This window comes from Enhydra lutris, unplaced genomic scaffold, assembly GCF_002288905.1.
Source record: "Enhydra lutris kenyoni isolate GAN:26980312 unplaced genomic scaffold, ASM228890v2 scaffoldscaffold75, whole genome shotgun sequence".
Lineage (NCBI taxonomy): Eukaryota > Metazoa > Chordata > Mammalia > Carnivora > Mustelidae > Enhydra > Enhydra lutris.
Genome location: NW_019154159.1, coordinates 592,266 through 734,875, shown reverse-complemented (window position 1 = coordinate 734,875; position 142,610 = coordinate 592,266). Strand labels below are relative to the sequence as shown.

Sequence of the window (142,610 nt, the reverse complement as noted above, 5' to 3'; positions counted from 1 at the left end):
TTTTTCAATCTGTTTATAAAATCGGAAGGGGGTCATGGCTGGCCCTGGGAAGGAAGAGTCCCTTTCCCCTATTAATGAATTTAATTATGTAATTAAAATCTCTCTTTTTAGCTGAACAGGAAGCTATTTTGGTACCTAATCTTGTATGTTTCCACAGTTGTAGGGGTGCTTAGAACAGTGATAGAATCATGTCACCTTTCCGCACTCAAAAATCTGCAGTTTATCTTTGCAAATGGGTGTATCTCTCTACAGGGAAATCTCGAGAGCTCTCTGCTGGACATTCAAAGTCCCTCATAAATCAACTCAGACATATGTTTCCAGGCTATTTCCCCACAGGCCAAGCTAATCCTGTAGCCACATAAATTGACCATCTCCTAAATGCTCTAATCTGTGCATCTGGGGCCCTCCACCTCTGCACTTTCGCCCAAAAGGTTCCTACCCTTTGAAGATTCCTACCTACCAATAAAGCCAACCTTCAAATACATGGCCATGCTGAAAATTCACCTCCAATGCTCTCTGCCCCAAAGCCTTCCCTGGCTTTCAGTCATTGAAATTCTCTCTCTGCAGTGCTATGTCTCTTTGTGTCTCCATCGCCACCTTCACAAAAGTAATGCTTTGTACGGTATTATTTTTTAAGACCTGAAGCACCCTAAAGGCAGCTGACTTATCCTGACAGACCCCACAGCACCTTACTCCGAGCCTGTACCAGGTAAATGTTTGCTGGATTGAACTAGCCAATTGCCTGTGCCATGTGTCTTTCCCCTTGATCCCCGAAGGTTTCCATGGCTACAATGGAAGGTAAACAAATGTAACATAGTCATCCTGCCCTGCTCCACCTTGTACCCCAGTCGCCTCTGGCCACACTCCACTCGTTTCTCTGCTCCACTGGGTTTTAGGACGTGACTCAACAAACTTAAACTCTGTGCCTACCGGTTTCAGAGGCTGTGCTACGGTCCTCCACCCTCTGACCTTCCCCTCTGTCCATACCCCCGGCCATAAAACGTTGCTGAAGAAGTAAATCCAATCAAGACAACACAAGCCAGTGCACCTAGTCTGAGTTCACGCTGGCAAGACTTTTTGCAGCTCTGAGGTCCCTGTGGCCACGTCTTGATGGCTGTCTAGCAAATCCTTTATTTTTCTGGAGCTTCTTCTGTCTCCGCACGAAAATAACCTTGAGGCAAGGGGCACCTTGGTGGTTCAGTCAGTTAAGCAGTCAACTCTTGATTTCAGCTCAGATCATGATCTCAGGGTCGTGGGATCGATCCTCGCTTTGGGCTCTGTGCTCACCGTGGAGCTGGCCTGAGATTCTCTTTCTCCCTCACCATCGGCCCCTCCCCCTCTCTCAAATAAATAAATAAATCTTTAAAAAAATAATAAGCTCCATGCAGAAACCAAGGCCTTCCAGTGGAGATTTCTCACCTACTTCTAGTTCTTCCTTAACATTCCTCCAAAAAACACAGACCCCCTCTTCCTTTCCCCTTGTATATCCTCAGTCCCTCCCACCCGCCTCAGCCTCACATGCTATCTCCCATCCCCAGGCCTCGGCATATCCTGTTCACTGGGCCTGAAATGCCTCTCCCCTCCTTTCTTCCTGGCTAACTCCCTATCACCCTTGATGATGGTCCTCTCTGTTTGCTCCTCATTCCCTCAGATAACTGTATCGCTTCCCTTACCACATCGTTTTTTGTCTTTGACAGGAAGACAGTAATAATAATTCATTATTATATATATAATATATATGTTATATATATCCATATGTGTATATGAAATATACACATGTAATTCATATGTGTATATGAAATATATATAGGTATATATATACTTCAACTTAAGGGGCACCTGGGTAGTACAATACATTAAGCATCTGACTTTTGATTTTGGCTCAGGTCATGATCTCGGGGTCATGGCCTCAAGCCCCAAGTCAGGCTCTGGGCTCAGGAGAAAGTCTGCTTGAGATTCTCTCTCTCCCTCTGCCCCCCACCAAATAAATATTTTTAAAAAATAAAAACGGGGTGCCTGGTTGCTCAGTTAGTTGAGCTTTTACCTTTGGCTCAGGTCATGATCTCAGGGTCCTGGGATCGAGCCTGCTGTCAGGCTCCCCACTCAACGTGGAACCTCTTGTTTCTCTCCCTCTGCCGCCCTGCTTGTGCTCTCTCTCTCTCTCTCTCTCTCAAATAAATAAAATCTTTTAAAAATAATTAATAAATATTTTAAAAATTAAAATTACAATAAAACTGGAATGCCTGGCTGGCTCAGTCAGGAGATCATGTCACTCTTGATCTCAGGGCTGTAAGTTTGAGCCCCACATTGGGTGTATAGATCACTTAAATAAATAAAAATCTTTTTAAAAAATTACAATAGGGGCGCCTGGGTGGCTCAGTGGGTTAAAGCCTCTGCCTTCGGCTCAAGTCATGATCCCAGGGTCCTGGGATCAAGCCCCGCCTCAGGCTCTCTGCTCAGCAGGGAGCCTGCTTCCCTTCCTCTCTCTGCCTGCCTCTCTGCCTGCCTGTGATCTCTGTCCATCAAATAAATAAATAAAATCTTAAAAAAAATTTTAAAAAATTTTAAAATTGCAATAAAGAAGATCTATCATGCCATAAATACTAATAGTAATAGCAATAATGATCATGTGTGAGTATCCACAGTCTCTTCTTTTCCTTTCACCTGCTAAGGAAGGTTCTGTCTGTGCCTGTTAGGTTCCCAGATCATCAGAATAATAGGAAAAAGGTAGGATTGAAGGGCCAAGTCTTGAATAATTTGGTTTACTTTGGATAGGAAGAGGAATTTCCAGCTGATGAGAGCAGATGGGTTTTTTTGTTGTTGTTGTTTTAAAAGATTTTATTTATTTGAGAGAGAGAGAGCACAAGAGGGGAGAAGGTCAGAGGGAGAAGCAGACTCCCTGCAGAGCTGGGAGCTGATGAGGGACTCGATCCTGGGGCTCCAGGATCATGACCTGAGCCAAAGGCAATCACTTAACCCACTGAGCCACACAGGCACCCCAAGAAGAAGGTTTCTTATAAATCATCTATGTAATTCCCCCTTTGGCATCTTCCTCAAGAGATTGCAATGAGATTTGAAGTTGCTTTGCAGGGTGCCTGGGTGGCTCAGTGGGTTAAAGCCTCTGCCTTCGGCTCAGGTCATGATCTCAGGGTCCTGGGATTGAGCCCCACATCGGGCTCTCTGCTCGGCAGGGAGCCTGCTTCCTCCTCTCTCTCTGCCTGCCTCTCTGCCTACTTGTGATCTGTCTCTGTCAAAGAAATGAATAAAATCTTTAAAAAAAAAATGAAGTTGCTTTGCGATTATTTTTAGATGCCAACTAATATTCCTTCGCATGTGATTCTGTATAGAGACTGGACATATCTGTCACTAGGCTTCATATAGTTAATAGCATTATCTGTTTGCGTGTCATTTCTCTTCCTGTGAGTCCCTCGAGTCCAAGGACTGCGCCTTATTCATCTTTGTGTCACTATAGATTAACGAAGTGCCTGGCACACTGCAGATGTCTGATAAATGTTTGTGGAATAACGGAGCTGCTGTTCAATTATCCTTTCTCTAGCACCTTCATTTGCCTCCTTTCTATTGGCTCCTTTTTCCCCCCAGCTGTATAAGCACTCATAGTTCTCTCCTTAAAACAAAAGGAGAGGGGCAGGCGAGGGAAAAGAGAAGGAGAAGGGGAGCTCTTCCACACTAAATGGTCTGGTCCCTGTGACACTCCTCTGCCATTTAGCTATTGAATCTGCCAGCAAGAAGCTCTTCTCCTTCTCCAATGTGATGTCTCTTCTATACTCACCAGCGTAGTAACACCTAGTGACTTCACCGGAGCTGTGACAGCCGACAGACAACCACTGCTTCATGTTTTGTGACCCTGTGGAATATTTAAGAGATGCCACTGAAAATTTCAATGTCATTTGTCATTTGTCAATGTCATTAAGAAACTTCTTTCAAAGGTTAAATCAGCCTGGAACAAAACCCTTTGGAAACTGACCAACGACATCGTACTGTAAGTCGCTAATATTCTAATGGACGAGACAAGGTGTTACGCAAATAAAGAATTCCATCATCAGAAGCGTGCGAACCAGCATCACTAATGGGCTCCGGGCATCTTGGGCGGCTGGGGCAGGCTTTCCTCAAGAAGTAATATTTAGGCTGAAATCTGAAGGTTGACTACAAGTTAGCCGGACAAAAGGAATGAAAACAGGCACCGCAGGGGGGAGGAGGCATGTGACAGGAGACCAAGGAATTGAAGGGGATTCCTGCATGAGCGGATCAGAGAAGGGAGAGAGCAGAGTGCTGGGGACAAAGCAGGAGGCATGGCGGGAAGGGGGGGCGGGGGGGGAGGGGGGGGGGTGCATAATAGCTCCTGCGGGGTCTCCTGCAACACATCGCAGATGTTGAGGTTTTATTCTAAGGGCACTGAAAAGCTCTTAGAAGGTTGTTTTGTTTTTGTAAGTAATCTCTACCCTCGATGTGGGGCTCAAACTCACGACCCCGAGGTCAAGAGTTGCATACTCTACCCACTGAGCAAGTCAGGCATCTCTCTTGGAGGGTTTTAAACAATAGCGTACCATGGTCTGATTGGCACTTGTTAAATTACTCATTTGGGGGGCACCTGGGAGGCTTAGTCAGTTAAGCAGCTGCCTTCAGCTCAGGTCATGATCCCGGAGTCCTGGGATCAAGCCCTGCGTGGGGCTCCCTGCTCAGTGGGAAGCCTGCTTCCCCGTCTCCCTCTGCCCCTGCTTGTGCTCCCTCTCTCGCTGTGTCTCTCTCTGTCAGATAAATAAAATCTTAAAAAAAAAAAAGTAGATGTACTGAAGGGATATTTAGCAGGTAGACTAGGCGAAAGGTAGTGATTGATGGGATGTAAGATCTGTGGAGGAAGAGGAGGGATGACTCCTAGGTCTCTCCACCCTGAACCTCATACGGTGTCAGTTCTCATGCCAAGGTACTTCTGTTTAGCTCCTGAAGCCTCAGAATGTCCAATTTAGAGCAAATCACTGAAGAAACCAACCTCCAGAAAACATTCTTGACTGTTTACGAGACTTCGCAGTCTTCTAGATGCAGATCTGAGACATGAGTCAGAAAGCCTAAGGAACTCCTCGGGACTGACACAGATTTTGAACACATTCCTCCCCCTGCACAGATCATCCCCCCTCCTGGTGCTGGCCTTTACACCCAACCATTCATTTAAAGGCAGCAGGATGAGGGGTGTCCATGTGGCTCACTGGGTTGAGCATCTGACTCTTGATTTCGCTCAGGTCTCAGTCTCAGGGTCCTGAGATCGAGCTCCGCATCACGCTACGCACTCGGCGTGGAGTCTACTTGTCTTTCTCCCTCCCCCTCTTTCCCACCCCTCACTCTCTTTTTTTCCCTATCCTCTCAAAATGTTTAAAACGATCTTATTTCCTTATTTGAGAGCACGCAAGCAGGAGCAGGGGGAGGGGCGAAGAGAGAGGGAGAAGCAGACTCCCTGCTGGGTTGGGAGCCCATCCCAGGACCCTGGGATCACCACCTGAGCCGAAGACAACACTTAACCCACTGAGCTACCCAGGGGCCCCTCAAATAAAATCTTAAAAAAGAAAAAAGAAAGTAAAGGTGGCAGGATGAAATGGTGATCGTTGAAGATCCCTGAGCTGAGGTTCCTTTAAGTTGACTGAACACTTCAATCAGAATTAGAATCCCTTGCCAGAAATCAATGTTGGGATCCACACCCTGCCAATGGTTAAATTTCTCTGTGGTGTCAAAGTTCCAGACAGACCTCCAGGCACTCCCAGGCTCTTTGAAAGGATGGACCAGAGCATCAGAGAACATGAGCACACAGTTCACACAAGAAGAAACTGAAGATTAGGAAATAGTTTTTTGGGGAAAGGGTTCAAGCTCACTAATAAGCAAAGAACATTAAATTAAAACTGACACAGAGGTGCCATTTCTCACCTATTCCATTAGCTACAATAATAAAATTTATTAATGCTGAGACTTGTGGTGAAATTTGTATGTTTTTATAGTATTTTTTATTGTAATGTATATTGTTACAATATCTTGCTAGTCAACCTGGTCATGAAATGATCAACTCTCTGTTTTAATTATCTCTTTCTACAACAATACAACCCAAAGCTGTGGGTAGGCGAGTACACCTTAAACTTACGCAATGTTAGGGCACCTGGGTGGCTCAGTCAGTTAGGCATCTGCCGTTGGCTCAGGTCATGATCCTGGGGTCCTCAGCAGGGAGCCTGCCTCTCCCTCTCCTTCTGCTGCTCCCCCTGCTTGTGCTCTCTCTCAAAAAAATTTTTTTTTTAATTTTATTTATTGGGACGCCTGAGTGGCTCAGTCAGTTAAGCCGCTGCCTTCAGCTCAGTTCATGATCCCAGGGTCCTGGGATCAAGTCCTGCATCAGGCTCCTTGCTCCGTAGGGAGCCTGCTTCTCTCTCTGCCTCTGCCTGCTTGTGCATTCTCTCTCTCTCTCTCTCTCTCTCTCTCTCTCTCTGGCAAATAAATACAATCTTAAAAATTTAAAAAAAATAAAAATTTTATTTATTTATTTGACAGAGATCACAAGTAGGCAGAGAGGGAGGCGGCAGGGGTGGGGGGAAGCAGGCTCCCTGCTAAGCAGAGAGCCTGACACAGGGCTCGATCCCAGGATCCTGGGATCGTGACCTGAGCTAAAGGCAGAGGCTAAACCCACCGAGCCACGCAGGGGCCCCTCTTTCAAATTTTTCAAAAAAATTTTTAAAAATGTACACACTGTTATATACCAATTATATCTCAATTTTTTATATATTATTTTTTAAAAGATTTTATTTATTTATTTGACAGACAGAGATCACAAGTAGGCAGAGAGGCAGGCAGATAGAGAGAAAGGGAGGCAGGCTCCCTGCTGAGCAGAGAGCCCAATACAGGGCTCAATCCCAGGACCCTGGGATCATGACACGAGCCGAAGGCAGAGGTTTTAACCCACTGAGCCACCCAGTCGCCTCTCAATTTTTTTAAGGGAAAAAATAGGCTAAACTATTGAATGGGTTATCTATACAGGGTCATGGTAGAACTTCAAGCAGACTATAACATGTGGGGTCGCAGATTATGGCCAGATGGCATGAGCCTCAAAATGGAATTTTCATGAGGAAAAAAGAGGAATGGTCTGGAAGCAGGCACAAAAGCAGGGAAAACCGTGCTCTGTTTCTGAACCCCGAGGTACTTGGATTTGGAAGACATGTTCCCTCGGCTCAGAGGCTACAGGGGAAAAGGCCTCTTTATGGGAAAGCTGCTCCTCAGGGCAAGGAAGGAGATAGCAAGAGAGTCCTTTGAAGATCCTGAGACTGATGGAAACTTTCCTCATCAAGAAACCAGAGCTTCCAACAGCACAGGGGGAAGGGTTGGAGGGGGATTTCAGGGGAGGAAGAATCCATGAGGAAATGGCCCATAGGAGGGGGACAGATGACAGGGCCAGGCATTTGGGATGCTGAGAACTGGAAATTGAAACTCAGTGAAATCACCTGAGCTGTCAATTCTTCTGTTTGTTTGCTTCTTTTATATTACTTTCAGTTATTTTTTTTTTTAAGTAGGCTCCATGCCCAACATGAGGCTTGAACTCACAATCCTGAGAACAAGAATCACATGCTCTTACTAACTGAGCCAGCCAGGTGCCTCTAAAATTTTAATTTTAAGTAATCTCTACAACCCAGTGTTGGCCTTGAACCCTCAACCCCAAGATCAAGAGTCATGTGCTCCAGTGACTGGGCCAGAGCCAGCCAGGTGCCCCCAAGGGCTCTTGGTTCTTTAGTGGGTAGTTCCAACTGCCCTCAGCCACCTTGACTGGCAGGACCCTTTGCCTCTAAACTGAGTGATATTTTTAGGAGAAGCTGCTCCTTTCATATCTGCAATAAGTCAAAGTGATGTCTCCCTGAGCAGGGCCTTTTCTTAAGCCCTTCGAGTTACTCCCATGGTCCAAGGGAGAACTAACAAAGCAATTCTGACACCTATTTGCCCCGCTAAAGGGTGATCCTGAAGCAGAGCGCACGACTTTACAACACAGCATGAACCACTGGCTGCGTTCCCTAGGAAACACACAAATCTTTGGATGACAAGGAATGTGTGCACAAAGACTTTGTTCATGATAGCCCAAATGGGGAAAGTCTCCATCATCTGCAGGAGAATGGATAGACAAATGGCATGTCCATACAAGGGAGCACCACAGAACAACAAAAAATAAATGAACCATTGAATACCCATCACAGTATGAATGAATGAATCCCACAGACAGTATGCTGAAGGGAAGAAGCCAGATATAAGAGATCATACACAGTGTGACTCCCATTTACATGAATTTCTAGGACAGGGATTGGGGGGTGAGGACTGACTTCAGGATATTTGTGCGATGAAGGAAATGTTCTGTATCTTGACCAAAGTAAGTGTTACATAGGTTTATATATTTATCAAAACTCATGAAATGGGGCACCTGGGTGGCTCAGTAGGTTAAAGTCTCTGCCTTCAGCTCAGGTCATGATCTCAGGGTCCTGGGATGGAGCCCTGCATCGGGCTCTCTGCTCAGCGGGGAGCCTGCTCCCCGCCCCGCCCCACTGCCTACTAGTGATCTCTCTCTCAGTCAAATAAAGAAATTAAAAAAAAAAAAAAAAACTCATGAAACTACAGGGGGCCTGGCTGGCTGAGCTGGTACAGCATGTAACTCTTGATCGCAGGGTCATGAGCTCAAGCTCCACGTTGGGTGTAGACATTACTAAACAAATAAATAAACTTAAAAAAAAAAAAAAAACCTCTTCAAACTATACACTTAAAATCTGTATGTTTTACAGTGACTTTCCAGATAATACAATGACACTAAACTCATATATTTCAATAGTTACTCTGAATGTAATGGGCTAAATGTCCCAATCAAAGGACACAGGGTATCAGATTGGATAAAAAAGCAAGACCCATTGATATGCTGTCTGCAAGAGACTCATTTGAGACCCAAATCCACCTCCAGCTTGAAAGTGAAAGGGTGGAAAACCATATATCATGCTAATGGACATCAAAATAAAACTGGGGTAACAATCCTTACATCAGACAAATTAGATTTTATATATTTTTAAAGATTTTATTTATTTATTTGTCAGAGAGAGAGAGGGAGAGAGAGCGAGCACAGGCAGACAGAATGGCAGGCAGAGGCAGAGGGAGAAGCAGGTTCCCTGACCAGCAAGGAACCCGATGTGGGACTCGATCCCAGGATGCTGGGATCATGACCGGAGCCGAAGGCAGCTGCTTAACCAACTGAGCCACCCAGGCGTCCCAGACAAATTAGATTTTAAACCAAAAACTGTAATAAGAGATGAGGAAGGACACTATATCATAATTAAAGAGTCTATCCAATAAGAAGATCTAACAATTATAAATATGTATGCCCCTACTATGGGAGCAGCCAATTATATAAAATAATAACACAGTTAAAGAAACACATTGATAATATGATAATAGTAGGGGACTTTAACACCTCACTCACTGCAAGCAGAATATCAACAAAGAAACAAGGGTTTTGAATGACACATTGGACCAGATGGAGTTCACAGATATATTCAGAGCATTCCATCCCAAAACAGAACACACATTCTTCTCTAGTCTGCATGAAACATTCTCCAGAATAGATCACATGATGGGTCACAAATCAGGTCTCAACCAGTACCAAAAGATTGGCATCATTCCCTGCATATTTTCAGACCTCAATGCTTTGAAATTTGAACTCAATCACAAGAGGAAATTTGGAAAGAACTCAAACATATGGAGGTTAAAGAGCATCCTACTAAAGAATGAAGGTCAACCAGGAAATTAAAGAGGAATTTTAAAAATTCATGAAACATGGGCGCCTGGGTGGCTCAGTGGGTTAAGCTGCTGCCTTCAGCTCAGGTCATGATCCCAGGGTCCTGGGATCGAGTCCTGCATCGGGCTCTCTGCTCGGCAGGGAGCCTGCTTCCCTCTCTCTCTCTCTCTGCCTACTTGTGATCGCTCTGTGAAATAAATAAATAATTAAAATCTTTTTAAAAAAAAGTTTAAAAATTCATGGAAACAAATGAAAAGGAAAACACAACTGTTCAAAACCTTTGGGATGTAGCAAAGGCAGTCCTAAGAAGGAAGTATATAGCAATACAAGCCTTTCTCAAGAAACAAGAAAGTTCTAAAATACCCAACCTAACTTTATACCTAAAGGAGCTGGAGAAAGAACAGCAAATAAAGCCTAAATCCAGCAGAAGAGAATTTACAGATTAGAGCACAAATCAATGAAATAGAAATCAAAAGAACACTAGAACAGATTAATGAAACAGGTTCTTTGAATTAATAAGATTGATAAAACCCCAGTCAGACTTATCAAAAAGAAAAGAGAAAGGACCCAAGTAAATAAAATCATAAATGAAAGAGGAGAGATCACAAGCAACACCAAAGAAATACAATTATAGTAACATATTATGAGCAACTATATGCCAAAAAATTAGGCAATCTAGAAGAAATAGATACTTTCCTACAGACATATAAACTATCAAAACTGAACCAAGAAGAAGTAGAAAACTTGAACAGACCCAAAACCAGCAGGGAAATTGAAGCTGAAACAAAATCTCCCAACAAACAGGAGTCCGGGGTCGGATGGCTTCCCAGGGGAATTCTACCAAACATTTAAAGAAGAATTAATACCTATTTTTCTGAAGCTGTTTCAAAAAATAGCCATGGTGGGGGCACCTGGGTGGCTCAGTCGTTAAGCGTCTCTGTCTTCGGCTCAGGTCATGATCCCAGGATTCTGGGATCAAGCCCCATATCAAGCTCCCTGCTCTGCAGGAAGCCTCCTTCTCCCTCTCCCACTCCCCCTGCTTGTGTTCCCTCTCTGGCTGTGTCTCTTGCTGTCAAATAAATAAAATCTTTAAAATTTAATTTAATTTAAAAAGATTCTCAATACATTATATGTTAATAAAAAATTTTTAAAAAATCACCAAGATACTAGCCAATAGTATCCAACAGTACATTAAAAGGATTATTCACAATGACCAAGTGGGATTTATTCCTGGGCTGCAAGTGTGGTTCAACATCCACAAAGCAATCATTGTGATATACTACATAAATAAAAGAACCATACGATCCTCTCAATAGATTCAGAAAAAGCATTTGACAAAGTTCAGCATCTTTTCTGATTCAAACTCTTCACAGTGTAGGGATAGAGAGAATATACCTCAATATCATAAAAGCCATATACAAAAAGCTCACATCATTCTCAATGGGGAAAAACTGAGAGCTTTTCTTCTAAGGTCAGGAACAGGACAGGGATGTCCATTATTGCCACTGTTGTGCAAAATAGTACTAGAAGTCCTAGCCTCGGCAATCAGACAGCAACCACAACAACAAAATAAATAAATAAAGGGTATCTGAATCAGCAGAGAAGAAGTCAAATTCTCACTCTTCACAGATGACATGATACTCTATGTGGAAAACCCAAAAGACTCCACCACAAAATTGCCAGAATTCATGTAAGAATTCAGCACAGGGGCAGGATACAAAATCAATGCACAGAAATCAGTTGCATTTGTATACACTAAAAATGACGCAGAAGACAGAGAAATTAAGGAGTCTATCCCACTTACAATTGCACCAAAACCCATAAGATACCGAGGAATAAACCTAACCAAAGAGACAAAAGATCTGTACTCTGAAAACTATAGAACACTCACAAAAGAAATTGAAGAAGACACAAAGAAATGGAAAAATGTTCCATGCTCATGGATTGGAAGAACAAATATTTTTAAATTTGCCTATGCTACTTAGAGCAATCTATATGTCCAATGCAATCCCTATCAAAATACCATCAACTTTTTTCACAGAGCTGGATCAAATAATCCTAAAACTTGTATGGAACTAGAAAAGACCCCAAATAGCCACAGGGATATTGAAAAAGAAAGCCAAAGCTAGTGGCATCACAATTTTGGACTTCAAGCTCTATTACAAAGCTGTAATCATCAAGACAGTATGGTATTGGCACAAAAACAGACACACAGATCAATGGAACAAAATAGAGAACCCAGAAACAGACCCGAGGGTCTATGGTCAACTAATCTTCGCCAAAGCAGGAAAGAATGTCCAATGCAAAAAACAGTCTCTTCAACAAATGGTGTTGGGAAAATTGGACAGTTACGTGCAGAAGAATGAAACTGGACCATTCTCTTATACTATACACAAAAATAGACTCAAAATGGATGAAAGACCTAAATATGAGACAGGAATTCATCAAAATCCTCGAGGAGAACACAGGCAGCAGCCTCTGTGACCTCGGCCACAGCAACTTCTTGCTAGACACATCTCCAAAGGCAAGGGAAACAAAAGAAAAAATGAACTATTGGGACTCCATCAAGATAAAAAGCTTTTGCACAGCAAAAGTCAACAGAACCAAAAGACAACCGAAAGAATGGGAGAAGGTATTTGCAAATGTCTTATCAGATAAAGAGCTAGTATCCAAAATCTATAAAGAACTCAACACCCAAAGAACAAATAATCCAATGAAGAAATGGGCAGAAGACATGAACAGACATTTCTCCAAAGAAGACACACAAATGGCCAACAGACACATGAAAAAATGCTCAACATCACTTAGCATCAATCAGGGAAATACAAATCAAAGTCAGAATGAGATACCATCTCACACCAATCAGGATGGCTAAAATTAACAAGTTAGGAAACGACAGACGTTGACAAGGATGAGGAGAAAGGAGAACCCTTGGACAATGTTGTGGGAATGCAAGCTGGTGCAGCCACTCTGGAAAACAGTATGGAGGTTCCTCAAAAAGTTGAAAATGGGGATGCCTGGGTGGCTCAGTCAGTTAAGCATCTGCCTTCGGCTCAGGTCATGATCCTGGAGTCCTGGGATCGAGTCCCGCTTCAAGCTTCTTGCTCAGCGAGGAGCCTGCCTCTCCCACTGCCTGCGACTCCCTCTGCTTGCTCTCTTTCTCTTTCTGACAGATAAATAAAATCTTTTTTTAAAAAGTTGAAAGTAGAGTCACCCTACAATTCAGCAATTGCACTAGTGGGTATTTACTCTAAAGATACAAACATAGTGATCTGAAGGGGCACTTGCACCCCAGTGTTTATAGCAGCAATGTCCACAGTAGCCAAACTATGTAAAGAGCCCAGATGTCCATCAACAGATGAATGGGTAAAGAAGATGTGATATAAGGGACTCATGGGTGGTGCAATTGGTTAAGTGTCTGCCTTCAGCTCGGATCATGATCCCGGGGTCCTGGGATCGAGCTCCACATTGGGCTCCTTGCTCAGCAAGGGTCCTGCTTCTCCCTCTGTCTGCTGTTCCCCGCTTATGCTTGCTCTCTGCCCCCACCTAAAGTAAATAAATAAATGAAATCTCTGAAAACAAAAAAAGACGTGGTATGTGTATATATATATGCAAATACAATGGAATATGACTCAGCCATCAAAAAAATTAAATCTTGCCATTTGCAACAACATAGATGGACTAGAGGGTATTATGCTAAGGGAAATAAGTCAGTCAGAGGAAGACAGTATGATTTGACTCATATGTGCAATTTAGGAAACAAAACAGAGGAGCGTAGGGGAAGAGAGGGAAAAAAAAGAACAAGACTACATCAGATAGGGAGACAAACCATAAGAGACTCTTAATCATAGGAAACAAACTGAGGGTTGCTGGAGGGGAGGGAGGTGGTGGGATGGGGTAACTGAGTGATGGGCATTAGGGAGGACAAGTGATGTAATGAGCTCTGGGTGTTACATACGATTGGATCACTGAACTCTACCTCTGAAACTAATAATACACTGTATGTTAATTAATTGAATTAAAATAAAATAAAAATCTGTATGTTTTAGTATATCTAATTTATCTGCAAGGTAATTTGGCCCCCAAGGTCAATCAGCACTGGCTGAAGACATTTTTGGTTGTCACAACTCGGGGGCTGCTATTGGTACCTGGGGCAGAGAGGTCAGGAAGGCTGCTACCTGCCCTACAATGCACAGGACAGACCCCACAACCAGGAAGGATCCGGTCCACAATGTCCATGATGCCAGCAGTGTGTCATCTCACTGATCTTTGGGATTCAGTGTAGGAGGGGGCCTCTATTTTGTCTGCTTTCCAGAAATAACTAAACAGTAGCTCCTTGACATCTAGGTTTTTCAAGCTTACAAACAGCCATTTTTAATCTTCCAGAATAGAAGCCACATTTCACGGCTTATCTAAGGGAATTGAGACTAACCTCGCCTGCCTGTTGTGATCAGAGAGCCTGGGGGGAGAGCCTCAGAAAGTCCTGCTAGAGGAGGTTGGAGCGTTTCCTGAGAAGTCAGTATTAATCATCTGAAAGTAAAGGCGATCACCCCTTCCCACAACACTTTTAAATAGAGAAGAATAGAGAGTCGGGTTTGCGGGGGCTGGGGTGGGGGGAGTCTGGCTGGCTCAGTCGGAGAAGCACAGGACTCTTGATCTCAGGGTCATGAGTTTGAGCCCCATGTGGGGTGCACTTAAAATAAATAAAACTTAAGGGGCAGCCTGGGGGGGGGGCACCTGGGTGGCTCAGTGGGTTAAAGCCTCTGCCTTCGGCCCAGGTCATGATCTCAGGGTCCTGGGATCGAGCCCCGCATCGGGCTTTCTGCTCAAGCAGGGAGCCTGCTTCCTCCTCTCTCTCTCTCTGCCTGCCTCTCTGCCTACTTGTGATCTCTGTCAAATAAATAAATAAAAATCTTTAAAAAAAAAAGGGGTGGGGGCAGCCTGGGTAGCTCAGTTGGTTGGGCAGCTGCCTTCGGCTCGGGTCATGATCCCGAAGTCCTGGGATCGAGTCCTGCATCGGGCTCACAGCTCCATGGGGAGTTTGCTTCTCCCTCTGACCTTCTCCCCTCTCATTCTCTCTCTCTCTCATTCAAATAAATAAATAAAATCTTTAAAAAATATATAAATAAATAAGTAAAACTCAAAATAAATAAAACTTAAAAGAAAAAAAGGGGAGCCTAGGTGGCTCAGTCGGTTAAGCCTCTGCCTTTGGCTCAGGTCACGATCCCGGGGTTCTGGGATCGAGCCTTGCATTGGGCTCCCTGCGCAGGGGGGAGACTGCTTCTCTCTCTCTCTCTGCCTCTGCCCCCAACACGTGCTCTCTCTCTCTCTCTCTCAAACAAATAAATAAAATCATTAAAATAAAAAACTTAAAAGAAAAGAAAGACAAGTTTGGGGCGAAGAAAGCTACACTAGTGGGAAATGAACTAGAAAGAGGAGTCCGTGGAGACAGAAAGCCAGAGGCAAGGGTCCAGGTGCCAGCTGCCGAGGCAGCCAGCCATTCTCACCTCCCACTCCAACCCCAGGAACCTTCTCCAGCACTTTATTCCCCAAACACCAACTCCAGACTTCTCTGTCTGGCATCCTGGACTCATTGTTTTGTTTTGTTTTTGTTTTTGTTTTAATATTTTATTTATTTATTTGAGAGAGAGGCAGTGAGAGAGAGCATGAGCGAGGAGAAGGTCAGAGGGAGAAGCAGACTCCCCGTGGAGCTGGGAGCCCGATGCGGGACTTGCTCCCGGGACTCCGGGATCATGACCTGAGCCGAAAGCAGTCGTCCAACCAACTGAGCCACCCAGGCGTCCCATTGTTTTGTTTTTTTCTTTTAAAGATTTTACTTATTCATTTGACAGAGAGAGCAAACAAGCACAGGGAACTGCAGGCAGAGGGAGAGGGAGAAGCAGGCTTCCTGCTGAGCAGGGAGCCTGATGCGATGCGGGGCTAGATCCGAGGACTCTGGGATCATGACCTGAGCTGAAGGCAGGTGTTTCATCTACGGAGCCACCCAGGCACCCCCTTCCAGACTCATTTTTGCACTGCTTCTCAGCACTTCAGGTGTAAATACCATTTCACCAATTACATTTACTGCTCTCTGGAAGCACAGACAATGCCCTCCTGCTCTTAGCTCCTCCAAGATTATCAGTGGTTGTTTATCCATACATTTGTGTCCTAACGGTGGCATAAAAAAATGATAGGGAGGACACTGTCTTTGTTTAAGGAAAGACTTGGTACGTGTTTTAAAGAAAGACGAGGCGCCTGGGTGGCTCAGTTGGTTAAACATCTGCCTTCGGCTCAGGTCATGATCCCAACCAAGATCTGGGGGTCAAGTCCCACATCAGGCTCCCTGCTCAGCAGGAAGTCTGCTTCTCCTGCCTGCCGCTCCCCCTGCTTTTGCTCGCTCTCTCTATCTCTCTGACAAGTAAATAAAAAAATATATATATTAAAGAAAGATGAAACCCCAGATGCCTAGGTCTGCAAGTGCTAAAGCAGTGAGAACACAGCCGAATGCTCTACACTGAAAATTGAAACAAAAACTTGGAGCTGGGGGAGCGCCTGGGGGCTCATTGGGTTAAAGCCTCTGCCTTTGGCTCAGATCATGGTCTCAGGGTCCTGGAATTGAGCCCCAAATTGGGCTCTTTGGTCAAAGGGAGCCTCCTTTCCCCGCTGCCCCCCACCTGCCTCTCTGCCTACTTGTGATCTCTTGTCTGTCAAATAAATAAAGAAAATCTTTAAAAAAAAAATTTGGACCGGGGGACACCTGAGCAGCTCAGTCAGCTGAGTGTCTGACTCTTGGTTTCCGCTTAGGTCACAGTCTCAGGGACATGGTCTCGGTCCTGGGATTGAGCCCCGTGTGGGGTTCCACGCTTGGTGTGTGTGTGGGAGGGGTGTTTGCTTGAGGATTCTCTCCCTCTGCCCCTCCCCCACTCTCTGGTGCTCACTCTCTCTCAAATAAATAGATACATTTTTTAAAAAAAAACAACAACAACTTTTGGAGCTGGACAAGGAAGAGCGGAGAGAAAGGCTGAGCAACGTGAGGGGCATTGGGACCTGAACTGTGGAAACAGCAGGGCACCTTCTGGAAAAAAATTTCCCTGATAGGACTTTAAAGTTGTTCCTGTTTCTACAGTGTCAATCCCTGCCCCTCCCCAACCCTTCAGGGGTGACGTGTGAGTGGTTGGTTTACTGAGAATTTGGGGGCGAGGGATGGTTCATGTCTCTACTCTAGTGGGACTGTGGGAGAATCCCTGACTCAAACCAGTCCAGCCAGGAGTGGGGGGAACAGAAGGGACCCTGAGGGGGGACAACATCGGTTGACCAGGATGGGGCTCTTTGTCCGTGAGCAGTCAGGGCCGGAAGACAGGCTTTCTGAAACACCAACAGTACTCCGGGTCCACTCCTTACCCTCCTGGAAAGACTTTTCCTTCGGGGGCTTCTGGGTCACCACTCTGTTCCGGTTCCTCTCCCACTCTGGGCTCGGCTCACCCCTTCCCAGTCCCCGCCCCCCACCATGCTGTCTCCTCCTCTGATCAGTGTCTGGATATTGGAGGAAGGAGAACCTCCCTCCTCTCTGCTGGGACCTTCTCTAGGCCCCTGGTCCTTAACACCGGGTGCATTCCAACAACTCCCACATTTCCATCAGTCTAAGTCTCTCCCCTAAACTCCAGGTGCACTTAGCCAATCACTTACTTGACACCTCCCTTGGATGTCTAAGAACCATCCCAAACTTAAAACATCCAAAACAAGCTCATGGCCTCTCCCTTCAACAACTTCCTTCTCTTAGCCCTCCCCTTTGCCGTAAGCGGCAGGTGTAACTCCTTCCCATTCTTCACGACCCAAATTCAACTCTCAGCAAGTCCCATGGGCTCTAACTCCAAATCACAGCCCTGATCTGACCCCTTCTCTCACTACCCACTGTCCCACCCCAGGGCGGGCTCTTACCAAACGCCTGCTCTCCCGCTGCCATGGCTGACGCTGAACTAGGCCCCTGCTTCTTCTCCAGCTCCCCTCTGCCTGGTCTCTGCACAGTAGCCTGGACACCTTCTCCGACACAAGTGAGAGCGAGTCACTCCCCAGCTGGAACTCCCTGAATGGCCCTGTGAACAGGAAATCCTATCGATTTTGATCGCTCCTGTCTTCTCAGAACTTAGCACAGCACCTGGCCCCCGTTCATAGGACTTTGACGAGCGAATGAATGACGGCTTTCCCAAGTCTGCTTCCCACAAGAATTCCCACCCGCTTCTGACTTCATGCTTTCCAAGCATCCTTCTTCTTTTTTTTTTTCAAGATTTTATTTATTTATTTGACAGACAGAGATCACAAGTAGGCAGAGAGGCAGGCAGAGAGAGGGGGGGAGGCAGGCTCCCCGCTGAGCAGAGAGCCTGATGTGGGACTCGATCCCAGGACCCCGGGATCATGACCTGAGCGGAAGGCAGAGGCTTTAACCCACTGAGCCACCCAAGCACCCTTCCAAGCCTCCTTGTGATTCAGTCTCCTGAGTACCTCCCAACCAGCTAGGGGTGTCCTGGGAGACACATGTGACCAATAACAATGTCAGTCATCGTTAACCTTTATGTGGGGTTTCCTATGTCCTCTGCACTGTTCTAAATGCTTTGCGTAAGTCACAATAACCCTATGATGAGATAAAGACAACCATTCCCACTTCAGAGGTGAGAAAGACGAGGCCCAGAGGGTCCAAGTAACTTGCCACAAGGCACACAGCTAATAATTTGTAGAACAGGATTCAAGCCAGGCCCTCTGCCTCCAGAGGCAAGGTTCTCTCTCTTTCTTTTTTTTTTCTTTCTTCCTTCCTTCCTTTCTTTTTGATAGCTTTATTGAGATATCATTCATGTATCATACATTCACCCATTTAAAGTATATCATTCAATGCCTTTTAGTATATTCACAGAATTGCACAACCCGCACAACAACCAATTATAAAACATTTTTGGGAACCAAAAAAGAGATCCTATCCTCCCTAACAGCCCTGGGGATTTTTCCCCCACCTCCGCCCCTGGCCTCAGGCAACCACTAATCTACTTTCTATCTTTATAGACTGTCTATTCTGGACATTTCGTATAAATGGAATCGTACAATATGGGATTTTTGTGACCAGCTTTTTCACTTAGCACAATGTTTCCAAGGTCATCCACGTCATAATACATGTGTGTATATCATTCCTTTTATTTGTATTTTATTTTATTTTATTTAAGTAGGCTCCACATCCAGTATGGAGTCCAACGTAGGGCCTGAACTCACCACCCTGAGATCAAGATCTGAGCTGAGATCAAGAATGAGATACTCAACCTAGTAAGCCACCCAGGCGCCCCTTCGTTCCCTTTAATTACTAATAATATTCTATTATTTGGAGAGACCACATTTTATTTATCCATTTGTTTATTGATGGACATCTGAGTTGCTTCCACTTTCTTTGGCTATTATGAACAATGCTGCTGTGATGGTTTGTGCATAAGTTTTTGTGTGGGTGTTTTCATTTCTTGTAGGTATTACCTAAGAGTGAAACTGCTGGGTCACATGAGATACAGAGACAAGTTTCTTCCTTTCCTTCTTTCTTCTTTCCTTCCTTCCTTTCTTTCTTTCTTGCAGTGTTTTTTTTTTTTAATTATTTTATTTATTTATTCGAGAGAGAAAGAGACCTAGAGAGAGAATGCACAAGCAGGGGGAGGGGAAAGGGGGAGGAGAAATGGACCCCCCCACACTGAGCCTGGAGTTTGATCCCAGGACCCAGAGATCACGACCTGAGCAGAAATCAAGAGTTGGATGCTTAACCATTGAGCCACCCAGGTGCCCCAGATTTTTTTTTTTTTTAATTTAAATTCAATTTAGTTAACAGAGACAAGTTTCTTAAATGCCTCCCTGTGTAGCCTCCTATAGTGAAGGAGACTATGAACCAAATGATGGGTTTGCTATTTACATCAGTCTTGAGATTCTTAATACAGTGGACACCTGCCTGGCCTTCTGGTCGACCTAAAACCCAAGAGTTGAGGGGGTCGCCTCTGAGAATGACAGAGAATGTCCCCGGAGGAAAAACTTGTCAGTTATGGATTCCTTATGTTAGATCATTCCCCGACAAGGCTGATGCCACTTCCTTTTTTAAAGGGAGAAATGAGTCTGTCTGTTTTCCTGCACCTTTTCATCCATGGTCCTTTCTGACCAAAGGCAGAAATTTGCAAGGGTACAGGTTAGTGTCTGTAATGTGCTGTCAATATGGAAGCATAGGATATTTCTATTTTTAAAAATCAGACCTTTTGGGGATCAGGTGTAACAGAAATCTCATCAATACGTTTCCCAGCCCTTCAGTGCGTGCTCACACACCCTTACCAGCCCCTCAGGAGTGAGGCGGCTGCGTCCACTCAGAGTGGCGGGTCTTTCTCCCTCAGGGAGCTTGCCTCAGCTTCCAGGAGCAGGATGTGCAGACGGGGTGGAAGTTCGCTATGGAATCAGCATGACCAGCAAGCCTCGGAGGAGGAACAGAATGGTCTGAGGGGCGATGGCTTCGGGACTCGCCTGAGGGCACCCCCTGACACTTCCCCTTCCCATTTCTCTGCTCAGCTCCTGACAGTCCCTTCCCAGGTTGGTGATGTCAGATACCTGAGCTGTCACCTGTCTTTCTGCATGGCCATCTTCCCCACCTCAGGGGGCAGCCTCAGGGGCCTGCTGGCGCAGTAATGGCCCTGCGACCCATGTCAGCTAATAAACACAGGAGCCTCCCTGGGAAAACATTCTGCTGGGGCTCAGAAGACAGCCCTGTTGCTGAGTGGCTCGTCTTGGGTGTAAAGGCCAACCAACACAGGTTGTTGCCTTGGTTTTGTTTTGATTTCATCATGGGTGTGGTTACTGTGTTGTTCGGTACACAACGAACTTCAGTAATCCCTGAACGTCTTTACTGGTCGGAAGTTCAGAGCTGTTTGCGCTTCCCATAATAAAGCCTTGAATTGGGCGCCTGGGTGGCTCAGTGGGTTAAAGCCTCTGCCTTCGGCTCAGGTCATGATCTCAGGGTCCTGGGATCGAGGCCCGCATCGGGCTCTCTGCTCAGCGGGGAGCCTGCTTCCTCCTCTCTCTGCCTACTTGTGATCTCTCTCTCTCTCTCTGTCAAATAAATAAATAAAATCTTTAAAAAAAAAAAAATAAAGCCTTGAATTAACTCCCTGCCTTTCCTTGGGGTCCTCGCAGGGCTTTTTACTGATGACTTCCCTTCTGCCAAGGACATCTCCATGAGACGGGCTGCCGTCAGTAAGATCATATCTGTCTTCCCGAAGGCCGAAAAGTAGGACCACCAGGCTAAGTGGTTTTGCTCAGGATCACACAATAAATAAATTAATCACACAAAGGTTTGCTCAGGCTGTGGGTCGAAGCTGAAAATAAGCCCTAAGCTTGGCAGTCATCACACCCTTCCCTTAGTGGGAAACCTTAAGCTGAGTTTTCCAGGGGAGGGGGCACGTCAACAGGGAGTGGTTGTCTGCAGCACACACCCTTGGGGATCCCAGCCGACTCTAATATGCCCTTCCAGCTTCTAGACTAGAAGGGAAAATCCGAGTTAACCTGAAGGTCCAGTATGCAGCTTTCTTTTCTTCATCCTTGATAAACCGCCAGGCTGTTCCCGGTTATGCCAGGGGTGGAGAGTTGCAATTTGGCCAAAGCTGTCCATCTGTAGGCAGCAGATTTGAGAACTGAAAAACTGATTTTCATCAAATATACCTGATTAGGGGAAGGAAGGAAGGAAGGAAGGAAAGAAAGGGGTGCCTGGGTGGCTAAGTGGGTTAAGCCTCTGCCTTTGGCTCAGGTCATGATCTCAGGGTCCTGGGATCGAGCCCCGCATCGGGCTCTCTGCTCAGCAGGGAGCCTGCTTCCCTCTCTCTCTCTGCTGCCTCTCTGCCTACTTGTGATCTCTGTCTGTCAAATAAATAAATAAAATCTTTAAAAAAAAAGAAAGGAAAGAAAGAAAGAGAGAGAGAACATGAAAGAAAGGAAGAAAGAAAGAAAGAGGGAAGGAGGGAGAGAAAGAAAGATGGAGAGAGAGAAAGAAGGAAGGAAGGTAAGAAGTTAGCTCAAACAAAAAACACACCACAGGGACACCTGGGTGGCTCAGTGGGTTAAGCCTCTGCCTTCGGCTCAGGTCACGATCTCAGGGTCCAGGGACTGAGCCCCACATCGGGCTTTCCGTTCAGCAGTGAGCCTGCTTCCTCCTCTCTCTGCCTGCCTCTGTGCCTACTTGTGATCTGCCTGTCAAATAAAAAAAAAAAAAAAATTAAAATTAGGGGCGCCTGGGTTGCTCAGTGGGTTAAGCCGCTGCCTTCGGCTCGGGTCATGATCTCAGAGTCCTGGGATCGAGCCCCGCATCAGGCTCTCTGCTCTCTAGGGGAGCCTGCTTCCTCCTCTCTCTCTGCCTGCCTCTCTGCCTGCTTGTGATCTCTCTGTCAAATAAATAAATAAAATCTTTGAAAAAAAAAATTAAAATTAAAAAAATTAAAAAAAAACACACACACCACAGAGTTTATTTTCTAGTCAGCATTGTAATACTAGTTGCTTGATATAGGTCATAATTTTCTAGTTAAGAGTAATGCATAACTGGCCATCTAGGAAGAAAAATATGTTCCTAAAAGATAAGCATTTGAATTTCCTCTTCCCAATGCATTCTCAATGGGGGTAATATTGCCACTAAAGGGGAAAAGAGGAAATTGGTTCTTGGAAGATGAAAAAAAAAAATCAGACATAACTGTGAGCCTTTAAAGCTCAATTAGGCCCAACAAAATCTTATTTCTTAATCTTTAATTTCCATCATCAAGAAAAATTTGAATTCCATTTACTTTTTCTCTTTTGGGGGAAAATAATGAACTTTTGAAAAAGGTTTAAAATGCCACTCTATGGAAAAGTTTGCTTTCTCCTACAAAGCCTCCATCAGTCATGGCCTACCCTTAGCTCTTATCTTTTCTAGAAGTCTTAACTATTGATTGCAAGTCAGACTCCCAGGATCATGTCATTGGAATTAGGGCAGTCAGTCTTGCATAATCTGGAGGCCGCATCCTGTTCGGATTTGTCCTACAGAGATACTGAGCACTAGGGGAAAAACACGTCTCATGGCTCAGGCTGAGTCTATCCCCAGTGCTTCTCAGCCACGTGGTTCTCTCCAGTGGTGGCTTCTACTAGCGAGTGGTTAATTTCAAGAACGTCATAAATGCAAACTTTGAAAAGGAAGGTGGGAGAAATCTCTTAAGTTTTTTTTTTCTTTAAGGTTTTATTTATTTATTATTTGAGAGAGAGAGAGCAAGAAAGAGGGAGCATGAGCTGGGGCTAGGGGGGAGCAGAGGGGGGGGGAGAAGGAGGCTCCCCCCGAGCAGGGAGCCCAATGACATGGGGCTCCATCCCAGGACCCTCCCATCATGACCTGAGGCCAAGGCAGACGCTTAACCAACTGAGCCACCCAGGCACCCCTCTCTCAAGCTTTGTTCCTGTGCCAACACTGAATCACTGTGAGCCTCGTTGTTTAAAAGCAAGTGTATGTCCCCAAATACTGGACCGTAGAAACTGCAGACCTAGGACCTTGCTGGCTGCTGCGTCCCAGGGGACTGCTAGTCAAAGGCAGCGTGCCGCAGGTCCCTCGGGTGGTTGCTTGCTGGGGGGTAGGTATGGAGACAGAGCTTGGACTCCAAGACCCCTGCCTGATCCCGTGAGAAAATGTATGTGAAGATGATTTGAACTGCAGAGTGTATCACGTAGATCACAATTCCCCCTTCTGAGTGAATGAGCCACACGAAGGAAGTCGGGTTTATTTACGGATGATGACCAGATCCCTGCCTTGATTTTAACCACAAAAAGTTAAAATAATCGGTGGCTGTTTATAAAACCCTTTTTCTATCTTTGGGCGACAAGGCCTTCATGAGAGCCTGTGATGGATTATCAGCTGTCATCCCACCTGGCCTTCCGCAGCCTCGTCTCGCATTGCTGGCTGCTTACTTATTTTTCATTGCGATCCTGTCCTTTCTTCTTGTGTCCATAGAAACTGCCAGTAATGCAGGGGCTTGTCCTTTCATGGGGCCTCTAAGATTCCCACAGCTTTGCTCTGAGCCCCAGAGCTTTCCCCCCTTAAGCCAGAAATAGAGCTGGTGTATCTGTTGGCGGTGTCCTCTAACGCAAACCAAAAGTGTCCCCTTTTCCATCTGAATGCCGCTTACCACACGTCCCTCTGAGAGGACCCTTGCTCGGAATTTGGTTGTGGGGGATCAGAGGCCTCACACTTTGATAAGCCGGCTAGTCAGTCATTGCACAGAATGCTCTGTGCCCTACGTGGAAAGGCACAAGTACTGAAAAGCCCAGCTTTGCTATCAGGCAAAGGATAGGCCTTAAATGTTTTTCCTCATGCTTGTGCCTTTTAAGGGTTTGGCTGACAAGGGGATTTGTGAGAAAGTTCTTAGTATCTTCGATGCACTCAGCCCTTCAGTGTTCTAACTGCTCCTGAGACAGAAAGTTTGAGGATTGTGTGGGGCAGAACGAGATAAACACTTCCTGGTTCTGGGACCCATCTAAGCCCCGGTTTCCTCATCCCTAAAAGTTGGAAAACCATGGAACTTTCTGGTTGGCTTGCTAAATGAGACCGTGAGGCAATGGGCAGGAGATGCTAAGCACGGCACCCAGCACATAGTAAGTGCTCAGTTCAAGGTCCGTGTGGCTGTTGGGACTCTCAGTGAAATGGGGAGCTGAGTGAGAAAGGGAAAAAGCCTGCTTTGGAAGAGAAGGAGCCAAGTTAAATGCCACACAGAATTTTACAAACCTTACGTTAAAAAAAAAAAAGTGATCACATTTATTTTTTTTTTAAGATTTTATTTATTTGTTTAAAAAAGATGGAGAGGGGCGCCTGGGTGGCTCAGTGGGTTAAAGCCTCTGCCTTCGGCTCAGGTCATGATCTCAGGGTCCTGGGATCGAGCCCCGCATCGGGCTCTCTGCTCAGCGGGGAGCCTGCTTCCTCCTCTCTCTCTGCCTGCCTCTCTGCCTACTTGTGATCTGTCTGTCAAATAAATAAATTTAAAAAAAATCTTTAAAAAAAATAAAAAATAAAAAAAATTAAAAAGATGGAGAGAACACAAGCAGGGGGAGTGGCAGGCAGAGGGAGAGGGAGAAGCAGGCTTCCTGCTGAGCAGGGTGGGGGGCTTGATCCCAGGACCCTGAGATCATAACCTGAGCTGAAGGCAGACGCTTATCCCACTGAGCCACCCAGGTGCCCTGATCACATTTTTTAAAAATTTTTTAAAGATTATTTATTTATTTATTTATTTGAGAGAGAGAGAGAGAGCATGAGAAGGGAGAAGGTCAGAGGGAGAAGCAGACTCCCCGAAGAGCTGGGAGCCCGATGTGGGACTCAATCCCAGGACTCCGGGATCATGACCCAAGCCCAAGGCAGTGGCTTAACCAACTGAGCCACCTGATCACATTTATTTTTGAATAGGTAATACAAGCAACGTAAATAATCCAAAGAAAATGAAAGGTTACAGTGAGAAATAGGTCCATTCCCAGCTCCATCCCCTTATTCCCAGGCCACCTCCCTCGGGGAAGCTAATATACAAGTTTCCAGAGTATCCTCCCAGAAAATTTCATTATTGAAAAAGTTACTCGTGAAGGAAAATTCGGGGCTTTTTTGGTTTTGTTTTCAAGATTTTTTTTTTTTTAAAGGTAGGCTCCGTGTTGTGGAGCCCGACGCAGGGCTTGTACTCACAACTCTGAGCTGAAACCAAGAGTCAGATGTTTAACCAACTGAACCACCCAGGTGCCCCCTGAGATTTTTATTTTTAATTTTTTAAGTAATCTCTACACCCAGTGTGGGGCTTGAACTCACAACCCCAAGATCAAGAGTCACACGTTCCACCAACTGGCCAGCCAGGCGCCCCATGCGAGGGAGATTTGTTTTGGTGAGCACTGCGGTGGGATGGCTTGCTAGACATCAGGCAGGACAGCTTGATAATAAAGACAGTTGTCTGGACGGTCGTGTTGGATCCCGAATTTAGGGAGTATTTTGACAGTAAAGCTAGTTCTCTGCAGCCTGGACCAGACTCTTATAATAAGACATGCAGGCTCAGAAAGGTGATATGATTCCGCAGCAGGATTCATAGCTCCCGAGGCCAAGAGCCCTTCCTTCGTGTCGGAGGATGCCGGGGCAGGGCAAAGTCACACTGTGAGATCTGAACTCTGCACTGCGGATCATTCCCGACATTCCCCATTTGCCAAGCCCACATTGCCGACATTCCCGCGGGGTTTAGGTTCTCTGCTTTCCCCCTGGGCAGACATACTTGAGGTCACATAGCTTCGCCCTCAGCTGCTGGAGGGTCCCCAGGACAGGCCAGAGACGACAGCGAGCAGAGGCCGTGTGAGATGAGCAGGGATCCCTTCCTGCATTCTCTTCCTGGGCTGCTGGAGTCCATTGTCTTATTCCATAAAACCCACAGATCTTATATTTATCCACGATCGACTTGGTAAATTTAAACCTGCCCGAGACCTAAGATGCACCTGTTCATGGGATAAACAGGGCCGTCCATTGCCGCGCGGTTCACCGTGTGACTGAGTGTATATATAGAGCGAAGAGAGCTCACTCACTTGCCATCAATCTTCCGTCGAGCAAATGGGTATTTTTTTTAATAAATTTTTTTAAAGATTCCATTTATTTATCTGACAGAGATCACAAGCAGGCAGAGGCAGGCAGAGAGAGAGGAGGAAGCAGGCTCCCCGCTGAGCAGAGAGCCCGATGCGGGGCTCAATCCCAGGACCCTGAGATCATGACCTGAGCTGAAGGCAGAGGCTTTAACCCACTGAGCCACCCAGGCGCCCCTGCAAATGGGTATTTAATCACCGCAATTGAAGGACACTCTGTGATCTCGGGAACACATTCCAGCTCTTAATCCAACGTCAGAAAGTCCCCACTTGGATCGAACTCGAGTGCACGGCGCTGGAATGCGTCCGGTATCCAGTAATCAGGGAAAGTGGTGGTGATCACCTTCCGCATGCTTGAAGACACTGACGAGCTTTTTTAGTCCTTCTAACGCTAAATGAAAGCCCGTCCAAGGTCTTTCTTCTTCCATGTACATTTAGTTTCGAACCCCTCAGTGGCTCCTGAGGTTCAGGTCTGCTTGGTCTCCTGTTCATGACCCCAGAACCAGGCCAGAGGCTCACAAAGAGCCTTCCCTGAACAGACCATCCGGAAGGACCCCTGATACGGCATCTCTTACTGTCATTTCTCGCAGGCATCCGACGAGCCTTGGGAGCCAGGCGCCCGCCTGATCCATATTCAGCCTGTGTGTATACAAGCTCACTTTTATAAAACACGAAAAGATATTCTCCACTGGACATTCCTGAGTATCAGAGTGAGTGAATAAAGACGTTCCCTTCTGGCCTCTAGGCAATTCTGGTATTTTTATTGATCTGAGCTCACGATGGTGTTTACAGAAATTTCCTTTTCCTAAAGCCCAAATGCTCGCGTTAACTTGGGACTGGATTCTTGAGCAGAGCCCTAGACTCAGGAGCTCAGGGCTTGATTCCTAGCCCCAGAAAGGCTGCCAGCAAGACTTAGAAGCGAGTCACTTTATTTCTTTGGAGCTCAGAGTAGGAGAACAGAGACGGCATCAGTAAATTTCCCTGCGTTTTATGACAGGGTTAAGTCTCATAGAACAGTCAGCCCCACACAGAAGGAGGAGGAGGAGGACCAGGACAAGGAGGGGGAAGGGGGAGAAACTGGAAAAGCAAAAAGCATTAGAATTAATTAACAAGCAATCCTATCTTATTTTTCAGATAAAGTGAGCCTAAAGAAAGCAAGAAAATGTACATTATTTTATTTTAAAGATTTTGTTTATTTATTTGACAGGGAGAGACACAGTGAGAGAGGGAACACAAGCAGGGGGAGTGGGAGAGGGAGAAGCAGGCTTCCCGCTGAGCAGAGAGCCTGATGCGGGGCTCGATCCCAGGACCCTGAGATCATGACCTGAGCGGAAGGCAGACGCTTAAGGACTGAGCCACCCAGGCGCCCCGAAGATTATTAATGAGTCCTCACAACATGCTGCCGTTATTATGACTGGGGGCTCTGAAGCTTAGTTGGATGAGATAAATGGTGCCAAGTGCCTAGCACAGGGTCCTAAAACGTAGCTGGCGCTCAGTTCAAATTGGTTCTCTTCCTCATTATGTCGTTCATAACAAGCAGCGTTCAAGGAGCAATGGACCCGACATGACTCCAGTTTCCAATTAAAACCCGGAGCTGTATTGTCATATAAAACACAGCCAGTAAAGGGCATGTGTGGTCAGACTGCGCAGGGAAAGTTGTTCTCAGTGACTGGTTTAGGTTGTCTGGCCACCTTGGGAGAGGTTTTGGGGGTGACAATGGATCCCCACAACCAGTCTTGTTTCTCCCCGTCCTGACCGACAATTAACATAATGTCATGGTCCAGATGCCATAATAACAGTAATAATAATAACGCTGGACATTTCTTAAGAGCTTACTGAGGGCCAGGTTCTGACTTAAACACACTACATGCGTTATTACATTTAGGCTCCTAAGACAAAATGTTCAGACGCTGAGGATCCTTGCCAGAGGCAGGACACCACAAACCTTGCGGCTGAACCATTGAAATCTGAAAAAGTTTGAGAAGAGAGAATAAATTCCATAGCTTTCTGCCCTTAGGCCGTAAAACTAGAACAGTCTAGCGGAGATGGAAGACGTATTTCACTCGAGAAGGCAGGAAAAGTGTAGCTTTGGGGTTTATTAAATAAATGGAAAAAATATTACTTCTGGTCTTCCGTAACCACGAGGGATTGAAACTTGTGGTTAAAGGTTTGGGGGTTCGGGGCCCCCTGGGTGTCTCAGTTGGTTAAGCATCTGCCTTTGGCTTGGGTTGTGATCCGTCCTGGGATGGAGCCCCACATCGATGGGGAGTCTGCTTCTCCCTCTCCTTCTGCAGCTCCCCCTACTTGTTCTCTTTCTCTCTCTCTCTCTGTCAAATAATACATAAAATCTTTTTCAAAAAATTTGGGGGGTTAGGAAGAGTGAGAGGGGAGTCTTGCTCATTCCTGATCTGTTTTGTTGCCAGGGAAATACGGGCTTCCATTGCCGGTGCAACTGGATATTTCCTCCATGCTCCATCGCTGGGACCTGGCAAGCCACATTTCCTGGCACTCAACAGCAGCCAGTCCCGGCAGCCTCGAGGTCAGACCCATTTTTGGAGCCAAACACCCAGCATTCCTTTACAATTAGTGCTACAACCTCAAGGGAGGCTCTTGCCTGTCTAGAGGGACCTCTACTGGCCGCCAAAGGGAGTTGCCCAATATTCTAGCCTATGTAAGACATTTCGCTACACACGTCGGACTCCTTGTCACAAAAGAAGCCTCCCGCTTCTTTTGCTAATTGCCCTGTGGTTAATGATGACAGGTAGGGTTGACAGCATGAGTAAGTCGAAGTTACTGCCCTTGCTAATTAAAGCTGTGAAGTACACTTTCTGTAAAACATGAAGCCACCGGGTTTTCAGATGTGCCCAACCTCCCGGCTTTGGCAGCAAGGGTCCTGAACTGGAACAAGACACTTGTCTATCAAGGGGTGTAACCTGTCCAGCTACAGGGTGACGGCGGGATACTTCCTTTCTAGAGGCTTTGTGGCAGTAACTGTATGCTGGAGCTCACTTAGAAAAGGATAGACTGTCGTGCTCGAGGCCATAATGTCACATTGCACTAATAAAACTATTTTTTTGTAAAAAAGAAAAAAAAACTTTAAAGGAGAAAAGTGGTGATTATCTAAGAATCATTTTGAGATCATTGGAAAATTGAGAATATAGGTGTATCCGCTCAAGAGGTAAGAGCTAAAGGATACAGCCTGATGAGTTTTTAGTAAGTATGCAAATGGATCCATAGGAGGTTAGAGGAAGAAAGGGAACGTTGAGACGTGAATGTTAAAAGGTTTATGATTCAGAAACATTTTGCAGGGGCGCCTGGGTGGCTCAGTTGGTTGGGAGTCTGCCTTTGGCTAAAGTCGTGACCCCAGGGTCCTGGGATGGAGTCCCTTGCTGGGCTCCCTGCTCAGCGGGGAGTCTGCTTCTCCCTCTCCCTCTGCCTCTGCCCCTGCTCGTGTGCCTGCTCTCTCTATCTCTCTCAAATAAATACAAAATCTTAAAAAAAAGAAATATTTTACAGCACCTTTACAATGCATTACCTAATTGTGCTTCATTTTCATGTCAGCTCTGTTTTGAGTTGTAGCATCACCCTCATTTTTCCAGACAAGAAAATTAAGTCACAAACAAGTCACATCCCCTGCCGGAGATTGCACAGTCCCTGAGCAGAAAGGCTCGCACTAGAACCACTTCTTTCTTTTTTTAGATTTTATTTATTTATTTGAGGGGGGGGGGTGGAGGGAGCAAGCACAAGGAGCGGGAGGGACAGAGAGAGAAGGAGAAGCAGGCTCCCCTCTGAACAGGGAACCTGCTACGGGGCTCGATCTCAGGACCCTGAGATCATGACCCAAGTCGAAAGCAGACACCCAACCGACTGAGCTACCCAGGCATCCCCAGAACCACTTCTTCCTCTGAAATCCTGCTTTGGCTTCGCTGTGTCTCCTGGGTTGGTCCTCCTGTCCTCGAGCGGCAAGCCGGGGAGTCATCTATTACTTCTCACCTCTCCCTTCTGATGCAGCAACGGGCAACCACACGCCCCCACGCTCCCTCACTGCAAGCTGTGGTTTCTCCCGGCAGTGAAGATCTCCAGCCTGCCCATCCCACAGACCCTCTGGACATCTCTGACTCACCAACCCAGTCCAGGCTCACTTAAATGGTTGCAACAAGCTTCTGGAATTGTGGTTAAAAATTTATTTGTTTACCTATTTGTCCTCCCCCATACCCCCCCACCCCCGCCCTCAGGATTGTAGGTTGCCCCAGAGCAGGAACCTGGTTCTTTTAAATTCATCAGTGCCTAGCTCATAATACACCTTCCATACGTGTTTGTGGAACAAATGAGGGGAAAAACATGCTAATTCAGCAAGTCCACAGTCTAGTACAATCATGTCTGGGCCCCAACTCTGGGGATTCTACTTTATCTGGGACAGCGCCGGGAATCATTACGGTTTTGTTTTTTTTTTTAAGATTTTATTTATTTATTTGACAGAGAGAGAGATCACAAGGAGGCAGAGAGGCAGGCAGAGAGAGAGGGAGGGAAGCAGGCTCCCCGCGGAGCAGAGAGCCCGATGCGGGAGTCGATCCCAGGACTCCGAGATCATGACCTGAGCCGAAGGCAGCAGCTTAACCCACTGAGCCACCCAGGCGCCCTCATTACGGTTTTTAATATTCAATGGATTTTAAAGATTTCATTTATTTATTTATTTGACACAGAGAGGGAACACAAGCAGGGGGAGTGGGAGAGGGAGCAAAAGGCTTCCCGCTGAGCAGGGAGCCTGAGACACGGGGCTCGATCCCAGGACCCTGGGATCATGACCTGAACCAAAGGCAGACGCTTAACCACTGAGCCACCCAGGCGTCCCTAATATTCGGTGTATTTTTAAAAACTTCTTATTGTGGTAGCACATACATAATCCTTACCATTTTAACCATCAAAAGTGCACAGCTCAGTGACATTAAGCGCATCCACCCAGTTGTGCAACCATCACTACCTCCCATACGCAGAGCTTTTTCATCTTCCTAAACAGAAACTGTGTCCCCATCACACACTGCCCCCTCCCTTCGCCTTTCTCTTCTGCCGCACTTAGATTCCCTGCTCCATAGAAACACCTGTCCTACGAGCACGCTCTACACCTGGGTCTTCTCCCTTGGGGGTATCGGCCCCGCAAAATCCCAACCTGGCTAAATCAGGCCCTTCGCCCGCGCTGGGTCTGCAACCAGGCAGCAGGATTTAACTGGTTAAAAACAGGCAGCCAGGCTGAGTGTCCTCTTTTGAAATTTACAATCACAAAACCCAGGGGGGGGTCTGGGTGGCTCAGTTGGTTAAGCTTCTTCCTTTGGCTCAGGTCATGGTCTTGGGGTCCAGGGATCAAACCCCACATCAGGCTCCTCGCTTGGCCAGGGGTCTGCTTCTCCCTCTCCTTCTGCCTCTCCCCACCATCCGTGCTCTCTCTCTCTCTCTCTCAAATAAATAAATAAAATCTTAAGAAACAAAACCAAACCCAGCGGGACCACAGCGGCACCTGCAATGTGTGTTTCCTGAATTGATTTCATCCTCCATAGTCCAAAAGTTCAGTTTCATGCCTTCTGACCAAAATAAACTTCCTGCTCTCTTCTCCCCTCCCCGACCTCAGGTGCTAACCCCACTAGAAGTTGCCTGTGCAAAGAGATAGTACCGTTCTCACCTGTGCTGCTTGCTGTCTGAAAAGGCAGGAATTGCAGAGACATTGCTCCCTAATTTCCTCTTCTCTCCTACATCCCAGAGTTTCCCTCTCTCCTTGATAATCCCCTTGAGCATACAAACCATGTCCTAACAGGTCACATATTTAAAATCCCCTCCTTGGGAGGGCCTGGGTGGTTCAGTCGGTTAAGCATCTGCATTCTGGGGCGCCTGGGTGGCTCAGTGGGTTAAGCCGCTGCCTTCGGCTCAGGTCATGATCTCAGGGTCCTGGGATCGAGTCCCGCATCGGGCTCTCTGCTCAGCAGGGAGCCTGCTTCCCTTCCTCTCTCTCTCTCTGCCTCTCTGCCTACCTGTGATCTCTGTCTGTCAAATAAATAAATAAAATCTTAAAAAAAAAAAAAATAGAGCTTTAGTTTCTCCTTATGGAAAAAAATAAAAGCATCTGCATTCTGCTCGGGTCAAGATCTCCAGGTCCGGGGTTGGGGGGGAATCCCTGCTCAGCAGGGAGTCCTCTTGTCCCTCTTCCATGCCCCCCCAGCTTGTGCTCTCTCTCTCTCAAATAAATAAATAAAATCTTAAAAAAAAATAAAATAAAATCTCTTCCTTGGCCCCTTAAATCCTATTTTTTGCTTGGCCTTATAGAAAAGCTTTTTTTTTTTTTTTTTCAGATTTCATTTTTTAAGTAATCTCTACAACCAACATTGGGCTCGAACCCACAACCCTGAGGTCAAGAACTGTACGCTCCACCAACTGAGCCGGCCAGAGGCACGAATAGCAAAACTCTTCTTTGACAGGTGCCCTTCCTTGCTGTCTTACTTCCTTATGTACATTGTCTCTCTTCCCGCCCTTCTTTATCCCCTCCAATAAGGCTCTCACCTGACCTTGCTGCCAGGACTCTTTTTGTCCATTTCACCAAGTCTCCAAATCAAAGGTTGCCTCGGTCTTCATCTTACCGGTCCCCTTTGGAAACATCGGACATGGCTGACTACACCCTCCTTATGGAAACACTTAATTTCCCCCATCGATAAAAGAGGTGTAGTCATAACATCTCCTGTGTGTAGTTATTGTGGGGACTACATGAAATAAAGTACATAAAACCCTTAGATTTTCCCTGGTGCTCAATACCTCCAGCTTGTCTTGAATATTTTCATCTTTCACGAGATAATGGGTTCATGTAATATTTGCCTAGCGAAAACTCATTCTGTAAAAAGATATAAAAATAAAAAGCAAAAGGACATCAGAGGCTCAAATACATTTTAAAAATGGAAAATGTTAAAGGAGAAGAAAAGGGAGAGTCTCCTATGTAGAATGTTTTAAAAGAATATAATAAACCGATATTGGAGAACCTTCCTTGTATTAAAATTGCTAATGCTTCTTTCTCGGAAGCGTAGGAACAGTGGGGAAATTTCCACCCTTTGAATGCATCAATTCCATTATAGCTCACAGCCAAAATGGAACTGACTTCATCTCCTTAGTGAACAGAATGTGTTCTAACAGAAGGAATAGAAGAGCGCCAGCCTCTTCTGAACTTGACTCTGGCATTGCTACAGAGAGCAGTTAAGACCAGAGTCCATTTGCTTATCTGTGCTTTTATTTTTTTATTTATTTGTACTGTGGCGCTAAGCGCCAACCGCCCAGATAATGCCCACACCAATGGCCTTTACTGGCATTTCTCAGCCACAGGCACCTGAAGATCCCAAGGGAGTACACAGGAGAGTGAGTCCCCAGTTTCTCTGGGCATATGGCAATTCACATTCTGATTCCTATAATCTAGGACATACTGGGAAGACCCCAGAATCCCCATGACGTAGTTATTCAGTAAACATTGTCCCTTGAAGTCTGGTCCAAAGAACAGGCTAAGAATTTCTGTAGCTGCTTACTGAAAATGCACACTCCTGGGGTACCCAGAGAGCTCAGTTGTCCATTGTCCATTGTCCATTGTCCATTTCCATACCAACTGTCCTCAGTTGGTAGAGCATGACTCCTTAAATGCGTATTTCTGGGCCCTTCTCAGACCTAATGAGTTGTATATTTCTGGGATACTGGAATTTGCAATTTACACAGATCCCCAGATCTGTATAATTATACATTCTCCTGTGTATTAAAATATGAGAACATTAAACAAGAACTTTTGGCCCTTTTCTCCATCTTAAAAACTTGCTCTTTGGTCTCGAGGGGCCTCCATTGATTCTACCTAATGGAACACAAGCTATTCTTCAAGACAACTTAGTTACCACCTCCTCCATGAAGGCTTCTTGGACTTTCTGCCCTCAGTTTATCTCTCTCTCTCTCCTAGGTTCCTTTAACAATGAGTCTCCGTGCTCTTGGAGCACTTGTCATGCTGGGTCATATTATTTAGAGTCAGGCTTTATTTGGGGAGTCAAGAAAAACAAGATGTGGCACCTCTTCTTGAAGAACTCATAGTTTAAAGGGGAGAAGGACAAGTAAGTTGATGGCCAACATATGATCCTAAGAATGTGGTGATGGGGGCGCTGGGTGGCTCAGTGGGTTAAGCCTCTGCCTTCGACTCAGGTCATGATCTCAGGGTCCTGGGATTGAGCCCCGCACCCGCACCGAGCTCTCTGCTCAGCAGGGAGCCTGCTTCACCCCCCCCCTCTCTCTCTGCCTGCCTCTCTGCCTACTTGTGATCTCTCTCTCTGTGTCAAAAAAAAAAAAAAAAAAAAAGAATGTGGGGGTGCCTGGGTGGCTCAGTAGTTAAGCCTCTGCCTTCGGCTCAGGTCATGATTCCAGGGTTCTGGGATGGAGCCCCACATCAGGCTCCCTGCTCAGCAGAGAGCCTGCTTCTCTTTCTCCTTCTGCCTGCCGCTTTGCTTACTTGTGCTCTCTCTCTGTCAAATAAATAAATAAAATCTGGGGAAAAAAAAAAAAGAATGTGGTGAGGATGCAATATGTTGGAGGGTGTTATTAGTGGAACCAGCGCATCATGGGAGGCTTCCCGGTGGAGGTGGCACCTGAGCTGAGTATTAAAGGACAGGTAGGAGACAGGTGGTGATGGAGAAGGCAGGAAGAGGAAGTGAGAGAACAGTAGCGTTATTCAGGAAACTGCAGGTCATTCGGAAGCATAGAAACAAAAGGCCAGCCACAGAGGGCTTTGGGGGATATGCTATGGACTTCGGACCTTATCTGTGACTCCAATTCAGTTTGAAGTTTAGAAAGCCCACTGTGGTTGCAGTGTAGAGAATGATTTGGGGGGTGGGGCAGGATCTTCAGTAAGGAGGAACAATGGTGATGTGGACAGGTTAGGTGATAGAAATGGAGTCAGGAGATAGAGGAAGGGAAGCCGCAGGACTAGGTGTCCGCCTGGTAGGCTCAACGTCCAAGGTCACCTTCAAAGCTTGAGAAGCCACGGAAGCCTTGGCTCACAACTTAACTAAAGGAAATTCTAATATGAGAACTTCCAAATCAGCTGAGCAGGTGACAGTAGAAAATCAATGACCAAGTTTAGGTTGTCACTGGTTGTCTGATTCTTTCCCACGCTCAGCAATGTGGGCTCAGAGGATGAGCCTGAGACGAGCTGGAGACTCATTAAATGTCAGGGTAATGTCCAGTTATTACCGGCAGGCGGCAGCACCGCAACTCACAGAGAGCAAAGCGAGAAACCATTTCCGACGACTAAAAAAAAAAAAAATTCGCAAACCCCAACCGAAAGGAGAGACTTTTGGGTGATTAATTTGTGCATTCTGAAGTGACTGATGTGGCCAGTTTGTTATCAGCAAGTTTTGCTACAGTTACAACAGGTTTTCATGCCAGGATGTGACTTTGACTTTGCAAATTGCTTCTTACTCCAGTATCTTTTTGTGATTTAACATGAGCCACACACATTCAAACTATTGCCTCTAGTGCTTTTTTGTGTTTTTTGGTTTTTTTCTTCTCTACATGGAATGATCTTGGGCAACATTCTCTCAAGTTTCTGAGTTGTTTGCAGAAAATAATTTTTTTTGAAGGAAAGACAATGTAACAAATGTTGAAGATTTTGTGTTTTGTTGGCTTTTTTTTTTTCCTTTTCAAATACACCGCCCACCATTGCTTCATTTCCAGACAATTGTTTTTACTTTAAATGTTCCCTTCCAAATCTGGTCCATATGCATATATTTTTGCATAGACATACTCAGAGTCTGTTTTATCAATGCTGCATTTTAAAAGGAAGTGCATATTTTTTTTTCCTGTTCTCTTAGGCTTCTATACTCTTCTGAGATCTCACCCACTTCCTTAGCTTCAAATATCACATGGCACAGAAAAGCGACCACATCTTTATCTCGAGTCAACTTCTGTTATTTATTCTCTAGGTGTCCATTTATTCACTCCATGCACTGTGCTGGGGGCTGGGACTACAAATGTGCAGAGGTACGGTTCTGTTTCTCTGAGAGCTGGTAGAACTTGGGAAGGAAGGCTTTGAACAAATAAGACGGCAATGAGATTGAGGTACAGTGGGAATTTTGAGGAAGAAACCCTTAAACTGGCTTTGGTGTCTAAAAAGTGGGGGGCAGGAGGCCAACTGAGCAGAAGAAACTGCATATACCAAGATATGGATGCTCCAAAGATTATGGTACCTTCTGGAAACCACAGTGGTTTAGTTTTGGTGAAGTGTGTGTTGGCTAGAGACAGAGAGTGTGAAAAGGCCCTGCAGGAGCCTCTCCAAATGCCTTACCCACGTGCCACATTCTTCTTCATCCCAGTTATAAATGGCTTCCTTGAATCCTTTCTTACCATCTGCCCTTTGTACATGCTGCACCCTCTCCTGGAACACTATTTGCCTCTTGGGCTAACTGGAGTCTCAAACCTTCCTCTTCAGCCTTCCCTGATCCTGGGCTAGGTCAGGTCCCCTGCCATATGCTCCCAAAGTTGCCACTACTGCAAATGTCATACTCCCAATGGTATGTTCCCCTCCCTGTGACAGGTAATCCTGTTCTCTACAAAGTAGATGCTCAATTGATGTAGGGAGAATGAATGAATACATTGGGCTTTTCAACAGCATACTGATATTTCCACCTGCATGTCTCCTAGAACGATGAACTCTACATGTCCAAAACTAGACATCATCATCTCCTTCCCTGCCTCCTCCCTGCATCACCCCACCCCTGCCCAGTTAGGTACTCCTCTTCGCTGGCACACTTTTCTGTTGTTCTCCCCACTCAAAACAAAGAAATCCAACTTTTCCCTCACTTCCTCCTCCTCTCTGCTCAGGAGCTAAGTCCTTCCCTTCCATTTCTATTTTTTTTCCTGGCCACCATTCTAGAATTACTAAGTAATTATAAAGTATCATAGTGGGGAAAATACGGATTTTAGAACAAGATAGGCCTAGGTTCAAGTCTTGGGTCTACTAGGGTTTTCTTGGGTCATGTCAGGAAGCTCTCTAAGCCTCAGTTCTGAGTCTGTAAATGGGAATACTTATTATCCACCCTCTAGAAACACCATACACTTCAGGTGGTAAATAGATAACCCTCTTATTATTTTTACTACATATTGGACATGTCCTGCTCAAAAACCTTCAGAGGTTGCTAATCACTTGACCATGAACCCTAAGCCATACATCTTGGCCTTGTCTCTCATTACTTCCCCCACCCCACCCCAAATCTTAAAATCTGGGCAATCTAACATATTGGCTAATTCCGTCAATCTTTCCTCCCAGCTTCCAGGTTGCAGTTCAAACACCAAGTCCTCCCTGATTACCTGAGCACTAAGTAACTGACTCCCTCCTCTGGGGTCCTGTATGCATTTCAGTGGGACTTAAGGCCCGCTCTTTTGCCTTGCAGAACTGGCGGCTCTTCTGTGAATTACAAATTGCTGAAAGCAGAGGCTTTGGTAGGTTCATTTATTACCTTGCAAAGTGCCTTGAATACAGTTGGTGCTCAAAAAATGCCCGGTGAGAGAACAACTCGTTTTCCTTATTTCAGTGGCTTCTTTTCTCTGCAGAATCAGACGGCTGGTTATTCTCATCGCAGCACTATTCTGTTGGCTTCCAGGGAGCACATTACCATGAGATACGTTCTGTTCTCTTTAATTAGAAAGAGCTTTTGGAACTGAAAAATAGGAGTTACTTCTTCAAGCCTCATCTGCTGCTCCCCCGTACTCACCCGCCCGCTACAGGAATCGAACTACTTAGCATTACACAGAACAGGACTCTCCCGCCTCTGCTCCTTTGGGCGTGCGTGCCGTTCCCTTCTCCTGGAGCGCTCTTACCCGGACTTCTCTGTCTAGTGAACTCCTACTCGCCCTCCAAGACTCAGCTCAGACGTCATCATCACCTTCTCTGGGAAGGCTGTTCTAATATGGGCAGAGTAGCTGTCCTTCCCCCCATCTTTTTTAGCTTCCTCAGCATTCCCCCAAATAATTCTAACATTGCATATGGCATCTGTTTGTTTACTTTTCTTCCGCTCCTCCAGACCGCGAATTCCTTGCGTGCCAGGATACCTGTTCCTCATTGTGCCTTCTACACCCAACACCTGTACCTATACCTATGATTAGCACATAGTAGGCTCTTGATTAGATAAGCGAGCAAAGAATATGTTAATTCCTCTAACACGGCAGTTTGGCCCACGTTCTCAAGTATTTCAAAAGCTGGTCGTCTATTTGGAGTGTTTCAGGGTGGAGGGAGATTCCCGCACCCCACCCCCCGCAGGAGAAGGGAAGTGATTAGGGTGTGGCGAAGAGTTACGCCTTCGGGGCTAAGCTGTAATTGACCCGTCTAGGCACAGAGAGGGTTACAGCAACCCGGAGGCGGAGCCATGTCGGTGCCACCTGCTCCGGGGCGGTCTGGCGCACGCGCCTTGGCATCTAGATGGTGGCTACCTGCGGGGCCCGAGCCCAGGAGGAGCGCTTGCGCTCTGGGCCTTTTCCGCCGGGGGAAGTCTCGCGGGGGCGGGGCCGGGGGGGGGGGGGGGCGGGGCCGCGCGGGGAAGTTCTCGCGGGACCCCGAGGAGGAGCGGAAGCCAGGCGGCTGTGCTGCTTCGGCGAGCGGGCGGCGGCGGCGGCGGCGGTAGCGGCGGCAGCGGCGACGAACACTGAGGCGGCAGCCGCGGCGGGAACAGGCGCTGCCCTCGGGGAGCAGCAGCGCGGTCGGCGGCCGCTCGCACCGCTGCAGAGGGGCCGGCCGGGCGCGGAGCGGAGCAGCTGCGCCACGGTGAGTGCGGCCGGCGGCGCTGCTCTGGTGCCTCTTCCCCCTCGCTCGGCAGCGGGAGTCGGCCCCCCGGGCCCAGCCTACCCAGGGCTGCCGGGGTTCGGGTTCGGGACGGCGAGGCCTGGGGCGGGGAACGGAGTTTCCCCTTTCGGGGCGCTTCCTTCCTGGGGACCGTCCTCCCCCGGCCCTTAGCTCGGTGCAGAGCCCCGGACCCTGGGGGCGGGAGGCGGGGGGCTCCTCATTAAGTTTCACGCTTTCTTCCGGAGGGTTTGCGCAGAGGGGTCGGGAGAAGCCCGGGAGCCCTGGGTACTCATTCTGTGAGTCAGTCTGACTTGGCCCGGGAGGCGGGGGATTCGCAGCGGCTGCAAATGTGGTGATTGATGCTCTTGCGACCTGCACGGCCACCACGTCACCATCTTCTGGTGTCCTTGGGCCGAATTTGGGGAGGGAACCCACCAACCGTATGAATACCGTTGAGTTAGAACCTTTGCTGCCGGAGCCAGTCGAGATGTCTTTTTTTTTTTTTTTTTTTTTGAAGCTGCTCTGAAAAATAATTGTAAAGAACAATAAGCAGCAGTTGGTTGGAATGCCCCGAGGAAGGATTTCAGTGCGAGGGGATAGAGAAGCACCGGCATTTTTCATCTGTAAGGCTCTCCGTAGAAGCCACATGAGTTATATAGCTTGTTGAGGGAGTCATTATAAAAGTTGGGTTTGCAGAGGAGCCGAAGTGCACTCGACATCTATCGTTTGGTGCTGTGGACTCAGAAAAGAGTCCAAAAGACACATGAAAGAAGTTAGCGTTCTCTCTTTGGCTTTCCTGTCTCTCTTTCGATGTATCCTTCTCCAGTCGTTGCCTTCCCTTTCTACTTCTATTTTCACTGCGGACATTAGATACTTACTTGTGTAATGCAAGTCATTTGCCCATCCCTCCCCTCCCCCCCTTTTTTTTTCTAATCTACTTCCCCTTCCTCCTTTTTGTCCCCTCTTCGACATAATTTTTCTGCCCTTTGGTGCAGTTTGTCTTCTCCCTCATGTAAAGATTCCGTTTTCTCTCCGGGGAAGATCCCCTCTTTTCCTGCTTTATCCTTCACTTTGAAGCGTGGGCTTCAGTCAGCCCTGCGAGACTTGAAGTTCTCCCCCTGGGAACTGGGAGGCTCAGAGGATTGAATTCATCCGTAAGTGATCAATACTGCCACAGAGTCACAAGTGTAGCTTGCTTGTGTTATTTGTGTTTTAGTTCTCTTTATTTTGACATTCTGCTTTTGTGCCTGCTTATGCTTTTCTTTCTGTGTCTCTCTTATATTGGTTAAGGAAGATTGGGTCAATTGGGGGCTTGTATGACTTATTTTTTTGGCTTTTAGTTGGAGTGGTTCATGTTAAAAAAAAACAAAAACCAACCATAAACCTATATTACAGTAGAATTAAGGTAACGTGAAATATTTGAGGGAATAGAATTTTAGGCCATAGGTGAATTAATTAAAACCTGCCCGTTGTGACAGTATGAATTTATTCTTCGCCAGGGTTCTTTTAATCAGGCATCTTTGTTATTGCTGTTGGGGTTTTTTTGGTAGAAAGGAATAACTGTGTGTTCTATTGCTCCGTCCCTGGTTCAAAATTTTCTGAATTCCCAAAATAAAAAATGAAGTTAATTCTTCTGATCGCCTTTCTTTGATACTAAAAGCGAGCATTCAAATGCTTGAGGCCGTTTACTTCCTTAGCAAGTGTATTCAGATTTGAGGGATTGCTAGGTTTTAAATACTACTGGTTGATGGTACTTAGCAGTTTTTCTGAGAAAAATCTGTTATGTTGCCTGTTGTGCGGCAGCAGTTCTGATTGTTAACTAGAACAGAAGAGTAATAGATTTTGGAGAAATTAAGTAATACAGAAAAGAGACCCACCGTGCTCTCCTGAGAGAAATTAATAGTTACTTGCTTAATTCAGAAGAACTTTCTGGCACTACTGAAAGACTCTTGAGAGCCCTTGGTTTTATTTGTCAAAATTGGCTTTTTCCTTGTTGAGCCAAGTGAGGATGCATTATTTTCATCTTACGCAACGATATTGTAGTGCATCCTCTGGAATGCAAAGTTTAAAATCTGCTTAAGGCACCCTTCTAGTACATCAGTGATTCTTCAGGGTTAGCATGCGTAAGAATTACCTGTGAATCTTATTTTAAATCAGGCTCTGGGCCTAAGGCCACTACATTGCAGAACTCCAGAAGGCACCCCATGGTGAATCAGTCTCTGAATGGGACTTTTTTTTTTTTTTTTAAAGATTCCGTTTATTTATTTGACAGAGATCACAAGTAGGCAGAGAGGCAGGCGGGGGTGGGGGTGGGAGGAAAGGAGGCTCCCCACTGAGCAGAGAGCCCCCGATGTGGGGCTCCATCCCAGGACCCCTGGGATCATGACCTGAGCCTAAGGCAGAAGCTTTAACCCACTGAGCCACCCAGGCGCCCCTGAATGGGACGATTTTGATGCAGCTGGTCCAAAGGCCAAAACTGTTGTTACAGAATGCAGCTGTAAAATCATGAGGCTGGAATGTGGCTTTAAATTAGTCAACTTAAGTTATGCTTTCTGTATGTACAGAGTAAATATTTAAAAGCCTAATAGAATAAGTGACGATAGATGTGATTAGTCTTTATATGTGTAAGTATTTGAGCATTGTTAGGACTCTGATGTGGAGCAATTTAATTTTAAAGTTTATATTTAATAGGGCTGTTAATTTGCCTACCAGAAAGCGCTTCTGAGTTTGTATGTAGATGGAAGAAGATGGACAGTGCAGGAACATACGGACTGGTACTTGGAAAGATGTTGGTGATGCCAGCCAGTTGGTACCTCTTACAACTTTGTGCCAGAGACTCCACGGCCTTTACTCCACTCCGAGGCCTTACATGCGCTATCTCTTTTAATCATCAAAATGTCCCCTGCTGTAGATGCGTTATTATCCTCATTTTCCAGCTGAGGGAAAGTAGGATTTAGGGAATGTAGGTTATTTCTCCAGTGTCACCCGTCTAGTGGTAATGGGCCTGTTGAATTCAGGTCTGACTCCAGAGTGCCAGTAAGATTTTTTGGTGTTTGACCGTAGTGATGAAAATACAGTTGAGGTGTGTAGTGCAGAAAGTAAAAATACTGGGGCGCCTGGGTGGCTCAGTTGGTTAAGTGTCTGCCTTTGGCTCAGGTCATGATCCCAGGGAGCTCCCTGCTCAGTGGGGAGTCTGCTTCTCCTCCCCTCGCCCCCACCTTGTGTTCTCTCTCTTTCTCTCACTGACTCCCTCTCCTAAATAAATAAATAAAATCTTAAAAAAAAAAAGAGAAAGTAAAAATATTTTGTCGTCTTGCTCCTAGAGATAACCTTGGTTAACATTCTGGGTTTTTTCTTTAGCACACATTTGATAAATACTATTTTGCTTTATGGAAATGGGATAAACTAATTTTCTGCATTTTTGTTTTTAACTTGATAGTATCTCTTGATATTTACGTAGCTATTCCATAGATGCTCTCAGGGATATTGATCAGGTATATATGTATGTGACACATGGTATTTGTCATTATTTCAGTGAGATAAATCTAGGAATTAAATTGCTTGTTCAAGGATATCTATTTTTAAATTGTCAACATAAAATTACTATAGTAGAGTATACTATAAAATTACTTTCCAGAAAAATTGAACTGATTAATTCCCTACTACAGTGTGGCCTTTGTGATGGGTTTGTTATAACACAGTATCAAGCACATGGTCAGTCAGGCATATAGTGGCTGCTCAAAATGTTAAATGGGTGAACATTGGATAAAGAATCAGGGCGCCTGGGTGGCTCAGTGGGTTAAGCCGCTGCCTTCAGCTCAGGTCATGATCTCAGGGTCCTGGGATCGAGTCCCGCATCGGGCTCTCTGCTCAGCAGGGAGCCTGCCTCCCTCTCTCTCTCTCTGCCTGCCTCTCTGTCTACTTGTGATCTCTCTCTGTCAAATAAATAAATAAAATCTTTAAAAAAAAAAGATTTAAAAAAAAAAAAAAAAGAATCAGAGTATGTTCACCCAAAGTATTGGAGAGGCTAAATACTATAAACCTTTAAAAAAATTTGCCAGTTAGGGGATGCCTGGGTGGCTCAGTGGGTTAAGCCGCTGCCTTCGGCTGGGGCCATGATCCCAGGGTCCTGGGATCGAGTCCCGCCTCGGGCTTCTTGCTCAGCAGGGAGCCTGCCTCTCTCTCCGCCTCTGCCTGCCTCTCTGCCTGCTTGTGTGCTTTCTCTCTCTTTCTGACAAATAAAATTTGCCAGTTAGGTGAAGGAAATCTCATTGTTTTAATTTGCAGTTTTTAACAGTGAAATTGAACCTTTTTTTTAAAGATTTTATTTCTTTATTTATTTGTCAGAGAGAGAGAGAGAGATGAGAGTGCACACAAGCAGGCAGAGAGGCAGGCAGAGGCTGAGAGAGAAGCAGGCTCCCTGCCGAGCAAGGAGACCTATGTGGGACTCGATCCCAGGACCCTGGGATCATGACCTGAGCCAAAGGCAGGGCCCAGTCGACTGAGCCACCCAGGCATCCTTGAACATCTTATGTTTTAAGTAGAATCACATTTTAACTTATTTTGAGTAACTTAATGTTGGGCCCTGTTCAAACCACTTCATCTGTATTATCTGTATTACCTAATAATGAATGAATCTTATAAAGTAGGTGATACTATCCCCATTTTACTGGTAAGAAATGGGACTCATTTAAAAGACTTACCCAGAATTATAGCTGGTAAGCATCAAGGTCATTACTTGAACCCCGGTCAGCCTGCTTTTAGAGACCATGCAAACACTAAGCTGTATTGCCCAGTGATTGTTGTGTATTTTATGTTCTGTGAATTTGGGGAAGAAGAGAGTTAAATGGAAGAAAGAAAATAAAGTCCTACAAGTATCCTTAGGGGACTGCATTTGAGGATTCAATGCACATTGCTTGCCATGAACAATTCAGGCTGCACTTAGGGTTTTTTGTTTTTGTTTTTGTTTTTAAGATTTTATTTATTCACCGGACAGAGAGAGAGAGCACAAGCAGGGGGAGCAACAGGCAGAGGGAGAGGGAGAAGCAGGCCCCCCAGGAGTAGGGAGCCTGATGTGGGGCTTGATCTCAGGACCCTGAGATCAGGACCTGAGTCGAAGGTAGACGCTAAACCCACTGCAGGGGCTCCTGCACTTGTGTTCTTAAAATTTGTTGCTCGTGGGGGCGCCTGGGTGGCTCAGTGGGTTAAAGCCTCTGCCTTTGGCTCAGGTCATGATTCCAGAGTCCTGGTATCGAGCCCTGCATCAGTCTCTCTGATCAGCAGGGAGCCTGCTTCCCCCTCTCTCTTTTCCTGCCTCTCTGCCTACTTGTGATCTCTGTCAAATATATAAATGAAATCTTTTTAAAAAATAAATAAATAAAATAAAATTTGTTGCTTGTGATGGGCTGCAGGGTGTGTGCTGGAACAGCTTAACCATTCTCATTAGAGTTCAGTGTCAAATGTACTCTCAACCCATCTTCTCTGTTAAAATCATTATACATTGCGTCCAGTTTCAGTTTTCTTCTTTTAGTTATTAGTGTTGTGTATGATAGTTTTTTTGTGGGTATGTTGTTGGGGCTTTTTTGTTTGTTTGTTTGGTTGTTTTTAGAGTTGTGAGTGGGTTTTTTTGTTTTTGTTTTTGCCTCTAATGAAACACACCCTTCTGAATTCCTTTAGCCTGTGTGCTCTTTCAGCGGCTAGCCTCGTAAGTGGAGCCCTTCAGGTTTTCTCCATGAGCTGCTTAGTTTTATTCGGCACAACCACGGAAGTATTGATTATGCCTGGTTTTCATTTCTCTCAAACTGTATCTCATGAAGCCATAGTTATGTGAAACATGGTTTTCAAGAGTGTTAGTCTGTTTATGCTTTTTTCTAGGAATCCTGTGGTAGATGAGTTCGGTCACAGGAAAACCCAGTGTTGAAAACCGTCTTGGTTTTTATGCCGTTTCTGTTTAGTTACACTGTAGTTGTCTGAAATCCCGAATGACTTAGAAGTTTGTTCCCTGTTACAACATACTACCTTGACTATGACAACGCTTTTGAGTTTCTGATTTAATGATTTCTGTTTTTCAAATATGGAACTCCTTATCCTTGTTAGATCTGCTCAATTCAGCTTCCTACCATTGAAACATAGTCCCAACAATCAGCCCTGGACACCAATTAAAATAAATTACCTGGTCAGATAGAAAATATTGAAAGTATTGACAGGCATGTAGCAAAGATCTTGGAACATTTGTAGCACAATAAAATAGGTACACGCATTGGAAAGTAGGCAGAAAAGGGAAAGCAGTTATTAATGCCAGGGAGAAGTAAAGGATTGTACCAGAAAGGAAAGTTGCTTGTAATATATTTAAATCAGCAGTGAAGAATATTTTGTAATGTGAACTGCTTAAACCGGAATTCATGGTATTACTGGATGGGCAAGGGGATGCTGGCAGGGGTGAACGTCTCGCAAGCAATAGATCATGGCTGGAATAAACTAAGAAACAGCAATAAAAGAATATTGTTTAGAAATACTGGAAGTAAATACAAAGCAAAAGACAAAATTGAGGGTGATTGCTGGTAGGTGTTGGGGTGGGGAACTGCCCTTTTTTTAAAAATAAACCTTTTAAAAGCAGTGACTTTCAAAATTATATACATGGATTAGTTTGACCAAAAAAAAAAAAAAGCAACTACAGAGAGAATAAATAAAGGGTGTTTAAGGACACACAAAAATAAATACTCTGAGGGGTCCCTGGCTGGCTCAGTTGAGAAAATATGGGACTTGATCTTGGGGTTGTGAGTTTGAGTCCCATGTTGGGTGTAGAGATCACTTAAAACTTAAAATGAGGGGCACCTGGGTGGTTCAGTGGGCTAAAGCCTCTCCCTTTGGCTCAGGCCGTGATCTCAGGGTCTTGGGATCGGGCTTTCTGCTCAGCAGGTAGCCTGCTTCCCTTCCTGTCTCTGCCTGCCTCTCTGCCTACTTGTGATCTCTGTCTGTCAAATAAGTAAATAAAATCTTTAAAAAAAAAAACAAACATAAAAAAAGACAGATATATAGATATATATATATATATATATATATATATATATATATATATATATATATATATTTGCTAGCGCTCTGTCTTCCCTCTTTTAGAGCCAGCCCCACATGGAATATCATAGGTATGGCCTGATAGAATAAACGTTGGTTTGGTTGATTAATTTCCCTGCGGTAGAATGTGTGGCTTTCAGAATTTGACTGAAGGACTTTTTTTTTTTTTTTAGATTTTATTTATTTATTTGACAGAGATCACAAGAAGGTGGGGGGGGGAGCAGGCCCCCTGCCTAGCAGAGAGTCTGACTAGGGGCTCGATCCCAGGACCCCGAGATCATGACCTGAGCCGAAGGCAGAGGCTTAACCCACTGTGCCACCCAGGCGTCCCTGAAGGACTTTTTATTACCAGGTGATTTCTTCCCTCCTTGGTAACACTCATTTCCTTCTAATCTTAATATTCCCAGCTGGCTTACTGCTTAGTCCATTTGCAGCTATGCTTGATTAATGCCCCAGTTGTTAACTTTAGAACAAAAGAATAATAATCACCCGTGCCCCTCAGATGAGCTTTCTGCTAGGTGGTAATTATCCAAGAAGGGTGTCACTATAAATAATCTGTCCCCGTTCTGCCACTGTCAGTGTTGTTTTCTGCTTTTATTTAGCCTGTATGAAAACACGAACTGAAAACGAGAATGGGGCTTTATTTTCCTTTCCTTAGGCAGAGGTCTAGATTACGTCCATGTCTGTGGCTGGAGACTGAATGCCCACCGTTCCACATCACGTAGTACAGTAAAGGTTATTACAGAATCTTTACCTGCAAAATGCAGTTTGGCTCATTTTAGAACCCCTCTGGCTCTGAGAAGAGCAGCTGTTGTCAGGGTGACTGTGAGAGGCTTCTGTTTGATTTACTGGCACCATCTCCCTGCCCTTTCATCCCCAGATAAGGCATCTGGCAGCTCAGATTCTGAAAAAGGGATTCCTTTCAAGTGTAGTTAGGCCTTCAGCTTTGCTCCCTAGGGAGTTTGGAAATAATGTGGAGGATGCTTCTGGAAATGCTGGACCTTGGACATCTATTTCAAGGGCTGTTGGGACTCCAAAGCCTTGGGGGTGTTCAGGGGAGAAGGGTGTCTTAGGCAAGAGCAGGTCTTCACCCACAAAAGGCTCTGATGCGGCCGGATCTCCTTTTTCTGGTTACCTGAGCTTGCTGAGCAGTTTGGCAGTAGCAGAGGGGAGCTGCCTTGCTCAGAACAGCAAATTGGATTTAAGAACGGAGTTCCGAGGTTCACCTTCTCCTGCTTTCCTAGGAGCAGACCAAGGGTTAGTTTCTGAGAACAGTCAAGCAGCTCAGGACCAGAGCCGGAATTGCTTGCTTTGGACTGGGGAGGGGACCCAGCATTTTCAGAAAGCCAGAAAGCTTGGCAGGGAGAAAGGAAGGAGATGGGCCCGTGCCACTGAGAAAAGCGGGGTCCATCCCCAGGGCGAGGCCTTTCTTGGAGTGGACTGCATCTCCAGCCGGAGGAGCGGAGCATAAGGGGCGAGGGAGGAAAGGCGGAGACTGAGCGGGGCTCCAGCCGGTTCCTGCACACCGCGCACACCCAGCGGGAAGGAAGAGGAAGTGTGTTCGGGAATAGCTCGAGCGGCGGCCGCCATTGGCCGGCGGGCCTGTCAGTCGCCTGGGGGCTGAGACTGCGAAGAGGAAGGAGGCGATCGGGGCTTCTGCCTGCGAGCGAGGGAGGCGGGTCGAGCCGGGCAGAGCCAGGGGGCGTGGGGGCTGGGGCAGCGGGCCGATCGGCAGGGCGGGGCTGCCTTCGGTGCTGGCCACTTCTCTCACCCATCCCTCTTGTGATTCAGGGTGGCATTGTGTGCCCCGGAGTGCACGAGCGAGTCCCGGGAGAGCGGCGAGGCCGAGCCCAGAGTGCTGGGTGGCTTCGGCAGGGAAGACTCCCTTCCCCCGGCTTCAGGCTGCTGAGCCCTGAGCAGCACTCAGAATGGAAGCCATCGCCAAATATGACTTCAAAGCTACTGCTGACGACGAGCTGAGCTTCAAAAGGGGGGACATCCTCAAGGTAAGTGTGATGCCACGCAAATGCTGAGATGGCCTCCTGTTGTACTCATCTACCTTCGTTTGCCCTGAAAACACAAAAGAAGCCGAGCCCGTCCTTTCTTGGTGCCCACTTTTCCCATTTACCGTGGGGTAGGCTCCGGATAGCTGACACAGATGCTGAGTGGAATATTAAATATGACTTACGAGGGCTGGGCTGATGTATGGTCTTTAACTGCCTTTGTGTGAATGCCTCTAGTATTTCTGTTTGCTTGTTGGTTGGTAATTCAGGGAAAGTCAAAGCAGCATGATTGTAGCAAAGAAGTGTATGAGGGGAAGGGTTTTTGTCCTTATTGTTGTTGTTAAGACTTAAACTTGAACTATTTATGTAAAAGCACTCAATTAGTCTTACTTTACCCAGTCAAGAGATTTTTGCAGTCCGGAACCTGAGGCTAGTTGGAGAGGTGGTTAGAAGTATATGCCAGAACTCATTAAAGAACCTCAGTGTCTTTTAATTCTTGGTGAAAAAAACTAGTGGAGTCCTAAATCCTTAGGTTTGTCTTGCTGTTGTACGAGTCAGATGGCGATTTTCTGAAAAGAAACTTGAGCAATTACCCTGTATTACAGTCTAATTGCACAAAAGAAACCTGCTGACAGTTTAAAAATAAGCTGCTTTCCAGTTTGCAGCTCATTCCGAGCCCAAACTATTTACATGAGGATTCGCTTTCCACCTGGCACATGGTAATTATGTTGTTTACCCAATTGACGGCAGCAGCCTGCCCTTTTGGATATGTAATTTATTTTTACAAGGGTGGGTGTTATCGAATAATGTGTCAGCTCTACAGGAGATCCTGAAGTTTAGCATTTGCATATCCCGGGTTCGCTGCCTCTCAAGTTCTGACATTTTTCTGATGGTTGGGAGTTTGCCACACATTTGTTTACTACCCCTGAGTGAAATTATTAATATTTTACAAAGAGGAAGAACGTGGAAATGTAGAAATGTGGTCCCCTATAAAAAGACTGCTGATTTTTTTCCCCACTTTTTTGAGTCCTGCCAACCTGTGGGTAGTTACTACTTTGCTCTCCTTGCCTGAGGCACAGAGTTCCACCCCAAAGTGTCTTGATGTTAGACATGTAGGTTGTGCTTCTTAGAAGGCAATTTTGAAGAGTCCTTTAAGGGGAAGGAAAGTGTTTTTTTCAGAGCTGTCCTTGTGATGCCAAGCTCCCCGAGCATATTCTCAAAGTCAGCACCGAAGTGTCAGAAAGCAGACAGAGCTGGCTCTAGATTTTAGAGTAACAGACGTTTTCGGTTTCTCTTTTCTTAGCTAGAAGTCAGCAAAGGAGAGAGCTTAGACTGTTAAATTACTCTATCATGGACGTACAGAGGAGTAATTTGACGTTTCCGTAGGTGATGACTGTTTTTAGCAGATAAACAGTCGTGGTACCATCCTAAGATTGGCTACTCAAATATTGTGTACCTGAAACTAATGCAGCACTGTGGGTTAGCTGTAATGGGATTTTAAAAAAGATCAGCTGCTCATGTCTATAGCCTCTGCAGAAACCCAGCAGGAACAATTTTTTTTTCCCCACAATGCAAACTTGGGTTTCTCCATCGAGCTTACCCAAGAAACTTGAATCTGGAAGCCCGGTAGTTCATATTTTTCTCTAAGTTTATTCCATTATGTATGTAGCACTAAAGCAACAAAACGAAAATACGGATTTGAGGTCTATTTTTAATAGTTTTCAGGCACTGAAGTGTATCCTAGACCTAGACCATGAGCATCTCATAAGTTCTCCCAACTTAAATTGTAAACTCTTGAACAAGTGTGAAACCCTTCTCTCCCATCCTATAATTAGGGAAGATGATACTGTTTAACATTCCCCCAGAAATTGTTCTGATGGGAGAGAAAGTGAGTCAGAATGCTTACATTTACTTCCAGATTTTCTTTGGGGAGAGAAAAATGCATATATTTGGTTCTTTCCAATTTGGTAGATAACTGGCATATGAAGTCATAATGTCATTATTACTTTTGAATGGTGACCGTTAGCTGTTTATTAGTAATCTTGTGGCTTTACTCCAAAAAAAAAGGAAAAAAAAAAAGTGACAATACAGTAGTTGCCCTTTGTCTCGAAATTCTGTGAAACAGCCGATTGAGAAGGAGGGATATTGCTTTGTCTTAAGAGCTGTTATTTCAAAAAGCAGTGTTTCCTTCATTTGATTATTCAAGGAGTAACTGATTTCATTTGAGGGGCTTTGATTTGATTTGATAGCTCTTTAGGATGTTAGCTGTGAGCCAAAACATGTTTAGAAGTGGCTGGAATAGCATTGACCAGTTTGACTTGATTGAGATAGAGCTTCTATCTGCTCTCTCCATAAGGGGGGGCATATACACGTGGGTACTAAATACGTTTTATTTGAAGGTAATGGAGTGGCAAGGGGCTTGGGCCTCTACCTCTGACTGGAGTTCTCAGGGATTTACTCCTCTCACTGTCCTCGAGCTCCTGGTTAATTCTGGTTAATGTGGACCCCATCCTCCAGCAGGCCGCTTGCTTGCTTTCCATCTACACATTGACTTGTGCTGCCCTGAAAAGAGAGAAAAATAAAAACATTTTCCTGGAAGCCTAAAATAGAACTAAATGCTTTGGTATATCTGCCTTTGTTACTGTTCGTCTTACAAAAGCACGCGTTTTTTGGAGGGGAGGAGAAGGGTGTTGGGGCACAGAATGGAAGGAATTGCTTTTTGTTGGAGGTTTCAGCCCTGCGTGGCCAAATGAACTCCCTTTCCCTGCCGTCGCCCCGAAGGCTTCAGATAGTCCCAGGGGTTCTCCACCAGACAAGGCCTCTGAATTCTCTCCCCTAGATCACACAGTATATCCGAGCTTACCTAAAAGTCGCGTCTGCTGTTCAGAGACTTACGTACCCACACTTCAGACAGAGCTGTGTGCAAATTAAGAGACCATTTTGAGGGGTGCCTGGGTGGCTCGGTGGGTTAAGCCTCTGCCTTCGGCTCAGGTCATGATCTCAGGGTCCTGGGATCAGGCCCCCTAATTGGGCTCTCTTCTCGGCGGGGAGCCTGCTTCCCCCTCTCTCTCTGCCTGCTTCTCTGCCTACTTGTGATCTCTCTCTCTCTCTCAAATAAATAAAATCTTTTTAAAAAAAATAGAGAGAGACCATTTTGAGCTCTCACACTTGTGTTCATGGCGTTCAAGCCAGCAGCTTATGTTCTATCAAGGCAGACCTTTAATTCTAGAAAAGAACCAACAGTGGATCATCTTGGTGTCTTCTACTTGTCTGGCACTAACTACCTTTATCACTTTTCAATACTGCTTTAAAAATAGGTCTTGAGGGGTGCCTGGCTGGCTCGTTTGGTGGAGCGTTCTACTCTTGATCTCGGGGTTATGAATTTGGGCCCCACGTTGGGTTAGAGATTACTTAAAAATCTTAGGGTGCCTGGGTGTCGTTAAGCCTCTGCCTTTGGCTCAGGTCCTGATCCCAGGGTCCTGGAATCGAGCCACCACATCAGGCTCCCTGCTTGGTGGGAAGCCTGTTTCTCCCTTTCTCGCTCCCCCTGCTTGTATTCACTCTCTCACTGCCTCTGTCAAATAAATAAAATATTTTTTAAAAAAAAGAGAGAGAGAGAAAAGAAAAGAAATAGGTCTTGGGTTCACACTTGGCTCTTTGAAGCTTTCTATCTCGGTGCTGATGACCTGTTTTAATATCACATTTACTGAGCATCTCCTTGAGCCACATCCTGGGATAAGTTGCTTTGAGAGTTGGGAAAGAAATACTTTCTCCCTTGAGGAACTTTAAAATCAAATAAGAGAAGTGAAATTAGTATGTGAAACAGAATATGGCAGTATACAAAATTAGACGATTTTTAGAACAGGAGAAGACCTTTTAAAATCTCTTAATTTTGATTTTTATTATTTTTTAGTTGAGGAAATGGCCTGTAGAGGTTAATGATCCATCCAAGATCACAACGATTACTACTTACTGAGGAACTGGTATTTCATGAGATGCTGAGTTGTATCACACACTGTAATGTAGGGAGGGTGGCGACTGGTAAGAGCTGACATTGGAAAGTGCTGTGTGGAGGGAGTGTGACTTGAACTGGACCTCGCCAGAGGGATGGGAGGGAACAGGGGGTGCTTGTTGTGTTTGAGATAGGAACACTAGAATGGGGTTGGGAGACTGTGCCATGGTGGAAAAGAAAGTAGAATTGGAGTGAGATAAGAAAAACCAGTACGAATTCGATCTTACCCTTTAGAAGCCTCTGTAGGCTTTTAGCTGATGATGGAAGTGTTCTGGGCTAGGAGGGAAACCTGGAGGCCCAGCCTGTGAGGTCACAGTGAGCCGGCCAGCTATGAGACTAGTGCCCACATAGGTGCTAGAGACTAAGAATGAAGGATGGGGGTGGGGAGGGTGTTGAGGGATGCTGAGTGAATGGAAAAATAAGGGGATTTCTGCTTGTCAGCTGGGGACATTGGAATAAATCTGTGTCACTGAGAAATGAATGCCTACTGAGTATGTTCTTGAGAGCCAGGAATCGGAACTGGGGTTTGATGGGTGATAGTTTTTATAGCAGCCGGAAGCCCTGAATTTGGGTCCAGGAGTCTCCTTTCAGGTGTTCGAATGATTAAACCTAAAAATGGGGTTGGTATGGTTTTGTTGTTGTTGTTGTTGTTGTTGTTTTTTCCATGATTTCAGATTCATTGTACTTGGTAGCATTTCTCTGCTTATTGATAAGAATTCTTGGGGTGCCTGGATGGCTTAGTCAGTTAAACATCTGCCCTTGGCTCAGGTTGTGATCCCAGGGTACTGGGATCAAGCCTTGTGCTGAGCCCCCTGCTCAGTGGGGAGCCTGCTTCTCTAGGCCTCCCACTCTGCTTGTGCCCTCGCTTGCTTTCTCTCTCTCTCTTTGAAATAAATGAAATCTTTTTTTTTTTAAGATTTTATTTTTATTTATTTGACAGAGAGAGAGAGAGAGAGATCACAAGTAGGCAGAGAGGCAGGCAGAGGGGGCGGGGGAAGCAGGCTCCCCGCTAAGTAGAGAGCCCAATGGGGAGCTTGATCCCTTGGGATCATGATCTGAGCCGAAGGCAGAGGCCCAACCCAGTGAGCCACCCAGGCACCCCGATAAATAAAAGCTTAAAAACAAAAACCGTTCCTTGGCTGAAATTAACAAGTTAGGAAATGACAGATGCTGGCGAGGATGCGGAGAAAGGGGAACTCCTGCACTGTTGGTGGGAATGAAAGCTGGTGCAACCACTCTGGAAAACAGCATGGAGGTTCCTCAAAATGTTGAAAATAGAGCTACCCTATGACCCAGCAATTGCACTACTGGGTATTTACTCTAAAGATACAAATGTGGTGATCCGAAGGGGCATGTGCACCCGAATGTTTACAGCAGCAATGTCCACAATAGCCAACCTATGGAAAGAGCCTAGATGTCCATCAACAGATGAATGGATAAAGAAGATGTGGTATGTATATACAATGGAATACTATGCAGCCATCAAAAGAAATGAAATCTTGCCATTTGCGATGACGTGGATGGAACTAGAGGGTATATCATGCTTAGTGAAATAAGTCAATTGGAGAAAGACAACTATCATATGATCTCCCTGATATGAGGAAGTGGAGATGCAATGTGGGGGGTTTGGGGGGTAGGAAAAGAATAAATGAAACAAGATGGGATCGGGAGGGAGACAAACCATAAGAGACTCTTCATGTCACAAAACAAACTGAGGGTGGCTGGGGGCAGGGGGGTCGGGAGAGGGTGGTGGGGTTATGGACATTGGGGAGTGTGCTATGGTAAGTGCTGCGAAGTGTGTAAACCTGGCGATGCACAGACCTGTACCCCTGGGGCTAATAATACATTATATGTTTATTAAAAAATTTAAAAATTAAAAAAACCACAACCATTCTTGCTGATTTTGACTAAACCCAAAATTTGTATATAATCTTTATGAATGAGGATGGTTTGAGTTCTCTTAGAACAAATAATTTGTTTGCCTTTCGCTGTATTCATTTCTCCCCCTGTCATCTGAATGGACTGTTTCCAAATAGGTGCTAAAAAGGAGCTTTCAGTTCCCGTACAAGACTCCTTTCAGGGGCCTGGCTGAAGACCGGTCATCCCTGTTGGAGAAAGAAATGAGTACGGAAGTGTAGTGTTCCTCGGGGGATCTTTCAGTTCTCACCTCTTACGCCATTGTGGTTGCAGTCATCCTCGAATAGCTGCCATTTGTGGAGTGTTTACTATGCCACAGAGTTCTGCAGTATTTCTCATTCGCGTCATGAAAGGTTGGCCCTCCTTAGCCTCATCCTACGGCTGTAGAAACAGACAAACCAGGAATTTGCTCAGGTTGGCACGTGTAGTAAGCGGCACAGCTGGGCTTGATCTTAGGTCTGGCTACGATGCCCCCCACAGTACGTTCCTGCTCCCCTTAACGTCAGATGTGAGGAAACCAGAGATGGGAGCGATCCTGCTTCGCTCACCTGCCAGGCAGGAGCAGCCGGTCAGTGGTACTCCTTCTACTGAGTGACTTACTGGACGTCATATCTAAAGTAAATTGAGTTCAACAGTGAAAGAAATGGGTAAGATGAGATCATTCTGCCTGTCAGATGAGCAGGAGTGATAAAGATCGACCCCACCCTGTGTTGGCCAGGATGTGGAGAAATGGACTCTTGTCACTTTCTGCCAGTGGAGGTTGTACTAATAACACGGTCTTTCCGCATGGTGGCGTGGTGACGTGTATCAGAACGTAAAATGGGCCAGCAATTCTACTTTTAAAATGTTATTTTTAAAAAAGATTTTATTTATTTATTTGAGAGAGCTAGAGAGCACAAGTCGGGGAGAAGGAGAAAGGCTCCACACCAAGTAGGGAGCCCGATTTGGGGCTTGATCCGGGGACCCTGCAATCATGACCCGAGCTAAAGGCAGCCATTTAACCAACTGAGCCTCCATCCAGGCACCCCTAAAAATTTATTCTAAGAAAATTCTCAAGTTTTAAAAAATGTAGACATCAGGGACTGGAGGAGGTTATGCTGAGTGAAATAAGTCAAACAAAGTCCATTATCATACGATTTCGCTTACTAGTGGAGCATAGGGAATAACATGGAGGACATTGGGAGATGGAGAGAAGTGAGTTGGGGGAAATCAGAGGGGGAGACAAACCATGAGAGACTGTGGACTCTGAGAAACAAACTGAGAGTTTTGGAGGGGAGGAAGGGAGGGATTGGGTGAGCCTGGTGGTGGGTATTAAGGAGGGTACGTATTGCATGGAGCACTGGGTGTGGTGCGTAAACAGTGAATCTTGGAGCACTGAAAAAAAATTCTTAAAAATGTAGACATCGGATATTTACTTCAATTAATGTATGTACCACCTAGAAAAGAAACTACTGCCTTTAAATTGTGAAATGCTATTTGTAAGATGCGTTTCAGAGATGTTAAACTGTGTGAAAAGAGGGATCTTTGAATTGATGGAATTACCATATTACCAAAATGCCACCAAAGACCTAAGTAGCCCCTAAGTAGGGGGCTACATAAGCGGTTTATCGTGCTTGTAAAACGGAATGCTGTGCAGGTGTTCATGTTGGTGTAAATCTGTGTCAACACAGGATAATGTCTGCCCTTGGCACAGAGAAGTGTTTGAATGGATGCTCTCTGAAAAAGTAGCAATGTGACACATTGGATGTTCAGGATGACCTTGCACTAAACTTAATGTCTTACTTCCATTCCCTTTTAAGCCCTGGAAGAATCCTAACAAAGATGCTGTTATCCCCATTTTACTGATCAGGAACCTGAGACTGAGGTTAAGTAACTGGCCCAAGTTTACAAGTTAGCGTTCAGATCCAGGCCCGTTTGAGTCCGGATTCTGGGTTCTTAACCGCCACCCTGCAGGGCTTTCTCGTACCCAAATGAGGTCAGTGAAGAGGGAGCTCCCTTTTAGGGCTCGTTCTGTTTGCTTATTAAATACACGGACTTCTTTCTGAATGCGCCTCCAGAAGGTAACAGATGCCTCCAAGGAGCTTGATTTCAGGTGATTTTTACTCCTTTTTGGTCCTCATTTCTCTGTAATCAGTTCATAATTTTATTAAAGCAATGAAGTTACATTCAAGTAGCATTTAACATTTTGCATGTTTTACCTGATGGATATTCCAGAAAGTTAGAGGGCTCTGGTCGGGTTGGTTGGTTTTCTAATGGCTGAGGCTTAACCTGCTTTTAAATCTTTAGGCTGAAATTCACTGTGACTCAGTGTCCTAAAACTTAGATCCTTTAAAAAGTGATTCATGATGGGGGCGCCTGGGTGGCTCAGTAGGTTAAAGCCTCTGCCTTCGGCTCGGGTCATGATCCCAGGGTCCTGGGATCGAGCCCCGCATCGGGCTCTCTGCTCGGCAGGAAGCCTGCTTCCTCCTCTCTCTCTCTCTCTCTCTCTGCCTGTCTCTCTGCCTACTTGTGATCTCTCTCTCTCTGTCAAATAAATAAATAAAAATCTTTAAAAAAAAAAAAAGTGATTCATGATGACTTCAAGGGAAATCGTGGTCCCTTTGGCAGATACTCCGTCAGTTGCACCATATGGACATGGAATGAGAGACATCTGTACTGTTGTGGTGAGGTACAGGTGCTCCTGCACTCCAGGCTAGACCCGCCTGCTTTGCATCCCAGCTCTGCCACTGGCTGAACAGACATTGTGGTCTTGGGTGATTTACTTTGTGCTTTGGTTCTCCCATGTGTAAAATGGGACCAAGAGCACCTAACTCCCTAGCGTCACAGTGCGGATAAGAAAAGCCTAATAGAGGGGCGCCTGGGTGGCTCAGTCGGTTAAGCGGCTGCCTTTGGCCCAGATCATGATCTCGGGGTCCAGGGAGCCCCGTGTTTTCATTGGGCTCCCTGCTCAGCAGGGAGTCAGCTTCTCCCTCTCCCCTGCCCCCATCTCCTCCCTTCATGCTCTCTCTCTCAAATCTTAAAAAAAAAAAAAAAAAAGAAGAAGAAAAGAAAAGCCTAATTCATGTGCTTAAAGCAATGACTGGCGTAGACAGTGCTAGCTGCCATTAGTTTTTGTTTTGTTTTGTTTTTTCAATTTTTTTAAAAGATGTATTATTTAAGTACTCTCTATACCCAACATGGAGCTCAAACTCAGTGACCCCAAGATCAAGAGTCACACACTTCACTGACTGAGCCAGCCAGGCGCCCCTGCCGTTAGTTTTATTAGTGTTATTCAGGTGCACAGCTTTGATAAGAAGATGTCAGTCCAACCCCTGGCTCAGGTGACTGCTAAGTCACATGACTGTACCCATAAAAGCAGCTTGTCCTAACACTACCTCAGACTCAGACCAGTTGAAACCTTGTCCCAGAGCTCAGCGCGGCATTGGTGGAGGGTTGTGAGAAAGACAGGCTCTTTCTCTGTTCTTCAAGTCTTTGGTTTCTGTCAGGATTAAACCCAAAAGCAAGGAGATGGGCACCTGCACGGCATCCTGCTGGGGGCCTCGCTTTCGGAGACTTCTTTGGCTGGTTGGAGCTTTGGGGCTGTGCTGTTGGCTAGCGCTGAGCATGTTAGAAGCAGCAGCCTTGGGCAAGCTCATTATTTTATTTACCGCAGGGGCACTGAGGAGTCTTTCACGGTCTCTAAGTGTCCTCAGTGAGGGAACATTTTCTCTGGTCCGAATGCCAAGAGGAGGCAGATTTTCCCCCAACAGCTTTCTAAAATCTGAAGGATGCTTACATACTGCTTTACTATGTTTTTTTCTTTACCTTGCAGGAAAGCTTAGCGTCTCCTTGGGTGTCCCGTTTCTAGTAGTTCTTATGTTTTCTGTCCTGATATTTTTACCCAAACAGGTGCTAATGTTTTGCAGTAAAATATTGGAAAATTTCCTCACTCAAATGAATGGCTTTTTTTTTTTAAGTTTTGATACTTCCTTAATGTCAGTACTTTTTAATGTTAATTTTTAGCTAATTCTTTAATAGTGGTCTTTTAAAGTCTTAAGTTTAGCAAAATGCCAGAAGCCTTCTGTAGAATTAAAAAAAAAACATGTTCATTCATGAGAGAGAGCAGGGCAGAGGCAGAAGGTGAGGCAGGCTCCCTGCCCATCAAAATAAATAAATCTTTAAAAAAAAAAGTTGGGGCACCTGGGTGCCTCAGTTGGTTGGGCATCTGCCTTCGACTCAGGTCACGATCCCAGGGTCCTGGCATCAAGCCCCGTGTTGGGCTCCCTGCTTCTCGGGGACCCTGCTTCTCCCTCTACAGCTCCCCCTACTTAGGCTCTCTCTCTCTCTCTCTGTGTCAAATAAATAAAATCTTCAAAAAATTTTTAAAAATAATAAAATCTATAATAGACTTAACTATTTCCTTATTGCAGGATACTTATCTTGTTTCTAATAATAATTCATAATCTCAGAGGAGGCTCTTGGTGTATATGTTACTCTACTGTCCAGAAGTGCTGAGTAGATTACCTGCTTGAGATTAGGTTAAATGAGAATGGCCCATAATCCGTAGCCAGAATATATAATAATAGCACAGCAACGTCTGTGCCAGTCTCTTTCAACACAGAACATTACTTCACAGTTTGACAAGTGTTTATAGGACTGTGGCACCAGATGTGTGAAATGAGGAAATGTCCACTCAGCATCTGAGATACTTGATTGACAACAGAGGCTAGTTGTATTTTTTGCTAGTCCTTTTAAAAGCTGTGTCAGGTTAATTTAATAAGTCGTCTTGATAGCTGAGAAATTTGGTGTGGATTCATAGGTGGAAGTTTCGTTCTGTTTAATTAAGTCATCTATGCACCCAATGTGGGGCTTGAACTCGTGGCCCCAAGATCAGGACTCGCATGCTCTTCTGACTGAGCCGGCCAGGTGCCCCTCATAGGTATAGTTTTAGTTCCATTTTCCTTTCTTTTAGCTGAATGAAATCCTTCTAGAGGGAGGTCATCCATGCTAACTTACGTTTAGAAAAACCAGGTTTTGTGTAAGTTGGTGCTGCACATGCTGGGCTGTGGAGCCAGGACCCTCTGCTGGGAGCTTTGACGAAGAGGTAGAGTGGCTGACAGAGGCATCCTTACAGGTACTGCAGTTTAAAGAAGAAAGAGAACTGTTCTGTTGGTAGCAGTTGGTCTTCTTTGGATGTTGAGATTCTGGTGGATTAGCGTGCTTTTCTGTCGTGGATGTTTTTATAAGCATATATTAGTTTCATAATCAGAAAAGCAGTAAAACACTACAGTAATTTTCCAGATTGGGCACCTGGGTGGCTCAGTCCGTGAAGCGTCCGCCTTCGGCTGTGGTCATGATCTCAGTGCCTAGAATTGAGTCCCACATCAGCCTCCCTGCTCTGCCGGGAGTGTGCTTCTCCCATGCCCCTCCCCAACTCATTCTCTCAACCCTGCTCTCGCTCGCTCTCTCTTCCAGATAAATAAATAAACTCTTCAAAAAAGTTTTCCCAGGTGTCAGTTTACACATCAACAAATAGGGGCCTCTGGGTGGCTCATTTGGTTAAGTCTGCCTTTGGCTCAGGTCATGATTCCAGGGTCCTGGGATCAAGTCCCACATCAGGCTCCCTGCTCAGTGGGGAGTCTGCTTCTCCCTCTCCCCCTGTACGTGTGTGTGCTCACTCGCTCGCTCTCTTTCTCTCTCTCTCGTGCACTCTCTGTCTCTAAGAAAATCTTTTAAAAACAACAACAAATGTCTTGCTTTCTTACAAAAAAAAAAAAAGTCACTGGGTACACCCTAATGGAGCAAATTTGTTGGATATTAAAAGACCTCTTGGTTCCGGAAGCACAAGTCCTCTACATCGTTTAGGGCCACTACACAGACTTCGTGTAGAATGCATGCTAGCGTGCTCAGCCCCTTTTCTTACAAACAGATTGACCCGGGGGGGAAAAAATCTTGCTGGCCAGACTTAGTTATTTCCCACTTATCTCTTCTCTACACCTGATATGAAGGTAACGTTCTCTGCTTTCTTATATATTTATAAGGATATAAATATTGACGTAGGTCAGTCTTCCAACTGGATTAAAATGACAGATGCAGCCAAGTTGCAATTTTTCAGATGTTTATTCATTCATTTCTTCTTCCTTTTGTCCATATTTAGCTATGGTCAAGATGACATTTTATCATTTATCAACTTCACTAAAATGTTTAACTTAGAGCAATAAAATTATGAGACAAAAAGATTTGGAGCTCTGGGACAAGGTTTCAACTGGTCTGAGTCTGAGGTGGTGTTAGGACAAGCTGCTTTTATGGGTACAGTCATGTGACTTAGCAGTCACCTGAGCCAGGGGTTGGACTGACATCTTCTTATCAAAGCTGTGCACCTGAATAACACTAATAAAACTAACGGCAGGGGCGCCTGGCTGGCTCAGTCAGTGAAGTGTGTGACTCTTGATCTTGGGGTCATTGAGTGGTTTCTAGTTCTCTGTTGTGCAGTAAAAAAAAAAAAATCAGATGTCTTCATTTTATTTCTTTCAAATTTGTTAGAATTATTTAATAGGAAAGTGTAAGGGCGCTGAGTGGCTCTGTCAGTTAAGCATCTGCCTTTAGCTCAAGTCATGATCTCAGGGTCCTGGGATCAAGTCCCACATCTGGCTCCTTGCTCAGTGGGGAGTCTGCTTCTCCTCCTCCCTTTGCCTCTCCTCCTAACTGGTTCATTCTCTTTCTTTCTTCCCTGGCTCCCCCCCCCCCCAAATAAATAAATAAAATTGTTTAAAAAAAAAAAAAGTATGAAAGAAAGGTCGTACTCCCTCCTGTCAACCAGATAGCTTTTTTGAAATTAAATGTCTCGTTTATTGTTAGAAAATGTAAAAAAGGAAACTCTTCTCAGAGAAAATCATTGTTCAGTATTTCTGTAACCTTTCAGGAAAAAAAAAATTAATGAATATAGTCACAGTTATGTTTTTAATGCTTTCCAGATACAGTGAGAAACACAGTGAAACCATATTCAAAATTTTAATAATGAAAGTAAGCAGGTTCTTCAGCTTACTGAAGGGAGGATGCGGTTTCTGTTTAAGTGTACTGTACCTCTTTAGAAAATAGTATTTCGGAGGATTTCTATGCAAGGCTGTTAGAGAAGATCATAGTGATTAAGACTTTCTCAAAGTCACATGTTGAAGCTGAGTCAGTAGATCTTGAACCTGAAATTGGTGTCAGTTTTCTAAAACTGCTAATATTGTCCATATGAGATAATCGAGGTGAATTTGTGACTAAGGCCAGGTAGTGCTAGAAGTGGAAACTAGTAGCCTTACAGAGCTTTCCTTGAGATTGATTACATTATTGGCCTTCCAGATTGAGGTTACTGGTGCAATAGAAAGAGCAAATACTTTGTTTTAAATAACTTGGAACATCATACCCTATATGTTCAGAAGCCTTTTATCTGTCTTCTTGGAGCACTTAGTACAGTTACACCCACCTGAACAGCTGTTGTCTTTAAAGGCTATAGAATATTCAGATTTAGGTATTTGTTGGTATTGTGTATTAAAGCGTGACCCACACTTCTGCTGGTTCTTTCTCGCATTCTCCTCCTTTCCAAATGGGTAGTAAACGCCTAGCAAAAAGAAGATGCTTCTCATCTGTGTATTCTCAAGTAACCTGATGAAAAATTACCTGCTTTTGAGTTTGGGTTTTTGTTTTTGTTTTATTTATTTATTTATTTATCTATCTATCTATCTATCTATCTATCTATCTATTTATTTATTTATTTATTTATTTATTTATTTGACAGATCACAAGTAGGCAGAGAGGCAGGCGGGCTTGGTGGGGGGGGGTGGGAAGCAGGCCCCCCGCCAAAGCAGAGAGCCTGATGCGGGGCTCAATCCCAGGACCCTGAGACCGTGACCTGAGCTGAAGGCAGAGGCTTTAACCCACTGAGCCACCCAGGTGCCCCTGAGTTTGGGTTTTATATATAAAATAGTAGCAACCTCAATTTGGAATGAACTGTCTATAGCCCATCTTTCAATATAGGTGTTTACAGCTATAAATTTCCCTCTAAATTCTGCTTTAGCTGCATCCCATTAATTCAGGTTTGCAGTTGTTTTTGTTTTCATTCATCTCGAAGTATTTTCTGATTTTCCTTATTTTTTCTTTGACCCATTGATTATCTAAGAATGTGTTGTTTAATTTCCACGTATTTGTGAATTTCCCAGAATTTCTTTTGGTGTTGAATTCTTTTTTAATTTCATTGTGCATGTAGAACATAACTTTGAATGATTTCAGTCCTTTTTAAGTTTGTTGATGTTTGTTCTGTTGCTTCACAAATGATCCTGAAAAATGTTCCAGTGTGCACTTGAGATGAATGTTTATTCTGCTGTTGCTGGGTGGAGTTCTATAGATGTCTGCAAGGTGAGGTGCCTGGCTGGCCGTCAGTAGAGCATGTGACTCTGGATCTCAGGGCTGTGAGTTCAAGCCCCAAGCCCCGCGATGGCCACAGAGCTTACTTACTAACTAACTAAAGATGTCTTTGACGTCTAGTTAATTATTTTTCCCCTGAGTATGTCATGATAGTTGTAGAATTTTGGTTGTAGAATTCTTATGACTGCTTATCCAGTATCTTGGTAAATCATAGGTTACTACACTTATTGCAAAAGGGTTCAAGATAGACCTGATATTTAGTAATACGCTATTTTAAGAGCTGTGCCAGGGGCATGCACTGGATGTTCTGAATGAAACAGACTTACTAAGACGTGAGTATTGAAAAAAATTTTTGAGATAATTTAGAAACGCTTAGGACCACTTTGTCCGTCCAGATACGCCTGACTGACTGAGAGCTGTTTCTAACATTAGCAAAGCTTATTGTCAGCTCTGAAGAGTTGTAGGAACTCTCCTAGAACACTTCATCTAGGAAGGTTAATGGCCTTGCATTGTATTTGGCAGTTAAAAGAGTAGACGTGAGAGCCTTGTTGATAACAGCAGGGCATACCCAAGAGCTTCAAAGTAATTATGACACTTCTTTCACGTTTTGTTAAAGACTTTTTTTGTGTCTCTAACACTACCACCCCCTTGAAAGAAATGTTTATGGAAATAGGTTTCTGCTTATATGTTTGTATTTAGTAGAAAATACTGAATAACATTTTTTTTAAAAGATTTTATTTGTTCATTTGACAGAGATCACAAGTAGGCAGAGAGGCAGGCAGAGAGAGAGAGAGAGGAGGAAGCAGGCTCCCCGCTGAGCAGAGAGCCTGATGCGGGGCTCGATCCCGGGACCCTGAGATCATGACCTGAGCTGAAGGCAGAGGCTTAACCCACTGAGCCCCCAGGCGCCCCACTGAATAACATTTTTAAATGGGATTATTTTTTTAAGATTTTCTTTTTAAGCAATCTATACCCAGTGTGGGGCTCGAACTCATAACCTCGAACTCTTGATCAAGATCAAGAGTTGCACACGCCACTGACTGAGCCATCCTGGTGCCTAAGTGGAAGTACTTTTAACTAGAACTTTCCATGTATTGAAAGTAGCATGAATTTAATGCTAGTGTGTTAGTACTTTAAGAATTGGAAAGGCTTAAGCCTTCTACTTCCTCCATCACCAGAATATGGCTTCTATTTAACAAGTGTGTGTGTAGTCCAGAGTTGGTGTATACCTGAAACCTGATATCTGCATGTTGGTTTCTAAAGTTTAAAAAGTCCGTGGTCAGGGGCGCATGGGTGGCTCAGTGGGTTAAAGCCTCTGCCTTCGGCTGAGGTCATGATCCCAGAGTCCTAGGATAGAGCCCCGCATAGGGCTCTCTGCTCAGCAGGGAGCCTGCTTCCTCCTCTCTCTCTCTGCCTGCCTCCCTGCCTACTTGTGGTCTCTGTCAAATAAATAAATAAAATCTTTAAAAAAAAAAAAAAAGTCCGTGGTCAGAGAAGGGGGAAATGGAATACCTTTCCGTGAAGTCTTTGTAAAGAAAATCGCTCAAGTACATTAAGAACCTCAGGATCCCCTTTCGTAGACCTGAAAACATTTACCCAGTTAGCCCTATGCCCAGTGTGGAGCTTGAACTCGCAACTCCACAAGTCATGTGCTTTACCAGCTGAGCCAGCCAGGCACCCCCTCCCAATTAATATTGTTTATCAGAGGTGAGTTTGGAAACCCCAAAATTCAGTGTTCTGTTTACAGGGAGGGTGGAACAAGATATCTGTGCCATCTGTGCTCTCAATCAGGATCCTCTCCTTTAAAGGTAAAATTGTTAACAACATCTCTACTGAATATATTTTTTGGGTTTTGGGTTTTTTTTTTTTAACATCAGTTTTCAAAAAAGAACTTTTAGAACATTTTTAAATTAGGGGCATCTGGGTGGTTCAGTAGGTTAAGTGGCTGGCTCTTGATCTCAGCTCAGGCGTTTTGTTTTGTTTTGTTTTGTTTTCAAGCTCAGGTCTTGATGTCAGGGTTGTGAATTCAAGCCCATTGTGGAGCCTACTTAAAAAAATAAATAGGGGCGCCTGGGTGGCACAGTGGGTTGGGCATCTGACTCTTGATTTTGGTTCAGGTCATGATCTCAGGGTCCTGGGATAGAGCTCAACATTGGGCTCCTTGCTCAGGAGCGGAGTCTGCTTCTCCCTCTGCCCCTCCTCTGCTCTGCTCACATGTGCTCACTCACTCTCAGTCTCTCTCAAATAAATAAGATCTTTTTAAAAAAAATTCAGTTCTTCAGGGGCGCCTGGGTGGCTCAGTGGGTTAAAGCCTCTGCTTTTTTTTTTTTTTTAAGATCTTATTTATTTATTTGACAGAGAGAGATCACAAGCAGGCAGAGAGGCAGGTAGAGAGAGAGGAGGAAGCAGGCTCCCTGCTGAGCAGAGAGCCCGATGCGGGGCTCGATCCCAGGACCCTGAGATCATGACCTGAGCCGAAGGCAGCGAAAGCCTCTGCTTTTGGTTCAGGTCATGATCTCAGGGTCCTGGGATCAAGCCCCGAATCAGGCTCTCTGCTCAGCGGGGAGCCTACTTCCCCCCCCCCCCCCTCCCTCCCCCCCGCCCTCCTGTGATCTCTGTCTGTCAAGTAAACAAATAAAATCCTTAAAAAAGAAAAAATTCAGTTCTTCACTTATATTGGCCAGATTTCAGGATCTCAGCAGCTCCCTGTGGCCGGCGGCTACTATATCAGATCGTGCAGATACAGGACATTTACATCATTGCAGAAAGTGTGTTTGGACAGTTTTGCTGTAGATTTTCACTACCCAGACTACATTGTTAGTGTTCAAAGTATTTTGGGTTTCACCTTGAAATGCCAGGAATCCTGACTGCTCTCCTTGCAAAGCATCTGTGGTTACTCTGTTCCTTGGAAGCCAGAAGCGAGACCCTTGGGCAGAAGCTGCTGTAGACTGGGGGTAGAACTGGGCTGGGCTTTGTCTTTCTCAGGAGTTCTTCCCTGTCTGTACTCCTCCCTTTCCTTGGGAACCTCGGATTTCCCAAACCCCCTTCTTCATGGTGCTGCGCCCTCCCCACTTCCAGCCTGTGCAGAGGCAGATACTGGGAGCCTGTTGCCTACCTGGTATTGTGTCTTTTCTAGTGAAAACCAAAGGCCCAGATGAGGAGTGCTCATAGACTAGCTTTGCTGGTGTGACTGATGAGGTTCCCCAAGCTAGTGGTGCCTCTTCTAATTTGGGTTCCTTGTGTCACTGGATGTGTGATGTGGTCTTGAGCTGAATGTGCAGACGGCAGTGTCTGAGACGCATCCAGAGAGCAGAGGCAGCATTTCTTTGAATTCAGCAAAACCATAATTATTGTGTTTTCTTTTCAGAACTGTTTTACGTAAATAATCTTAGAGAAAGTCTTAGTCTTATTGTAGAGTCATTTTGATTCTTTGTGTTAACTTGCACTAAAATTTTGCAGAATTTAATATCCTCACCCGAAAAACTGCAGTGTTTTGCTGATGAACATTTTTGCCAGTAATGCCAAATAATGGGCCAGTTAATCTTTGTGGCTTTCTTTTTTGTTGTTGTCGTTTTCTAAATTGTGTTTATTTATATGAGAAACAACGAGCAAGGTAGTGTGTGTGCCTGTGCACAAGCAGAGGGAGAGGAAGAAGCAGAGCCCCTGCCGAGTTGAGCCCAGGGGTCAACACAGGGCTCCATCCCAAGACCCTGAAATCTTGAGTTGAGCTAATGCCAGACACTTAACCGACTGAGCCACCCGGACGCTCCTGTGGCTTCTTTAAACAAAATTTGGTCAGTTTGCAGTTAGTCGCATAGCTTCCCTGAGCACTTTGCTGTGTCATATCTTTTTGGTTTTGGTCATGTTGTTCTTTTCATCTGGTGTAATCTTGGCCATCTGCCATTCTTCGCTTATTATCTAGAGCAAGCCCCAAGCTCCAGAAGTCTTTCCTGAGTCTTTTCTCTCCCCTGGGTGCCTCTCCACTGCCCCTTAGCTCTGTGTATACATGTGGCACAGCGTATTTCTTTTTCCGTATATCTCAGTAGGGTCCTGTGTCTCAGTGTCTTGCACGGTGCCTAGCAACATGGGAGTTCAGGGGGTGGAATGGAGGAAGCTTTGAAACCCACACCGAGTTTGTCCTACGCGATACAAATCATGTCCGTAGTTGACACTGTCTTTGTTACCAGCAATGCACTGTCAGAGGTCGGGCTTGGTTCTTGTGTTGCCTCAGCTGTTTTTGCATTAATTTAGGTGACATATACCAGAAATAGGAGTTCTGGAATTTCTGTTGAGTTTTCTGTTCCCTTGTTTTTTGCCACCACCTTAGTTAGGTTTCTTAGCTGCTTCCCCATTGAGTCTTTGTAAAGTATAATTACACTTTTCTGTGTGTGAAATCTAAAAAATACTCAGTCGGTTTTATTTTTAAGCTACTGTCCAAAAAACATTCCACGGTTTCCCCCAGTTTTTGTTTTTGGACATTTATTCCAGCAGATAGTCCATATGTATATAAAAAATATTGCTAAAGGAGATTCTGAACACTTGGGCTTTCTTTCCTTGGTCTGTCCTTTATTCTTGAAGTGTGTAAGAAAAACAGGAAAACAAATTTTCCAGGAAATCATTTGAAGAGATCCTGATGACTTTTTCTAATTTACATAGTTTACACAACCCAGGGCCTTGGAGAAAGTGCCAGTGAGCAGCTTTGCAGAGCACTGGATTGAGGGGAGAGGAGGTTTTTCTTCTCAGGTGTTCTCCTGAGTTTACAGCTGAAAAGTGAGGTGGTTGAAGGGAAGAGGGAAGAATTTCTTGTTTCTCAAGCTTTGCCAGAATACTTCGCTTACAGACAGTTGTTTGAGCTCTTCCTTGTGTCGCTGTACTTCCAGGGATGCTTTCTGACCTCTTACTAGCAGCACAGCTAGGAGTGGAGGCACGCTTCGTGGTGCCTGGCAGAGCTGTAGCCAGCCTGGGACAGGTGCACACCGAACAAGGTACTGAAGTCGGAATGCACAAGTGGTGCAGACACTCTCTCAGAGTCTGGAAGGTCTTCAGGGGAGAGCAGTGCAGGCCGATCTGACAAGCTTCTGGAGATTTGACATAGACTGACATTTCAGTTTTTCTGGGCCCTGAGTAGTGGTTTTAGTCAACAAGGCCAGAGTACCTCCTTTTAAATTTACCCATAGAGGGGTGCCTGGGTGGCTCAGTTGTTAAAAAAAAACATCTGGCTTCAGCTCAGGTCATGATCTCAGGATCCTGGGATCACTCCCTGTGTCAGGCTCCCTGCTCAGCGGGGTTTCTGCTTCTCCCTCTTCCTCTGTCTCTCCCCATTTGTGCTCTCTGTTTCCGTCTCTCTCTCAAATAAATAAAATCTTAAAAAAAAAAAAAAAAAAAAGAATTAGGGGTGCCTGGGTGGTTCAGTCGGTTAAAGCCTCTGCCTTCAGCTCAGGTCATGATCCCAGGACCAGGGGCCTGGGATAGAATCTCACATCAGGCTCCCTGCTCGGCAGGGAGCCTGCTTCCTCCTTTCTCTCTGCCTACTTGTGATCTCTGTCAAATAAATAAAATCTTTTTAAAAAAGAATTAAAAAATAACAATTAATAAATTTATCCATAGAGCCAGCTCTTGGAAATGTACATGTAACTGGTGATAAACTTGGAGCTCAAACAGTGAGTGACCTGTGTTAACGTTCTAACCATGTGATATTCACAGAATAATGAATTTGCATCTGTAGTGGTGGGGGGCTTTAGCCATTGAATCCATGAGTTGATCTAAGCTTCAGCTTTAAACACTCATTAATTTTAACGGGGCATCTGGCTGTCTCAGTGGTTAGAGCACATGACTCTTGATCCCCAGGGTTGTGAGTTCAAGCCCTACATTGGGCATGGAGCATAAGGTAAACAGTAACAAAAAGCTTAAAAAATTTTTTAAATGTGGGTGCCTCTTCATCAGTAAAATTATGGTTTATGTTTTGAATAATTAATGCTATCCTTTAAACAAAGGACTACGAACATTTTGAGTTGTTTTTTAGCTGCATTAAAGCATCTGAAAAGTTCTTAAACACCGTCTATGTCATGACTTGTACCATTCTGCAGCAGGCTGGGTGACGAGAGTCAGAGAGTCCGTCTTCGAGCAGCCCTTGCCCTGTCAGCCCGCGGCCCTTGCTTGTGTCAGGAGCCTTGTAAAGTGACTAAGCAGCTGAGCTCAGAAGAAGCAAAGAAATGAATTGGGTTTTTTTTTTTCCAGTAGAAGGTTGATCAGAGGCTTTTAAACTTGAGGAAAGCGGCATACAATTTGTGTTTGCCTTCTTAAGTTTTTTGTCTTCGGGTCGTGGCACTGTGGTTTGCCATGTCTTTAAGCTGCTACTCCTTGTTCTAGCATAAAATCATTGAAATGAGTTAAATAGTGTTGATATATCCCCTTTCGATCTCAGGAATATCTAGCAGTAAGTTGTGAAATGAAGAAAATCATAATACATTTCTAAGATTCTCTTTTACATACTGTGTTCAGATCCGTCAGCAAGCTTTTGCATGTGTCCCAGGGAGACCGTTTCAGAGTACTTGGGTCGTTAAGTTGGGCTGGTGTGTCCCTATGAACCAATGTGTAAAAAATGCATCTTCTGATTAAACACTGATTTAACTAACATAATGTAATTTTTAAAATTATTAAAAAAAAACCAGGGGCATCTGGGTGGCTCAGTGGTTTAAGCCTCTGCCTTCAGCTCATGTCATGATCTCGGTTGGGGTCCTGAAATCGAGTTCCTCATCGGGCTCTCTGCTTGGCGGGGGAGCCTGCTTCCTCCTCTCTCTCTCTGCCTGCCTGTGATCTCTGTCAAATAAATAAATAAAATCTTTTTAGAAAATTATTAAAAAACAAATAATTTTTAAAATGCTAATTTAGAGGATTTATAGCAACATGTAGTGATTGTGGACTGTAACTAAATTTTGGACTCAAGATACTAAGAAGTGCTGCATGAAATGACAGCTACCATCTGAGTCATCGGAGCTCTTCTGGGTGGGAAGAAACAGGAGTGCAGAGATGGACGTGAATTGGAGATGCCTCACTGAACTAAAGCTTTCAAGGGGCAAGAAAATTAGTCGTGGGAGCCAGGCAGGCTTTGTACCAGGTGTTTGTCTGTTCCTTAATCCTCTCAGCAGCTCAGTGAGAGAGCATCTTCAAATGCCTTAACAGACGCTCAGAGAGGTTGAGTAACTTGCGTGAAATCACACAGGTAATGAGTAGGAGTGTAGGCATTTGAGCATAACTTGATCAGGTTCCAATTTTGAACTATGGGCTGATTAGAAGGCAGGTGTTTACGTTGATGTAACTGACAGCAGTATTTTCTAATAGGTCCTGGAACAGTGAGTTCACCAAAGCTGTTTTGGAAAGATGACTTTGACTAGTACAGATAGAAATAGGGAAAGGTTAGAGACAAGATAACAGTGTAGGGGTGAAGAGCCAGAGCTGGAGCCAGACAGTCTGGGTTTAGACTTCAGCTGTGCTGTTTGCCATGAGTGTGATGTTGGGCAAGTTTTTCACTTCTTTGTGCCAAATTTCCTCACTGTAAAAATGGGGATGATAATAATAGTACTTATCCGATTTTTGTGAGGATCAAATGAACTGAAATTATGTATTTTAAACTACAACTGTAGAGTTGTTATCAAATAGAAAATAGTTTTGTTGCAGGCTGCTGATGGAATAAGTTGTCAGGAACCGAGAAAAATGCCGTTCGAGAGGGTGTGTGAGAAGGGGAGAGACACCAGGGTTGGGCAAGAGATGCAGGCAAGTGGGAGGCCTGGGAGGCTTTGAGGCTGGGACACCCTGCTACCACTGACCAAGCTGGGAAAGGTAGGAATTAGCTAATAGGGGGAAATAGAGCTTGAGTGTTGAGCTGTAGGAAGAGGTTTGACTAAAAATAGTGTGGATTGTTCAGATTCTCCCCAGAGATGAATAAAGTACGCAGCAACAGGAGCCACCTCATTGCTCCCAGGGTAACTTCCTTCTGTGTCTTCCATGGCAAGAAGCAGCCTTAACCTGGAGAAGCATGAGTGACTTTCTGCTGTGACTGCTCCAGGCAATTCCTGTTTCACTGTCTTTTTTTTTTTTTTTTTTTTAAGATTTTATTTATTTATTTGACAGACAGAGATCACAAGTAGGCAGAGAGGCAGGCAGAGAGAGAGGAAGGGAAGCAGGCTCCGCGCTGAGCAGAGAGCCCGATGCGGGGCTCGATCCCAGGACCCCGGGATCATGACCTGAGCCAAAGGCAGAGGCTTTAACCCACTGAGCCATCCAGGCGCCCCTCACTATCTGTCTTAGAGTGATGGATGGGACTGTGACCCTTTGTGGCAAATGCTAGAATCCATTGGAGTCACTTTTCTAAACTGGTTACAGTGGAATATAATTTTTTAAATGACTTTATTTATTCATTTGAGAGAGCGAGCATGAGCAGGGGGAGAGGGAGAGACAGACTCTTCTGCAGAGCAGAGAACCTGTTGCAGGACCCCAGGATCATGACCTGAGCTGAAGGCAGATGCTTAACTGACTGAGCCACCCAGGCACCCCGAATGTAATTTTTTTTGGAAAGTTATTTATTTGAGAGGGAGAGAGCGCACACACGCGCACACACAAGCATGGCAGGGTCAGAGGGAAAGGGGAAAAAGAATCCCAAGCTGACTCTGTGCTGAGTACAGAGCCCACCACGGGGCTTAATCCCATGACCCATGAGATCACCACCTGAGCTGAAACCAAGAGTTGGATGGTCCACCAAGTAAGCCATCCAGGCACCCCTGGGACATGATTTTTAGTTATAGCTAATAGTAAGAATAGCATAGCCCTATAAACGAGTCTAGTGAGAATTCCCATATCTCAGCGATAAGACCCTCAAGTACTGAGTCTTGTGTGAGTTTTATACTCATCTGCGCCATTATGCTGCTGTGCTTATTATGGCAGGCCCAGGAAAAGCTTCAGGGCTCAGCTAGAATGATTTCAGGTTAAATAGAGCGAATTCATATGGACAGAAGGCTGAGAACACAGGTACTTGGTAAGTCCAGTGGAGAAGGACCATTAACAGTACTGTGAGCTGTCGGGGGGAGTTGTGTTTGCCTCCATGTCATTAGAACTCTTTGTGGGGGCGCCTGGGTGGCTCAGTCGTTAAGTGTCTGCCTTCAGCTCAGGTCATGATCCCTGGGGTTCTGGGATCAAGCCCCACATTGGGCTCCGTGCTTGGCAGGAAACCTGCTTCTCCCTCTGCCACTCCCCCTGCTTGTGTTGCCTCTCTCGCTGTGTCTCCCTCTGTCAAATAAATAAAATCTTTAAAAAATCTTTGTGATTCAAAACCTAATAGCTTTTTTTTTTTTCTCTGCCTACTTGTGATCTCTCTGTCAAATTAATAAATAAAATCTTTTTTAAAAAGTGTTTTAAGGGGGCGCCTGGGTGGCTCAGTTGGTTAAGCGACTGCCTTCAGCTCAGGTCATGATCCTGGAGTCCCGGGATCGAGTCCCGCATCAGGCTCCCAGCTCCATGGGGAGTCTGCTTCTCCCTCTGATCTTCTCCTCGCTCATGCTCTCTCTCACTGTCTCTCTCTTCTCTCAAATAAATAAATAAAATGTTAAAAAAAAAAAAAAAGTGTTTTAAGGGCACCTGGGTGGCTCAGTGGGTTAAAGCCTCTGCTTTCGGCTCAGGTCATGATCCCAGAGTCCTGGGATCTGCTTGGCAGGGAGTCTGCTTCCTCCTCTCTCTCTCTACCTGCCTCTCTGCCTGCTTGTGATCTCTGTCAAATAAGTAAATAAAATCTTTTTTTTAAGTGTTTTTTAAAAAAATTACTAATATAGAAACAGTTATATGTTTAAATGTAGTAACATGAAGTGCCCGGGACATAGATGATGTTGTCGTAGGTGTTCAGTGAAGCGGGTATTCCAGCTGCCGCCGCTAACTGTCGAAGGCATCAAGCATTCAGAGAAAGTAGCTGTTGGGGATTTAAGGTAGGAAGGAAAAGAAGTACTGATCCTAAGTGGCTAAGATTTGGATAGGTACAGAAAGGTGGTAGTATTCACAAAGGCTTGGCATGTACGTGGAATATGAGTTTCAAACTGATCAGTATGGCAGTCTTTTTTTTGTTATTAAAGAATATGTTCTTGATCACTGCCCAAATCTAGCCCTAGCTCCTGCCCAGAAATAATCACTGTTTGTATTTTATTTTCTTTCCTAATAATCATTTTTCTTGACATTTTTAAAGTGGAGATCACACTCTACGTGGAATTGACTTTTTTTAAAAAATTATTTTTCCATTGCATTAAGTGGCTGTTTGCAAATAACAGAATATGCTACTACTGCCGGTCTGAATGTAGGCTTATGTTATCAGAAAGATCAAAGGTGGGGTAGAGATCAGATATGGTTTGATCAGGGCTCCAGCTCCGCGTCTCCATGACTTTTTGGTAGCTGTGCCCTGTTACACGTGTTAGCTTTGCCCTGAGGCTCATTTCCTTTGTGACTAGAGTGCTGTCACCGTGTTAGCTTTGCCCTGAGGCTCGTTTCCTTTGTGACTAGAGTGCTGTCACCGGATACCCTTGATTAGAAGACACCTTATTAACATTAGCAGGGAAGAAAAGTGTGCCCTTCGCACCTCCAGCAAAAGTCCTGAATTTTGGGTTGGTTGATTCAAGTAACCAAGGGCTAAGCCAGTCACTGGGGTTAGGAGAGAGTTGATTGGGGGTCCATCCCCACGCAGGCTTCATCCATGTCACACAGAGGCCAACTAGAGGTTGAGCAGACCAGACCACCCAGTGTCTGCCCCACCCATGCAGTTATAAACTCTTAGAAGTAACATCTGTAACAGCTGCAGACTATCTCACTGTATGAAGAAACCATAATTTTGAACGATTTCACTACAGTTGGACATTTTAGAATGTTTCCCCTCCCCACCCCACGATGTTAAATAATACTTAGGTGAACATCCTTATTACATTTAGAGATATTAAGTAAGACTATGTACCCGAGTGGTGTGACTATGAAAGAAAGGGAAAAGAAGTCATTGTGAAAGTGGTATGACCATAGACAGAGTTACAAGTGGATAGTAGGGAGGCTTGGGGGATGATTGGTTTTGATTTCCACCTGTTGAGTGAGATCCATTCCTCTGACAACTCTAGTCATCTTTTTTGGTTCCTGAGCAGCCTCTGGGTACCTGTTGGTTATTAATTGTTTCCAGTTACTTTTACCTATTCACCTTGTAAAGACAGTCATTATACTACTGATGGTGCTTTTTTTTCTTTTACTCATTTTCTTTGTCCCCCACAGTCCCGTTATACTTTGATTTGAACTTTTCACCTTGCTAGAGATGGTACCACATGTTCCTTTTCAAGTCAGACCAGTCATTACTACCACAGTTCTTTTTTTTTTTTTTTAAAGATTTTATTTATTTATTTGACAGAGAGACCACAAGCAGGCAGAGAGGCAGGCAGAGAGAGAGGAGGAAGCAGGCTCCCCGAGAGAGCAGAGAGCCCGACGCGGGGCTCGATCCCAGGACTCCGAGACCATGACCCGAGCCGAAGGCAGCGGCCCAACCCACTGAGCCACCCAGGCGCCCCTCATTACTACCACAGTTCTAAAGGCAACTTCTGGCCTTAATAACCTGTCCCGGCTGTCCCCTTCTAGTTTTACTGTTTCACTTCTATTAAAAATGCATAACTGGTTTATTCTGAGTAAAAGGGCAGCTTAATTTTCTGTACCATTTACAACAAAATGGAACTCAGTAAGGGAGGATTGAGAATTTCTTTGATACAAGGTTCTGTCTGGAAAGATTTAAATGATTCTGATTTGCTGGGTTTTTATTTTGTCCTGAGACAAAAGTAGGCGATCTGGTATAAGATGAGCCATTAGCTTCTACTCCCTTCGTGGATTTTTTCCCAGTTTAAATGTAAGCATCTGGGCGAGCAGCAGACGGAGCTGCTGTAGGATGGGTGTCAGACACCTGCCAGCTTCCGCATTCTCAGTACAGCAGTCATTTGATACTAGAACTGCCAGAGAATGTCCTGAAAATAAAGATGGCCAGGAGCAGAGGAGAGGCTTACAAGATTAGTTTGGTCTTACTTTGTCTTTATGGTCTGCCGTCAAAAGTTCGGTTATTAGGCTCAAAACCACCAAATAAAAAGAATTTTTATATTTTCAGACTGCCCTGCCTTCCAGAAATTGAGAGAAGTTACTCCTTTTGAAGATTGACCTAAGTAAATAAGTAGTTGGTAGGTTGGTTGGTTGGTTGGTTGGTTTTCCCCTATGTGGACCTCAAAGAGCTGCCTTTTCTGTTTGGTTTTATATGCAAGGCAGCTTACAGTAATCCTGTTATTCTGAGCTCATTTCCCATGGCATCCTTAGTCCAAAATAACTGTATTTCCTCAGCTGCAGAAAGTATAAAGCCCTAATAGAAACACAGATAATTTCGTGAAGTATTGGTCAAAAATGCCGTGGACAGCACTCTTTTGGAAGGTCTGGGAAGGGAAGTATAAAACAGCACATGGCAGGCGGTGTATATAACGGTTACCTGCGTGAACCCTGGAATCTGTCAGACCTCACTTCCAGTCCTCCCCTTTCCTTTACAAGCCATGTCTCCTTGGGTAAGTTATCTGGCCTCTTTGGACCTTAGATTCCTCATTTGTAAAATAGAATAATACCTGCCCACCTTTTGGAGTTGTCATGAGGATGAAGTGGCCCAGTCAGTCATGAATCCTGGCATATGGTAAATGCTTGATAAAGGTAAGCTGTATTATTCATTAGAGGAGGGATTTAACTCACTCCCTAGACTGGTGTTTCGTGTCTCCCGTATCTAGGTGTGTGGTGAAACCAAAGACTGGCCTCTGCAGGAATTTTTGCTTTTTGGCAGTGTAGTTAGTTTTGTCTCATGAGTGGAGATGTGCACAGGGTAGGGAGCTAGCGAGGAGAGCGGTGATGATAGATTTCACAGACAGGCCATTCAGCTGCATTTGAAGAGTGAGATTAGACTAGGAGCATAAATGTGGAGGTAAGGGCATTGCGGGCAGAGAGCAGAGATGAAATCGCATGGAAGGTAGGGGAACTGCAGGGGATTCTGCCGGAGTCACAATGCAGGGTCTTTGTGGGGAAATGGCAGAGGTAGTTGGAGAGGTAGGCAGGTTAAACTGTATAATTCGGGAGTTCACTTTGAACTTGACTCTTTTAAGAGTAGGAAGTAATTGGAGGATGTTAAGCATGGAAATAACCTCAGGGTTGCATTTTAAGAAAAATTGTTGGGGCGCCTGGGGGGTGCAGCTGGTTAAGCGTCCCACTCTTGGTTTCGGCTCAGGGTGGGATCTCAGGGCTGTGAGATTGAGCCCCGTGCTGAGCTCCGCAGAGTCTGGGACTCTCTCCCTGTTCCCTTCCTCCCCACCTGCCATCCCCCCTCCCGGCCCCAACTCCTGTGTGCATGCTGTCTTTCTCTCCACAATAAGTAAATAAACCTTTAAAAAAAAATTGTTTTAGTAGAGTAATGAAGAACGAACTTAGTGAGGACAGTGCACTCTGTAGAGATGGTTGCCGTTTGAACTCAAGAGGACATCTACTGAAATGACCAGAGAGCTGGACTTAGGGACAGGTCAGGAAGAAGTCTGATTAGTTGGGTGACTGGGTGCTAGTCACTGGGACAGGTAATATGGAATATAGAATGTTTTTTGGAGCATCCTGAGCTCCATGTGGTTATGGTTAAGCTTGAGATGCTGGTGAGACATGCAAGAAAAGAGATTCATTAGTTAAATAGGTTAGTTTAGACTAGAGAGATTTGCGCATATTCAAGTAGAATGGCGGCACCAATGGGAGTTTGTGCAGAGGAGAGGTTTTTCTGGAATGAAACTGGAAGGTTAGAACAGTACCATGAAGACAACCTGGAGAATGTCAGACATCCGAAGAGGAGCTGGCGGGAGCGGGGCCAAGGAGGCACTCGGGCTGGGGAAGTCTGAACCCGAAAGAGGCCATTGTGAGACTGTAGCCGCGGTATCTTCGGTCATAATGTTGACTTCCTGGCATCACGTCAGTTGTGTCTCTGTGTCCCTTAGCTGATTTGCTTCTAGGACAAGCTTAACCAAAATTCAGAGTTGTGATTTCTTAAGAATGAGACTCTGTGTAAAGCATTTTGAAGATCCAGCATTCTTTGCATTCTTTGTATTTTGGATTCCTGAGAGAAATGATCAAACAAAATACCTATCACTGTCTTCTACCCAACACACATCGTTTTCGAGAGTGGAAGAGATGTTCCAAAGAGAAAGCTTAGAAGCAGAAGGCGCTAGCTACTATGAGGGAAGATGGTAGTAGCCGACTCCCTGGAGCGGATTTTGGCAGTGAAATGCAGCTGGCAGTCACTTCTCAGTGGTGGAGGAGGGGACGGACGCTGACTGAAGAAGGTAATTCAGGTGCTCAAAACCCTTAAGAGAGTGTGTCTTGATTCTTGAGATCTGTGTGATGGGAAAGATTCTTCCCCGACCCCCGAACAAGTAAGACACACATACTTTGTGACCGGCATCCATTACGAAGTGTGGGGTCCAGAACAAATCCTCAGCTGGGCACCCGCATTTTCATTTGTTTCTTCCTTCAGTTACCTGACCGAAACAAACGGTTTTAAATGTGTTTTTCTCCCTGTCCTCTAGACTCACTATTCTTCTCTGTACGCCCAAGATGAGAAAGCCTTTAGCTTTCAAGTGTAATACTTTATTTAGCTGTATCTGTCACATTAGTAACTGGGTGATCTTGGCTGAAGGTGGGGGGCCGTTCTGCCCTTTTGAAGATTGGCTCACACACCATTGTACTTAGATACCCATACAGGAGCAGAGGCAGGCTGGCTGGATTTTGAATGCAAAAGCATGATGCTGGGGGTGGGAGTATGTAGAATTTTTAAAGGCAAGGCAAAGCCCATGTACCTAATGGGGCCAAAGGATAAACTTTACAACAGATAGAACTTTTATTTCTGTTTTTCTTATTCTACATCCAGCAATTTAAAGTACTCAGAACAGAGATACAGTAAAAAGTATTCAATACCTGTATGTATTGCTTATTGTTTAAAAAAAATCAGCACATTAAAAAATATCTGCTGGCACCCAAATTGTTAATACTTGCTGACGCTTATGCGTTCTGAGTAATTTCTAGAGGAAGTGAGCTGGATCTTGCATTCCTACCCAAGGATGATTTCTCCCCCGTGGGGATGAAATTTGGTGGTTGGAGAGTGAAAAGAAACCTTACTCTTTTTATGCATATAGTGCATAAATAGATATGCAATCTATCCGTGGTATCGAAATTTCACTGGGGGAGATGGTTGGTTTGTTTTGGGTTTTTTTTTTCCCCTAAGGCTGAGGAATGTGGGGTTACCTCATTCTAGTGCCTGTCATGTTCTGACTCTGTGTGTCTGTCTGAGGATGTTAGTACACCTTTTTTTTTTTTTTTTTTTTTTTTTTTTTAAATTTCTGTGTTAGAGAAAACCTGGTGGGGGAGGGGGAGAGAGAGGGAGAGAACCCTCAAGCAGACTCAACACTGAGCCCGATGGGGGCTCAATCCCAGGACCCTGAGATCATGACCTGAGCTGAAATCAAGTCAGATACTTAACCAGCTGAGCCACCTGCATGCCCCCAGTGTAGCTTCTTCATTTTTCTCGTCTCTAAAACTCGTCCAGGGGTGATAAAGTCTCAGTCGTCTGCAGTGTTTCCAGAATGTTTATGGGTACTTTTAAAGGATTTATGTGATTCTAACACTGTATATGTAATGATTCAAAAACTATATTTACGGGACGCCTGGGTGGCTCAGTTGGTTAAGTGGCTGCCTTCGGCTCAGGTCATGATCCCAGTGTCCTGGGATCGAGTCCCACATCGGGATCCTTGCTTGGCAGGGAGCCTGCTTCTCCCTCTGCCTCTGCCTGCCTCTCTGTCTGCCTGTGCTCGCTCGCTCTCTCTCCCTCTGTCTCTGACAAATAAATAAATAAAATCTTAAAAAAAAAAAAAAACTATATTTACATAGTTCCCCTACATCAGGCAACTTTGAGGTTGGTTTAAACATGAGAAAATAAGCTGAAAAAGAATGTCGGGGGTGGGAAGACATGAATCCTAAAATATTTACACCATTATAATTTACAATATTAATGATCTGCAGGAGTGGAATTGGCTCAGTTAGCAACAGACATTTAATGAGCATAATATATTTTACTCTTGAAATCATGTTGTTTTCAGGGATGTTAGAAACTACTAAATTGGGAATTTTTTTGTCCTAATTTGGTGGGAGTTCATTGCCCTGCACGCCCACCCTGCCCTCCTCTCAACCATGACACTGAGGATGGCTCGTTTGGGAGGATCAGCTTCCGACCTTCATTCAAGATGCCTGATATTTTGCAGATAGATCAATGAGATTAGTACAATGGTATTTCCTGATAAATTAAGCGATCAAAAAAGAAACGATAGAATTTATAATGACAGTGTAAAAGAGCCAAGTGTTTGGGCCCATTTTTCTTAGGATTTCCCTGTCCGTTTCCATGGCATAGTAGACCATCTTGACCTATTTTTCTGTCCTTACACTGCCTGAAGGAAAAACACTTATTTGTATCTCTGCCACTCTGTAGTTTTGGGGTTTTTGCCCCTCTTTTCCAGGAGGCCTACTTGCAAAATGTCTTCTAGAACAAGAGAGACTGTGGTTTCATTTTGTATTAACTGTGTTTGTGGTCAAGGTGTTCAGTGAACGTCTTTGAGCCCTACTTTGTTCATCTGCACAATAAAAATACCATCTCTGAGATGGGTTGTTTTTAGCATACGTATAAAGGTTATATAATAGACACAATATGCTGTTTAAAAAAAAAAAGTTTAAAAGAAAAAAAAGGCACAGGCACAGCTAGTATTGTAGAGCTCAGCCTGGTACTCTTCCTGTGTGAGGGGTTCGCATGAGGCCCAGATGCTGAGGGACCGGAGCGGGGTTTAGAGGGAGCTACCGCATGGTGGCCCCGAGCTCCGTTCTTTTCTCCCCACTACACCGTTCTTCGGCGTCGCATTCCTCACGGGGCAGGCGTACATGGTAACGGTAGCGGCCGTGTGTGAGCTCGCGCGGAGAGACCTGCATCGCACGGGCGGTGATGACACTTGTGTGGGCTCCTAAGGGTGGCTCTGAGGAAGCCTTCTAAAATGGGGTAATTGCTTTGTATTTGTGACTTCGTTTACTAGGCTTTATAATAGGAAAACAGATTGGAAAATCTCCTAAAAGCCCATCTGGTCCTTTGATTTTTATGTGTGAAGGACTTACAATTACCAGGAATTATTCCAGACACATATAAAACCAGTCCCCGTTGTCCAGAATTATCTTTTAGGATGTGGGTGGGTGGGTGGAGGGCCAGGAGAGAGAGAGAGAGACATACTCGAAATGGCTGCAATCTGTTGAAACCAGATTTTTGAGACTTAAGCTATTGAAGCATTTGCTTGTTATGAGTGAAAAAGAAAACCAGCCATAAAAATTCATTATGTAATAATCACATTTCCTCATTTACACTTGGGAGATAGTTTATCATTTCTTTTAAGAGACAAAGAACTAGAATATTTCTGTAGCACACCGTTTGTCTTTGTGAGACAAATCAAAATGTCAGACTCTTACCGAATGCTGTGGAGAAGACCAAGATTCACAGAAGGGGCTCCGGCCCACAAGTAGCTCAGTCTCGTAGAGAAGACGAATGCTTAAGGTCTGTCGAGACAAGTATGATGGTAGAACTGAGGTAATTCAAAGGCCAGTGGTAGCAAAGAGGAAGTGATACTTAGGTTGACTCTCAAGTTTGCCATTTTAATTCGAGAAACAGCATATACCAAGTCTGAAAATCCTAAAACATCATGGCAGTTGTCGCTTCAGTATTGGAACTTGGAGCTCAAGGCAGGGAGTAACAGCCATGAAGGCTGGAGAGGCAGGTGGGAGGAGCTGTGCCGAGGCACACCTGTCTGGGCATCTGGAGTCCTACACCACATGACTGGTAGTGTTTGCTGTGCTGGTTACTGGGGAGCTTTCTGGAACTGATTTTCTCCAGTTTTTCACTGGAGTTAGTTACTAGGTTCACTGCCCACACAGATAAGTTTAGAAAGAAAGAGTAGCTTTTATAAGTAAGTAAATATTTAAACTAAAAATTTGGCCATAAAAAGGGGGACATTTGGGTGGCTCAGTTAGTTAACATCTGCCTTTGGTTTGGGTCATGATCTCGGGCTCCTGGGATCAGTCCTGAGTCCTGAGTCTTTCATCGGGCTCCCTGCTCAGTGGGGAGTCTGCTTCTCCCTCCGCCCCTCCCCAACCCCTGTGCTTTCTCTCTCCATAAAATCTTTAAAAATAATAATAAAAATAAAAATTTGGTCCTAAGACCTGCTAAGATGAATGATTCCAAATCGTATTTTACCTATAGTGTTACGAAAGAAGTCCTTAAATATAACGTTTTGATTAGAATTTTAAAAGCTCTAACACACTTAACCAAGTAGCTCCTACATTATGGGTGGTTTGTTGCTGTTTATTTATTTATTTTTTAATCTCTTTTAAAGATTTTATTTATTTATTTGACAGACACAGCAAGAGAGGGAACACAAGCAGGGGGAGTAGGAGAGGGAGAAGCAGGCTTCCCACTGAGCAGGGAGCACAACGCAGGGCTCAGTCCCAGGACCCTGGGATCATGACCCAAGCAGAAGGCAGACCTGGGCGCCCTGGATACATTATTATTAACTAAGGTCCATATTTTATTCAGATTTCCTTAGTTTTTCCCTAATGTCCTTTTTCTCTTTCTGGGTCCCTTCCAGGATACCACGTTACCTTTAGTTGTCTTGTTTGCTTGGATTGCTGGTTTACATTTTAATGATGTAATTCTAGTTTGAAGAATTGGGAACATTCAGAAAGGGGGCAGCATGAAAGGCGTGGGACCAGTTAGGAAGCCACTTTAAAACCAAGCAGTTGTCCTGGCAGGTTGGATTATAAAGTGTCAGCAGTAGAAGTGGACTGAATGTTGTGATTCGGGATATGTAAAAGCCATGAGACTGGATGAGAAAATTAACGCAGGGTGAATGCAGATAGAGAAGATATTTAGGTTCGGGGATGGAGCCCTTGGGGCACTTTAGCATTTATTTATTTGAGTGATTCCCAGGCAGACTCTACACTGAGTGCAGAGCCCAAAGTCCAACACGGTCTTGATCTCACGACCCTGAGATCATGACCTGAGCTGAAATCAAGAGTTGGACCTAGCCAACTGAGCCCCCCAGGCGCCCCCCAGGGCACTTTAACATTTAAAAGTTAATGAAGAGGGTTGCCTGAGTGGCACAGTGAAGCATCTGCCTTCAGCTCAGGTCATGATCTCGGGGTTCAGGGATAGAGCCCTGCATCTGGCTCCCTACTCAGAGGGAAACCTGCTTCTCCCTCTCCCACTCCCCCTGCTTGTATTCCCTCTCTCGCTGTCTGTCAAATAAATAAAATATTAAAAGAAGAAAAAGTTAATGGAGGGAAAAAACTAGCAAAAGAGATTGAACAAGAGTGACCAGTTAGATAGGAAGAAAACCTAGGAAGTGTTGTTAGGTCCTGGCAGCCAAGGAAGTGTCTTGAGGTGAAGGGAATGATCACTTCTGTGATGTGCTGCTCATAACCCAAGTCAGAGAAGGTCAGGGAACCGACCTTTGGGTTCAGCGGTAGGAGATCATTAGTGACTTCTCCAGGTAGTTCTAGTGCAGTGGCAAGAGCAAACGCATGCTTGGGAGTGGGTTCTGAGAGAAGGTTGGGCCTGGGGAAGGGGGCAAAGGAAACTTGCCGGGGCGGGGGGTGGTGTCTGTAAATTTTACACTGAAAGAAAGCACTGCAAGTCATATCTAAATGCAGTTAGTAGTTGTGCGCCGAGGTATCCAGGGGGAAGTACGCTGATGTACTTTTTGGTTTTAGTCCTTTCGGATTAGATAGCTTCGTCATTACACGTCTGTTGTGCTCTGCCATTCGTGACATTAAAATCCTTTTGCTGGGGGCGCCTGGGTGGCTCAGTGGGTTAAGCCACTGCCTTCGGCTCAGGTCATGATCCCAGGTTCTGGGTTCGAGCCCCACATCGGGCTTTCTGCTCAGCAGGGAGCCTGCTTCCTCCTCTCTCTCTGCCTGCCTCTCTGCTTACTTGTGATTTCTCTCTGTCAAATAAATAAATAAAATCTTAAAAAAAAAAAAAAATCCTTTTGCTGCATGGAGGGGGGTTATAAAGGCCTAACCATAGCATCCTGCAGCTGCAAAGAGTAGTCGTACCTTAGGTGATCGCAATAAGTCTGATCATTTTGGGGAAACTACTCGTTATTGCAGGCAAGGGTGGGAATCCCATGTGCCTGCTTCCCTTTTGCATTTCCAGGCAGCATGGATTAGTTCTGTACTCACTTGGTTGTGTGGCTACCCCAGACTCAGGGGTGGTGTGGGAGTGACACCCAAATTTCCCACTTCAAATGCCACGTGCATCCAGAAAGTTGTTCTTACAGTCTAGAATTGAGGGTCTGACAAACCTATCATTCGCATTAATATATCCTGTTATTTAGTCCTCTGAGTCCCTCTGCGCTGCAGGTTGTGACATTTCCGTGGGACGAAAGTACTGATTTTTCACGTGGAACAGTGTGTAGGTGCTTAGAAAGAAAATGAACAGGCGAGCAAGGCTGGGCTTGTCATATCTGACGGTCCCCGGCCCCCAGCTTCACCCCCAGCCCTGCGGGAGCCTGCTCTTTCTGGCCCTGGAGCTGTCTCGAAGCCCCAGAGCTGGGTGATCACGGGAGACGGAGGCCTGCGCCACCTCGGTCAAGGGCGCTCTGGAGTATTCCTGCAGAATATTCCTCTCCAGTTCCTCTAGAGGTGCTGAGAAAAGTTGTCCTGTCTTGGGCTCTTGTGCCCATTTTCCTCATGTCACTTTTGGAAAAAGAGAAAGTGAAGAAGCGTGTGTCAGGATATACAAGTTAAAATTGAATATTTTCATGGATTCTGGAGTCTGCACATTATATGTGTTTGAATTGTCTGAAAGAAAATCAGTTTTGTCTAGCTGTTTTTAATTGTATAGCAATTAAAATATCACCTGTGTTCTCAAAGAGCTGAAGGGTTATCTCTTTCCTTTTTATTTATTTATTTATTTATTTATTTATTTATTTATTTATTTATTTTTAAGATTTTATTTATGTGAGAGAGCGAGAGCACGAAAGGGAGGGGGAGGGTCAGAGGGAGAAGCAGGCTCCCAGCTAAGCAGGGAAGCCCGATGTGGACTTGAACCTGGAACTCCGGGATCATGACCTGAGCCGAAGGCAGTTGCCCAACCAGCAGCGCCACCCAGGTGCCCCATCCTTTACCTTTTGTAGATTTTTTTTTTATAGTGGATGATACCTAAACTTTATCCAGCTTTTAAATTATGTCACCATGAAAAGCCCATGATATGGCACAAAGTTTTTTTTGTCTCCCCCTATACTGTACTTTGTTCCCCGTTCCTACAAACCAAGGGGGATTTTGCGAGGTGGAGGAGTTAAATTTAGATTCTTAAAATAATGTGTATGGGTCTTTAAATGTTTATTTTAGATCTTTTCGGAACCGTCAGAATCCCCCCACCCTAGTCTAAATTTCCATCTCCTCCTGCCTGACTTGCTACAATAGGTTCTTAACCAACTGCTCTTCCTGCTGCCACTTGGTCCCCACGAAAGCCAGAGTCATCATCTCAAAGAGCACAGTCAGCGCTCGTTCTCCCGGAATCCTCATTCTGTTCTCCGAAGGCCTGCCCCGTTCTCTCTCGCCCCGCTGCTGTGGGCATCCTCCCTGGGATTCAGAGCTTCACCAGGAGCCTCTGCTTGTGCTCTTCCCTCTGCTTAGAATCCCTCTGCTCACTCTTTTTTTTTTTTTTTTTAAATTAAGATTTTATTTATTTATTTGACAGAGAGAGAGATCACAAGTAGGCAGAGGCAGGCAGGGGAGGGGGGAAACAGGCTCCCTGCCGAGCAGAGAGCCCAATGCGGGGCTTGATCCCAGGACCCTAAGATCATGACCCGAGCTGAAGGCAGAGGCTTTGACCCACTGAGCCATCCAGGCGCCCCTCTCTCCTCACTCTAATCGTGTCTTCACACTTGGGCTTCGCGTGAGGCGTTACTGCCCGGGTGTGCTTTCCTCGACAGCCGTCTCTGCGTAGAGCGAGACTAGGTCTCCGAAGATGGGCTCTCCTGCAAAGCGCCCTGGGCTTTTCATCATGTAATTTAGCCTCCCCGAGGCTATAACTCCCTCGTCTCCCACACTGTCAGCTCCAGCAAGTAAGGGTCAGTTCGTCACTGTAGCCCTGGCCAGTGTCTAACTCAGAACGGGCACCCGCTGCACTCCTGTCTCCTCCCTGAACCTTCGCATACATTTTTTATTATTTTGTCAGGATAGAGCCCTAAGAAAGGCATTACTGGGTTAGTAGGTATGAAAATTCACATGTTGAATGTGTATGGCCAAATTCCTTGTCATAAAGCCGTGTAGCTTTTTCGACTCCCTCCAGTACCATCCCACCACTCTCCGAATGTTAACTTGTTCTCGTCTTCGCCAACACGATCATCCGAAAGGGGAGACGGAGGCCCGTCTGCCAAATACCTGAGTGACAGAAACAGAAGACTCGGAACGGGCCCCTTGATCTGCGTATCCAGGCGCGCCTGCGTGGAATCCTGTCCCTGAAGATCGCCGGGACTCCAGCACTGTCCGGCACTCTGGTGACACTCTGGCGACACTCTGGCGGGGGGCGGAGGCAGCGGAGGGAGTAGCTGCTCTTAGGTGCCACCGCGTCGCCAGAGAGGTTGCCTGTGAGAGGTGCCTGCTTGACGGAGCGCCAGCCAGCTGTCTTTACACACGGGAGCGCTTCGCCACAGGAGGGCACCTTGTAGCCCGGCAGGGGCCGCAGGCAAGTGCGCTGGAACAGCAGCGGCTCCCTCTTCTATCGAACCCCAGTTCGAGTACAGAAGTACAGCAGGGAAGCTTCGTCCGCTTACTGTATCCTCTGACGTACCGAATTGCTCTACCTGGAGGCTCTTGCTCTGTTCCTGGATCTTTGAAGTTGCCCTTTTCATAGTTCCCAAACAGGAACTGAATTTTCTAGAAACATCAGCCACACAGCCGCTTTGGAAACCAATAGCTGCGGGTTCTGTACTCCGCTCACAGTCCGCAGTTTCCCTTGTGCCACGTTTTACGTGTTCCCTCACGGTTTACGTATAAACAGCTCCCTTAGCTCATAAATGCTTCTCAGGGCAGGACCGTGTTTCATTTCTGTTTTTGTTCTTAATTCCCGGTGTAGCTTCCCAGCACCCCGTTTTCTCTGCAACAGACACGGAAACGCCTACGCGCGAGGCGAAGAGGAGAGCCGCTGCCAGTTACTGCGACCCCCCGCAACCAGCCGGCAGCCTTCACGGCCTCCACTCCCTTCCCCAGCCCCCTGGAACTGCTGGAATCACGCACGGGACCGAATGATCTGGCTGCTTAAGAAGGGCGGCCCTCACGGAGCGAGGCCCGTTTGCAGTTGGTCGGTGGAATTCCCGTGCTGCTTGCGTTCTCCTTGCCCCGTAACAAATGTCCCTTTATATCGCGAAATGTCTCCTTAATGAGTTCCAAAGAACAGATACAACTGATTTTAGGAGTCCTTTCAGTCGGGGTCCTGGTAGGAGATACATGACACACTTAAATCAGCTAATTTGAGGAGACTTTAGTGACGAGACTGTTTACAGCTGTCGGCCGGGCTTCTCTGAAAAACCACAGGGGTGGGGCCCGGTCCAGAGCTAGGAACCAGGTTCCTCGGTTGAGGAACTGAGTCCCTCTCTGACTGCCTCTCCCAAACTCCTGACTAGGTTAGGTCCTGTGTTCTGTGCTCCCTCGCGCTGTACTTAATAATCCACATTTTCACTTTAGTATTGGAATTAGCTGCGTGGCTGCCTGCGCTCACCTCCACTGTGGGAGCAGGAGGTGGGGACTTACCACCCTATCCAGTACCCCTCTCTGGTGACGGCAGACTGTCCTAATTACGTTTTCTGAGGTGGCTCTGGGGTCACACAGCGACTGTAAATCCATAGACTCTGGTGCACATCTTGAATCACTAAGGCCTTAAGTGAAATTTAATAAACTGTATTGTCATTAATTTTTTGGACTTGGGTGGGGAGGTCTGGGAGCTCCTGTCTCCTCTTGTATTTATTATGGTGAAACAAACAGCAGGAAGTAAGTAGGTCTCAGGGGGTGGAATTGGTGCCATCCTTAGAAAACAGTAACTCCTGTGCTCTGGCCTCGTTTTTTTATTTTGTTTGGTTCTTGGAGGAGAGGGTTGTAGAAATTGACCCAAGATGGAAAGCCTTCTGTTGTCAGTAAACAATATGGCAAAGATAGTATCTTTTATAAATATATATTGTTAAAGGTAGAGATTATTTTGGTCACTTCCAGTTGGGAAATTCTGATACCATTAGTAAAGGTTTTACTTTTCAACTTAAAGAAGCTTAACTGGTCATTTAGTTAATGGCAGCCAAGTGGGACCAAGAGAATAACCCGTCCCCCACCTGTCTGATAGCAAGTGGGGAGGTGTGCCATGCTTCTTGCCCTCACAGCTCTGCATGGGCTGAGCAGAGCTAAAGGTGCGGACCAAGAGTGTAACCTAGTTCACACTTCATCCGGGAAATTTTCCTGTGTCCCCCCCATGTCCTGGCCTCAGATCTTTTTCTCTTCAGTGTTTGGAACCACAGGCATTTTCTGTTGAGTTGGTACTTACCATAGTACCCGTTAATACCCTCTCTCGCAGCATCCACCTCCCTGTGTTGCACCTAGCAGTTTACTAAACTCTCGGCTCTCTGGGGGGTGTAATCGTACCCTCCGCTTACCTAGCTCAGGGCTTGGCACTCTTGTGACATAGTACTTGCCTGGTGCAGGCCATCGTATGATTGCCGAATTTTGCAAACGCACAGCATTTTCTCGCTTGACATTCCCTGCTATCTCTGTTTCTCCCCCTCCCTCATCTCTCCCAACTCCCTGCAGTTGAAATTCTGACCTTCTGAGAGTATTTTACGCTTCTCTTGAACAATCAGCTACACCAATGAAATACGTCTTTCATGAGTCACAAAACACAAAAGACAGTTATTTTGAATGGAAACTCTTAGTACCCCTTTGGTAGAAAGAGTTTATTTTGGGGTATTGCCTGTGCATTTAGGTTTCACTGCCCCCAGATTTATCTGGGTGGAGTAATATCACAGAAGTGTGAACTGCCTTCCTGTTTTGTTGAAATGTCATGAGCGGCTTTTCTTAATGACAAGTGAGCCTTTAGAGGTTGATGAAAGTATCTGATTTGGTTTTTGAGTACTTAACTCTTTCTCAGAGAAAGAGAACTATCCTGTAATTTGATAGGCCTTCTTAATTGTTCATCTTTTTACATGTATAAATATTTTAAAAGAAGTCTTAACATTTTTTAAAAAATGCACTCGTGATCCTGAGCTTTTAATAGAATCATTTTGTGTTTGTGAGTGTGTGTCTAATCATTTTTCTGTCTACATCAACCTATCTGCCATTCTGTGGAAGAATAGAAAAGTCAAGACCTAGGGGCGCCTGAGCGGCTCAGTTGGTTGAATATCCCACTCCTGGTTTCATCTCAGGTCATGATCTTGAGATTGAGCCTCGCGTGGGTCTCTGCATGGGCCCCATGCTCAGTGCAGAGTCTGCTTGTCCCTCCCTCTCCCCCTCTGCTGTTCCCCTCCCCCACCACCACTCATGCACACTCTCTCTCAAATAAATAAAATCTTTTTAAAAAATGATTTAAAAGGAAAAGTCCAAGGTCTTCCAGACTTTTTTTTTTTTTTTTTTTAAGATTTTATTTATTTACCTGAGAGAGAGGCTCGGGGGAAGGGTAATGGAAGAGGGAGAAACACTCCCTGCTGAATGTGGAGCTTGATGCTTGGGTCAGTCCCGGGACCCCAAGACCATGACCTGAGTGCAAGTCAGGCTCCCCTTCCTGGCTGTGTTTTGTAAAAATTTGGCTGGAAGAGTTGTAGCTGTAAAATAAATACCCTGCAAAAGTCAGTCAGAAGTCAAACTTGCAGATTGAACTAAGCATCTCCACTTCCCAGGAAGTGCTCCCCTGCTGGGAGGCATTAGTGTGGACAGGGTAGGAGCTACCCCACCTTTCTCCCTCTTCCACCCAAATCATCACCTGCTTGTATCCATTTCATACTGAAATTTCTCTTACCTACCTTTCCATCCCCTTTTCCCCACCATGTATCTTTTTATCTTGGAGAAAGTAAAAGCGGGTTGTCTTGTGGAAAGGATTTAGCACACCCCCTTTGCGGTCCTCCACCTGGGATTCTTTGGGCAGTGGTGCTCACATTACAGCAAGGCTGACTGCCTAATTCTATTACTTGCTTTCCTTTGCCTCTCCTTCCTTGGGGAGACAAACTTTCATGACAGTCTTCTTTCACTAAGGTCTGTTTGAGAGGCTGTTGTTTTTATCAAGGAGTCTGATGCTGGTGTGTCATGCTCCTGCCATTGTTCTTGGACCCGGCTAGCTTTGGGATACAGTATACATTACTTAGAACACTGTCCTGTATACAAGTCAGTTCCTCAAAATATGCTAGTACCATTCTAAGAGCTGTGGGGACCACAGGTGGGAATTGGGCACGGAGCCAGCTTCAGGGTGTTTGCAGTTTAATTTAGGAGAGGACCATAGCACACGAGTAGTACACAGTACCAAGTGCGGTGGTAGACCAGATGTCCGAGGGATTGTTATCCCTATTAAATACTATGAAAGTGAAACAGAGAAGTTGACCAAGGTGGTTGCCGGCTCTGAACGGGAATCTTGGGAGCCTATCAAATAGATAAGGGAAAGGACAATCCAACCAGAGGGGAAAACTTGGAAGTCTAGTGTGTTTAGAAGTTGGTGAGTCGACTTACTCGACTGAACTGAGAGAACTAGCAGGTGAGACGGCAGATGAAGTAGGGTTGGCCAAACTAGAAAAACTGGAACGCCAGACTGAGGGCAGTTTGGGTAAGAGGCTACTCATACTTTCTACGGAGAAAACCAGTGGTTTGTACTGATTTGGGGCATTAGTAGATTGAGGTAAAACAGTGCAGCCATAATGCTTGGGCATTTGGTGCCCCTCAGCCTACTGATTCAATGCTGTTCCCTTTACACACCGATCCTTGTTGACAGCAGCTACTCGGAAGGAGTACAAAGATGTAGCTTGTGCAGCAGGGAAGAAAATACTATTTCTCAGGACGCCTGGGTGGCTCAGTTGGTTAAGCTGCTGCCTTCGGCTCAGGTCATGATCCCGGGGTCCTGAAATCAAGTTCCTGCATTGGGCTCCTTGCTCGGCAGGGAGCCTGCTTCTCTCTCTGCCTGTGCCTGCCACTCTGCCTGCTTGTGTGCACTCTCTCTCTGACAGATACATACATACATACATACATACATACATACATACAATCTTTAAAAAAAAAAAACCAGGATGTATTACATCCTTGTCTTTATTTAAAAAAAAAAAAATACTATTTCTGGGGTTCGGGTGCCAATATAGAAGTGATAAGTGATTGTTACCAGTGAAAAATTTGGGCGTTTGAGTGGGTTTTTTCCCTCTGTGCCTTGCTCTTTTTTTTTTCTTTTTTTCTTCTTTTTTTCTTTTTAAAATTGTTTAAGAGGGGAGGGAGTGCCTGGCTGGCTCAGTCAGTGCAGCAGGTGACTCTTGATCTTGGGGTCTTGAGTTCAACCTCCACACTGGGTGTGAAGCCTACTTTAAATAAATAAATAAAATATTTTTTAAAAAATAAAATTGTTTAAAGGGCAAAACCTAGCCGCTTTCACCGTGTATCACTAGTGGTCAGAAGGTAGACTTAACTAACAATGCCTATTGGATTTCTTTACTTTATGAATGAAATCCTTTCCTAAAATGACATCAGTCAAGGATTTCAGACTCTTTGATCCCCAAAGAAATGAATCTTCTGGAAAGACTCATTTCAGAGAGAAACTAAAAAAGCATTTCAATGCACAGATGTTATACTTTAATGAGAAAGGTCATCACCATAGGGTAAAGTACTCCCTTGTTTTGATACTGTTACATGAATACTTTTTTTAATGAAGACTTTCTTTAAACCATTTATTATTATTATTATAAGTAAGCTCTATACCCAGCACGGGGCTTGAACTCACCACCCCGAGATCAAAAGTTGAATGCTCTAGGGGCACCAGCGTGGCTCAGTGGCTCAGAGGCTAAGCCTCTGTCTTCAGCTCAGGTCCTGATCTGAGTCCTGGGATCAAGCCCCACGTCAGGCTTTGTGCTCAGCAGGGAGTCTGCTTACCCCCTCTCTCTGCCTCCCTCTTTGCCTACTTGTGATCTCTCACTCTCTCTCTGTCAAATAAATAAGTAAAAAAAAATTTTTTTTTTTTTTTAAGTTGAATGCTTTATCCACTGAGCCAGCCTGGCGTCCCATCTTCAAACCATTTAATGAAACAGTGTCATTTGATGTTCACACACAGATTCATAAATCTGCAAAATCGGGAGAGTTTTAAAACCTCATAAATGCATCTCATTTCTTCTCAGTGTCTGGTGTCTGAGGGCCGACTGCCTGTCAAGTGTCTTGACGGAAACGTAGTTCTTCCGCCTGAAGACTTGGCCAGGCCCCGTGAACTTGGAGAATTGTTGCTCTCTGTGTGCTTGAGTAAACAATTGAAGGTTTCTGTGGGTCCAGGAATCTTAATTATTAAACTGCCTTTAAGTTGGGCATCTCGTCGTTAAAATCAGAAGAGCTTATCTACAGCGTGGGTGTTTTTCATGATTTGACACACAGTAGAACAGGCAGCACAACCGAGATGGTTTTCACTTTGAGCAAAACCTGTAGCAGACGGAGGCGGTGATGTGTAAAGCACTTACCTGAAGTGTTCAGTGAATCCAAACCCATGCAGTCTGAGACCAGGTCGGTAATCCATGCTAAGGGGGTGTAAGGTTGAAGAGCATTCTCACAGGTTCCAGTAAAATATGGAACAGGCAGCTGAAGACAGTGCATTTCTAAATGGCTGTCCCAGTGCAGTTACCTAGCTAGGGCCCTGCCACACTTTTTTTTAAGGGGTTCAAGTCTTTAAGAAGTGCATGTGTGTTCTCCCTTTTTAAGAACTCAGAATTAATATGGTAGGATCACCAGATTCTTAATCTGTCCATGGCAGTATTTCAATATTGTTCCTGTGGGATTGATTGGCCTTGAAGAGCAGGAGAAGCTCACTGGCTTATGTTGATTTCTTTAATGCAGGGACCATAATAAGTGGCTTTGAGGGAGGGGTATGTGTAGGAGCCTAAATATGTAATGGTTCATTATCTTTCACGTATGAATGCTCTTACACAAGTTGCTTTACGCATTGATAAAATTTTGGCTTGCCCCACTGCTCCATAACTGTATTGCATATTTATTTTTATTTTTTGATGCCAACATTCCAGTTGACATTTATTTTATTTACTTATTTATTTATTTTTTAAGATTTTATTTGTTTGAGGGACGCCTGGGTGGCTCAGTTGGTTGGACAACTGCCTTTGGCTCGGGTCATGATCCTGGAGTCCCGGGATCGAGTCCCGCATCGGACTCCCGGCTCCGCGGGGAGTCTGCTTCTCTCTCTGACCTTCTCCTCGATCATGCTCTCTCTCACTGTCTCTCTCTCAAATAAATAAATAAAATCTTAAAAAAAAAAAAAAAGATTTTATTTGTTTGAGAGACTGTGTGAGTGAGAGAGAGCATAAGCAAGGGGAGGGGCAAAGGGAGAGGGAGAAGCAGACTTACCGCACAGGACCGCAGGATCATGATCTGAGCCAAAGGCAGGGTCTTAACTGACTGAGCCCCCCAGGCGCCCCTCTTTTTTTTATTTTGTTTTGTTTTGTTTTGTTAGAGCACAAGCAGAGGGAGAGATAGGGAGAGGGAGAAACAGACTCCCTGCTGAGCTTTGGATCCCAGGACCCCAAGATCATGACCTGAGCTGAAGTCAGATGCTTAACCGACTGGGGCACTTGGGTGGCTCAGTAGATTAGACAACCAACTCTTGATTTTGGTTCAGGTCATACTCTCGGGATTGGGAAATCAGGTCCCATGTAAGGTTCTGCACTGTGTGCAGAGCCTGCTTGGGATTCTCACTCTTCCTCTGCCTCTGTTCCTCTCCTCTCCACATATCCCCGCTCTTTAAAAAAAGGGTGGGGGGCACCTGGGTGGCTTAGTGGGTTAAAACATCTGCCTTCAGCTCAGGTCATGATCCCAGGGTTCTGGGATCGAGCCTCGCATCGGGCTCTCTGCTAGGTGGGAAGCCTGCTTCCTCCTCTCTCTCTCTCTCTCTCTCTCTCTCTGCCTGCCTCTCTGCCTACTTGTGATCTCTATCAAATAAATAAAATATTTAAAAAGAAAAAGAAAAAAGAGTCGTGATTTCTTTTGTTTGTTTACAGATAACTGAATATTTTCATGCAAGAGAATAGCCCCATAATTCAAATTACAATCTAAACAAACTAGCAATTTATTTTTTTATTTTTTTAAGAATTTTTTTTTAAGATTTTATTTTATTTGACAGAGATCACAAGTAGGCAGAGAGGCAGGCAGAGAGAGAGGAGGAAGCAGGCTCCCCGCTGATTAGAGAGCCTGATGTATGGGGCTCAATCCCAGGATTCTGGGATCATGACCCAAGCAGAAGGCAGAGGCTTTTAACCCACTGAGCCACCCAGGTGCCCCCCAAACTAGCAATTTATAAACAAAATACTTACCTACCATTTTCCTAAAAGATACCTTTTCCAGTAATTTGTGTAGAAAATCAAGTACAGTTCTTATCTCCCAGTATCTGTGTAGAAGAGACAGGGAAAGGAATTAGCTATCATAATCCTTGAACTCTGAATTTAAAATCTTTTTTGAAGTGAGCTCAGAGTCTCCTGGTGGTGTGTTTTCAGAATAAAACAAAGAATCCCAGTCCTCTTAGTTTGGATACTGTTGGTGTCCGTGAACAGCATTATATTGAAGATACCAGATTTAGTGAAGGTGGAACTTAGTCCTCCCAAAAATTGCCACTTTTTGTTTGACCTAATATTTTCATGTGTAAGAGTTAACTGTTGTGAAGTACATTTGTCCACTAAGACAGCTGTACTGATTGCTACACTGCTTATCACATTTTCTTACTTAATCATCTCAGTAACCCTGGGAGATGGAGGTATTAACCACCACTTTCTAGGTGGGGGAAGCTAAAATTTAGACAAGGATCATTTGCCCAACGTCACATAGTTCACTGCTGAGATTGGAATTTGAACTTAGGTGTTCAGCCCCTTGAATCCAGATCAGGTGGATCTTAAGGGACCTGAGACCTAAATCTTTGACCCTTTTTTTTTCCTTAACTGTTTGGAAAGCTTTGACGTCCTATTGGTATAAATGGAAATTTGCATTGCTTTAAGAATGGTCTCAGAATGAGAGTGAGGGCAGTGGTGAATATTATCAAAATCACATAATATAGAATAGTAGAATCACACAGTAAAGAAGGCTTCACTTCTGGAAATTTTTTCCCCATAGAATAGTTACGGTAAGCTATCATTTTGGGGTTTTTGGAGTCTCACTGTGTTGTTTTCTCCTTTCCTATGTATTTTTGGAGTGTGAAGTTTGTACCCAAGGTATATGAGGAGGCCCTGGTGTGATTTTCTTATGTGTGGACCAGAATATTACTATGGTCTCTTGACTGAAAAATTTTTTTTTTTTAAGATTTTATTTATTTGACACACAGAGAGAGATCACAAGTAGGCAGAGAGAGGGGGAAGCAGGCTCCCCGCTGAGCAGAGAGCCCTATGCGGGGCTCGATCCCAGGACTCTGAGACCATGACCTGAGCTGAAGGCAGAGGCTCAACTCACTGAGCCACCCAGGTGCCCGGACTGAAATATTTCTAACTTTTTTGGGGGGTACCCGGGTGGCTCAGTGGTTTAGGCCTCTGCCTTCGGCTCGGGTCATGGTCTCAGGGTCCTGGGCTTGAGCCCTGTTTCAGGCTTTCTGCTCAGCAGGGAGCCTGCTTCCCCGCGCCCCCACCCCCGCCTGCCTCTCTGCCTACTTGTGATCTCTGTCAAATAAATAAAAATCTTTAAAAAAAAAAAATTATGTAATCTCTACACCCAACATGGGGCTTGAACTCATAGCCTGAAATCAGGAGTCACATGTTCCACCAACTGAGCCTGCCAGGTGCCCCTGTATTTTTAACTTTTAGTTGAAATATGATATACATATAGAAAAGTTCACAGATCCTAAGTATCCAGTTCAGTGAATTCTCATAAACTGAACACACCCAGGTAGCCGGCATGTAGTCAAGAAATACAGCTTTACTGACACCCTCAGTGCCCCCATTGTATCCCCCTCCATTGACTGGAATAGTTTGTTGTTGTTGTTGTTGTTTTAAAGATTTTATTTATTTATTTGACAGAGATCACAAGTAAGGGGGGGGGGGTTGCCAAAAAGCAGGCTCTCCGCTGAGCAGAGAGCACGATGCAGGACTTGATCCAAGGATCCTGAGACCATGACCTGAGCTGAAGGCAGAGGCTTAAAACCCACTGAGCCACCCAGGTGCCCTGATTGACTGGAATAGTTTTGAGTGTTCTGTATAAGCTTCACAGCATTCCTCATTTTTAGGTCTCTTCCTGATTTGGGCTCTGACATTATTTTCAGTCTTTTTGCAAGAAGGAAAAAAAAAAAAAACACTGAAACGTGTCACTTCCTCCTTTCATAATCTCATCTTCTTGATCAACTTGCTTCCGTTAAACTGGAGGATTTTGTGTGGCTACAAGGTCCTAATTTGAGGGACTATGAAGGTTGGAATCGAACCTGCAGCTGTGGGGTAAAACCTAAAGATATTTCCTGAGATGTCCAAGACTGAATGAAAATTTGGTTGTTGGATGCGGCCCCAGCTCAAGGGGAATGAATGAGTGAGTAAGCATGCCTTCCATCACGGGGAGTGGAGATGGAACTTCCTCGTTCTCGGAACTCTGATGAGGCTTTTTACATTCCGCGTGAGGGACGTGGGTGCTCACGTCAGTCCGCAGGAAACTGAACAGTCTGTGTCGGCGCAGACTCACCCGCACGTGGTTCTCGGGCTTCTCGTCTCCTCCTCTGCTCCACTGGGACCTCACTTGGGTTAGTTTGTGTCTTTTGCTGCTTTAAGCGTTTAGACATTTGAATAGGGGCGCCGGGGTGGCTCAGTGGGTTAAAGCCTCTGCCTTCAGCTCAGGTCATGATCCCAGAGTCCTGGGATCAAGCCCCATATCAGGCTCTCTGCTCCACGGGGAGCCTGCTTCCTCCTCTCTCTGTCTGCCTCTCTGCCTACTACTTGTGATCTCTGTCAAATAAATAAATAAAATCTTTAAAAAAAAAAAAAGACATTTGAATAAAATTGAATTTGTAAGTTTCTGTTAAGTCATCGGAGCTGCAGGGTTTGCATGTTGTGCGAATGGGTGAGTGGAGCCGCTGGATGGGAAGGCCTGGTGCCTGGCTCCCGGGGCGGCCCAGGCTGGCAGGGACGCTCTCTCCCGGGCTTTGCCTCCAGCAGAACCAGTCTTCTTAAGTTCTAGAGTAAAGAAGTTCAGAGGCATGCACAGCACATTTTGACTTCCTGGTAAAGTGATATTCTAGCTACTAGAATGTTTCAGAGAACCAACATTTTAATTATTCACGTACATTAAAAATAAACTAAGTGCGTTAATTCCCGTATTTTCCTGTCTTCCTGGGGGGAAAAGCATACTGAACACCAGGCGATACTTTTGTTCTGCAGAAACCATCGTTCTAAATCGGTGCCAAATCTGCATGTTGCCCCATAAATTATCAAGGGGAGCATTTTTAGGGGGCTTGCTTCTGTCTTCGTAAAGGTGATAAGAATGCCCGGCTGTATGAACTAGCATGCAGTAGTGCAGTTCTCCTTTTCTGCAGGGTTGTTGGCCCCAAATTAAAACTGGTCTTTTCTAGGTGGTTACCTTACTCTGTTTTGATGCCCAGATGGGCCTGAGTCACTGACTCTACTCTGTCTTCCAAGAAATCTGTAGCGTAACATACACAGCACACCATTTCAGGACCTTTAAAGACATTTTGAAAAACTCTTCGTAAGGCTACAGGTTCACTATTGTTATTATAGGATAATGCTTTAGACGGCAATTACTAGGCCCCATTTTTCTTTAAGCCCTTCTTTTTGGTAGAGAACAACATACTGTCCTTAAACAACTTTCAAAATCTCTCCTTTGCTCTCATGCTGTTGAGTTTCCTGTGACACCTGCACAGCCATGAGCTCCCTTCTGAGATCACTGCCTCTCAGGTGATACACATATTGGTTATATCATTGCAGGAGTTAATAAAATATAATTTTTTTTTTAAGGGAAAAACTAATGAGAAGTTTTCATCGCCGAGGCTGCTGGGTTTACCTGCAGCTGTGTTGTTTTTTTCTTTTCTCAGATCTCTCTCTTCACATTTATTAGCTCTTGCGGGATTTGCCACTTTAGCCAGTGCAAACCATTTTCAACTTACGACCATCACAAGTCGAAATGCTTGTAAGAGCGCCTGGGTGGCTCAGTCAGTTGAGTGTCCAGCTCTTGGTTTCAGCTTGGGCTGTGATCTCGGAGTTGCGGGATCAGGCCCCACACTGGAGCGTGGAGTCTGCTTGGGATTCTTTGCCTCTCCTTCTGCTCTTCTCTCTCTCCCCCCACCCCCAAATAAGTAAATAAATAATCTTTTTTTTTTTTTTAAGATTTTATTTATTTATTTGTCAGACAGAGATCACAAGTAGGCAGAGAGGCAGGCAAAGAGAGGGGAGGAAGCAGGCTCCCCGCTGAGCAGAGAGCTGGATGTGGGGCTCGATCCCAGGACCCTGGGATCATGACCGGAGCCGAAGGCAGAGGCTTTAACCCACTGAGCCACCCAGGCACCCCTAACTTTGTCTACCTTAAATGGGATCAGAACACTTACAGTAAAACCTCCATTTAGGTGGAATCATTTAACACAAAACCAGTTTCATAAATGAAGCATAGACTGTCTCGTGTAATGTACTGAGTGAGAAGCAGAGCGACTGTGGGGCAGGATGGCAGTCAGTGCATCGGCTCTGGACCCTTCCATGGCTGCCTGGGAGCTTCAGCTGCCCAGCACCATGAGCGAGCACAGGATGGTGTATTACTAGCTCAGGGAACTATCAAAATTCAAAACTGGAAGTACAGTTTCCACTGAATGCCTATCACTTTTACTCCATCATAAAGTCAAGAAATCATAAGTTGAACCATTGCAAGTGAGGGACTGTCTGTACCTACACATCACGCATTCTCATGAAACGGTCCAAGTTCTGATATGGTAAAGAGTACGGCGTCATTTAGTTTCTTGAATAAATCATTTTGTAAAGAATTTTATCAACTTTCTTGGCAGCGCCTGGCTGGCTAAGTCAGAAGAACATGTGACTCTTTATCTTGCTGTCATGAGTTCAGCCCCATGTTGGGTGTAGAGATTACTAAAAAAAATAAATAAATAAACCTAAAAACAAAAAGAACTTTACCATCTTTCTTATAGAACTTTATTGCATAGTGTAGATTAACTGCCACTGTACTGGTCTCTCTACTTTCTTGTGTTTAGCACTTTTGAGTTGGGCTCATATTTCTATTTTCTCTCTTAAGCCACCAACTTTTTAAAATGTCTCTGCCTGGGCAGAGTCCTAGGGCACCTGGGTGGTTCAGTTGGTTGACTGTCCCGACTCTTGATTTCAGCTCAGGTCATGATCTCAGGGTTGTGAGATCGAGCCCCACATTGGGCTCTGTGCTGGACGTGGAGCCTGCTTAAGATTCTCTATCTTCATTTCTCCCTCTGCCCCTCCCCCCACCAGAAATAATAAATGCCTTCTGTCCTTTGCCTTTTGTTAGAAATCTAGAATTCAGAGGTGGCTTTTCTACTACACCTATTCAGTTCCTTGTACTACCCTGTGACGTCCTGGCCTGGCCCATCCGTGTAACGAGGAGCAGTCTGGGACTTCAAATCTGTGCGTGATGTGCTAAGACACAGCCTTGAGTAGTCATGTCGCGTTTGTAGAGAGTGTTTCCAGTCTGGGAATGCAGTGTTACAGTTTTATAGTCTCTGGATCTTCCCCCGTGAACTGGGCTAGTGGTTGTGCTTCCAGCATTCCCTACCTCAAGCCCATTGTGGCCCTGAGGGTAAGTGGAGTAGGACTTGGGGTGCTTTTTCGCTGGAATATGCTTTGTGTGTGAGGACACGTGGGTGGGTGGTGCCTGCTGGCAGCAGCTGGACGCCTGTTTGGTGGCTGACCCGGGATTGGGTCCCTGTGATCCTGAAGATGGCCCAGAGGAGCTCTAGAGAAGTCTTGAAGCTCTCCCTGCGGCTGCTGCTCCCTGCAGGCTTATTTAGTCCCTGGGGGGCCCCCTTCATTCTCCAGCACCAGCGCTTGCTGGTTTCCGGAGACTTCATTTCATCTGTCCTGCTCCCATCTGCTTTCCTACCGAGGGGTTAGTGCTAGAGGTTCGGGGGTCAGACTCTCTTTTTCAGAGACCATTTATTTTACTTTTAATTTAATTTTAACTGTAAGAGTCGATGTGCTGGTTGTTTGAAGTCGTGTGATGTCTTGGGTCATGTAACTGTTCACACTTCAGAGAACCAAACAAACCTGAACGGCCACATAGTTGTCTTAACGGCTGCCTTTTTTTTAAGAGTGTGAAAAGGAAATGATTTGATTTCCCCCCTCCTTATTTCTTTTTAGGTTTTGAATGAAGAATGTGATCAGAACTGGTACAAGGCAGAACTCAATGGGAAAGATGGCTTCATCCCCAAGAATTATATAGAAATGAAACCACATCCGTAAGTTGGACGCTACTGGTCTTCCAAGAGTCAGACCCATCTGCTTATTTCAAATAATGTTTTTATTTTAATTTATAATGTTTTTAAAATTGAGGTCCTTGGGATGGTTGTCACACCTTTTACTCTGTCTTTCCAGAGAATTCACAAGGCATGTTGATTTTGCATGTTAATAGTACGATATAATAATAGTCCACGCCCAGCACAGAACCCGCTGCGGGGCTCAGTCTCACGACCCTGCGATCATGACCTGAGCCAAAGAGTCAGACACTTAATTGACTGAGCCACACTGGTGCCCCAGTGGTGCATGTTTTAGACTGATCTTTAATGAAGTAGTTGTTTCATTTAAAACAATAGTTTCTATGCTAATACGTAATAAAGTACATGTCTTGGATTGATAATAGCTGTTGGTGATCTTCAAATAATAAAACTATAGAAATGCCTTTCTGTGATTCTTTTTCATAAAACCCCTGAGGCCAGATCTCTTTCATAATTCTCCATTTTTTGAGTCTTAGAAAGTGTACTTATCACATGGTTTTGTTGATACGTTTGATTGCCCTATAGGACTGTATCTTAATAATCTTTGTATCCCCAGAGCAGTGTTTGGCAATATAATAGGTTCTCAATAAATGCTTGTTATAATTACTATTCTTGCCTACCACTTAGGGTTCCCACTTCAGAGAATTCAAAATAATCTCCTACCCCAGGCCATTGAGAGCAGGGAACTTTTTTCTTTTCTTCCTCCCTCGGAACATCCCCTCCCCCACTCAGTTTATATTGGTATGTGACGTGGTGGGGCTGTGGGAACCCTTGATGTGGTGGGGCCGTGAGAACCCTTACCGACCACCGTCCTCTCACCTGCACCCTCCACCTCCTCCTCTGGCCCTGCTCCTCCTTCAGCAGCGGTCCCTTCCGTCCCTCGTACGTCAGGAAGCTGAGGCTCAGTGCCCAGACTAGAATGCCATTGGGATAAGGAGGAGCAGTAGTTTCTGTCTACTTAATTTAACACAAATGATAAGTAAGACCTTTGGATGACATGACCCACCTTGAGTGGCAGCCCATTTGTCCCTCTCCTTGTGTCACTGCTCTAACGCGTGCCTGTCCTTTCTCTTCTCCGGAGCCTCCAGAACAGAGATCTTAACTGCATCTACTCGTACACAGCTCAGTGTCACAGAGTTCAGAGGGGCCTTCGATCATCTAGTTCATTCCTCTTTATCTTAAAAATTAAGAAAGCTTCTGGTATTTTTATTTCAATGCCAGTAATTTATGAATTTGGTTCACTTTGTAAAAGACAGTGTAGAAAACCATAGAGCAATATAGGAGTTTCTCCCCACGTACCTCGCCCTTTTGGAGGTTACCACCATGGCAATTAAATGTAAGCCAATTGCTGTCTTTTTTTTTTTTTTTTTTTAAAGTAGCCATAAAAAAAATCTTCAAAGGTGTATGTGGCAGGGATTCCTGGCCCCCTATCAGTGGATTAATAATGCCCTTTGTTTGAAGTCCCTGCAACACTAGATTAGGGGGTTATTTTTTGTAAGATTTTATTTATTTATTTGAGAGAGAGCGAGAGGGGAGAGGTCAGAGGGAGAAGCAGACTCCCTGCTGAACAGGGGACCCACCCCACCCCCACCCTGATGCAGGACTGGATCCTGGGACCGAGGATCATGACCTGAGCCAAAGGCTGATGCTTAACCAACTGAGCCACCCAGACGCCCAGATTAGGGGCTTACACACATCATGCCCGGGTTATTAGAATGTAGGAACACATGGTAGTAACCAAGAAACTCCAAAAGATGAACACAAGACACTATAGATGTCCTGGGAAGTGGACTAAGCACAGCTTTGCACTCTTGTAGCCACGTAGTGTCTATGTGCGCTGTGGGGACTGTGTGGGCTTTTCACGGACAGCATCACGGAGTACGCTCCCCAGGGAGAGGCAGTTGGTAGCGGTTCCTGCGAGTGGGAGCGGCTCTGGATCATACAGTGGCTCCTCCCTCTGTCCGAATACACCAGATATGCCGTATACATCTGTTCCTTCAGTCGGTCCTCAAAATAGATGGAGCGGTGGCTAAACTGTATGTAAAGGACAAGATGATAAATATTTTAGACTTTGAGGACCATATGCAGTCTCTGTCATTTCACGTATTCTTTTGAATTTTTAAAAAATAACCCTCTAAGGGATGCCTGGGTGGCTCAGTGGGTTAAGCAGCTGCCTTCGGTTTAGGTCATGATCCTGGAGCCCTGGGATCGAGCCCCACATCGGGCTCCCTGCTCCACAGGGAATCTGCTTCTCTCTCTCTTCCTCTCTTTTTCTCTCTCACTCGCTCACTCTCTAAATAAATAATCTACCTACCGTAAAAAAAAAAAAAAGTAAATTAACCCTTTAAAAATTTGTAAAAGTGGGGCACCGGGGTGGCTCAGTGGGTTAAACCTCTGCCTTCGGCTCAGGTCATGATCTCAGGGTGCTGGGATCGAGCCCCACATTGGGCTCTCTGCTCGGCAGGGAGCCTGCTTCCCCCTCTCTCTCTGCCTGCCTCTCTGCCTACTTGTGATCTCTGTCAAATAAAAAAAAAAAAAAAATCTTAAAAAAAATTTTTTTTTTTAAGTCGGGGCACCTAGGTGGCTCAGTTGGTTTAAGCAACTGCCTTTAGCTCAGGTCATGATCCTGGGGTCCTGGGATCGAGTCCCACATCGGGCTCTCTGCTCAGGAGGGAGTCCGCTTCTCCCTCTGACCCTCTCCCCTCTGATGTTCTCTCTTTCTCTCTCAAATAAAATCTTCTAAGAAAGATTTTGTAAAAGTCTTAGATTGTGGGCCATACAGAAACTGGACATATTTGGGCCAAGGGCTCATAGCATTGCTGGCTTCTGCACTCGATCCAGTAATCATGGAAATCAACCTCAGTTCCTTTTCATTTTCGTATTTCCAGACTGAAAGGGAATTCAGCAAAATATCATACTCTGTAATGTTTATATTAAATAAAATGCCTATGGCTCTGTGTCCTTGTTTTCCTTCGGATTGTTTGAAATGACATAGGCCATTTGAATCCGACTGTTGAGAAAACACAGGAAAGGCCTCCTTCCTGGGAAAGCACAGGTTACTGTCCCAGTTGCCTGATTGCTGGGTTAGCCCTCGAGGAAGACTCTTGCCCTGCCTCACCCTCTGTAAAGGTCCACTCTAAAGAACTCTGGAAGAAGAGTTGATGGGAAAGCCTCCAGGGGAGCTTCCGTGCTGGTGTTTTTTGCAGAGTCTAGCTGAAAGGCAGGGAGTGCTCCCCCACCCCCACCCCAGGCAACGCTCTGAAACAGGAAACCGTATTGCTGAAGGGACCGTGGCCATGGGCCTGTGGAGTGGTTGGCCTTGGGGCGCACATCGTGTTCCGGGACTGCTCTGTGACTAGACATCCAGAAGTACAGGGTCCGTGTCCCTCCCGTAGCAGCGGGAGAGCACCGAGCACCAAGCCCCTCTTTCCTCTCCTTCCTCTCCCCCCACCTTCAGTTTTTGCTAGGAAGAGGGAAGTCTCCAGTGGAGTAGGACCTAATACAGCTTTCGAAGTAACAAGTTAAACACAGACAAGGAAGCGGTTACCGGCTGGTGTTGGAACACACTGTTGTGCGCATTGGGGGTGGGTCCAGATCTGAGCTTTTCACACTGGGTGCATATGGATGGAAGCCTGTGGAATGTCGTGAAGAATTAAATTGGAAAATGAGCCACCTCCTCCAGTTAGCTTTCTCCTTTGCTTATTTGTGTTGTAGTACAAACCCATCTTTTAAAGATTTTTAAAATTTTGACCATAGCCACGTAGTTAACACTCAATCACTGTTGAAATGTCTTAATGGAGAGGGACCGCTCTTCATGCGGTGCAGATACCCTTTATGTTGTGGGACGTCCTCAAGAGAAAGAGGGACAGAATTTAGTAAAAAATGGAGACAGATACAAAAGAAGGCTTTAATAAAATGGTCTGCAGCTGATTTTCTATTTTTCAGTCTGGGGGCTTGTCATGGAAAGTTCCAGTTTAGAGTCTCTATTTCACTGAAGTTTATCTTTTTTCACTGAGAATAAAACCGACTTCATCTTCAGCTGGGGGCTGGAAAGCCCTGCAGCTGTGGCCGCGTACGCATCAGACGCCGGGGCCGAGGTCCGCGCAGAGCTGCCGGACTCGCTGCCTCTGGGGAGCTGTGGGGGAAGTCTTTTTTCACTTCACAAACATCTAGGCAGTTTTTAAAATTCATATTCATTATTTTAAAACAGGGGGAAAGAAAGGAAAATACCTGCTTGGTGGGCAGATCTTGGGGGCTTGGGAGGAAGAGAGAAGAGAATGGCTGCTGAGTGACTTTACCCCCTCTCCTGGCCATGCTTATTGCCCGCGGGCACATCTCAAACTTGAAGGCTCTAGAGGTTACTATAGAAAATCTCTCAGTGGTCTAACTAGCAGCTCACCTCTTTCTGTTTGAGGTTTTTTGTTTTTTTAAGATTTATTGATTGAAGGGCACCTGGGTAGCTCAGTCGGTAAGCATCTGCCTTTGGCTAAGGTCATGATCCCAGGTCTTGGGATCAAGGCCCGCATTGGGTTCCCTGCTCAGTGGAGAGCCTGCTTCTCCTTTTCCCCTCCCTCCGCTTGTGTTCCCTCTCTCTGTGTCGAATAAATAAATAAAATCTTTAAAAAGATTTACTGGTTGATTCAGAAAGAGAATGTGCAGGGGTCAGGGAGCAGACTCCCTGCTGAGCACAGAGCCAGATGCAGGGCCTTGGGGCTCAATCTCATGAGCTCATGATCACGACCTGAGCCAAAACCAAGAGTCAGACACTTAACTGACTGAGCCACCCAGGCGCCCCAGATAGGTCTTTATTAGCTATAAGTAATATCACTGCTTTTTAAAATAACAGCGCTTAGAGACAGATTTGAAGAGAGAACAGTGTTCGCAGTTCCCCCATCCTAATTAGTAATGGTTTTCATGTGAAATAGCGGCTGTGATGTTAAGCTTTTCTCACCCTTCCTGCTCCTCTCCCCCGCCCCCTTCCTCCTCCCCTTCCTCCTCCACGGGCCAGTTGCACCCATAGTTTTGCATGAATTCACCCACTTTTTCCCATGGCCAAGGTGAATTCACAGTGGGAGCAGAAGAACCTATAACCTGTTTCAGTGAAAAAACCGAGTCTTGCAACGAGCTGCCTCTGTGTAGGATACGCTGTGACGTTGCTGCTGGTGCCCGGAAGCTCCTGGCAGTGATGGCAGAGAGAGGTCTCGAGAGGGATGTCACAAAATCTGCCTTTGTGACAGCAGAGGCTTCTCTCTCAAGGCCTGAACCTCTTCACCTTGGGCTGTTACGAGAAGTAGCCCCGTCTCCAGTTTCGGGGCCTTCCAGTTTCCTGCCTCTGTTTACTATAATCCCACTGTAGCAAAGCTTCGACCTTGTCAAAAGGCTGTGAGAAGAGGCCTGTCTCTTACACGGTTCTTCCAGTGCTTCATACTGATAGACCTGGGCTTTCCCTGGTGCCCTGAGTCAGTAGGGAGCCTGGTGGGCTCGGGCCCAGAAGGCCCAGCTTTAAGTGTCTTCCTCTTTAAGGAGAGTGGCCCACAGTCATGCCTCATGATTCACTTTCTGGAGAGTAGGGTAGGGTAAAGGCGTTTGAAGGGAGATGTTCCGTGTCTCGAGAGAGAAGCCGACTGAGTGGTTTGTGGGACATGTTGACACTGGAGGGTGAAAAGGGAGGCCCCTTCCTTTGGCAAGAAGTGTTCTGTTACTCACATTTTGGAGGCTGGATATCCCGTCTCTTTGTGGGGAAGCAGATGTTGACTGGCTTGTCTTCCTTCCTTAGGTGGTTTTTTGGCAAAATCCCCAGAGCCAAGGCAGAAGAAATGCTTAGCAAACAGCGGCATGACGGGGCCTTTCTCATCCGAGAGAGTGAGAGTGCCCCCGGGGACTTCTCCCTCTCTGTCAAGTAAGTACTTCCCGCTCTGGTCCCCGGAGACCTCTCCCTGCTGATCGGAATTGTGTCTGGCTACACACACCGAAGGTTGCCAACCGATAGTTGTTTAGCCTAATAGTGGTTTACCAAAGCAGAATATTTTACATTAAAATAGTAATTTCTGAAAAAAAAAATGCATTGTAAAATAGTAATTTCTGGCTCCTCTTAAAAATTAGTTCTTCCAGCACGGAGTGTCAGTTCCTGTGTGGAAACAGTCTTCAGTTGGTCGCATTCTCCCTATTCCCCCACCCCTCCACTGTGCCTTTGCTTGTACATGCCTCTTTCCTCGATTGGCCTCTAGGGGATCCCCGCCGCCCTTTCTTGTCGTATGACTGGTCACCCTTTTAGCTGGTTTTGGGGACCTTTACCAGATGTCTAGCTTAAATCCTCCACCACCGTCCTGGGCCTCTCAATTTAACTTTAAAAGGTTACCACAAGGGTGGGGGGGTGTTTTGCTTTCCCCAGTGGTAAACTGTGCAGAGGAGCTGGTAAGCAGGGAATGGGGCAGGCAGGGAGTTTACCACCCCAGGAATTGTGGGGAACCTAAATGGGAATTTTGAGGATTTCAAGCACATCACTTCTCATCTGCAAAATAAGGATTTTTAATCAAATTGTCATTTCCATATGTGTTTTGACTCAGTCCTTTCTAGTTAATATATTACCACAGGAACCCCAGATCACTGGGTGTTATAGTAAGTGATGAATCACTAAATTCTACTCCTGAAACTAATATTCTACTATATATTAACGGACTAGAATTTTAAAACTTGAAGGCGGGGGAGGGGAGACTCAGATCACTGTTATAGATCACATTGATTATTTTTACATGAAGACCATAAGATAGTTTATTTGCCATTTGCAAACAATGTAAAGATTTTTCCGTTTTCAAAACTAATCTTGTTTCTTCTTAGGACCAGTATAGGTTTTTTGAAATGTAGATTTAAACTTAATTTTTATATTCTTTTTCTCAGTAAAAGTATGGGAGGTGGTTTTAGGCCATATTCACAACACCACACAGATATGTGTCCAGTAGAAGTTAGTTTTTAGTCCCAGCGTGAAAATATTAAACCGGATCTGTCATCTGTTTTCCTTGCATTTCACACGGACCCGAGTGGAAAACAGTCCAGAACGAGGAGCGCAAGCAGTGCTCGCGAGTGAAGTGACTGACGGCCGCGCCGGGGTAGCGGGCAGCGCGCAGGGGAGGCCTTGGTTACACCAGTCGCTGCGCGTGCTCACGTGGTAGCTGCTGGCGAGCTCCCAGACCATTATTCCGTTTTATCAAATAAAAACTTAAAATCCATGCGTTTATTGTTTTAGAAATAAAATTTGAAACAGATATCATTACCACCTTTAACAACACAAAGACCTCAAAGGAGTTTCCAGAATCCAGTCTCTAAAAGGTTTCTCTAGTCTCAGGGTGGGAGTCAGTGATGAAAAACACCGTGGCAGGTAACAGGTCATTGTCTGGGACCCTGGGCACCTTGTGGAAACCGTCTGCATGGCTGCCGTGGGAGTGGGCTTTTGTGGGGCCAGAAGCGGGGCGTGGATGTGTCTGCCTTCCTCACCGCAGACTCCGATTCGAGTGAAAAAGCAGCTCTGGTTCTAACACTTGGGATCTCCTACTTGAAGCCCAGTGCTGCCACCTACTGGGTGGTTTTTAAGAAGTTTTTCATTTCTTTCCCCCTTGACGACTGAAGGAGCGGAGACAGCATGTCCTTCATTTACATGTCTTCATAGAGCACTGTTGGAGGCCTGGGTACTGGCGTCCGTGCCAAGGACCCAGCAGCGAGCAGGACAGGCAGAGCCTCGCCTGGCTTGTCGGGGGTGATCCACTCCCAGTTGCAATCCCACTTCTTTATAATTTATTTTTTATTTTTTTTATTTGACAGACAGAGATCACAAGTAGGCAGAGAGGCAGGCAGAGAGAGAGGAGGAAGCAGGTTCCCTGCTGAGCAGAGAGCCCGATGTGGGGCTAGATCCCAGGACCCTGGGATCAGGACCCGAGCTGAAGGCAGAGGCTTTAACCCACTGAGCCACCCAGGTCCCCCTGCAATCCCACTTCTGCAGGCCGGTGTGAGGAGAGGCATGTTATCCGGTGATCGAGAAACCTCTCGGGACACCGGGTGCCTCAGCCTCTTGTATTTATTGGACCACGACGTTCCATTCTGAGACCTTTCGCCCATGAGTAGAACTAAAATCCCTAAACGGAAAACATGATCTGTACTCCAGTTGCAGGAGAGCTGTTGAAAGTGTGTCCAGTCCCTCCTAGCTCTCCCTCCTATCCCACCTCTTGTAGATTTTAAATATCACCTGAGGTTTTAATGGGTGTTTGTTTGGTTTGTTTTTTGCTTGAAAAGTTAATGAAGTCACACTCTTCCTTGAATAAGACTCTGTTTGGCTTGGTACAGTGCAGGGCGCATGGAGACATGACATAGGTTAGGACATTCTTGATTTTACAGACATCTTCAGAATTGACCTGATGGACAGGGTTTCCCTCTCTGGCAAGGAGTCTCACTATTGTCAGTGGTAATCATCAGTCCCCCAGAGGGCTCTCGGGGGCACTCAGCGTCCTCACTGCAGCCAGGGAGCCGTGTTGTGCTGCAGTCCAGGGCCCCTTGGGCCGCGAGAAGTGTTGCTGGAATCCAAGTTCTCACAAGACGCCTCCTTGATCTGATGGGCGCGCGGCCCCCTGGTAGCCGGGACCGAGCCCTCTGACCTGCCCTGGTGTGTGTTCTCTGCTCCCCCCCAGGTTTGGAAATGACGTGCAGCACTTCAAGGTGCTCCGAGATGGAGCGGGAAAGTATTTCCTCTGGGTGGTGAAATTCAATTCTCTGAACGAGCTGGTAGATTATCACAGATCGACATCCGTCTCCAGGAACCAGCAGATATTCCTCCGGGACATAGAACAGGTGCCACAGGTGAGCCTCCTCGAGAGATCGGGATCATCTCCGGCAATTAAGAGTAGCTCCTCGGGCAGGCGGGCGCCTTCTCAAAGGAGTCCTGGGGCTTCCGTGCTCACTATTCGAAGTATTGCCTGTAGTTTGTGTTATGGGTGTGTAGTTCGAAACAAAATGGTTTTGCCTTTCCCAGAGGCTGCCCTTCCGAGGCGGTGCGTTGCCAGGTACCACCTATGTCTCTGTGGGAAAACGGTCTTTAACGCCCTCCGCTGTCGTATCCCCGGAAGCAAGGGCGGAGGCAAGCCTCGATTGTGAGGTTCCCGTCTTCCTGTGCCTGCAGCCCCAGCGCTGTGTTAGGGGGAGCCCCGCCTGACTGGAGTCAAGCTCTTGACCTTTCGACTCCATAAAACCTTAAGGACTTCATAAGCAATAAACCGATGGGAACTGAAGCCTTTTCCAAGCCGGGGGTTGTAAACCAGAGCCTGACTGCTGTTTCCCAAGTTCCTCCCTGACGGACCGCGCTCGCTTCCACGCCGTGGCGGGACGAGCCCTAGCATGTTCTGGCCTGTCGGGAGCCGTGGTGAAGCTAGCCTGCTCCCACGTAGGGTAGACCGAGAACCTGGAAGGATAAACAGAGCTCGGGGGGGCGGGGGGGGGGGGATGGGAGGTTGTCGCGGGAAACATGGAGGAGTCGGCACACGGAGGTCGCGCTCTCGTGACCAGTCCCCCCAAGCAGGGGGGCTGGCTGTGAGCAGAGACCAAGCAGGTGTTCTCTCCCCGCCCCTCTTCTGCAGCAACCAACGTACGTCCAGGCCCTCTTTGACTTTGATCCCCAGGAGGATGGAGAGCTGGGATTCCGTCGGGGAGACTTTATCCACGTCATGGATAACTCAGACCCCAACTGGTGGAAGGGGGCCTGCCACGGGCAGACCGGCATGTTCCCCCGCAATTACGTCACCCCTGTGAACCGGAACGTCTAAGAATCAAGAAGAGATTATTTAAAGAAAGTGAAAAATTTAAAACACAAAAGAATGAAACCCACGAGCTGCCTTAACAGCAGCCTGTGAGGGAGCTCAGAACACCTGTCCGGGTCACCTGGTGACCTCCTCACTTTGGTTGGAACTTTGGGAGGGGTGGGAGGGGGCGTTGGATATAAAAATGCCAAAACTTACCTATAAATTAAGAAAAGAGTTTTTATTACAAATTTTCACCGCTGCTCCTGTTTCTCCTTTGTCCTCTTTTTCATGCTTTTCCTCTTCTGTCCATCAGTGCATGACGTCTAATGCCACATACAGTCCTAGCTGATGCCAATAATAAAAGAAAAGAAACCAAGCAGGCTGGTATTTTCTCTATGCAAAATGTCTGTTGTAGTCGAGTGACTGAAGGAAGGACAGCCGTGGCTGGGTTCCTCGTGCGCACACAGGAGAGGGCGGGCGGCCCTTGCTGGGCGGTTTCTGCCAGACGGGGAGGGGGGGCAGCCCCCGGCTGCCAGGTTCTTGCGACAAAGTTGGAAATGGAGCAGAGGCAAAAGGAAGGACTGTTAACCCCTCATGGCTTCCTGAACAAAGTCAAACTAAAAACCTTTGTCTCTTCTACATTGTTTCCCTTCCACGTGGCATTACTGAGCATGTTGGTTTTTTCCTAGTGCCTTTTTCCTTATTTCAAGAGTTGCTTATGAGTGGTGTTTTTTTATTTGTTTTAAAATAAGTTAAAGACAGTCCGGAGCTTTTTCAGCCCATTTGTCTCCTCCTCTGTGTAAATAGTCCTCCCCCGGGGGAGGGAAGGAAGAGCAGGTGGAGGAGACAAGTGCGGGCAGGGGGTGCGGGCGGTCTGCCTGTTCTCAGCCACGAGTCTTTAAGGTTCAGCTTTAATGCTTGTCAGCCCTCTGGAGTCCGCCGTGGCTGTCCCAGGGGTGCGGTGCCGGCAGCTGCTGGGGAAGGAGGAGATGGTCCGGCTCTGTCCAGCTCTTCCCACCTCGGACTGGATCTGGCTACAGGGGGCTATGAGAGCCCTTGACCTTGCGAACCCGCCTGGTGCCTGCCCCTCCTCCGCTCCAGCGCCCCCCAGAGAAAACACCCTGGAGCCAGCAAGTTTCAAACACAGAAAAGCCTAAGGGACTTCAGCTGTCGCTCTGTGACCGGATCGGGTTATATACTGTGTTCCCACACTGGGGTGGAGCCTGGGAGCTTTCATTTTTCTTGCTCTGAAAATCCGAGGTATCCGTTCATGGCTTTCATCTTCTGTGTCCCCTGCCTGGCCTGCCCGGGTGAGCACGAGGGCAGCATGCAGACAGCAGCCGGGTTTTCGAGGCTCCATCCGCAGTGGGCTGTGTCTGTAGCTGCTGCCCCTTCTCCCCCAAGGAAATGTCTCCGTGAAGCAAGGACAGTTGGGGAAGGACAAGTGGGAAATGTAGGAAGGCCAAGGCCATCGCAGAGGTCCCTCTTCTGCCTTGTCAGCTGCTTGTCCCTCATAGTGATGTGCCTGTGAACTTTCTCCTCCCGATCCCCTGCCGGCAACAAAAGCGAGGCACCCCGGGAGCTGGTGACGGCCTTTGGGTTCTGAAGTGGTCGATTGGAGTCTCCCCTGGACTCTGCTTATGGAGCCGGACTTAGCCCAGAGTGCTCAGGCCCCGGAGGCAACTGCTCTTCAGGACAGAGCACCCACCCTCTCGCTCCCTTTCTGGTAGCTTCTTTCCTCGGTGATAATAAAAGGAATCTCTGGCATTCTACACCTGGACCATTTGATTGTTTTATTTTGGAATTGGTGTATATCATGAAGCCTTGCTGAACGAAGATGTGTGTGTATATATTTAAAAAAATCAGTGTTTAAATAAAAAGACCTATGTACTTAATCCTTTAACTCCGTGGATAGCATTTGGTAGGTAGTGATTAACTGTGAATAATAAACATCCAATGAATTCTTCACTCTGTATCTTTTCTCTTTTTTCCACCCCCCCCTTCTGCCTTACTTAAAATAAAAACCTAAAAGCCATGTCAAGTGTCAGGTAGGACTCCCGTGTCCTATTTTCCCACTCGCCCAGCTCCCTGGGGGTGCGCGTGGATCTTGCTGGGCCTGGAGAGTCGCGCGGCCCACACTCAGCGGCTCATCGGAATCCCTGGGGCTTGTTCACAGTGTGGACGCCCAGCCAGCGCCCTTGGGAGCTGGGAGATGGTGGCTGAGGCCAGGCCTAACCACACTGCGCCGGCTGGTGTAGACCAGACAGTGGTGTTTAGGGAGAGCATGGACAGAAACTAAACCCAAGGAATTTCCACTTACATTCTTGGTCCCGTTGGTAAATAGAGTGCATCGTGCTACCTCATCAGCGGGCCCCTAATTGGGTGGTAGTTGTCACTTCGCTTTTCTGCGATGACCTTGGTGAGAAGGAACTTGACCTGACAACGTCCTGCTGGACACTGCCGGTCTCACAGACCACCTGTGAGCTACGCTGTGCCGATGCTTCCAACGCAGGGCCACTGAGGTGAGAACTTCAGGCCGTGACCGCCTCGGTGAGACTGTGCACTCTCTGACTCCTGGCCTCAGAGTAGCATCGTAATTAATGGGAAGGTCGATGCTTTTGCATGGTTCGGTCACAGGCTTCTTGCTGATTCTATCCCCTTCCGCCATGGAGCTATAATTCCTGGGAAGGCATCTGGGTGGGAGCACCTCGGGGAGGACTCCACCGTGGAAAGCTCATCTGCGGCTGCTGACAGAGGTACAGGTGGGCAAGTGGCCTCGAGGCTCCCTCTTGCTGTGCTCACCTCAGTGATCTGCGGCAGCTGGAGCTCGAGTGCACCTGCTCACGGACTTGGGAGTTTGTAACAGACTCATCTTCAAGCGCGACTGTAGAGGGGACCGTAGTGACCAATCCTACCCAGGCCTTCACAGCAGTCTGCAGCCCCAGACCCCGCCTTCCGATCCTCTGGCATGGTGGTTGTGGCCCACCCAAACGGTTGATGTTGGAAAGAGGTTAAGTAATGGGCACAAGTGGCCTTGACCTGCTGACCATAGGGGATCTTCAGGCTGAACTCTGCTTTACCAAAGTGCCTGGATAACTGGGAAAAATGAGAGTGGGACTGTATCTGGGCACCCTGGGAACACTTTAATTCCTAAGACACTCAACTTCCATGAAATGCAAATTCTGCAGGTCTGAGCTCTATTTTATATTAAAGCACAAGGGGATACTGTGTAAGTTCTTAGAGTGTGTGTTCATTGGGGGGTTCTTAAGCTTAGTCCCGGGGGCCATAGGCCCCTCCCTCCAGCCAGAGCCCTGTGGCAAGGGAGCCCTGTGCTTACTACCAAGATGGCTGACATCAGAATCCTGAACCACCATTATATCTTGGTCTATCCGTCGCTGTTAAGGAAGGAAGAACAATTCCTTGTGCCAACAGCTCGGATATGCTGTTGACTAACCCACTTGGTACTCAGAGCCTTCGAAACACTACTTTTAAAACATTTAAAACTCGGGGCGCCTGGGTGGCTCAGTGGGTTAAAGCCTCTGCCTTCGGCTCAGGTCGTGATCCCAGGGTCCCAGGGTCCCAGGGTCCTGGGATCGAGCCCCACATTGGGCTCTCTGCTCAGCAGGGAGCCTGCTTCCTCCTCTCTCTCTGTCTGCCTCTCTGCCTGCCTCTCTGCCTACTTGTGATCTCTGTCAAATGAATAAATAAAATCTTTAAAAAAAAAATTTGAAACTCATGTCCTGGGGTGTGGGGTTTTTCTTGTGTTTTTTTTTTTTTTAATAATGAGACTTGGGATTTTTTTTTTCTTCAGCAAGAGTGGGAGCATGTGTGTGGAGGGTGATTGGGGGCTGAGGGACAGAGAATCTTAAGCAGGCTCCATGCCCAGCACAGAGCAGAGCCCACTATGGGGCTCACTCCCACCACCTGAGATCATGACCTGAGCTGAAATCAAGAGTCGGGCACTGAACCAACTGAGCCACCCAGGTTCTCCACCGCTGAAGATTTTATTTTATTATTTTTTTAATAGAAATGGCTTTACTTAAAAAAAAAAAAAACTTTATTTATTTGAAAGAGAGACAGAGAGAGCATGAGAGAGGAGAAGGTCAGAGGGAGAAGTAGACTCCCTGTGGAGCTGGGAGCCCCATGCAGGACTCGATCCCAGGACCCGAGCCACCCAGGCACCCTAAAGATTTTTTTTTTAAGATTTATTTATTTATTTATTTATTTATTTGACAGAGATCACAATTAGGCAGAGAGGCAGGCAGAGATGGGAGGAAGGGAAGTAGGCTCCCTGCTGAGCAGAGAGCCCGATGCGGGGCTCGATCCCAGGGCCCTGGGATCATGACCTGAGCCACAGGAAGCGGCTTTAACCCACTGAGCCACCCAGGTGCCCCAAGATTTTATTTTTAAGTAATCTCTACACCCAATGGGGGTTTCAACTCACAACCCCGAGATCAAGAGTCGTGTGCTTTCCCAACTAAGCCAGCCAGGTGTCCCCAGACATGTGAGGATTTTATTAGATGAGATTACTGATTGGAACAAAATGCTCCCCTGTCGATGGCCAGATTCTGCCATAGTTTACTTTTTGCTACATTATAGTTCTTCAGGTGATTTTTTTCTGTCACTGCACAATACTATTTCCTATTACTATTGACACGGTTAGTTTTTTTTTTTAAGATTGTTTTTCTTTTTTAACTTAAAGAGAGAGCATGAGTGGGGATGGGGAGGAGCAGAGGGAGAGAGAAAGAGAAAATCCCAAGTAGACTCCGCACTGAGCACTGAGCTGAGCACGGGGCTCGGATCCCAAGGCAAGGCTCAGTCCCACAACCCCAGGAGCATAACCCGGGCCCAAATCAAGAGTTGGATGCCCAGCGGACTGAGCCACCCAGACACCCTAAGGTCATTCGTTTAAGGCATACTATCTCCCATTAGAAAGATACTGCTTGAAACTAATGTAATCTGTATGTTAACTGGAATTAAAAACTTAAAAAAAAAGATATTACTAAGACAGCCTTCAAGACTTGATTCTGGCCCATCCCATAAGTAACACTGGTCTCCGGTCTCCAAGGACAGTCTTACTTTTAAAGACTGCATCCCCTCGTCAGACGTACCCAGAACTCCGGTTTAGAAAGCTGTCGCTGCAGCCATCCTGAGTCCGATTGGCCTCCCACAGGACCACCAGCGTGTCTGCTCTGGGCGTGTGCAAGTGCCCTGGGGCATGAAGGGCGCAGGCCTGGGCCATGCTCTCGCTCCTCCCCTGGTCTGTCCTCTGCTGGGGAATCAAAGGGCACCGGGTGCCCCTTCTGCTGTGTCCTCCCTTTCAGGCCTGTTGACCATGCCTGGGAGCCATTTCCACGGTCGGCTGGGTTCCTGGGGCGCGGGGTGTTCTCTTCTGCCTCGAGCCACTGGCACGCACCCGCCCCTCCAGCTAGAGGCTGAGGGGAGCGCATTTCCTTTCCCATTTCCACCACTGCTCTCAGTCGGCCTGAAACTGGAAATAACCCTACTTGAGGCTTCTGCGCCATGACACCGCTGCTGCCTCCGAAGCGACTCCCGCCGTGGGCCTGCGAGCCTGTGCGGGAGAGAATTTCAAAGTTGCTGTGGGGTGTGGAGGTTGGGGCAGACGGGACTTGAGCCAGGTCCTGGGGGAGGCTGTCTGGGCTGGGACCAGCAGGCTGCACCCACACACAGCAGGAGGTTCAGGGTTGGGAGAGGTGTGGGCTGGAAACCAGTCCGGCACGGCGTCTGGATGCTGGTGTAAAGGAACCTGAACAGGGGCGCCTGGGCGGCTCAGTCAGTTAAGCGTCTGCGTTCGGCTCAGGTCATGATCTCAGGGTCCTGGGATCGGGCCCTGCATCAGGCTCTGCTCATCGGGGAGCCTGCTTCCCCCTCTCCCTCTGCCTGTTGCTTCTCCTGCTTGTGCTCCCTCCCTCTCTCTCTCTATCAGATAAATAAATAATATCCTGAATGAATGAATGAAACTGAGCAGCCTCCTCACGGAGCCTTCCTCACGGAGGAAGGATTCCAGCTGGTCTTGCTGGGCTTCCGCACCGACCGAGCAATGGCCATGTCACTGCGGGCACGAAGGGTTCCGTGGGTCCTGCAGGTGCACAGCACGAGGCATGAGCTGGAGGGAGACCGGGGCCCGAGTAGGAAGCTGGCACAGGGCAGAGGCCAGGTACAGCAGGAGTGTGGTGGGGCTCGGAGGGCTTTCTAAGGATAGCTTTACTGGGATACATCTCACTTCTCACTCATTGAAACTGGGTGATTTTAGCCGTATTTAGGAGGGTAGGTCGGCAAGACTTGGGGGGTGGGGGGAGGAAAGGAAGGTGTTGCGTGCGAGTCTCAGCCCATGGATAACCAGTGCTGTGACTGCATAGGCCCTCGTGGTTCTTACCGTGGTGACAAGGCGCCCTTCAGCAATAACTGTCAGGAAACTGAAAAAATAAAGATGTGCCACTTACAGGACCTGGAAATTCCACAGCACACCTGGGGCCACATGGTGAGGTCACGGGGAGAGAGAGAGAAGGCGGCCGGGGCCTGGGCTTTTGCTTTAATTGGGATCAAGGGTGGAGGCCGAGGGTCTTAAGGAGTGGGCGTTTAAAGCTCAGGAAGGGAGAAAAACAGGTGAGTGGAATCAGTCATGGAAATCAACCGGGATCATTCTAGCAAAGGAGCCTCAGTGCTGGGAAGCCTCAGGCTCTCGCCCTCTCCGGTCGTGGGGCTGGCGGGGTGCTATTCCCGAGAGCCGTCCGAAGTGGACCGGCCATTCAAGCTTAACCGGTCACTTGCCTTATGACAGAGGAAACCCAGGGCGCCTGGGGGGGCTCCGTGGGTTAATTGAGCTCTGGGCCAGGCTTCGCGCTAGGCTCGGAGCCTGCTTACAATTCTCTCTCCCCCTGCCCTGTCCCCGCCTGCTCACACTCTCTCGGAAAACAAAAAACGAGACAAGAGCGGAGACCTGTAGGAGCTTACACGTCAGCGGGGTGCCAGTGACCCTCAGGGTCCTTGCTTGAGTAGTGGGGGCCGGAGGCTGCCGTGGGGGTTGGTAGGTCGGGGAGTCCTGGAGTAGGGGGAGCGGGGGTGCGGTGGGGAAAAGGGTTGGACAAGTGGTATTGGAAGTGTCCCCGGACAGAGGCCTCGGGGCAGCAGGACGTTGTCACCTGCCGCTCAGGGACATGAATCTGAGCAGGGGACCCAGGATGAGGGGCTGTAGGCTTGGAGGTGGCCCCGAAGCCACTGCCCTGGGAACAGGGCAGAATGTGGTGAGGCCCCGAGGAAAGCCAGGCCCTGAGAGGAGGAAGCAGCAGGGGAGGGGCGGAAGAGGAGGGAGGTGGGGGGCCGGTGGCTCAAGGACATGGGGCCATCCTCTGCCGGCCCCTCAGCCTCCACCCCAACCCAACTGTGACTGCCCTGACACTTCTTCCCTCCTCTGCGGAGAAACCTGCCCCAGCTTCCAGGACGCAGGGCAGACGCAGATGCCTGACCCTCAGGAATGGTGTGATGTAGGGGAAAGGGCAAGACAGGATTCAGAGGCCCAGGGCATTAATCCAGGCTATGTGACTTTGGCCAGGGCCTTAAACTCCAATCCCTTTGCCCATCTCTTTAAAAAAAAAAAAAAAAAAAAAAAAATAGGACACCTGGGTGGCTCAGTTGGTTAAGTGTCTGTCTTTGGCTCAGGTCATGATTTCAGGGTCCTAGGATCGAGGCCCTTGTTAGGCTCCCTGCTCAGCAGGGAGTCTGCTTCTCCCTCTCCCTCCACCGCTGACCCTGCTCAGGCTCTCTCTCTCTCTCTCTCTCTGTCTCCCTCTCTCTCAAATAAATAAATAAAATCTTAACAAATAAAAGGGGGGGGCACCTGGGTGGCTCAGTGGGTTAAAGCCTCTGCCTTCGGCTCAGGTCATGATCCAAGGGTCCTGGGATCAAGCCCGCATCGGGCTCTCTGCTCAGCAGGAGCCTGCTTCCCCCATCTCTCTGCCTGCCTCTCTGCCTACTTGTGATCTCTCTGTCAAATAAATAAATAAAATCTTTAAAAAAAAAAATAAAAGCCAATGTCATCAGATTGGCCTGAGGATCCAAGGTGATTTTGCGTAGGTGTTTTCAAACTACTAGGTGCTCTGGGACCCATGCTAATTATGATCTTGGCATTCAAGGCCTTTTATCATCTGAGCCTGGTTCTCTGGGCCAATTCTCCAATTCTTTGGCCCCTACATCGCTTCTGAGAGTCCCTGGCTTTACCCAGCGTCCACTTCTCTCTCTGATCCGAGGTCGTGGGCTCTCTCCCTCTCTGCCATCTACTTACCCTCAGCCCGACCACTCGCTGCCTCCACGCACCCCACACCCCCTGAGAAGCCTTTCCTGACCAGCTCCCGGTGAGCTCTGCTTGCTCTGCCCCGGCCTCGAAACCCAAATGCCTGCCTTTGCTCCAGCTGGTGTGTCACCAGGCTCTTTGTTCCTGAAGGCAGGCCCCCTCCTTGACCCGCCCTCCCGCCACCCCCAAGCCCAGCGCCCCTCTTCAGTAACCCCCTGGTGGCCGCTCTCACCTGCAGTCCGGAGCCACAGAGCCATGGTGAGGACCCAGACCCCAGGCAGCCTGGGACAGGTTGCCTCCTGCGTTCTGGGAGCAACCAGGAGCAGACCTTACACAAGCTACCTTCCTAAGCCTCAAGAAACCCGGTTCCCCAAACTCCGTGACGCTCGCCCGGGATACTGTGGGCTCCTCGTTGCCAGCTCCCAAACCTGGCAATCCATGCACGCTCCCCGTCCGCCCGGGCCCACCCACAGCTCCCGTTCTTGTTAAGGGCAAAAGAATTCATCCCTATTTTCACTCCTCTATGTTTCAACCTTGGACCCATTGAAGGCTACCCTGGTGATGGGTGTGAGGTTAGACCCCTAGACCCCGCTGTCCTTTTCCAGAAAGCTACCCAGTTGTCCAGATAGTATCTACTAAAAGGGCTGTTGTCAGCAGCACCTGGGCGGCTCAGTCGGTTAAGCATCAAACTCTTAATTTTTCGCTCAAGTCATGATCTCAGGGTCGTGAGAGCGAGTCCCGTGTTGGGCTCTGCACTCAGCGGGGCGTCTACTGACATTCTTTGTCTCCCGCCCCCTGCGCTTGCGCTCACTCTCTCCAAAGCAAGCAAATACATCAAAAATAAATAAATAAATAAAAATAAATAAAAGGTCCTTTGTCAGCTGTCAGATTTGAGAGGATGCATTTTACAACCAAGTTTCCATTATGGTGCTGGGTACGCCCGCCATGCTCATTCCAAGGCTTCCCAGAAGGTTTGGGTGTCTAATGGGCCACTCCTCCCCGACCTCTCTCCCTTCGAGAGTTCTCCTGGCTCTTCTGCTTCTTCATGCTTTCAGTGTAAACTTCAGATTTTCTAGTTCTAGGGGGAAAAAAAGGCTTTGGATGTTTTTATTTGGATCATGTTCAATTTATAAACTACCTTTGGAAGAACTGACATCTTTATGACATCTTTTTACAGCACATTCTTTTCAGTTTCATGTCCTTTGGGAATGCTTCAGAGTTTTCCTCGGGGAGGATTTGCATGTTTCCTGTGATGTTTATCCCCAGATATTTTATCTCTTTTGTTGACGTTGGAAATCAGACCTCTTCGGTCATGCCGTCTCACTGCTGGGTGTTTGTATACAGGAAGGTATCGATTTCTTGATAGAGATTTTGATCTCACTTTCCTACTGAATTCCTGAACTGTTTGAAGGGGTTTGGCAGTTGGTCTCATAGGGACAAAATTGTGTTTAAATCTCAAGTTTAAACTCCACAACTAGGGCAGCTCTGAGAAGGGTCTTCCACTGCTTTGAGATCTCCCTGCACTGGGACTGGCCCCACAGAATTATTTTATTTTATTTTTGTATCAGAGAGGGAGTGCATGGGGGAGTGTGAAGTTAGGGGCAGAGGGAGAGAGAGAATCTTTTTTTTTTTTTAAGATTTTATTTATTTATTTGAAAGAAAGAGAGAGAGAGTGAGAGAGAGAACACAAGCGGGGCAGAGGGAGAGGGAGAAGCAGGCTTCCCACTGAGCAGGGTGCCCGATGCAGGGCTCCATCGCAGGACTCTGGGATCAGGACCTGAGCCGAAGGCAGACGCTTAATGACTGAGCCACCCAGGTGCCCCAGGAGAGAGAAAATCTTAAGCAGGCTCCACGCCTAGCATGAAACCCGACACGGGGCTCAGTCTCATGACCCTGAGATCATGACCAGAGCCGAAATCAAGAGTCAGATAACTTAACTGACTGAGCCACCAGGTGCCCCCCACAGAATTAATTTAATAAGCAAACGACTGAGTCTACGAGATGAAGGGCTAAATGAGATGCTCGATGACTCCGGTCATGAAATCTGGCTCTCCCTGAGCCAAAATCTGATTTGCACAAAATTCTAAACATTTTTTTTAGCTCAAAACATTTTGTTCTGAGCAAAGGAAACAAGTTCTTTTACAAATGCTTTTTTTTTTTTAAAGATTTTATTTATTTATTTGAGAGAGAGCACATGAGCGAGGAGAAGGTCAGAGAGAGAAGCAGACTCCCCGTGGAGCTGGGAGCCCAATGCGGGACGCGATCCCGGGACTCCAGGATCATGACCTGAGCCGAAGGCAGTTGTCCAACCAACTGAGCCACCCAGGCGTCCCTACAAATGCTTTTTGACCATAAACTTACAAACACTTTTATAGCCTGAGAAAAGTAACCTGTGAGGAAAGGTTGCCTTTTCCAGAACAAAATGTCAGATCTGTCAGGATGACTATTATCAAGAAAAAAAAAAAATGGCAAAAGCAGCAAGTATTGTGAGAATGTGGAGAAATCAGAACCCTCATGTACTGTTGGTGGGAATACAACGTGGGTGGCCCCTGACGGGCTCAGCTGGCTAAGAGTCTGACTCTTGGGTGCCTGGGTGGCTCATTCGGTTAAGCATCTGCCTTTGGCTTGGGTCATGATCCTGGATCGAGTCCCACATCGGGCTCACTGCTTGGCGGGGAGTCTGCTTCTCCCTCTGACCCTTCCCCCTCTTGTGCTTTCTCTCTCTCTCTCTCTCTCTCACTCTCTCTCTCAAATAAATAAATAAAGTCTTAAAAAAGAAAAAAAAAGAGTCCAACTCTTGATCTCAACTCAGATCTTGATCTGAGGGTCATGGGTTCATGATGGGTGTAGCATACTTTAAATAAAAAATAGAACTGGGGGGGCGCCTGGGTGGCTCAGTGGGTTAGGCCTCTGCCTTCGGCTCGGGTCATGATCTCGGGGTCCTGGGATCGAGCCCCGCATCGGGCTCTCTGCTCAGCAGGGAGCCTGCTTCCCCCTTTCTCTGCCTGCCTCTCTGCCTACTTGTGATCTCTGTCTGTCAAATGAAAAGAGGTCTGTAAGAAGGAAAAGGTTTGAGAAAAGAATAAACTCATTAGCCCTCTGGCTGAGATGATTGAGATAGGGATTCTAGATTCTGGAATGATCAGCAAGTTGTGTGCAAAAGTGAGTGGAAGAGATCCGTTTAAAAGCTGTAGAACTGGGGCACCTGGGTGGCTCAGTGGGTTAAAGCCTCTGCCTTCGGCTCAGGTCATGATCCCAGGGTCCTGGGATTGAGCCCCACATCGGGCTCTCTGCTCAGCAGGGAGCCTGCTTCCTCCTTTCTCTCTCTTTGCCTGCCTCTCTGCCTACTTGTGATCTCTGTCTGTCAAATAAATAAATAAAGATCTTTTAAAAAATTATAAAAAAAAAATAGAACTACATTTTGATCCAGCAATCCAACATCTGGGTATTTATCCAAAGTAATTGAAATCGGGATCTCGAAGAGACATTAGCAGCCCCATGTTCACTGCAGTCCCAGTAGCCAAGATATAAAAACAACGTAAACATCCATCGGGAGATGAATGGATAAAGGAAGTGTCTCCCCACCCCCCCTCTCTCTCACACACACACACACACACACACACACACACACACACACACACACTGGAATACTCTGATCCTTTAAAAAAGAAGGGAACTCTGCAATACGGGGACAACATGGATGAACACGGAGGACATTACGCTCAGTGAAACGAGCCAGTCATAGGAGGACAGAGACTGCCCGATTCCCCTGACGTGAGTCCGAAGTAGTCAAATTCACAGACTCAAAGACTAAAAGGGCTGTTAATTAGCAGGCATTAGGTCTCAGTTAAGCAAGACGAAGAAGTTCCAGAGACCTGCTGTGCAGCATGGGACCTACAGTCAACAATAACGTATTGTACACATGGAAGTTTAAAAGTGTCAATCTCATGCTAAGTGTGCTTAGCACAATAAAATTTTTAAAAAATAAAGAAAGAAAGAAATGGGGTGCCTGGCTGACTCAGTCAGTAGAGCATGTGACTCTAGATCTCAGGGTCATGAGTTCAAGCCCCATGTTGGGAGTGGAGCCTACTTAATTAAAAAAAATAAAAAATTAAAAAAAACATTATTGGCTATAATAGCTGGTTCTGGAACCTCACAGAAAAGGGAAAGTAGGAAATACACATGTAAGAAAAAAAATTCTTTGCAAAGCTCCCCGACGATTCTATCGCAGGATGAGCCCTGCTCTAGCCCACCGTCCTCCTTTCACAGGATGAGCGAGGGATTAGACACCCAGAGGCAGTATTGAGGGGTTTGTCCAAGGGTTCAGAGCTCTACTTCTTCCTTGCACAGTCGTCTTGTTTTCAGTGCCGTGAGGACCAGACCAGTGACAACATTGTCCTCCTGCTCTCCAGCTGCATCCCTTACCCTAAGAGGTGAAAACAAGGAGAAAATAATTTTAAAAAATAGGACTTCCCCCACCCCCCAAGCCCTTGCTGCCTTTCCTGGCCTGGCAAGCTGGTCTGCACTTCAGAAAAAAGATGACTGGACTTCTCTCCCCACCTCCTACCCTCTGTGACTCCCGAGGTAGCTGGATGTGGTGGGAAGAGCCTTGAAGTCTGTGTCAGTCAGCTTGGGGCTGCTGTAACAAAAAAGCAGAGACCGGCAAGGCCAAGGTCACAAAGCTGGCAGATTTGGATTTTGGAGAAGGCTCTCTTCCAGACACCCCTTCTGCCTCCTCACAAGGTGGGAAAGAGGGAGCTCTGGCTATAAAGCCATTAATCCACCATGAAGACCCCAGTCCCATCACCCCATCTAGATCTACTTCTCTCCCAGAGGCCCCACCTCCTCAGACCATCACACTGGGGGTTAGGGCTTCAACATCAGGGTTTGGCAGGGTTCAGCGGGGGACACCCACATTCAGTCGATGGCAAAGTTTGTAGTCCTCGCTCTGGACAGTTGTGTAACCTTGGGTGAGTTACCCAACGCCTCTGACTTTGTTTTCTCATCAGTATGATGGAATATGGTGTCTGCCTCCTAGGGTTTGGGGAGAAGTGAGTAATATATACCACATTGAGCATGTGCTGGAAATATGGTATTTGCTCAATATATCTTTCTCTCTGTCCATGTGCGGTGGAGGCGGGCTACCCACCATTTTATCCTCTTCTCTTCCTCCAGAGTAGCAGATGCTCAGTTTGTAACTTGTTCCTTTATTACTAGCCAGAATAAAGACCATTTGTCTCAGCCACTCTAGCTTTTAGGTGTGGCCCTGTGACTAAGTTCTTGCCAGTAGGATTCAAGTGAAAGTCTCACGTGGCAACTCCACGTAACCTCCCAGAATTCCCTTCTCCTTCAGTCCTTCTTCCATTCTGTTGCTGGAATCCCAGCTGCTGCCTTGGGTCCGACAGTGAGGGCCACACCTAGGGTGTTGGTGTGGTGAACTAGGACTCTGTGCCCCTGGGAAGTTTGTGAGGACAGCTGCCCGACCAGCCCTGGACAGCCTACCCTGGACTTTGATGAATTTAACCGCTGCTCCTGTAGGGCTCTGTCCCTCTCCTTGTGGCTGATTCTAACCCTGATACCCTGCTATTCCTGTGTGCCTACCAAGGGCTCATTCCCCACATTCCCTGACTGCTCTTTTTCTCCAGAGTTCAAGGAGTGGGCAGGGGGACACACCCAAGGTGAGCCAAAAAAAAAAAGACATCCAAAGATGCCTCACAGTCTCTCCCCATTCAGCTCTCCGACGTGTATAACCCTCCTCCACACCCACATTCCCCGGTCTATAAATACTTTCTGAGGGCTGGAGGCAGATGTGGAAGAGGGAAATCATCTCATTTGAAGCCAGAGTGGGGTACGGTTTCTTCCATCCCTACACTCCACAGTATCAACCACTGAGCATTTGGTTTTCTTTTCAAAGTTTTTTTGTTTTTTTGTCTTTAGTAATCTCTACACCCAACATGGGCCGTGAACTCTGATGAACCCAAGATCAAGGAGGGTCACACATTCTACTGACTGAGCCAGCCAGGCACCCCAGCTACGGCGGAGCAGATGAACGTGGATCTGTGCCAGGTACAGGAGACAGAGAGAATGGGAAGGTCACCAAACGCCAACCTTCAGGGAGCTCAAAACATGGAGGAAGCTGACCAATGACCTATCTCAGGACAGGGATGGGAGCAGGGGGAGGGCAGGGGGAACACAGGCTTCAGAGAGACGCTGAGGGAAAGAGGAGAAAATTGTATATGCAGAAGCACGTGACATCTGGGGCACCTGGGTGGCTCGGTTGGTTCAGTGTTTGACTCTTGATTTGAGCTCAGGTCGTGATCTCGAGGTCCTGGGATCGAGCCCTGAGTCAGGCTCCACTCAGCAGGGGGTCTGCTTGAGGATTCTCTCTCCCTCTCGTTCTGCCCCCTCCCCACTTGCATTCTCTCCTTCTCTCTCTCAAATTAATATTTTTTTTTAATGGGGCACCTGTGTACCTCAGTCATTAAATATCTGCCTTTGGCTCAGGTCATGATCTCAGGGTCCTGGGATCGAGCCCCGCATCAGGCTCTCTGCTCAGCGGGGAGTCTGCTTTTCCCTCTCTCTCTGCCTGCATCTCCCCGTGCTTGTGCTCTCTCTCTCTCTCTCCCTCTGACAAATAAATAAATAGAATCTTAAGAAAAAAAAGTGGAAACAATTCAAATGTCCATCAAAAAATAAATGCAGGGGCACCAGGGTGGCCCAGTGGGTTAAACCTCTGCCTTCGGCTCAGGTCATGATCTCAGGATCCTGGGATTGAATCCCGTGTTGGGCTCTCTGCTCAGCAGGGAGCCTGCTTCCCCCCCTCTCTCTGTCTACTTGTGACCTCTTTATGTCAAATAAATTTAAAACAAAAGGTGAATGCATGAACCTTTTCAATGTATGGAAATTGAATATTATTCAGCCATATAAAAAAATGAAGTTCTGATTCATGCTATAGTTAAGATAATTAAGATTTTTTTGAGGATGTATTTATTGAGCACCTGGTTGGTTCAGTTGGTTGGGCATCTGACTGTTGATTTTGGCTTGGGTCGTGGTCTTGGGGTCCTGAGATTGAGCCCTGTGTCAGCTCTGTACCCAGTGGGGAGTCTGCTTCTCTCCCTCTCCCTCTCCTTCTGCCCTTCCCCCTGCTCACTCTCTCTCACTTAAATAAATAAATCCTTCTTTTTAAAAGATGCTTAACCAACTGAGTCACCCAGGCACCCCAATTTTCAACCATTTTTAAGTATAGAATTCAGGGGCATTCACTCCATTTGCAATGTTGTACAACCATCACTATTTCTTTTTTTTTTTTTCCAACCATCACTATTTCTAAAATGTTTTTCATCACTCCAAACAGAAACTTTGTATCCATTTCACAATAATTCCCCATCCCACTCCTCCTGCTGGCCCTTGGGAACCTCTACCCTACTTTCCATGTCTATGGATTTACCTATTCTAGATACTTCATATAAGTAGAACCATACAATAGTCCTTTTGTGTCTGGTTTCTTTCACTTCTTTCACTCTTTTACATTCAAAACACTTTGAATGTTTTCAAGGTTCATCTACCTTGCAGGGGCACCTGGGTGTCTCAGTCAGTTAAGCCTCTGATGCTTGATTTCAGTTCAGGTTATGAGGTGGTGAGGTCAAGCCCCTCAAAAGTCTGCATGCTCAGCCGGGAGTCTGCTTCTCCCTCTCCTGCCCCTCCCCCTGCTCATGCTTTCTCTCTCTGTCTCTCAAAAACATAAATAAAGTCTTTTTTTAAAAAGTTGTTGAAAATGGGGAGCCTGTCTGGCTTACTCATAGAGCATGTGAGTCTTGATCTCAAGGTCATGAGTTCAAGCACCACGTTGGGTATAGAGATTACTTAAAAATAAAATCTTTTTAATTTTTTTTATCTTAAATAGCAAATTATACACATACACATATACACACACGTGTACACAAAGGATGTTGAATTCTAGAAGAATCAAACTTGCCCACCAGATCAAGCGTAGGGCATTGCAAGGGAATGGTTACTGCTGAGGCTGGAGGCCAGGGGGCAGGAGCATGTGATTTTCTCTTATAGAATCAGGACTGTTTGGGTTTCCGTGATGATTTCTACCTTACCGCTTTCTCTTTTTCCACTCCAAGCTCTGGACAATCTAATTCTGTTCTCAGAAGAGTTGGATGAATAGAGCAGAATGTAACAGAAGACATGGATGTATTTGAGACATGCGTCTTGTGGTGGTTATCCGTCATTCTTTCCCCTTTATCACTGACTGGCAGTCCGTGGCCTGGATGTATCACTTCCTATACATTCTGTCCATGGGCATCTCAGATCTTTCCAGTCTGGGTTGCACTGAACGTCCTTACACAATCTTTTTGTAAACATGTTTTCATTTCCCTTGGATAAACCTTGAAGTGGGATTGTTGGGTCACAGGTGTGTAGATATTTAATTTAATAAGAAACTGCCTGACCTCTTCTCATGTTTGTACCATTTTTTAACCGCACCGACTGTGTGCAGGAGTTCCAGTTGCTCCACAGATACGCTAACATTTGATGTCATGGATCTCTTAACTTTTAGCCCTTCTGGCAGATGTGTGGTGGTATTTCATTACGGATATAATTTGCGCTTCCTTTCAGCTAATGATGTTGAGTGCCTTTCTGCTTGTTTATTACCCATTTGTTTCTCTCTTTGTGAAATGTCTGCGCAACTCTCTTGCCTGATTTGTTTATTGGGTTGTTCACCTTTTTATCGTCAACTCTGCATGCAAGTTCGACTGTCCCAGAAGCAGTGGTCCTTGAGTCTGGTGAGATTAGAAGTCGTGGAGGAAGAAGAGGTGGTCTGCAGTTGACTTGGCACACACCAGCCCTTCCTTCATGGTAGAGCTGCACCCACTCTCCCTCTGAGCACCGGGTGGTGAGTGAAGACTGTCTTCACATGGACACCCCAGGAAACACCTTGGGGGAGCTCAGAAATGGGTAGCAGGTAAGGTGCTGTCACCCACGAAGGTGGACGATCTTATCAGAAAGAACCAAATGCTGAAAACCAGAAAGCTGGAAGCCAGACACCCCTCCAGCAAACTTGGGAAGCTTTTTTCTCTTTAGGCTGACATTGACATTCCTGATATCCCTTTGATGTTTGGCTCTACCGAGAAGAACAGCAGAAGAAAGTCAAAACGCATAAGGAATCAGCTCTTTAAAGTTACTGGACAGTGAATCCTCTTTCTTTCTTGTGCTTTCCCCCCTTGCCCTTTGGTTAATTTACTGGTCTTTGACTCATTTGCTGAGTAAATCTGAAAGGACAGAAAAGGGAACTTGACCAGCCGTGCCTCTATCTTTGGCCTCATGTGGCCCATCAGAGCTTCCTCCAGAGCCCTCCATCAGTTGTTGCTTTTTCATGATTTTCTCAAACTTACAGCCCAAACCTTAAAAAATAAGCAAGTAAAAATGGAGGAAACTTACGTGCACACAAAAACCCACATACAGATATTTCCAAAAGCTTTTTTTTTTAATATTTTATTTATTTATTTGATAGAGATATACACATAGAGAGAGGGAACACAAGCAGGGGGAGTGGGAGAGGGAGAAGCAGACCTCCTGCTGAGCAGGGAGCCCGATGCAGGGCTCGATCCCAGGACCCTGAGATCATGACCTGAGCCGAAGGCAGACGTTTAGCAACTGAGCCACCCAGGCGCCCTATTTCCAGAAGCTTTATTCATATTCACTGAAATGTGGAAGCAACCAAGATGCCCTTCAGTAGGAGAATGAGTGATACGTTCAGATAGTGGACAATTACTTAGCACGAAAAAGAAGTGAGCTACCATGCCACAGAGAGATATGGATGAAACTTAGATACATATTTCTTAGTGAAAGAAAGCTCCAAAAAAGAAGAAAGTCTGATTTGTTCATTGCTAGGTCCCCAGCATCTAACATATCTAACACACATGCAGACCCTCAATCAATATTTGATGGAAAAAAGTGATGGGGCACAGAGGCCCTTCATCTCCTCCTGAATCATAAGAAAGAGGAAAGAAACAAGGGGAGCCTTGGATGATCAGCTAAGATGTGTACCCCTAATTCGATGTCCATCCAAATATGGACCACCAGCTAAAATCCTTATTCCTGGGCCCACAAGCTAGACCTGCTTGATCAGGATGAGTGTCCCTACGGAGGGGTATCTGCATTTTAAAATAAGCATTCCAGATCATGAGCTGAAGTTGAGAACCCTTGAATGCCCACTGCAAATGCAGATATTTTTAGACCTTTAGAGGTATAGAAGCAGCAAAGCTTGGACAGCCTGTACAGCCTGTGATCCAACGCCTCCGTTTTCATAGGTGGGGAAGCTGCAGCGCAGGGAAAGGAGCGCCTTGCCACAGAGACACAGCGAGGGACCTCCTGGCTCTTGGGGGTCTTCTGGGTGGCACGGCTGACCAGCCCACTCGGGCAATAAGAGATTCTTTCCCCTGTGATTGAAAAGATCATCGATGAGGCAGTTGATAAATACCAACACTATTTGGTCAAGGCCAAGGGGGTATTTACTTCCTCTGAGGAGGCAGGGGAAGTCCAAGGAAGCTTTTAATAGGTCTCTTTAGGGTAAATTTTGATGAGGTCACAGAAGGATTCACTTCCCCATGCTGACGGGAAACGTTTTTCTCCGGTTTCTCTTTTCACGTGATAGGACTTACTTACTTAACATATTTAACGTGAAATGAAATGACCAGATTTTAAATATACAAAAACTGGAGCCAAGGTGTAAGCCCAGGAAAGCCGGCACCTGTCACGGATCTCATTTCAGCTGGGCCAGAAATTTGCCATCCGACCCGGCAGGACTAAGTGATTTCCATGAGTCTTTCCCGTTCTCATGATCTGTAGTTCCCTGAGTCTAACTCACTCTGCAATTAGCCAGTAGCTAAAGTCCTGCTGGCTTAGGTGTGGGGTGGCCATCGGGAGGTCTCTTCTGAAATGGGGGCTCGTTCTAGTCCAGAACAAAATAGAACCAAAGATCTCTCGAGCTGAGGAGATTGTGTGGAGAGAGGTAGCCGTCAGTCCACAAAACTGATGAAAACAGAGATAGAACACAGAGGCTGGGCTTTCGTGGGGATATAAGGCAATGACCAAGCAAAGAGCTAGAGGAGATAAGGGAGGACAAAGTGGGGCGCATTTTCAAGAAAGACAGAAAGTCAAATTTCTGTACCTGGTTCTGCCCACTGTGGGCCACCTTAACATTTTTTTTCTTTTTTCTTATTTTAGAAGATTTTATTTATTTATTTATTTAACAGAGAGAGAAAGTGCATAAGCAGGGGGAGCAGCAGGCAGAGGGAGAGGGAGAATCAGGCTTCTTGCTGAGCAGGGAGCCCAACGTGGGGCTCGATCCCCAGACTCTGGGATCATGACCCGAGCCAAAGGCAGATGCTTAACCAACTGAGCCACCCAGATGCCTCATTTTTTTTTCTTTTTTTTTTTTCCTTAAGATTTTTATTCATTCATTTGAGAGAAAGAAACTACATGCAGGGAGGAGAGGGAGAAGCAGGCTTCCCAATGAGCAGGAAGCCGGATGTGGAACTTGATCCCAGGACCCGGGGATCATGACCTGAGCCAAAGGCAGACGATAACCGACTGAGCCACCCAGGTGCCCCCATTTTTTTTTCTAAGCAGGATCAACGAGGGGCTCGAACTCAGGAACATGAGATGGAGACCTGACCTGAAATCAAGAATCGGACAGAGCCAAGAGTCGCACACTTAATGGACTGAGCCACCCAGGCGCCCCCACCTTAACATTTTTTTTTTTAAAGATTTTATTTATTTATTTGACAGAGAGAGATCACAGTAGACAGAGGCAGGCATAGAGAGAGAGAGAGAGAGGGAAGCAGGCTCCCTGCTGAGCAGAGAGCCCAACGCGGGACTCGATCCCAGAACCCTGAGATCATGACCTGAGCCGAAGGTAGCGGCTTAACCCACTGAGCCACCCAGGCGCCCCTCCACCTTAACATTTTTGACTACCCTTTTCCCGTGGGGACAATGCTTATCAGCACTTAACATTGAATGAAGAGAAGCAGAAGTCAAAATGTGCACATGAACAACTGATTTCAACAAAGGTGCAAAAGGCAATTCAGGGGGAAAAAACAGACTTTTCAACAAAAACAGTGACTTCTAGGTGCTGAAACAATGAAACATCCAAATGCAAAAACAAAACAAAAAACAAAAACAAAACCCAAAGACCAAAAAAAGGAAGAAATACTTCAATCCATATCTCACACATACGTGTAAGTGAACCCACGGGTGCCTGGCTGGCTCAGTTGGGAGAGCTTGCAACTCTCTCTCTCTTTTTTTAAGTTTATTTATTTATTTTCTAGTAATCTCTACACCCAATGTGGGGCTCAAACCCATGACCCTGAGATCAAGAGTCACACATTCTCCAGTTGAGTCAGCCAGACATTTTGCATGTGACTCTTGATCCTGAGGTCACAAGTTCAAGCCCCATGTTGGGCCTAGAGCTGGCCTTAAAAAAAAAAAAAAAAAAAAAAGAACCCTAAATGAATCAGAGACATACATGTAAAACGTAAAACTACAAAATTTCTATTAGAAAACGTAGGAGAAAAATCCTTATGGCCTTTGGCTAGGCTAGGAACTCTTAGGTATGATATCAAAAGCATGATTTAGTAAAGGGAAAAAAAGATCAATAAACTGGACTTCATTAAAATTAAGAACTTCTGCTCTTTGAAAGACATGAGTTTTTCAAGCCACATATAGAACAGTAAGCTACATATGTAATGATAAGTGGCTTATATCCAGAAAGCGGAAAAACTCCCAAAATTCAACGATAAGAAACAAAGCAATCCAATTGAAAATGGGCGAAAGATTTGAGCAAATTCTTCACCAAGAAGATATAAGGATAGCAAGTAAGTACACAAAAAGGCACTCAACCTTAGTCACTAGGGAAATGCAAATTAAAACCACAGTGAGATTTTACTACTAATCTGTTAAAATACATAGATTTATAAAGAATGACCTCATCGAGGATGTGGAAGAACTAGAAATGTCATCCTGCACGCAGGGACGTGAAATAGTACAATCGCTTTGTAAAAATTGCGCAGTATCTCGAAGAGTTAAACATACACTGACCCTATGATCCAGTCATTTCACACCAAAGTCTATACCCCAGAGAAATTAATGCAGATGTTCATACAAAGACTTATGAATGAATATTTACTGCAGCTTTATTTGTAATTTATTTATTTCCAGCCCTGAACTGGAAACAACCCAAATAAATAAATTGTTGCCCAGCCATACAGGGGAATATTACTCAGCAAGGAAAAGGAATCAACTCATAATACACACGATGTGGATAAATCTCAGGGTAATTGTGCTGAGAGAAAGGAGCCAGACAAAAAGAACATCATGTATAATTCCATTTATAGAAAATTCTATAAAAGGCTCACTAAACTACATGACAGAAAGCAGATCAGTGATTGCCTGGGGAAGAGGGAAGAAGGTAGGATAGTAAAGGAGGGTGAGGAATCTTTTGGAGTCACAGACATATGTTAACTATTGTGTGGCAATGTACACACACATCAAAACATAAAATTGGGGGCGCCTGGGTGGCTCAGTGGGTTAAGCCGCTGCCTTCAGCTTGGGTCATGATCTCAGGGTCCTGGGATTGAGCCCCACATTGGGTTCTTTGCTCAGCGGGAAGCCTGCTTCTCTCTCTCTCTCTGCCTGCCTCTCTGCTTACTTGTGATCTTTCTCTGTCAAATAAATAAATAAAATCTTAAAAAAAACATAAAATTGTTCACTTGGAATACATGTAGTCAATTATATCTCTATTATACCTCAATAAAACTATTTAAAAATTGTGATGAGGGGCGCCTGGGTGGCTCAGTGGGTTAAAGCCTCTGCTTTCGGCTCGGGTCATGAATCCCAGGGTCCTGGGATCGAGCCCCACATCGGGCTCTCTGCTCGGCGGGGAGCCTGCTTCCTCCTCTCTCTCTCTCTGCCTCTCTGCCTACTTGTGATCTCTGTCTGTCAAAAAAACAAATAAAATCTTTAAAAAAAAAAATTGTGAGGGGCGCCTGGGTGGCTCGGTAGGTTAAAGCCTCTGCCTTCAGCTCGGGTCATGGTCCCAGGGTCCTGGGATCGAGCCCCACATCGGGCTCTCTGCTCGGCGGGGAGCCTGCTTCCTCCTCTCTCTCTCTCTGCCTGCCTCTCTGCCTACTTGTGATCTCTGTCTGTAAAATAAATAAATAAAATCTTTAAAAAAAAATTGTGATGAGCCTAGAACATCTTGTTACACCCGCAAGTGAGAAAACTAGTCATTTTGTCAAAAGGATTCAGGTGCCAACTTGAATAGGCACCTACCAAAGAAGGGGAAATGTGTCAATTAGGATACTAACTAGAATGGATTGAAAGAGAACAAATATGTTAAATTATTTTATTTTTTTTTAAGATTTTATTTATTTATCTGAGCACAAGTAGGGGGAGCTGCAGGCAAAGGGAAAGGGAGAAGTGGCCCCCAGTGAGCAGCAAGCCCAACTTGGGGCTAGATCCCAAGACCCTGGGATCATGACCTGAGCTATAGACAGATGTTTAATCAACTGAGCCACCCAGGTGCCCTTTATTTTTTAAAAGATCTTATTTATTTGAGAGAGAGAGAGAGAGAGCGAACATGTGCAGGGTGAGGGACAGAGAGAGAGGGAGAAGCAGACTTCCCGCTGAGCAAGGAGCCCAACATGGGGCTCCATCCCAGGACTCCAACACAGGGCTTGATCCCAGGACCCCAGGATTATTACCTGAGCCAAAGGCAGACACTTAACCTACTGAGCCACCCAGGCACTCCTATTTTATTGTTTTTAAGTGAACTCTACATCCAACATGGGGCTTGAACTCACAACCCTGAGATCAAGAGTCACATGTTCTATCAACTGAGACAGCCACGTGCCCTGAGAATATGTTTAAATCCATGTGTTCATAAAGATAGATATAAAATATGTTTTATGTTGGCACCTGGCTGGCTCAGTCCATAGAGCATGCAACTCCTGATGTCAGGTTCGTGAGTTCGAGCCTCATGTTGGGCATAGAGCTTATTTTTTAAAAAATTAAAAACAAATTAATTAAAACAAAATAAAATGTTTTATGGTCATAACGATAATAATAAAAAATCTCGTTGATCAATAACCTTTGGAATATACTAGGGAACCAATTAATTACTTTGAAAACTGCTAAAAATAAAGAGTCACGAGTTTATCCTTCCTTTCTTCTATGACGTGGACCTCATGTGATTAATTAACCAATGAAGGGATGTTCCTCTTCCAGGTATTCCAGCTTAAATGCTAAAGTGATGTCACTGTTTACAGCCCCTAATCAATGCAATGATATTAATGGCTGCAAACACCACAAAATGAGAGACAAGAACGCATTTTAATTCTCCTTATGGAGGTACACAATTCCACATAAGTAATCTTGTTAAAAAAAAAAAAAAAACGTGATTTGATCAGACCGCTTAGATCTCACTACCAATATCCAGAGAACACAGGAGGCAGAGGAAGATCTTAAGACAATTCCATGCAGATGCCACCAGCAAGATCCAGCTTGCAGAAAACTCAACAGGACAGACCACCTACTTTCTTAAAAAAGAAATGAATAGGGACGCCTGGGTGGCTCAGTTGGTTAAGCAGCTGCCTTCGGCTCAGGTCATGATCCCAGCGTCCTGGGATTGAGTCCCACATCGGGCTCCTTGCTCATCATCCCAGGGTCCTGGGATCGAGCCCCACATCGGGCTCTCTGCTCGGCGGGGAGCCTGCTTCCTCCTCTCTCTCTCTCTGCCTCTCTGCCTACTTGTGATCTCTGTCTGTCAAAAAAACAAATAAAATCTTTAAAAAAAAAAATTGTGAGGGGCGCCTGGGTGGCTCGGTAGGTTAAAGCCTCTGCCTTCAGCTCGGGTCATGGTCCCAGGGTCCTGGGATCGAGCCCCACATCGGGCTCTCTGCTCGGCGGGGAGCCTGCTTCCTCCTCTCTCTCTCTCTGCCTGCCTCTCTGCCTACTTGTGATCTCTGTCTGTAAAATAAATAAATAAAATCTTTAAAAAAAAATTGTGATGAGCCTAGAACATCTTGTTACACCCGCAAGTGAGAAAACTAGTCATTTTGTCAAAAGGATTCAGGTGCCAACTTGAATAGGCACCTACCAAAGAAGGGGAAATGTGTCAATTAGGATACTAACTAGAATGGATTGAAAGAGAACAAATATGTTAAATTATTTTATTTTTTTTTAAGATTTTATTTATTTATCTGAGCACAAGTAGGGGGAGCTGCAGGCAAAGGGAAAGGGAGAAGTGGCCCCCAGTGAGCAGCAAGCCCAACTTGGGGCTAGATCCCAAGACCCTGGGATCATGACCTGAGCTATAGACAGATGTTTAATCAACTGAGCCACCCAGGTGCCCTTTATTTTTTAAAAGATCTTATTTATTTGAGAGAGAGAGAGAGAGAGCGAACATGTGCAGGGTGAGGGACAGAGAGAGAGGGAGAAGCAGACTTCCCGCTGAGCAAGGAGCCCAACATGGGGCTCCATCCCAGGACTCCAACACAGGGCTTGATCCCAGGACCCCAGGATTATTACCTGAGCCAAAGGCAGACACTTAACCTACTGAGCCACCCAGGCACTCCTATTTTATTGTTTTTAAGTGAACTCTACATCCAACATGGGGCTTGAACTCACAACCCTGAGATCAAGAGTCACATGTTCTATCAACTGAGACAGCCACGTGCCCTGAGAATATGTTTAAATCCATGTGTTCATAAAGATAGATATAAAATATGTTTTATGTTGGCACCTGGCTGGCTCAGTCCATAGAGCATGCAACTCCTGATGTCAGGTTCGTGAGTTCGAGCCTCATGTTGGGCATAGAGCTTATTTTTTAAAAAATTAAAAACAAATTAATTAAAACAAAATAAAATGTTTTATGGTCATAACGATAATAATAAAAAATCTCGTTGATCAATAACCTTTGGAATATACTAGGGAACCAATTAATTACTTTGAAAACTGCTAAAAATAAAGAGTCACGAGTTTATCCTTCCTTTCTTCTATGACGTGGACCTCATGTGATTAATTAACCAATGAAGGGATGTTCCTCTTCCAGGTATTCCAGCTTAAATGCTAAAGTGATGTCACTGTTTACAGCCCCTAATCAATGCAATGATATTAATGGCTGCAAACACCACAAAATGAGAGACAAGAACGCATTTTAATTCTCCTTATGGAGGTACACAATTCCACATAAGTAATCTTGTTAAAAAAAAAAAAAAAAACGTGATTTGATCAGACCGCTTAGATCTCACTACCAATATCCAGAGAACACAGGAGGCAGAGGAAGATCTTAAGACAATTCCATGCAGATGCCACCAGCAAGATCCAGCTTGCAGAAAACTCAACAGGACAGACCACCTACTTTCTTAAAAAAGAAATGAATAGGGACGCCTGGGTGGCTCAGTTGGTTAAGCAGCTGCCTTCGGCTCAGGTCATGATCCCAGCGTCCTGGGATTGAGTCCCACATCGGGCTCCTTGCTCATCAGGGAGCCTGCTTCTCCCTCTGCTTCTGCCTGCCATTCTGTCTGCCTGTGCTTGCTCTCTCTCCCTCTCTCTCTCTGACAAATAATTAAATAAAATCTTAAAAAAAAAAAAAAGAAATTAATAGAGGCGCCTGAGTGGCTCAGTGGGTTAAGCCTCTGCCTTCAGCTCAGGTCATGATCTCAGGGTCCTGGGATTGAGCCCAGCATTGGGGAAGGCGGTTCTCTGCTCAGTGGGGAGCCTGCTTCCTCCTGCCTCTCTGCCTACTTGTGATCTCTGTCAAATAAATAGATAAAATCTTAAAAAGAAAAAAAGTGTTTAAAAGGGAAATTCTTGTCTTTTTAAAGGTACATTCTGAAATGTTAACTGGTGAAATCATATGATGTCTGGTATTTATTTCAAAATAATGTTGGGGGAATGATGTTTTAAAATTGTGTGTCAAAGTGATTGCACTAACGGGGAAAATGCAATTAAAAAATCAGGAAGAAATACTGTCTTGCAAAACACTGATGCTACTTGGCGTGAAAGTGGTAGGATGAGCCATTTCCCCCTGCGTTTCTACATTTTCTGTAGCGTCTGTAATGTATTTTATTTTTACGAGAAATTATACATAATAAACCCTAGGGGGAAACAAAATTCTACATTTTTGCCCTCCTCTTCCTGGTTTCAAAAACCCATCTACTCTCTTTCCCAAGTCCTCCAGGTTTTAGCTAAACTTCCCGCCATCTCTTTCCCAAGTTTAGATTATCGGGGTTCCGGGACTACGAGGGTTTTGAAGAAAGCGGGTCAAATTCAGAGCACACAACCTTGCCCCCGCTCGAAAGACGATAGCAGCCGCGCGCCACTTACTGCTGCGACTTCCCAAGGGCACAACCGTACTTCGAGAAGCGCCACCTTCCCACGCGTGAATAACATTCGCGCACGCGCGCGTGGTGAGACTACACCTCCCAGAAGGCTCTGCCCCCAAAAAGGGGACAGCCTCGTTAGCGATGAACTACATTACCCAGTGATACGTTGCAAAAGGTGGTGCCCATCTGTTACTATACTACTATTGGTCCAGCCCCTGTCGGAAGCTGCCTGGTGATTGGTCCGGAAGCCCGCCAGTTACTGCCAGGCTCAATTAGTTTTGCTAGGAGACTGCGTGAGGAGGTAGGAAGAGAAGCGCGCGCCGAGTTGTGCCGCGCCCTTCGTGCCGGGTGAGTAACCTCTACCTTCTCCTTCCTCGACGTGCTCTCGGGGACTGAGGGGTCGCACAGAGGCGCCGGCACTCACGCGGAGGCAGGGCCTGTACGCGCACGTGTCATACCTGACCTGAGAAGCATCTTCAGGGACGCAGGGGCCAAAAGCTCGCATACATGCTGGACATCCATAGGGGACACCCATACACGTGGGTGCGTGCTTCGCGGGCGTCTTCTCGGACTTGGGGCGAAAACGCCCCAAGGCACAGCTGGACATGTGTGTCCACACGCGGGGACGTCTCTGGGGACCCCTCGCTGAACATAGGGACACACGGGCACGGGAGCTCACCGCTCATAGCCCAGCGCCGGGGGCTTCCGCAGTAAGGGAAGGGGCATGGCGGAGGCGCTCTCTGTCCCGCCCCCCGCCCCCCCCTGCCACTCACTCCAGGGACCCCGTCTCTACGTGCTCTATTCTGTATATTACGCATATACAGTCGTACTTCATTTTTATTTTGTCTCTTTAGGTAAATACCAAGGCTTACTGGTACAAGAAGGAAATTCGAGCAAGTGGAAAAAGTAAAGTAACTGCAACTATATTTAACCAGCCGTTTCGCTTGTTTTGGATTTTTACCTTTCTTACAAGGCTTACCACATATGGTGTCTTGCATGATCGTCCCAGCAGTCTGGGCTAGGTAGGGCAGACATCATTCCCATTATCCAGAAGAGAGAGAGGAGAACCCAGGTTAAATAAGCGTCCCCGGGTACTGGGGGAATTTAGCTATAGCCTGGAGGACTCGGGAAAGAGAGTAGCCTAGAACGGGTTGTGGGGATCGACCTCACGACCCTGAGATCACGACCTGAGCTGAAATCAAGAGTCGCCTGGTCAGCCACCCAGGCACCCCACCGTTAGACTTTAAAAAAAATATATTATCTTGGAATGCTTTGCTGCGAGTGCCTCGTAGAAATGCCATGTTAATGTTAAGGATGGCTTGGAGCACTACTTTCATACACGAAAGCAAATTTGGGGCTGAGGGAGTAGAGCAGACAGTTTCAGAGGCAAAAAAGAATCCGCTTGGCCCTGTGTGGACACTGACTTTCCTGTTACTGTTGGTATTCAAGAACTAGGTTAGCTCTGCCGCCCCTTCTAAACTCATTTTATATTTAGTTTTAGTTGTCTTGGGGTGGGGTGGGGTGGGGCATAACAGATTCACAGGATATAGAATTGTATAAGGAAAGGGAGAGATGTGTTTTCGCTCTTCCTTTGCCAACCCTTCCCCCAGAGGTGATCTTACCAACCTGTCCGTGTGTGTGTTGATACAGAGTTTTCCCCTGTGCTTTCTACTACTGTACAGGGTGTATATAGGTCTTGCTGTTTTTCTTTTGCAAAAATGGGGTTATACTAGACATACTGTTCTGAAACATTTTTCCCATGTTTCAGTGTATTGTGGTCATCTTTTCAAGTGTGTGTATCTCTCTAGCTCGTTCTTCATGGCTGCAGAGGATTGTGTGGATGTGACTTACTGTATTTATCCATCCCTCTGTTGATAAGCATTTGTGTGATACTCAGTTTTACAAACAGTGACGTAATTCATGACATTTTACACACCCATGGGAGTGTTTCTCTAGAACAGCGGTTCTCGGGGTGCCTGGGTGGCTCAGTGGGTTGAAGCCTCTGTCTTCGGCTTGAGTGGCAGTCTCAGGGTCCTGGGATCGAGCCCCGCACCGGGCTCTCTGCTCAGCAAGCAGCCTGCTTCCCCCTCTCTCTCTGCCTGCCTCTCTGCCTGCTTGTGATCTCTCTCTGCCCAATAAATAAATAAAATTAAAAAAAAAAAAAGATGAATTTAGAACAGCGGTTCTCAACCAGGAGCAAGTGCTGTGAATACTAGAGAGGACATGAGGATGACCCCTGGGTTGGGGGGGCAATGCTCCTTAGCTGAGCTGTGGTGCGTGGGAGGGGCTCATCTGGGGAAGAGTGAGGGGAGATATATGGGGCAGGGGGACGGGGAGAGCTGCTGTGTTTCAGACATGGGGAACAGTAGGTGCAGAGGCAAGGTTGGCAGATAGGAACCCAAGCAGTGCTTTCTAGAAACTGGTCAGGAGCAGAGCCCACCGTATTGAAGTGGCTGAAGAGAGGTCCAGGGGGAGGTTGAAGAGGTCAACGGGGATCAAGTGGGCCAAGGAACATCATTTCAAAGCCAAGCATGGCTGCATTGCTGCAGCTGGCCTGTGGTGTGCAGACAGTGGTGGGGCGGCGGCGGGGGCCAGTATGCAGGAGGTCTCAGGAGTTGCTGGGTTTCTCTGGATCACGTGGGCTTATTGGGGAATCCCGCACGGTGCTCCTGGGCCTGCATGTCAGACGTCTGCCTCGGTGCTCAGCTGCAGTGGGCTCTGCCCCCTGGCTCAGGCTGGGACTTTCCCTCCAGCCATAAAGCCAGGTGTCTTGGAAAGCGAGCTGATCTCTGAAAGTGAATGATTTCCTACCACCCCTGTCGGTTCGTTCAGTCAACAGATAGGAGCACTCACCGTGCTGGGCTGTGTTCCAGGCATTGGAAATACAGAGATGGGCAAATGAGAGCAAGGCCATGTTTTCATAGGTTCGCATTCTAGTGGGGGAAGGTGGCAAGAAACAGATGTCCAGAATAAATGTCCAGTATATTAATGCTATGCAGAAGAATAAAGCAGGGCAAGATGGGATGGTCAGGGAGGGCTGCTCTGAGGAGGTGGCTTGCGAGCAGAGACCCTAAGAACTTGCTCTGATGTTTACTCCGTGTCTCTTGCTTTTAGATTGGAACTGATGGATGTTGTATGGGCCAGAGGCAGGGATGGTTGGCTATGACCCCAAAGCTGATGGCAGGAATATCTCCAGTTTTGAGGTGGCGGTGGCCGGGTCTATGTCTGGACTTGTCACTCGGGTGATGGTCAGCCCCTTGGATGTCATCAAGATCCGTTTCCAGGTATCCTTTCCTCCTTTTTTTCCCCACGTAATGGGCTGGAGGACCAGTTCTCTCTTTCTCGTCAAAGCAGTTTGCAGAGTTTGGAATTTCGTCAAGGAGAAGAGCTTCGCTGCCTTTGTTACATTTTCCAAAATTTCTCCTTCTCACCCCACACTGCCTTGTCATCCTGACCTTTTTGATTCTGATTCCCAGCTCCAGATTGAGAGCCTGTCTCGCAGTGACCCCGGTGCAAAATACCATGGGATCCTACAGGCTGGGAGACAGATTTTGCAGGAGGAAGGCCCCACAGCATTCTGGAAAGGACACGTCCCAGCGCAGCTTCTCTCTATAGGCTATGGAGCTGTCCAAGTAGGTGGCAGGGGAATGGGCCAGGGCCCTGGGGTCGTGTTGCTCAACAGAGGAGCACTGGGAAGGTGGGGCCTACAGGGATGCTGCCTGGCTGGGGCAGCAGGAGGTGGTCCCCACACTTCTCCTTGTCTTAACGGGGACACTACGTGAAGTTTGAAGTCTGAAATTGAAGACTGCGTCAGACCAAGCTGTACCATATGGGCATTCCCTTCCATACCTTCCCCCCTCCACGGGGACTTAGCCCAAACTGAATATTAATTAGGCGTTGCCCCAGGAGACTGTCCTGACAGGCCCCCAGTGGGCTTGGGGCACCGTTTGTCAATGACTTTGTCACGTGCTCTTATAGTTTCTGTCGTTCGAGCTGCTGACCGAGCTGGTGCACAGAGCCACCACGTACGATGCCCGCGACTTCTCCGTGCACTTTGTGTGTGGCGGCCTGTCTGCCAGCGCCGCCACCCTGGCCGTGCAGCCCGTGGACGTGCTGCGCACTCGCTTTGCCGCTCAGGGTGAGCCCAAGGTGAGTGGCTGGGCCGGAGCGGGGGTGCCCGTGTGACAGGCGTTCCAGGACTAGCAGCTCTTTTCCTGAGAGGGAACGGAACCCCCAGGCTGGCTGGGGTGTGCAGCCCTGGCCTGGGTCTGTCTGTAAGACCCATGACTGCTGAGCACCGTGCCGGGCGCTCACAGCCTCACGCCGGGGACAGAGCCTACAGGTGGGAAACAGAGCAAGTCAGCAGCAGTAGGCTGGACAGAGAGGCGTCCGGGAGACTGAGACTTGAGATCCTATTTCTGGATTATTGTGAGAGTGGTTTTGGTTCGCACAAAGCATGGATAGAGAAAATGGGATGATTGAGTCAGATTCCAGGAAGAACTTACTGAGTGGAAGGGAGGGATTAAATCCTGAAATAGACCTCCCCACCATAATCTTTGTTTCCTGGACACACATAAGAATAGCAGCGCGGGCGTGTGTGTGTGTGTGTGTGTGTGAGCACACACGTGTATACTCAACCAAGGAAGAGTGATTTTTTCACCTCCCTTCTGCTTCAGGGTATTTGGGTGGGAAATGGCACTGCTTAAGAATTTGATGTACTTTAGAATGACTGGTTTTGGTTCAGTTCCGTTGCCCAGGGTGGACATCCTGGGCTGGTGGAGCCCTTTTGTTTAGGAGCCACCCTAATGGCTTTTTTGGTTTAGAAGGGCAAAGCGTCTTGGGAACAGTGTGCAAGCAAACGAATGGGGCATGAGAGCTAGGTCCTTCTGAATGGCCTGTTAGTGGGAAATAGAGCTTTCTCCTGGTGGGGAAATGCGATGAGGGGCCCTAGCCACTGAGCAGAGAGCTGGAGGAGAAGCATGTTTGTAGTTGGAGAAGACAGACAGCCGCCAGCAAAGTGGTGGCTGCTGGGATGAAAAAAATGAGTGGTGGTACTCCACTGGCTTCTCTGCTCTGGGATGCCGGCGTCCTCTTCCATGACTTCCCAGCCTTTAGTTAAGAAAATAAATCTATGGGGGCACCTGGGTGGCTCAGCGGGTTAAAGTCTCTGCCTTCGGCTCAGGTCATGATCCTGGGGTCCTGGGATCGAGCCCCGCATCGGGCTCTCTGCTCAGCAGGGAGCCTGCTTCCTCCTCTTCTCTGCCTGCTTTTCTGCCTACTTGTGATCTCTGTCTGTCAAATGAAAAGAGGTCTGTAAGAAGGAAAAGGTTTGAGAAAAGAGAATAAACTCATTAGCCCTCTGGCTGAGATGATTGAGATAGGGATTCTAGATTCTGGAATGATCAGCAAGTTGTGTGCAAAAGTGAGTGGAAGAGATCTGTTTAAAAGCTGTAGAACCGGGGCACCTGGGTGGCTCAGCGGGTTAAAGCCTCTGCCTTCGGCTCAGGTCATGATCCCAGGATCCTGGGATCAAGCCCCACATCGGGCTCTCTGCTCGGCGGGGAGCCTGCTTCCTCCTCTCTCTCTGCCTGCCTCTCTGCCTACTTGTGATCTCTGTCTGTCAAATAAATAAATAAAATCTTTAAAAAAAAAAATAAAAGCTGTAGAACCTCCAACTTCTGTAGAACAGTAGCAGCCGTGGTGTCAGTCCTCACCTTTAAAATGTTTCTTAGCGGTACCTGGGTGGCTCAGCTAGTTAAGCTTCTGCCTTCGGCTGAGGTCTTGGTCCCAGGGTCCTGGGATGGATCCCTGTGTCATGCTCCCTGCTCAGTGGGGAGCCTGCTTTTTCCCTCTTCTCTCCACTCATGCTCGCTCCCTCTCTCTCTCTATCTCTGTTGCAATCTCTGTCTCTCAAATAAATAAGTAAAATCTTTAAAATGTTTCTTAATCAGGGGTGCCTGGTGCCTCAGTTGGTTGAGCATCCATCCGACTCTTGCTATAGGCTCAGGTCATGATCTCAGGGTTGTGACAACGAGTCCTGCATCAGGGTTCCTCGCTCAGCATGGAGGCTGCTTGAGATCATCTCTCCCTTTCCCTCTGCCCCTCCCCCTGCTTGTGTGCACGCTCTCTCTAAATAGATAAATAAATAAATAAAATCTTTAAAACGTTTTTAAATCAATGATCTATATGGTGTATAGAGGTTAAAAAGACAGGTGGTTCTGCATGAATTATAACAAACACTACCAGCCACCCCCTGATTCCAGTCCCCAGAGGCAACAACTTTTATTTTATTTATTTTATTTTTTATATATATTTTTTGTTTTTATTTTTTAAAGATTTTATTTATTTATTTGACAGATAGAGATCACAAGTAGGCAGAGAGACAGGCAGGGGTGAGGGGAAGCGGGCTCCCTGCTGAGCAGAGAGCCTGACACGGGGGTTGATCCCAGGACCCTGAGATCATGACCTGAGCCAGAGGCAGAGGCTTAACCCACTGACCACCCAGGTGCCCCTGCAACCACTTTCATACTTGTGGTTCTTTTCTCATTATTTAACTTCCTAATTCTTAGTAATACTCTTTTACTACTAGTGTTCTCTCTTTCTATTTCTTCC

General features: G+C 46.1%; 2 protein-coding genes across 7 annotated transcripts in view; both read left to right on the top strand.

Annotated features, from left to right (window-relative positions):
- Positions 1 to 39,096: 39,096 nt before the first annotated feature.
- LOC111160411 (growth factor receptor bound protein 2) lies at positions 39,097 to 111,263 on the top strand. Its single transcript, XM_022523512.1, has 6 exons — positions 39,097 to 39,269; positions 48,153 to 48,367; positions 99,383 to 99,480; positions 105,293 to 105,415; positions 108,192 to 108,360; positions 109,134 to 111,263. The coding sequence occupies exons 2-6, from the start codon at positions 48,290 to 48,292 to the stop codon at positions 109,317 to 109,319; spliced, it is 654 nt and encodes a 217-aa protein (XP_022379220.1). The 5' UTR covers positions 39,097 to 39,269; positions 48,153 to 48,289; the 3' UTR covers positions 109,320 to 111,263.
- Positions 111,264 to 136,283: 25,020 nt separating this feature from the next.
- Positions 136,284 to 142,610, top strand: part of LOC111160327 (solute carrier family 25 member 19) — a 16,410-nt gene continuing 10,083 nt past the window's right edge. For 3 of the 6 annotated variants that reach the window (XM_022523347.1, XM_022523351.1, XM_022523353.1), the window contains exons 1-4: positions 136,546 to 137,020; positions 139,113 to 139,282; positions 139,475 to 139,630; positions 139,977 to 140,147. In XM_022523347.1, the coding sequence (XP_022379055.1) occupies positions 139,127 to 139,282; positions 139,475 to 139,630; positions 139,977 to 140,147 (483 nt within the window). In that variant the 5' untranslated portion in view covers positions 136,546 to 137,020; positions 139,113 to 139,126. The other 3 variants (XM_022523350.1, XM_022523348.1, XM_022523349.1) reach the window with 3 other exon arrangements.

What these genes read in the sequence shown, in the direction of transcription:
- LOC111160411 (XM_022523512.1), top strand. Translation starts at nt 48,290, where the DNA reads ATGGAAGCCATCGCCAAATATGACTTCAAAGCTACTGCTGACGACGAG. An exon ending in AAAGGGGGGACATCCTCAAG is followed by an intron (nt 48,368 to 99,382) that starts GTAAGTGTGATG and finishes ATTTCTTTTTAG; the next exon opens with GTTTTGAATGAAGAATGTGA. An exon ending in GACTTCTCCCTCTCTGTCAA is followed by an intron (nt 105,416 to 108,191) that starts GTAAGTACTTCC and finishes GCTCCCCCCCAG; the next exon opens with GTTTGGAAATGACGTGCAGC.